Source organism: Pseudonaja textilis, chromosome Z, assembly GCF_049901715.1.
Source record: "Pseudonaja textilis isolate UNSWEBS1 chromosome Z, rPseTex1.2, whole genome shotgun sequence".
In the NCBI taxonomy this organism is placed as follows: domain Eukaryota; kingdom Metazoa; phylum Chordata; class Lepidosauria; order Squamata; family Elapidae; genus Pseudonaja; species Pseudonaja textilis.
The window spans coordinates 81924220-82030309 of record NC_142008.1 but is presented as its reverse complement, the minus strand read 5'-3'; the positions used below and the strand labels follow the sequence as shown (position 1 = coordinate 82030309).

Here is a 106090-nt window from a genome sequence, read left to right as displayed (position 1 = left end):
TTGAAGTTGGCTGCACAAAGCAGTTATTTGTTTTTTAGAGAGATGCATACTAAGATTTCTGGGCCTATCTCACAGAAAGTGAGAAACAGAAATGTCTCATTGCTAGCAGGGGTGGGATTCAACCGGTGTTACTACTGGTTCGGTGACTATATTTTGCGTGCGCATGTGCGCTTCACGTGCGTGCATGTAAAAAGCCTTAAACTGTGCTGCCCAGACAGCTGAAAAGCGCTGCGCGCAGGTGTGCAGCATTTGAAAAACCTCTTTTTTCTGCTTTTTCAACCTCAGCTGTGCCGTGCAAAGCAGCTGAGGTTGAAAAAGCAGGAAATAAAGGACAGGTAAGAGCCTGGGCAGGCAGGTGGGCCAAACAGCAGCAAACACAAAACTGGTTTGGTGTCAGCAACTCTTCAGAGCTACCAGTTCAGTGGTGGGATTCAAACTTTTTTACTGCCGGTTCTGTGGATGTGGCTTGGTGGGCCTGGGAAGGATACTGTAAAATCTCCAGTCAGAGGTGGTTTTTGCTGGTTCTCCAAACTACTCAAAATTTCAACTACTGGTTCTCCAGAACTGGTCAGAACCTGCTGAATACCACCTCTGTACCAGTTCTATAGAGCCAGGCAGAACTGTAGCATCCCACCCCTGATTGCTAGGCATACCTAAGAGGTCATGATTTTAATAATAAGTAGCATTGCTTTCCATTCAGAAATATGTAAACATTGCTGTAGCTTTTCTTTCTGAGTCCCCTCATTATTCTATTGTATCAGAAACATAATGCTTTTATTAGCATTTCCATCTATAGGAATAGCAAATGTTAGTTTTGATGGTGATGATAGAGGTGGTGCTAGGATAGAATCCAAAACTCCTGCATTGTTTTCTGGCATTTCCTGCAAAACATTCTGGGAAGAGAAAATAGAGAAATTTCTTTATGAAAGGATGCATAGCAATCAATCAGCAATCAATAGCAACTACAACTATTTAGTAAATTTGTAGAATTGCCCTTTTCAAAGCTCCACCCTGATGAACATACTATACTTTGATTATAACAATTTATTGAAAATTCTGTCATCTATACTTGCTCTTTCCTCCACCCTCAAATCTTCAAAAATAAAAATTAAAGAAGCAGGAATCCAAAATCAAGCAGGGTTGGACCTGGCCAATACTTAGATGATAGACCACTCTGCAGAGTGGCAGGAGAGACTAGAAATTGAAAAAAAATTCTGGAAGTTGAGAGTGGCAGTCACTTCTGCATTGCTGCAAAAAATATTACATCAATGGAATTGAATTTGACATGATGAACCTATTTATTATGAAAGTATTATTTCTTTCTGAAGGATGATGAAGGAATTTATTACTGCAAATACTCGTTTGTATAGTAATTCACTTTTCCACATATTAGTCACTCCCAAAAATTCAAATTCTTTTTATATACGTATTGATTTATGAAGTGAAGTTTTTAAAAATTTGCCTGTAAATGAAAATTAATCAGAATAGAGCGGGAAGGGATCTTGAAGGTCTTCTAGTCCAACCCCCTACTCAAACAGGAGACCCTATACTATTTCAGACAAGTGACTGTCCAGTCTTTTCTTAAAAATCTCCAGTGATGAAGCACCCACAACTTCTGAAGGCAAGCAGGTCCACTGGTTAATTGTTCTTACTGTTATAAAATTTATCCTTAATTTCAGGTTGCTTCTCTCCTTGATTAGTTTCCATCCACTGATTCTTGTCTTGCCTATTGGTGTTTTGGAAAATAAATTGGCCCCCTCTTTTTAGTGGAAGCCCCTCACATAATGGAATACTGCTATCATGTCACCAATATGTCTTTTTTTCTCTAGACAATCCATTCCCAATTCCTGCAACTATTCTTTATGTTTTAGTCTCCAGGCCTTTAATCATCTTACTTGTTTTTCTCTCCACTTTTTCTAATGACTGTTTTTGTAATGTGATGACCAAATCACACTACGAAAGATTAGTAAACATTGACAGTATAGATTTCATCCTAATATGTAATGAACACAGAATTCTGTGGTGTGAAAAAAAAAACAATTCTGTTGATTAATGTAATCCCCTTGTTTATATGAATCTTCTACTTTATACGAGGTAATATTCTTAAACTTGGAACATCTAACTGGAAGAAAATAATATGAAATGTTTATATATAAATTTTGTCAACAGTAACAATATCCATTAATGAAAGTTCTTATAAAGCTATGTTTCTACTATCATTGTTGATGATTTTTTTCTTTGATTGTTTCTGCATAACCTAGTTTAGATATGCATCCTTTTTTATAATATGCTACAAAAGTGAAAATCGGTCAGTCCTAGGGGAGTTCAAGCCTGACTGCTCTTTAGGAGGCCAGATCCTGAAGATGAAACTCAAATACTTTGACCACTTAATGAGAAAGAAAGGCTCACTGAAGAAGAGTCTTAATGCTGGGAATGGTTGAGGGCAAATGAAGAATGGGACAGCAGAGAATGAGATGGCTGGATGGAGTCACTGAAGCAGTCAGCATGAGCTTAAATGGACTTCGAAGGATGGTAGAGGACAGGAAGGCCTGGAGAAATGTTGCCCATGGGGTTGGACACGACTTCGCAACTAACAGCGACAACAACAAAAGTGAAAAACATTATTTCCTTAGTGCTCTTGGATGAAATGCTATATTTAAATGCATTAATGAATTTTAAAAAATTGAGAATACTAGAGTTTCTGGCATAGTCAGTATTACCACAAACTAATAATGTTTAGTTTTTCTCATTTTTTCACATTGTAGTCTGGCAAATTAAGATACATATCTTCAGATATTTGAGATGGAAAGAGACTATTAGAACACATATTTATTTGTGTACAATATCTGACTATCTAGTAACTATGAATTACTACTCTAGAAAAAGATAATGAATAGACTTTTTATCAACAGGCCATATTCCAGTATCTGAATTGGCTTTTGAATTTCGTGTATGCACCCACAAATTACGTCTGTTATTTCTGCTGGGTGGTGCAGCTGGATCTAAATCGTCTTGGAGGGATGACAATTGAAGAAGGCACACTCCGTCGATCCCAGGGAGACTGCACACTCCCAAGTAGATCCAGAGAAAGCCTTTGAACTGGTGGGAAAGGAATACGACCATTATAAGCTGCTGTGAGGCTGGGACAGCTATTGGAAGAAAGAAGAGTTTGAAACGTGTGATCATGCTGGGTGAGAACACTTACTCTAAGCTATGGGATAAAGAACCCTCTAGAGAATAGTGGGGTGAAAGAGAGTCCTAAAGTTTCTTCTAACACCTCTGGAGGGAAAGCAGTGAGGAAAGCTTTTTGACAAATTGAAAGCAGAATCATGGATTTACTGAAAGAATAGAAGGACTGAAAACTGGACTGGATCTATGGGAATAATTTTAATTATAATATTCGACAGTGCAAGAACTGATAATTAGACTTTCTTCCTTGCTTTTTCTATTTTTTTATATATATATATATATATATATATATATATATATATATATATATATATATATATATATATAACCATAAAATACAAGGATTTTTAAACTCTCTGGGAATAGCCTGAGAAAGAAAGAGAAAGCAGAGCAACAATGCCACCTAAAGGCCAAAGTGAAAATAGAAGATAGGGGAGAAAAGGGGAGAAAAATACATGGAAAAACGACTTTGATTACATGAGAAAGAGAAGAAAAAATTATTTTGACTAGTGAATAAGATAGAGAGTGATCACTGGGAACTTTTGTCATAAACAAGTGCAGCTCTCGGAACTTAATGAAAATAAATTAGAGAACTGCGAACTGAATACTAAAAACTCTCCTCCCACTTGAATTATTAAATTTTTGTTTTTCCTTTTCTCCTTTTTGCAGTTTTAAACAAGCTCTGCAAATTCTCTTTTTGGAACTATAATAATTGATGCTTGAACTTTGAGGACTGAAGGGTCAATTTGGATTATAATGGTTTTTTTCCCTTTTTTCTCTTTTTTCACCTTTTTAGCTCTTTTTTCATAATATCTTTCCTTCATTATACTTCTTTCCTTTTTTGACTTTTTTATTATGAAAAGACTTGGATTAAGGTAACAAGAATATGAAGAAAATAAAATGAAACATTTTTTTCTTTTGGATTACATTTGGACTTTTTTCTTCCTTTCTTTTCTCCTCTTTGTGGATTATAAAAAAAAACATTCCAAGATGAAGAAATGACATCTGCACCATCATCTGCCTCCTCCTCCTTTGCTGTCTCTAGCCCTGCTGGACAGAGAACAATAGGCTCAATACTACAACAGGAGAAGGCTGCTACAATGCAAGCAGAGATAAAAGCATTGATACAAGTTGTACAAGAACAAATGGGGAGAGTAGAAGGGAAAGTAGAGAGCATACAACAAATGATAATGAAAAATGAAGAACGCATGCAAAAAATAGAAGAGAAAGTAGATTCAACAGAAAAAAGGGTAAGAGAGCTTGATTATAGATGGACATCAGCTGACTAAGATAAAGGGAAAATAATTATCTCATTAGAAATGGATTGAGCTGGTTATTATCTAACATTCCAGAATATAGAGGAAGAAAGGGGGGAAAATTTAGCAGATATAATGGCAGAATAGTTGGTGGGGCTCTTAGAAGTGTCTAAAGAAAAGGTGCTGGCTCATATTGATGAAATATTTACAGTACAAACCAGATATGCAATGAGAAATAGATTGCCCAGAGAAGTTCATCTGAGATTCACTAAGAAAGCCATAAAAACAGAAATTCTGCAGAGCATGAGAGACGACCCCTTGAAATATAAGGAAAAAGGAGTAATTGTCCTAAAACAAATTCCGAGAAGAGTAAGAGATTTAAGGAAGGAATACCTGTTTCTGACAAAGTGTTTAATTTAAAAAGGGGTGAGTTTTAGATGGTTGATGCCAGAGGGAATATTGGTAACCTGGCATGACCAAATGCATAGGCTAGACATAATAGAAAATGCGGAGCAATTTTATGATCATCATTTAAGTGAGAAAGAGGAAGAAAGAGGGAGGGAGGAAGAAGAACTTAGATGACAAATGGAATATACAGAAGAGAAAGATAAGCAACAAAGAGAAGAGGAAAAAGACCGAGAGGAAAGAGCAGTAAGACAAGGAACAAAACCCAAAGAACCAAGAGCAACAAAACCTAACTACAAGTAAAGTTATGGAGGAGGAAATAAAACTAATATCAATTAATATAAATGGATTAAATTCAACAATAAAAAGGAAAAGGACTTTCAATAAATTAGATAAATTAAAAATGGATATAATTTGTTTACAAGAAGTTCACATCAAAAAACAACACAACAAAATATTGGACTGTCCCAAAATTGGGAAACTATATACCTCCCTCTCACAATAAAGTAAAAGAGGAGTAGTGCTTTATATTAAAGAGACAATAAATGCAAAACAATTTTTTTACGGATGAAGAGGGAGAGTGTTAATGGTGGAAATACAGATGAAACAGAAGCAAATACACCTAGTGGCAATATATGTAACAAACAATAACCAAGAGGACTTTTATGATAAACTCCACCAGAAAATAACAGAATTGGAATATGATAATATATATATTTTAGGAGATTTCGGTGCAATAGTGGATGTGGAACTGGATGTGGTGCAATACTGGATGTGGAACTATAAACCCAAAAGAAAAACAAAAAGAACAGAAAAACATTACCAAAACCCCTTTTTTAAATGGTAGAAGAGATGGATATCCAGGATGCAGAATTAATTCAACAGAATTAACCACAGATTTACAAGAAATAAATATTGAAACAAGTACTTGGGCAGATCATAATCCAATAAATGTTACATGGAAAGGACAAAAAAAAGAGACCAAGATGGACAATGAATGATACAATATTGAAAAAAAAGGAATTTATTAAATACACAGAAAGAGAACTGGACTTAAAAAAAAAAGGAAATAGAAAAGAAGAAGCATCACTTCAAAATGTATGTAACACAGTAAAAGCATATATTAGAGGATTAACTATAACATGTGGGTAAGAGAAATAGAAAAAGAAGACAAGCACGAAAGGTGTTAGAAGAGGAATATAAAAGACTGGAGAAGGAATTACAAAGAAACCCACCAAAAAAGAACATAAAAAATCAAAAGACTTAACAAAAGATAAACTGGATCTAATAGATAAACAAGATTTAGCACAAAAAATAAGAAGGGCCTAAACAAAACTTTTTTGAACATGCAAATAAACCAGGAATATGGCTGGCATATAGACTGAAAAAAAGAAAAAGAAAAGAAATGAATTACACAACTAATAGATGATAAAGGAATTCTATGTTACAGAAATTATGACAAAAAGGGAATAGTCCACAAATGCTACAAAAAACCTATATGATCAAGAGATAGTTTCAGAAAGGAAAATAAAACAATATTTGGAAAAAGCAGAACTACCTAATGTTCCAGAAACAATTAAACTAATGTTAGAAGAAAGAATAACAAAGATGGAACTGACAGAGGCAATAAAAAGACAAAATATTGGCAAAGCTCCAAGCCCAGATGGGTTACCAGCAGAATTATATAAAACTTTACAAAATTCTCTTGGCAATACAATGTTGGAAGTATTTAATGAAGTACTAATAGAGGTGAAAGTACCAAACTCATGGATGGAAACATACATTACACTCATACCAAAAGAACAATCTGACCTGCAACAGATAAAAAAACTATAGGCCAATATCCTTATTGAATGCAGACCAGTGGTGGGATTCAAAAACTGTTGCCACTGGTTTGGTGGGTGTGGCTTGGTGGGCATGCTTTGCGTGCGTGTACACACTTTGCGTGCACACACGTGCTGAACATGCACTTTGCGCAAGCACAGAGGCATTTGTGCAGGTGCAGAGGCATTCTAACTTGCCTCCTGCAAACCTGCACGATACCAGTTGCTTCAGCAGCTGCCGCTCAGTGCTTTTTGTGCCACGCAAAGCAGCTGCATTCAAATTTGGTCGATAAAAGTGAGTATGGGAGCCCGAGCGGGCAGGTGGGCCCAAAAGCAGAGCAGCGAAGAGAACCAGTTCTCTCTCTGCTGCTCATTGCTCCTGTGGCTCTCCGAAACCGGCAGAACCAGTCGAATACCACCACTGATGCGGACTATAAGATATTGCATCAATAATGGCAGAGAGGTTAAAGAGATTTCTGAATCAATTTATACACACGGACCAAAATGGTTTCTTACCTAAAATATCTTATAAATAAAAGATAATATGAGAATAATCCTGAACACTTTGGAATATTATGAAGCACATACCGAGAAGCAAATGGCATTGATTTTCTTAAATGCGCAGAAGGCATGTGATAATGTGAACTGGCAATTTATGCTAGCACAACTGGAAGAAATGGACTTTGCGGAGAGGTTTAGCAAAATGATTAAGGTAATATACTATAAACAAACTGCAAAGGTAATGGTAAATGGAGAAATGACTGTAAACATTAATATTAAGAAGGGAACAAGGCAAGGCTGTCCGTTGTCATCACTGTTATTTATATTGACATTAGAGGTATTAAATAGAAATATTAGACAAGATGAGATAAAGGGTATGGAAATAAAAAAGGAAAAAATATTAACTACAGGCAGTTGCAGGTGATTTGGTTTTTATATTAGAAGAGCATTAGAAACAGGAGTTAAGTTAATAAAAAAATAGATGAGTATGGCAAAGTGGCAGGACTGAAAATAAATAAGGAAAAAACTAAGATTTTAGTAAAAAAATATTATAGAAAAACAGAAAAAAGAATTAATCGAAAGGCTAGACATCTAGATTACAAGGAAAGTAAAATACTTAGGGATTCAATTGACAGCAAGACGTGTAACAATTAAGGAAGCCAACTACTATAAATTGAAACAAATTACGATAGACTTGGAAAAATAGAAAAACGTAAAATGTATCAAAAATGTTGATAAGCTGAATAGCAACAATTAAAATGAATATATTGCCTAAAAAATTATACTTATTTCAAACAATTCTGATAAAACTGGAGAAAAAATATTTTAAAGAATTATATAGAATAATACCTAAATTCATATGGGAAGGGAAAAAGTCAAGAATTAATTTAAAAATGTTGCAGGATGCAAGAACTAGAGGAGGGTTTGGGTACCCAATTGGGAATTATATTATCAAGCCTTGGTGTTAACATGGATGAAAGAATGGATTGTATTGAGAAATACAAGGCTATTGACAATGGAGGGGCATGATTTGCAATTGGACTGGCATATGTTTTTATGGTATGGGAAAAGTAATATACACAGTTACTTTCAAAGACATTATATAAGAAATGTTTTAGAACAACACTATTTGAAGATCCCAGTCTGGCTTTCGACTATGGAAGCACTTGTACATCCAAATGTTATTAAAATGAGAAATATTGTTAGATATAAAGACATACTGAATGAAAAGGGTAAGCTCCAAACTAAAACAAGAATTGAATGAACAAGGGATTGACATGCTTTGGTACTTATATTCACAAATACAGTCTAGATATGAAAAAGATGTTAAAGCAGAGGGCTTCTATAAAGAATTGACAGAGTTGGATAAAATATTAACAGGAACAGAAAAAAATTGATTAAGAAATTGTATAGTTATCTGTTGGGTATCAAGTTAGAAAAAGAACAACTGAAGGAGACAATGATAGCATGGGCAAAAAACATTGGCCATACTATAGAATTAGATAAATGGCAGAAGCTATGGGACAGGAATTACAAATTAACAATGTCAACAGCACATTTTAAAAAACCTGTATAAGATGTTCTATAGATGGCAGCTTGCACTGGCAAGGCTGGCAAAGAGGTTTAAAGACAAACCAAAAATGTTGGAAGTGTCATCAGACACCCGGAACATATTATCATATGTGATGGACATGTGCAGAAGCTAAAAGATATTGGGACTAAAATACATACCTGGTTGGAAAAGATGATAAAGTAACACACAGATTTAAAACCTGAAATCTTTCTTTTGGGGATGATACCTGAAACTTATAGTAAAAAAAAAACATATCTATTTATACATATATTAACTGCAGTGAGAACAGTATTTGCTCAAAAATGGAAAAGTGAGAAGATTCCGACAGAAGAGAATGTGATTAAGAAAATACTAGAATGTGCAAAAATGAATAGATTAACCTCAGCAATTTAAAGAAAAAGAACAAACTGAATATTATATGATATGGGATTTATTTTATGAATGGTTGGAAAATAAAGATTGACAATGATATAGTAAGAAGGAGCAATAATATAGTTATTGATATTATAGTAAGATATTTGTATTAATTATAATTGTACTGTATTGATTATTACATAAAATGTTTGTACCCAGTCAACACACTGTTTAAATGGAAGATGGATTTGTAGTAAAAAATAAAATAAAAACTTATTTAAAAAATAGGTATGAGTCAGTTGCCAAATATCCCTGTCAAAATTTGGATCACCTGACTATGGGAATGCTGCAACGGTGTGAAAAACAGTCATAAGTCTCTTTTTCCAGTGCCATTGTAATGTGATGTACAGTCAAATGCATAGCAAGTGACTTGCATTTATTATTATTGTTGTTATTACCTTTATTGTCAGAGTAGAACATGTGTACAATGAGATTGGTTGAGCCTCCCTTCGTGCACCTCCCCCAGCACAACTCACATTTATGATGGTCACAGCATCCTGGGATCTTGTGACCTAACCTCCCTTTTGCAACCGAGTGACAAGTAAAGTCACTGGGGGAGCCAGCTTTGCTTAATGATTGTCTGACTGCCTTAAACAATGATCCACTTAACAGCAATGGCAAGAAAGGTTGCAAAATGGGTCCAAGCTCACTGAACAGCTGTCTTACTTATCAATGAAGATTCAGCGAAACCAGATTCACTTAGCGATCGTTTCAGTTAGAATGGCACTGGAAAAAAGGACTTACTGTTTTTCACATTTAATGACAGTTGCAGCATCCCCATGATTAGGTGATCCAGATTCGGACAGGGACACTTGGCAACTGAGTTAGACTTATGATGGTCTGTGTCCTAGTCATGCGATCCCCCTTTGCGACCTGACCACCAAAGTCCACAGGGAATCCAGATCCACTTAATGACCATGTGACATACTTAAAAGCTTCAACTACTTGCTTATCAACGGTGGCAAGACCAGCAGTAAGGTGGGTGAAAACTCAATTTTTGTCATAAGTCAAGGACTATCTCTTTCTTCTCTGTATGGCAGCCTTGCCTAGTAAACTCCTTCCCTTTCTGGGAATTTCTCCTCTGTGTTAGAGGCACCAAAATAACCCCGTTGACATAAGGTTTCCTGCTGGAGCAGCGGGTTGGATTACATAACCTCCGATGTCCCTTCTAGCCCCAGATTGCTGTGCTGTTTCAAAGTATGAAGCTGCCAGGTGTTTGTGGTCCTTCCTTCTTCTTTTTCCCTCCCTCCCGCCCACCATCCATATCTCGTGCACTTTCCCTTCCCTTCCCTCCCTCCCTCCCTCCCTTCCTTTTCTTTCTCTCCCCCTTTCCCCCTTAGATGAAGCCGGCATACTTAGCCACCCCTGCTTTTTCCTTCTCTTACTTACCCTCTCCCCTTCCTTCTCCTAAAAAGCGTTCAGCTTTCCTAAAGCCATTTACCAACACCCCCCCTCCAAGATCACATTGTGGCTTATGGCTGTTGGTACTGGCAGCTAGCCAATTGGTTGGCGGCTAACTGTTCTGGGCAGCAAATAACCCAAACCATGCTTCGGTGAATTGGCAGTGTTGAAGCGCATGGGACAGAGGGGCTCTGGCCAATCGCCCAGGGCTAATGGGCAGCAGAAAAGTCAGAGGAGAATCGCCCAAGGAGGAACGCTGGTGGAGGAGGAGGTGTGGCTAAAGGGAGACAAAAAGTCCCATTCCTTTGTGTCCCCTTGTCATCAGCATACCTGATATGTGTAAGTTGAATAGTGTAGGTGCCATTACAGAGCATTGTGAGAGACCGTTGTTTTATCTTATGTTGTCCTCCATTATTATTTGAAAGGGCCTATCACTTAGCATGTTTGTGATGACCCTGAGTGTAACACAAACATAACAAAATCCAAAACATAAATAAATGTCCTTTAATGCTTCCAACTTGGCCCCATTGTTCAATAATTCTCAGTTGGAGATAAAACTTATTCAAAAATAGTCTTCAAAAGGAAGCAATACAGTCCGAACTTAATGAGCAGATAGAGGTGAAATAAAAAACCAAAACAAACTACAATGAAAGAAATTCCACAATGGACCAGGATAAGTAATTACCAACATCAAAGAGATAACAAGGCAGTCTGTTGGAAGGACGCCAAGATAACTTCAGCCCAAAATAAAACACACTTTGCTTCTATTTTAATCATCTCTCTTATATACTATTCTCCCCAGCTGCAACCAATGAGGGGGATCATGGCCACTTCCTCTCTTGTAAGCCAAGTTTTTTCCTTCTCCGTTCCTCCCTGCGTGTCCTAGGATGAAGAAGGGATGGGACTGGTTATTCCTCTGACTGCCCAGCCAACCTCTGCCCTCCCCCAGCCTCTTTCACAACCTCCGGAGCCACACCTCCACTCCCTGTCAGCTGTTCCTCCTCTCCCTCAGAGTCCGACTCTAACAAGGGCATGACAATGTTATTAATTAGTTGATAATTTTTTACAGGAGATAATATGGCAGAGTTTGTATAACAACCCATTCCTCCAAACTATATCATATGACATAGTTATATGGACAAACATGGCTGTGGTTTTCAGGCCACATCAGATTCCTACTTCAATATAGCCTGTTAGTTTAGCACTTGATTTTGTTGGAAGCTGGCTTGTTTCATGGGCCGATATAATTTAATCTTTCTAGGACAGTGGTGGCTAACCTTTTGGGCTCCTGGGCCAAAAATTGCGCACATGCGTGCATGCCAGCACCCAGAGAGCAATGCGCGTGGGCTCCCTCCATGCTCCCTGCGCATAACCCCCCCGTGCATGCCATGTGTCTCTGTGCATGAGCACCCGATCCCCTGTGCACCACACATCTCTGGAAATGTGCATGATCCCCTTATCTCTGTGCATGCATGCACATCTTCCACACCCCTGTACCACCTGCACATGCATGCCAGATACCCAACAATCAGCTGTCAGGCAGGCGGTGTGCGTGCATGCACAGTGGTGCTCTTCCAGGCGATATCTCGTGTACTGGCAGAAGTGGCTCTGCGTGCCACTTCCGGCACACGTGCTACAGGTTCGCCATCATGGCTTTATGTGAACAAAAGCTGGTGTATCAATACAAAGACTGGACAGCCACTGCTCCTGGATCTGGAGTATATGACTTTTAAATGTAGACCCATATATCTTCCACAGGAATTCAGTGTGGTTTTGATTACTGCAGTTTATATCCCACCTGATGCCAATACTACCATAGCTTTGGGATTCTTGTATAATGTTAGAAATCAGCAGAATAAGTATCCTGATGCTGCACATATCATAGTGGGGGACTTTAATCAAGCTGATTTAAAAGCAGTGCTCCCTAAATTCTACCAGCATGTTAAGTGTGCTATTAGAGGAACAAACATATTGGACAAAGTATATATTAACATCAAACATGGCTATAAGGTTACACCATTACCACATTTGGGACAATCAGACCACGTGTCACTGCTTTTAGCATACATGCCTATAATAAAGACAGTGAAAACTTGGCCAGAAGATGCTTCCCAACAACTTCAGGATTGTTTTCAGAACACAAATTGGTACATCTTTTACCACCCTGACCTAGACGTGCACACTGCAACTGTTCTGTACTATATCAAACACTGCACAGATACTATCACTGTGGATAAACATATTAGGATCTATCCCAATCAGAAACCCTGGATGACCAAGGAAGTCCAGAGCCTCTTGCATGATAGGATCAAGGCCTTTAGGTCCGGTGATGGGGCAAGATACAGTGTTGCCAGAGCTAATCTGAAGAAAGGTATTCGGAAGGCCAAGACTGATTATAAGAGGAAGATTGAGGATTATTCTTAAAGCAATAACATGAGGCAGGTGTGGCGAGGGATTCAACAAATTACAAACCATCAACTGACCAATGTCATCCCTGCTGAGGGGGATGCTTCATTGGCAGAGGAACTGAATCATTTCTTTGCTCGCTTTCAAGTGGAGACATCAGACTGCTAAAATACAGCCAATAGCCAATTGTAGCCCCCACCTCATTGTGGAGGAACAGGAGGCGAGGAGCATTCTGAGGGCTGCGGACCCTAGAAAGGCTGCCGGTCCTGACATTATCTCTGGCCGAGTGCTTAAAAACTGTGCTAATCAGTTGGCTGGAGTCTTTACCAGGATCTTCAATTGGTCTTTATACTAGTCCACTATTCCACCTTGTTTGAAGACTTCCACCATTGTTCAGCTGCCAGAGAATAACCTCAACGATTACAGACCAGTGGCACTCACTCCTATCATCATGAAGTGCTTTGAGAAGTTGGTCTGCCAGCACATCATTTCTGGTCTTCCTCATACATTTGATAAACACCAGTTTGCATACAGAAGAAATAGATCTACAGAGGATGCTATAGTCATCATTCTGACTCATCTAGAACAGGGAGGGAGGGGCTATGTGAGGATACTTTTTGTAGATTTTAGTTCTGCATTTAACACAATTCTTCCACATAGACATGTCTAAACTTTTGGACCTTGGACTTTCTTATTCAATCTGCCTTTTGATTATGGCTTTCCTGTCTGGCCGCTCAGAAGGTCAGATTAGATAATCATATCTCTTTGGCCCTTATTCTAAATGCTCAGAAGGTCAGATTAGATAATCATATCTCTTTGGCCCTTATTCTAAATACTGATACACCAGAGCTGCATGTTGAGTCCCTTACTCTATACTCTTTATGTGCATGACTGCATTCCCACTCACGCTAGTATTACTAAATTTGCAGATGATATATCAGTAGTGGGGGGGATGAGTCTGTCTACCAAGATGAGGCGGACCGGTTGCTTTAGTGGTGTAGAGACAATAATTTGGTCCTCAACACCAATAAGACCAAGGAGCTTATAGTGGACTATAGAAGGAACGGATCAGACATCCAGCCCTTGCTTTTCAATGGAGACCGAGTGGAGCAAGTGGCCAGTTTAAGTTTCTGGGTGTTACCATAAAAGAGGGCTCACATTGCAGCACTGGTCAAAAGGGCCCAGCAGAGATTATACTACCTGAGACTTCTCAAAAAACAACAACTGAATGAAAAACTGCTGGTGACTTTCTACCGCTGCACAATAGAGAATATTTTAACTTACTGCACCTCTGTATGGTTTGCCAATTGCAAAGTGGCAGATAGGAAAGCACTCCAGAGGGTTTATGCCATTGCCCAGAAGATCATTGGTTACCCTCTTCCCTCTTTGGAAGAGCTTTATAGCTCCTGCTGCCTTAAGAAAGTTCAAAGGTCCATCTCATTCTGGGAACCCTTTTTTTGAACTATTACCATCTGGTAGATGGTACAGAATAATAAAAACAAGGACAAATAGGCTGAAAAACAGCTTCTATCCCAGGGCAGTAGCTCTTTGGAATTCTGCTGTATAGTGCAATATTAATGCAGTATCAAGGATTTTCCATTCAATGTATAGAATGTGAAGGATGTGTGTTTGTATTTATTTTCATAGCCATAATATACACTGAAGATGGTATTTAGTTTCGTTGTACGAGGTGCAATGACGATAAATTAAACTAAACTAAAACCTCAGGTGTTTTATTTGTCTGAGCCAAGCTTGTCAGCTTCAGCTCCTTACCTATTCTGTTGCTTATTTGGAGTTTCTGGCTGCTATAAATTTTGAGTCTACATTCAGAGCATTTTTCCAAATTTCGCACAGACGAAAAAACTCGAACTACTAATCACTTTCTATTTTAGATTATCGGAAGAGTTGCGGAGCGAGTGCAAATGAAACCCTTTAGTATTATGAATGTTTCTAAAAGGAATAGGTCGGGACTGTCACAACACCATCACTTTTCTCTACAGACCGACTATAAATGATTGAAAAGATCTGTCACCTGATTGGTGGTCGCGAGGGCGTGCAATGTTGACTGTGCTCGCTAAAAGGAGGAAAAAGAGGCTTCCCGCTCTGGAGTAGGATTGGGCGGCGCGATGTGACGGTTTCTGCCACTTCCATCCGGGGCAAAGGAGGGGTGCTGTCTTTCCCCGCCTCCGCCTATGCCGGCTTCGTGAGGGTAATTCCTGGTCCCCCACCCCCGCTTTGAGGTGTCTGCCAGTTTGCCTGCGTGCTCGCCATTCTTTCGAAGCAACCACGGTGAAGAAGAAGAAGAAGAAGAGGCAGTTGGAAGCCGAGGCGGGCGACCACAACGGGTGAGGAAAAGAGAGGCGGAAGAATCCGTAGCTGTTTTTGCGTCGCGGTCTTGGGTGAGGCAGTCCAGAGAGGCCCGCCCGCCAGACGGCTCTCGGGGCCTTAGTTGACGGCTGCTGCCTTCAAATAGTGCTGGCTTCAGAAACTCGCTCTCGCCTTCCCCATGTCTCCCATGGGATGAAGGGTGCAGGTTAAGTTCGTGTGTGTGCGAGATCTGATGGGGAATCCCGCTAGAGATACAGAGGATGGGGCAGGACTTGAGGCCTTGGGTGGCCTTTCTCCCCCACCCCGGAGCTTGCAGTCTGATATTCGGCCGAAGGGAAGGAAAAGGAAAAGAAACGCCCCAGTGCTCGGTATCGCCCATAACGAAGCATAGGCAGAGAAATACTCCACCGAGATAGGGGAATATCGGACAGTAATCGGCATAGAGTGTATGGATTAACGCGTGCGCCGCAGCGCTGACCTTAACTGTCATTTCCTTCCAGCTTTGACCCCACGTGCACTCTAGGTTTTCGCTTGTTCAGACTGAAACAATGCACGTGGTTATGAAAGGAAAATCCATATCATAGAGTGATGCCATTCTTCCAGTGGAAAGATATCACTCGATTATGCGTGCTCAGATCAATTCTGTGAAGATTTATGACTCTATTTTATTTATTTTCCTTTATTCCCGAAGATTATCACTGTCATATTCAGTACTATGAACTTTCTAGTATCTAACCTAATATTTATTATTTTAATATTAAATTTAGGTGCCACCAAGTCCCAACAAATTATTTGAAACATGAAAAACAAGACAGTAGAAACAGAAGAAGAAGCATAAGGAAGGATGGAGATGGCAAGATAACAAAGAGGAGGGGGAACAAAAGAAAACAACCTAGTTAAAAGGAGACTTCAGTCATCCCACTTTAAAAGTGTTGATGTCTTTTAGTTAAACCAAGTTGTTCAATAGAGGATTTTAGGAACAAAGGATGAGAGAATGGACATATAAAAAGCATTAAGAGATAACATTTATAGCAAATTAGTTGCTATTTGCTTTTGATTTCCAGGTGTGATTGTTGAAGCAGTTTAGCATTGAATGGAGTAATTAGACTGCAATTGTGGGCAAAGAGAGTTAAAAATATGTAAAGCAATTAAAGCAGGTTAATGTTAATAGATACAGAATTGCCTCTTTAAATCCATATGAATAGTATTAATTTGTGATGTTTTTAGGGATTGCTAGTAATTAAGGATATAATTTTTAGGTCTGATTGCTAGAAATCAATCAGATATAATTTATGGACATCAGAGACTCATCAGTCTGTTGTTTGTGCCAGAGACCTTGAATCAAATGAAGAATCAGTATGTCCCTTATCAGGTTGAGGTTTGAATGGAGAAAATGAATCTCTGATGTGCTGTTGCTGGCTGCAGTCATAGTACTATAGTAAGATACTACTCTTCCCTGATTTAAAAAGTACAAAACTGAAGTTGATGATATAGAAATTAAGGCCATATAAAACCCTAAGTAAATATATAAACATATCCACAAGGAATTGGAGATTTATGGATATAATTAATGAACTATCTCTATTTTTTCTAGGACTATTTGTTTCATTCATTGTGATGGTATCCAATTTGCTCTCAAATTTATAGTCTATTAACAAGTTTTCTCAAATCATTGCTTGTCCAGTCATCTGATTTCTGAAAGAGCGACTTAATTCATTGGATGTTTTTGGAAGACATATTTCACGTATTGTATCCTAAGCTCCAGTTGTACTCTGTCTGAAATCAAATGAACAAATGAAAAGGAAACTTTTACTGCTGAATAAAGTTATCTGTCAGACCTGTCCTAGCTAGGTCCTTAGGTAAGAAAGATCCTCAACTTCATTTAATTGAAGTGATAGGTTCTTTTAGTAAGGATTACTGGCTATAGTAAAAGCAAGCTAGAACTAAAGTTCCTATGAAAAAGGTTACAAACTTTTATCCTTCATCACAGCCCCCCACCCCTGACCAGTTCATTTTCGGCCAATGGTGAGCCACATAAGTGTTTTGAGAACTGCTGGGAAGTTTGCAGCAATCCACATTCTTTTCCAAGCTACATGACCTTGAAGATTGGCATATATACTTTTGCCATATATCTTTATTGCCCATTTGCTCTTCTTCCCCTTCTTTCTAACACTTGATGGCAGGCTGTAAGCTAGACGCTAAGCCGGAGATGGCAGAACTGACATACTGGTCCCCATTTCAGAGGCATTAATCCTGAAGAGGAGATACAAGAGGGAAAGAGGAGAAACAAATACGAATGCATAGTTAGTTAATGTTCAATAAGGTTTGTCCGAGTATTGTTAATGGAACCTCTTAAGTAATCTAGAACACTTGATCTGTTTTGAATCCACCCATTCAATTTTGGAAGGTGGGAAGTTCTGAGCACTAGGTATTGTGTTTTCCCTCAGTATGTGCATGAATCCAAAATGTCTTTGACGTCAAAACTCTGCTGCCCTTCAATCATTATAGGATAGGAGGTGGTTTTTGTTGCTGGGCATCGAGTAGAAGTGCTGGTTTTAGGAGGCTGCAGTGAAACACCAGGTGAACAAGTCTGAGGGTTTTTGGCAGTTTGAGTTCAACAGTTTCCAGAGTAATCTCTTTTTATTGGGAAAGAGCCAACATATTTTGTACCCAGGTTTCTAAGGGTTGCCTAGATTGCAGATACTTTTCTCCAATTTTAAAGTTTTTTGGTTTGGAGCATTTCTTATCAGCCTGTTTTTATATGATTTCCTTGCTTCCTCCAAAGCCTTTCTAACTACAGGCCAGGTGTTTTGTAATTGTGAATTCATTCTTTTAAGGATGCAATTTGAGAGGTATCCTGGGATTACTCAGGAATAGATACAAAGTCCTGCCCAGTGGCTACTTTGAAAGGAGTGAATCCAGTGCTACTATGTATAAGTTATTGTAAACCACTTCAGTGAAAAGGTCATCCTGCTGGTAGTTAATGTAGCATCTGCGGTATTGTTCTACAACCTCATTCATATGTTTACAGGTCCTATCTGTTTCAGAATGATGGGAGGAGCTAAGTGCCTGAGGGTCCCTAAAAGTTTTAGGTATTACAAAGTGGAGTCTGCGATACGATGTAATTTTATCTGGGGTTCCATGCAGTCTATATAAATACTATATGTACAATTTAGCTAAGGTGTGAGTGGAGAAGATTTTTTGGTATGGTGCAAAATGCACCTGTTTAGCGAATAAGTCAGATATCACCCAGATTATAGTATTTCCCTTTTTGGGAGGTCAGCTTTACCCTGGGTTCTCTCCAATGCTTCCCCTACCTCAATCCTTGACCCTCTCCTGGTTGCCCTTGTGAGCAACATCATGTGCACGGTCCCCATGGTAGACCTGTGTCTCCAGGTTGACCACTACTGCAATTCTTCCTAGCTCAAGTCTGAAATTATATGCAGGGGAATGGGGTGAATTGGGATTGGAAACTGCCAAAGTGAGATGTGTCACCATGGTCCTTGAAGGAGCCACAGCAGAATGGATAGTTTCACTTCACAACAATAAGGTCCCCCAACTAAGAAACTATGACCAGTTTATGGCAATACTCTGCCGGTGGTTTTAGGACCCTCTGGCAGAGCGTAAGCCAGAACCCAGATGAAAACCATTACCCAAGGGAGGTGATCAGTTGCAGAGTACACCCAGGAATTCCATGAGCTGGCCTGTAAGCTGGCCACGTGGCCTGAGGAGATCTTGGTTGAATGCATCAAAGATGGGCTAAACAATGAAGTCTACCACAGCTGCATCTTGCCTCTCCCCCAAGATCTTCAGTACTGGGACGTACCGGTTAATGTATGTACAGCTTCTATCCCAGGGCAGTAACTCTTTTGAATTCTGTTGTATAGTGCTGTGTTGGTGTGGTGTCGGGGGTTTCTGGTTCAATGTGTGAAGGGTGAAGGATGTGTGTTTTCATGGTCATGGTCATGATGTGCACTGAAGATGGTGTTTGATTTCATTGTACAAGGTGCAATGGCAATAAAGTAAGCTAATTAATGAGGTGGAAATAGACTTGGCCAGGGAATGGCCCAGGGCTGGTCACAGCTAGAGCAAGTCCTCACCTCCTGTTCACAAAGAACCTCCAAGAGTGGTCAAGGGAGGGCCAACACCCAAGCAGAGATCCACAGCATGCTTCAAGTGCGGAAAAGAAGGGCATTGAGCAGCTGATTGCCGCTCCATCAAACCTGGCCCCAAGTATGCAACCGTAGGGGGTAGGAAAATTGCGAAGGGATCACAGAGGCTCCATGAAACAGCCTTGAAAGGATTGAGGGTCATCAAGTTTGCCTCTCCTTCCTAGAATAGAATAGAGTAGAGTAGGATAGATAGGATAGGATAGGATAGAATAGAACAGCAGAGTTGTAAGAGATCTTGAAGGTCTTCTAGTCCAATCCTCTACTTAGACAGGAAACCCTACACCATTTCAGACAAATGGTTATCCAATCTCTTCTTAAAAGCTTCCAATGTTGGCATTTACAACTTCTGGAGGCAAGTTGTTCCACTGATTAATTGTTCTCACTGTCAGGAACTTCTCCTTAGTTCTAAGTTGCTTCTCTCCTTGCTTAGTTTCCACCCATTGGTTCTTGTCCTGCCTTCAAGTGCTTTGGAGAATAGCTTGACTCCACTTCTTTGTGGCAACCCCTGAGAAATTGGAATACTGCTATTATGTCACCCCTAGTCCTTCTCATCAAACTAGACATACCCAGTTCCTGCAGCCGTTCTTCATATGTTTTAGCCTCCAGTCCCCTAATTATCTTTGTTGCTCTTCTGTGCACTCTGTCTAGAGTCTCCACATCTTTTTTATATTGTGGTGACCAAAACTGGATGCAGTATTTCAAGTGTGGCATTATCAAGTGGTATTAACACTTCTGCACACTGCTGGCTCATATTTAAATGGTTGTTCACTAGGACTCCAAGATCCCTCTCACAGTTACTACTGTTGAGAAAGGTACCACACTGTACCTGTGCATTTTGTTTTTCTTGCCTAAATGTAGAACCTTAATTTTTTCACCATTGAATTTCATTTTGTTAGATAGTGTCCAATGTTCAAGTCTGTCAAAAACTTTCTGTATCTTCAGCCTATCTTCTGGAGGAGGGGCCGGGAACTTGAGCAAATCGGACTCCAATAATGGCCCCCTGGTAGGTTGACATGTGACCCCCGTGATCATCCCAGTGGCACTAGTAGTGCCTGTGTCAGGCACCCAGGAGAGAATGTTGGCTCTATTGGACTTGGGCTGCATCAGTTGTGTGGTTAGTCCAGAGGTTGTGGAGAAATTGGGACTGAGACTGAGGAGACTGGAGGTGTCCCTAGCCTTCTGCCAATTGAATGGATTGGTAGCAAGGGAGGGCAGCTCACTTCATAACAGAACCTGTGGAAATGAGGATAGGGAGCCACAAAGAACTTTTGAGTTTTATAGTAGCACCCAGGATGGAGAGACTTGGATCCACAGGTCTCTTGTGAATTGGAGGAGGGGGCTCTTAAAAATCTGACTGCATTCGGTGAAAGGGGTTCCAATACACTCCTGCTCCATCGCCCCATGAACTGTGGTACAGAAATTCTCCCTGGGGCAAAACTCCCTAAGCCAAAAATCTATTCGATAACTCCACATGAGCTTTAAGAGTTGCATGCTTCTATTGACGAGAACTTGAAACTGGGATTCATCCAATCAGCCAGACCATGAGTGGCAGCTCCAGTGTTATTCCAGGAAAAACAAGGCAGCACCTTTTATCTTTGTGTTGGTTATAAGAGGTTAAATGCTATGTGTGTAGAGACTGTTATCTAAGGCTAAATTTTCTTATTTAGTTTCCCTATTCAGTTGGAGATTTTACTAAAATATTGCTATTTCGGGCTAGTTAAAGTTTTCTTCTGCGCCTGTTACCGTCCTACACCCTAATGTCTCCCTTTTTTTCTCCAGGAACTGCAAACTATTTGCTACTTCCTCAAAGATCATGGTTTATTTTTAGATTTTTTTTATAATTGCTATGCTGACTGATATCACCAGGAAGTTATTTTCTACCAGATTTCTTCACTTTTGGGAGTAGTCTAAGGCAGCAGTCCCCAACCTTTCTGGCACCAGGGATCAGTTTCATGGAAAACATTTTTTCCATAGACTGGGGGAGTGAGGCAGTATGATTGCAAATGTAACTGAGATCCTCTGCATGAGCACATGAAACTTTGCCTGCTTACCTATTGCTTGCATGGCTTAGTTTCTAACAGGCCTTGGACTGGTATTGATCAATAGCCCGGGATTGGGAATCCCTATCTAAGAAGCTAGATGTATTGGCCCGTTCCTTGTAATTGCACAAATCAGTCCTTCAGTTTTTTGCTTGCAGATTTTAGACACAGTCAAAATAAATCCAGCTACCATTGAATGGGAATACAACATTGTATGGGATCCTTTTTTATTTATACCCTATCCATCCATCCTGGAGTAATGGTGAGATAAAATTCAAGGTAGAAGATATTTTGATATAGGATTAATTGGAAGGACTACTCAGATTCATATTATAGAAAGAAAGAAATGTGCCCTGCACTTTCTTCAGTAATTCCATTTGCATATCTTCATAAGCCCAAACCATGTATTTGGCTACACATTCCTCCTTGCCAGCAGTGTTTATTCTGAGAAAGAAAGGACCTGGTTGGGATGTGAAAAGCGGGTATTGTAAGATTAATCAGATAGTTTACCTGATGGGAAAGTTTTGGACTGGGAGAAGTAAAGAAGTAGAAAAAATTGAAGTTCACATTCTTGTCATGAAGGGAATGACAAACAGGTCAGAAAAGAAGAAAGTTCTATTGCTGAAGAATTAATAGAAACTTCCTTCTGAGAGTTCTAGGTAGAGAGGGTGGGTAGAATACTTTAAAAGAAAGGAGACTTTGTTTCTGTTTATGACAATGATGGAAATGAAAGAAGGGGATAGTACTCCCCTTCATTCTCTTCAATTGTAAGGCAGGAAAATATGTTTGACATATCCAAGTCCAAGTGGGAAAAAGATGGTATAAGGATTGAAGTTGACTAGGAGGAACTAAGATTAGACAGAACTATTTTGAAAATACAGAAAGGGATCAAACTTCATGAAAAGAAATGAATGGTTTGGAATCTGTTTATTTGAAAATGTAGAAGAGAAAAGCCTAGACTTCAAACTCTTGTTTTGTAGGTAAATAAAGCTTTATTCCTGTCCTCTACAGTAAACCGATGAATTGTGCATATATATCATATTTTGTATAGTAAAAACTATTCGAACTATGCTAGATTCTTCTGTGGATAGCTATTGAATGCAGAGTTTATAGGAAGGAGATTTACTGCCAGATCTAATATGAAATATGATAGAAATTGAGCAGAAATTGAAAATTCACATTGAAAATTTCAAGTATAATGTAATATACAGGCAATATAGCTTTTAGAATTACATTTATATTATAGGCACTTACCAATTGTTATTTGTTAAATGTCTAAGAATCCTCAAGTTCTGAGTGAAAATGGGAAAATATTAATGCTGTATATGGTTGCTCCGTAGATGACTGTTGATTTTACAAAAATATCTAATTATGCAAAACAAATAGCTGTGTATAACACTTTTCTTTATTTATGTGGAATAAACTTGTAACTTTGACAAGTAATGAATTCCTTCACCCACAATTTGACTTATTTTTATTTCCATATTCAGTAATTACAAATTTAATTAAAAACTCTTAGATCTGTGTAAAAAGGAGTTAAAGGTACATATATTTTTTAATTATTCATTTTTATTTATGTAGTGAATGTACAGTAATCATAATTTAGGGATGTGCAAGATGTGCAAAACAGAATTCAAAGAGCATGTCTCTTTAAATCTGTAAAGCAGCCATATTTTCATCAAAGCCTATGTGACTGCTTCATAATCTGCTAACACGCATATTGCATGTTTAAAAGGAAATTTTAGTCTCTACTCCCATATTGATAGAGTTGCAAAACAAAGGCATTCAGAGCCTTAACTGTTACCTTTTTGTTTCAGCAGTGAATTATTTAATTCATACATTTATAGATATTTGCTCACTTGAGGAAATAGCATAAATTGTAGGAGGTCATCTGTTGGCAAAATAACTATTGTCTTTTTGTTTCCAGTCCAAGCAAGTGTTTAGTAATGGCAGCAGATTCAATGGAGATTGATGATGCTTTGTATAGGTAAGTGTTTAACAAAAGTTTAATTTGTTTTAATAAACTATAGATAATATTTAAGTTTTAATATCAAGTAAACTTTTTTGATACAATGTATTTAAATATAAATGTAAGACTGTTTCTATCATAAACTTTATTTTATTAACATGCACTTTAAGCTCAGCTTAAAGAATGTTATTTCATTGAAATGTTTCTTCTTAAAACTGTGCCATGGAATTGTTTTATAGTTCTCTTTTCTCTATTTTAATAATCCATTTTCTGCATAGAATTTCTAATTTCTGTTGAAAGTCCCCTCCCCGGGATATGTTGACTGTATTTAGGAGATTATGAGCATATAAATATATATACTGTTTTATTCCAAACTAAATTAATGTTATGAACTTTCACATTTGAGCATTACCTCATTTCTTTCATAGGGCTAGAGCCAGAGATGTACAACCTAGGAATCCCACTATTTGTAGGCCATAGCGATATTGATTGAAATGAAGAAAGTGCTTAAATTGTTAGCGAAACATAAACATCTTGCTGATGTGTAAGACTGCAGGTTATAGAACATAGAACTGGAAGGGAGCTGACTGCTCAAGGCAAGAGCCTTATACCACCATCCCAGTCAAACTTCCAGTGATGGAGCTCCCAGAGCTCTGGGAGGCAACGGAACCATTGATTAACTGTTCTCATCATCAGAAAATTTCTCCTTACTTCTAAGTTGTATCTCTCTTTAATAATCTTCCACCCATTACTAATTGTTCTGCCCTCATGGGCTTTGGAAAATAGGTCATTCTTTTCTCTGTGACAGCCCCTCAGGGCACTTAATAGAAGACAATGATCATGCCCCCCACAATCCTTCTCTTCAATAGGATAGACATACCTACTTCCCTCAGCCATTCATATGATTTACACTCCAGGCTCTTCATTATTTTTGTTGCGCTTTTCTGCACATTTTCTAGGGTCTCAAGCTTTTTTTTTTTTTTTGTAACATGCCACAGTATTCCAAGGCTAGTATTATCATTTCTTCTATGTTGATATTTTTCCTCTGTTGATGCATTCCAAGACTGCATTTTTGGCAGCTGCAGCACTTTGCAAGGTCACAATTAAGTTCTTTTGAAATGTATTAATTTCCCTAAGAAATTGCGTAGTATCCAAAATTTGTAAAAAGTTATTTGTTGAGATCAAATTTTTGTCTTCTGTGAAGTTGGCACAAGTGAGAGATTTTGCAAATTGCACTACTTTATGCTGTTATTATAATTATTAATGATTTTCTTTTAATTCTTGCATGTAGTCGGCAGAGATACGTTCTTGGAGATACAGCAATGCACAAGATGGCTCAGTCTCATGTATTCTTAAGTGGAATGGGTGGGCTCGGAGTGGAAATTGGTAAGTGAATGGAATTTTTTAAGTTGTCCAGAGCCTGTAAATCAAGTAAAATATAAACAACATAAACTTTTTTCCCTATGCTTTTTTTTTAATTGGGAAAAATTTATTACATGAATTACAAGATGTCACTTTTTGTAATTCTCCATGCTGCATCGAGAGCCCAGGATGGGTTGACTCCTTCCTATGATGTCATTTAGCTGAGTCTGTACTAAGATATAAAAGGCTGCCCCCGGGAGAGACCCCAGCTTTTGACTCAGCTCCTTTCAGTCAGTAGCTGTGTTTCTGAAAGTGTTTCTGTTAGAGAGCACTCACCAGCGATCTTCAGTACTTTTTTCATCGCTTCAAGCAGCTCCCAGGGCAGCTGCTCTTCCAGGAGAGCAGGGCTCTCTTTCCTGCAATGTTGGGAGCAGCATTACAGAATTCTGCGCAGGCAAGCTGGGCAGCGTCTGTAGACCTCCCCCATGCCTGCGGTTTGGAGCGATCGTTAAAACGATCGGCAAACTGATAAGAGCACAAGCCAGCTGATTGTGCGGCTGGTTGCTTCGTTTTCCCTTGCTGACTTCGCATGGGGCTCTGTATAGCCTAAGGAGCGATTCTTCGATCTTGGAGGCCTGTTTCCTATAGTCAGCGGCCATCTTGGATTCAAGCCTTCCACCACAAGGTGAGCGGCCATTTTCTAAGCCCAGGGGCCATTTATACCCTAAGGGGCTTAATAGAAAAAATTTCTAAAACAGCTTCTTTCTAATGCAAGAGCCTTTATTCTACAAATGGAGCAAGATAAGGCTCAGGCAGAGCTCCCCCCCCCAGTGAAACAGTCTCTTAAGCCCAATAAAAGATGTAGGCAATGCACCCAATCAGTCCAGAGGGAGGTGGCTGCTAAAATCAAAGCTAAGGCTCTAGCGCCTAAGAAGGCAACTCAAGCTGAATTGAGGGCAGAGAAGTGCAGACATGCAGCTCTAGAGAGGCAGTTCAACAGAACTATTCAATAGAAGGGAGTGCAACTACAGTATGTTTCAGGTGATACTCGTGGACCCTAACCAAGCCCTCCCAGGGGAGGAGAAGTTATCTCTGAGCCTTTCCATTCTCCATCCTGGTCTCCAGAGGCTCTTGCAGTACAATCAGATCCTCAGGATCTAAGCAGATCTGGGCCTTATTTCCAACAGGCTTCTGTGCCCTATGCTCCTCCCCCTCCCTTCAGGCCTCGAACCTTTCCTCAATCTAGGCCTGAAGCCAGTTTCACTCCTGAAGCCACCTTCACTCCCACAGCAGCGGGCCTTCGGCCTTCTGCCTCTACCTTTGAGCATAGACCAGGGGATATCCAAGATGTTGTCTCATTAGCTATTAGGCCGGGATTGGCTGAAGGCTTCAAGCAATTTCTTCAACCTCTGGAAAGGGTTCAGGCCCTTCTCCCTTCTCAATCTATAAGTTCCTTGCCTCATCATCCTGATTTACAGAGGCCCCAGGACCTCAGGGTCCATTCTTCTCTACCAGAATGGGAGGAAGTTGATGAGGAAGGAAGGCCTTCACCATCTGAACACAGTTACTCTTCTCATTCAGAGTGTGAAGAAGGTGAGATTTTTGACCGAAATCTTTCAGAGGAAGAGGATTCTCACCCAGAGCAGACATCCTCTGCATTGGTCTTCAAACCTCTTCTCTTCAGGCCATTACTCAGCAAGGCCTTGGTCACTGCCGGGTTGTCGCCAGAGGAATTGGCTCCCTAGCCACAAGGATATCCCTCTAGCCAAGGGGATTCGCTCTTCTCCAAGCCTGCAGTGCATGCAGAGGTTTTCCTTCTCCCATTTTGTTCCTGGACATGGTCAAGGAACAGTGTGCTGCTCCTTCGGCAGGTCCTCGCCCATCTTCTCTGGATAAGCATTTCTACAATGTCAGTGCAGCTCTGGACAATGCCCTGGCAGTGCCTTCTGTTGACATTCCAGTTCTGGCCTCGTTCTCATCTTCTGGCATTCCCACGGAGCCAGAAGATATCCTGAAACCGGATGGTAAACGCTCTGAACAGACCCTCAACTGCAATCACCAGGCCGCTGCTTGAGCTGTTCGGGTTTCAACAGCAGCATCCTTTTTCACGAGGGCATCCATATGGTGGCTGCGCCAACTCCAGAATAGATTTCCTGCTTCTGACCTTCGGTCTCACCTTAATAAGATTATTGCAGCGGCGGAATTCACTGCGGATGCCATTCTCAATTCCGCCAAATTTGCATCCAAGGCCATGGCATCTTCTGTAGCAGCAAGAAGACTTTTATGGCTCCGAAATTGGCTGGCGGAGTCATGCCGAAAATGGAAGCTGGCTTCAGTTCCATTCGCAGGCAATAAACTTTTTGGCGATGCTCTGGAACCTTATCTCATCAAAACCAGAGATAAACGTAAAATTCTCTCTTCCTCTGGGAAGAAAGCCGACTATCGCCCTGCTCCTTATCGCCCTTCTGCCTTCCGAGCGGAGACCTCATCTCGCTCCCCCCGCTCTCACAGGCTGTACTCCCAACGCCAAGACCAATGGGCGGAAGCATCTGGCAGGCAACAACCTTCTACTGGTAAACGGCCCTTTCGGGGGGGAGTGGGTTGTTCCTTCCGTCTCTAAGTAATCCTCGTTCTCCCCACCCATCAGAGGTCGCCTAGCCTTCTTTGCCTCCAAATGGGAGGAGTCAATGATGGACACCTGGGTGCTCAGCTCTATTAGGTCTGGGTTACAGTTGGACTTCCTAACGCCACCGCCCAAATTTTTTTTGATCTGTCCTGTCTCTCGGGACATTTCCAGGCAAGCCCTCATGAATCAGGCCATTCAGCACCTTCTTGAAATCAGGGCTATTCAACCTGTTCCCCCCTCTCAACGGGGATGTGGGCTTTACTCTTGCCTTTTCATCGTTCCCAAAGCCTCGGGGGGGGGGGAGCCATCCCTGATCTAAAATTTCTCAACCAATTTGTAAAATACAGGTGATTTAAAATGCATTCTATTTTAGAGAGCATTTGGGAGGGCGACCTCTCTTCCATTTATCTCACTGAGGCTTACCTCCGCATCCCAATTTGGCCTCATCATCGCCAGTTTCTCCGTTTCTGTTATCAGAATACCCATTACCAGTATCAAGCACTTTCCTTCAGCTTCTCATCAGCTCCAAGGGTCTTCACAAAGGTTCTGGCAGCATTGATGGCATCTCTGCGTTCTATTCCTGTGAGGATCCAATGCTACTTGGATGACATTTTGATTCTATCCTCTTCCATCCATGCGGCCCATCGGGATCTGCAAATTACCCTGTCATGTCTCCAGAGTCACGGATTTTCCATCAACACCAAAAAGAGCCAGCTCTCTCCCACAACCAAATTGCAACACTTGGGAGCAGTCATTGATACCATGTCGTGCCAGGTTTTCCTGTCTCCAGTTCAAGCCTTGCAGACATCATCAGCCAGATCCAGCAACATCAACTTGTCCCCCTGTCGCTGCTGTCCAAACTTCTGGAGAAGATGGTCTCCTGTATTGGCATCATCCCGTGGGCTCGGCTCCATTCCCGACCCCTCCAATGGTTCCTGTTTCCCTACCAACGAGCAGGAACCAGCCACTCATCCATCAAGGTCCCACTCCCGTCACAAATCCGGAGATCTCTCAATTGGTGGCATTCCCCATCAATCTGGAGGGGACTCCTGTTCAGGGACCCAGACAGGCTAGAGATAACCACTGATGCCAGCCTCCTGGGTTGGGGTTCCCATATGCAGGGCCATATATCTCAGGGCGTTTGGTCCAGATCAGAGCAGACCCTTCCCATAAATTGGCTAGAGGTCAGAGCCATTTTTCTGGCTCTCAAGCATTTCAGGCAATCAGTGACCACCTCTCATGTTCCAGTCCTTACGGACAACATGGCCACAAAGGCTCATGTCAACCGGCAAGGGGGGACGAGGTCCAAAGCCCTCATGAGAGAGGCTCTACGGTTGGGGTTATGGGCAGAGAAACACCTGTTGTCGATCTCGGTGGACCACATCTGCGGGGTCGACAACTCCCAGGCTGACTGGCTCAGCAGGAGCCTAGTCAACCAGGCAGAATGGTCGATTCCTCCGTCTCTATTCAGGGATCTTTCCCTCATATTCGGAACACCAGAGGTGGATCTCTTCTCCACTCCTCAAAACACCCAAGTCACCAGATTCTTCACCAGGTTTCCTTGCCAGGGAGCAGAGGGGACCAATGCTCTTCGGTGCAGATGGCCCAACGGTCTCCTCTATGCCTTTCCCCCGTTTCCCATCATTCCGGTAGTAATTCTGAAGATGTTGGAGGAACGTGCAGAGCTCCTCCTCCTGGCACCCTATTGGCCAAGGAGGACCTGGTTTGCGGACCTGGTCAACCTATCGGTGGCTTCTCCTTGGAGGATCCCAGCCCATCTAATCTCCCTTCACCAGGGGGCCCTGCTCCACCCAGAGCCCCAGTGGTTCAAGCTGACCATGTGGCAGTTGAGTGGCAGCGGCTAGAGGAGGCTGATCTTCCAGAAAGGGTCACCATCACTATCCTGGCATCTCGCAAACCTTCTACAAGGCACATCTATTATGCCCCCTGGAAGCCTTTTTCCCGATGGTGCCTCAGGGAGGGTCTTTCTCCTGCTTCAGCCCAGTTGGCAGAAGTTCTTAGCTTCCTACAGCATGGGCTGGAGAAAGGTTTGGCCCCCAATGCCTTACGCAGGCAGGTTGCAGCCCTCTCCTCGGTCCTTTCATGAGGTTCGCTTCCTTCCTTATCTCATCACACTTCAGTCAGGAGGTTTTTGAAAGGGGCTTCCAACCTGCACCCTCTGGTGGTTCACAGGTATCCTTCTTGGGACCTTCATATGGTCCTTAATCCCTTACAAATCCCCCCTTTGAACCCCTTAGAACAGTGTCTCTCCATTTCCTAACTCTGAAGATAGTGTTCCTTGTTGCCATCACTTCTGCCAGGAGGGTTTCCGAGCTTGCTGCGCTTTCCATCAGACAGGACCTTTATTCCTTTCACGATGGTAACCCAAGCATCCTTGGAGGAGATTTGTCATGCAGCCACGTGGACATCCCTGTCTCCTTTCATCAGACACTACCGTCTGGATGCCTTTGCCTTGGCGACTGCAGCCTTCGGCAGACGGGTGCTTCAACGAGTGGTTCCACAGTCGGTGTGATGAGCCAGACGAGGACCCGCCTGTGGACATGCAAGCTTTGGTATGTCCCATTCTGGAATCTCAATGCAGCATGGAGGAGAATGGGCATTGGTAGATGTTACTGTGAACGCCCTTTCTATCTGTGCTGCGAGAGAGCCCAGCCCCTCCCTTGTTTCGTCCGGAGAGGTTAAGACATATTTCTGTATTTATTTTTGGGCTTTCAGAGACACCTTTCAGTCTGTCAATTATCTTTGCCAAAGCTGGGGTCTCTCCAGGGGCCTGGCTTTTATATCTTAGTACAGACTCAGCTAAATGACATCATAGGAAGGAGTCAACCCATCCTGGGCTCTCTCGTAGGATAGATAGAAAGGGTGTTCACGGTACCTTCTACCAACGCCCAATCTACCACATATGACAAAATGGTCCTTTCTGATTGCAGCCCTTCAAACATTTGTAACCAGTGTTAAATGCCAGCAATCTCTTGTATTGAAGCAGATAAAAAGCCATCTAATTTCCATAGTATTTGCCTCTTCATGGAATTTTTTTGTTTCCTAAATCTATATCTCAAACTTCTTTTAAATCTTCTTAATCTATTTTTTTAAATTTCTTTTAAACCTACAACGCGTGGGGGGAGGTGTTGCATAAACATTAGCAGTAGCCTTTTATAGTAATAAAGTCATTACTTATATTTATAAAGTGTTCTAATATATTAAATGTACTAAAGGGAGTCATGTCCAACTTTAGGGGGCAGTGCTCATCTCTGTTTCCTAGCCAAGAGCCACCAGTATTGTCTGAAGACACTCTAATGGTCCTGTGGCTGGTATGACTATATGCTGAGTCACATAGAACACTATTACTTCACACCAAAGTAGTACCTATTTATCTACTAGAGTTTGCAAGCTTTTGAATTGCTAGTTGGCAGGAACTGGGGCAAGTAATTGGAGCTCACCCTATCATGTGGTATTTGGGTCTTGAACCCAGTCTGTCAGTATTCTAGCTGACAAGCTCAACGTCCCTTAAGGGAGCCATTGTGCCCCCTTAAGTATACTAGTAGAATACAAATCCTTGTAATATTTAATTAAAGTAGAATTATAATTAACAAATTATTTAATAATCACTCTATTCCAAGGAGGAAGAAAAATGTTAAAAGGAATAATGTAAAATACGGCAAAAATTCTATAGCAACTGAGTCTTGACATGGCTTCAATTGTGTAATATAATTGTTGGTATAAATAGATGTGCATCAGTTAATTGGCCATCTTACTTTATGCTCTTAATTTAAGATGTAGTTATTCATATTTTTTTCCTTTTTCATTACTCTTGATTGAAAATTAGCTTTTAGCAGATCTATGCATAGAAATATAACACATGCACATATTGATTGAGAGAGTCACATCTTCAGTACAAGTTTCAGCTGGACCTGGCAACCTTAGACTGACAATATGAGGAACATTGCATTGCACAGGATGTTTATCTATATTGTACACTGTACTTTATGTTTTCTTTTGATAAGAGAATTGTCTTCACTTTTCAGCTAAGAACATAGTTCTTGCAGGAATAAAGGTAAGAAGAAAAACATTCTAATTTTTAAGAATAAATATTTAGTATATGTTTATTTTAAAGTATTTGCTAATGCTTCCTAAAAAACTAATGAGACTGTCATGAATTTCACACAAACACCAGCAAAATACTAAAAAATTAGTATCTTGATTCTAAGATGCATATATATAGGACTAAAAAATATAAATGTCACAAGACAACTGATTTAGAATTGCCTGCAACTGCATGTAGCATTGCCACATATCTACAGTGTGAAGGGGTTGATGATTAAGGGTAGGTCTTGAACTAAAATTCTCCAGAGAGTTGGTATCTATGTATCTACATTGGATAACAGATATCTCCAAATTTTATTCTATGCTGGCAACGCAGCTCTTCTCTACTTGTTTTCTGTTGGCATGAAGTGGGTACTGAGAACCATGGCATCCTACTGTAATGAGGAAGAATTAATTAATTATGGTAAATCTAATGTTCTAGTTTTCTCTGACAAAAGACAAAAGCATAAGTGGACAATTGATACCTATGAATTAAACTAGATCAAATATTTTAAATACTTGGGCATAGTATTTCAGACTTCAAGGAAATGAGGAATCCAGGTAAATTATGCTACTGCCCAAAAGAAGATGCAAGTAATAATTCAATTTCATATGCAACAAGGCAAATTATTTTCCAGTAGCAATGCAATTGTTTATGGCTAAAATAATTGCCCAACTATTATATGGGATACAATTTGGCCCATATACAAACCTGAGGGCTTATGAAGCCATTCAATTAAATTACCTTTGGCGTTTGGTATACCAAAGGAAGTGGTGGTTTGAAGTGAATGTGCCTAGTGATGTTTGACCCTACAGACTTGATGCTTTACTATTGTCAGACAGCTACCAATCTTATTGGTACTGTATCTGAATAGCAGAACCTTGTAGTCTTGGCCTGCTCATGGAGTGTGTTCCTCTCATGTACCTAATGCATCTCAGCCCTGCTGTGGGCTGCTGTTGCTGCCACACAGCAAACCTCCCCAGCCCAAAGGAGGCGAAAAAACCAACTAGAAAGGTCAAGTAGTGGTAGTAGAGTATGCCCAGATCCAGCAGGCAAAAGATGGCCACCAAGTACAAGAAAAGCTGAATCCCCATCGGTGCCATGGCTGCCCAAGCCCAGCAGACATGAGGGGAGGCATATGATCCTGGCTGAGCCTGGGTGGCTATGGCGCCGATGGAGATCTGGCTTTTCTTGCTTGCAGTGGCCGTCTTTTGCCTGTTGGGCCTGGGAATGCTTTATCACCTCTACTTGGCCTTTCTAGATGGCCACTTTGCCTCCTTTGTGCTGGGTAGGCCTGGTGCTCCAGGCGGTGATGATAACAGCCTAATGGACCGTCCGAGTTACTGGCAGCCTTGGTGGTGGCAGCAGCCCACAGCAATGCCAAGATGTGTCAGGTGCGCAAGGGGAACGCGCTTCATTTGAGGGCCAAGGGCAAGACCCACGAGGGGACGGAGGAGATGACCAGTGGTGACCTCTCCAATTGCCAGCCAAAACAGATAGGTGGAATAGGCAGGCCGATGATGTCTGGCAGGAGTCACCCCACACCCTCCTCACCTTGTCTTGGCCCACGATGGCGGCACTAGCCAGAGGCCCAGGGGAGAGACTTGCGGTCCAGCCTGCTGGACACCATATGGGATGGAGCAGGTGTGTCCGGTGGTCCGCATCACATGCCTCCCCCACGACTCTGCCTTCTGCTGGTGCTGCAACTGCCACACCTGCTTTTTGGAGGGCCAGCTGCTGAACCCCTGCTGGTGGACACCTTCCACCCCCGCGCACACACATTTGAAAAGCCAGTAAACACAGCTGTCCTGGAAATAGTAAGGGACCAGCCCATGTTGCTTTGGCCCGGCTCGGCCCTTCCCATCCCATCATGGAGACTCATGTGCTGGGATGGAATGGGCCGAGACTGTGCAAGTGGGCACTTGCTGCCTCCTACACATATATGCATCTACCAGAATGGTATGGTATGGGCTGAAGTGATGTGGGCTGGCTCCTTGCCATTTCCAGGATGGTTGACCAGGCCGGATCCGACCACATCATGGGCCTTGAGCTTGACATACATGATTTAGGCCAACTAAGTCTGGAGAAGGTTGAGTCAACAATAATAGAGATAATCAAGGTCATTGATTGTTAAAATCAATGGTATAATCTAATCCTAAACAAATATAAACAGGCCTTTTCCAGAGCTTACTTTGATGCCTCTCATCTACTTTACTGGTGGGAGGATTTCATTGGACTCCTTATTTACAGAGACTGTGCCCTTGTGGATCTAGGGAGGTAGAAACTCTTGTTCATATCTTCATGTGGTGTTTTAATCATCCCAATAATTTCTAAATTCAAAAGTCACAGTGATAAATATTATGTTTACTATTTTTTAAGAGTTTCTAACCCTACACCCACATGTAAGGTGGCCAAATATCTTCATCAAGATACAAAACTGTGTAAAAATTAATTAAATATGTTGCTTAATTATTCTATTTTTTTTTTACCCTTTCTCTATAATGAATTGTTATAAGATATTTGGTTGTCTCATAATCTCAAAATTTTGATTATAAATTGTTATGGTCATAAGTTGAGTCACCATGATCATTTTTACAATGGTCCTTAAGTAAATCATCATGGTCATTAAGCAAATCACGTGGCCTTAAATCTGAATCCCAAATGCTGTTTTGCCAAAAATGACAAAAATGTTGTAAAACTTGACCATGTGACTGTAGGACACTGCCATCAGTCATTAGTGCAATCTGTTTGCCAAATGCCTTGAAATGTAATCATGTGACTTCAGAGATATTGTAACAGTGGTAACTTTGAGAATGGATTGTAAATAACTTTTTCTCCAGCACAAAGATTGAAGAATCTATGGATGGTTGACACATGCCTTTCTGCCCAGAGACCATAATCTTTGCCACACCCCTTGTCAATTGTCACTTTCCCCAGTTCATGACTCAGTCTTGCCCTAAGACCTGAAGCTTGTAGTTCTTCAATCAGAAATGCTGGAAATTCAAATTTGAAGATTTTTTTCCCACTGTCAGCTTTGATTCGCAGCACTTTTAAAGTACTACAGAGGTTTTTTTATCCCATCCCCCCGTCGTTTGCTATAGCCATGGTTAGTCGCCAGCCTCGCATCTTTGAAAGGAGTAATTTTCCCGTGCGAGGGCAGCCTGCTGCTTACCTGACGCCTAGCCAGGCGCTGCTATTTTGAAGTGCTGCAGCCGCTTCTCAGCTGTTTTTTGGGCTTTTTGATCTTACAACCTTGTGGCTTAGCGGTTTCTTGGCGATCCGCTTACTTTCAGTCCTAGGCTGACTGCCAGCCCTCTCAGGGACTCTCAGCTGTCACAGTCATCAAATCAGCTCTTCATTAGTCTCACAGCTTGGAGAGAAGCGTGGCTATAGGGATTGTGTGCTGGCTTGCTGCCACTGAGCCCATTGCAACTTAGTCCCATTTTAAAAGGGAGCAACTGCCATTCAGGCAGGTAGTAGCCTTTTGTTCTTTGGAAAGCAGAACTTCTCCTGGGCTAAATAAGCTATCAAAATGGCTGAACCGCTTCTGTCGGCTGACAGCATGTCAGGGCAAGAAACCTCTTCTTCTTCTCCCAACAAGAGATCCAGTTCCAGAAACGGTAGATCAGCCAACCAGGAGGCAGCTGGCAAGATTAGAGCCAAGGCTATCTACTCTAGAAAGCCTTCTAGAGCTGAAGAGAAGGATGGTGACAGAAGAATGAGGAGGGCTCTGGAGAAACAAATTTCCAGAGTGCAGAGGGCTCAGCAGGAAAGTATTACATCTCTTTCCTTGACTGAAGCAGTTATCCCCCCTCCCCAAGCCAGCTTTGCAGACTAGTGTTGCAGTTCCTATGAGCTGATCACCAGAGGGCAACAAGGGAACATTTTTCTCTTTTTCCAAATGAAGGTCAGACAGAACAGTTTCCCTTTGACTGTAGGGTTTCTGAAGGTGCTAATCCCCATGTTAGAGAGAGGACTCTCACCCCTGAGGCAACTTTTACTCCCATTGCGGTGGGGCTCCACCCAATTGATAGGCAGAGGACTGGTCTATCTGAGGAACTCAAATTCCTCATTTCACAAGCTATCTCCCAGGGAGTAGCCAATACCCTACATCTTGGGAGTTGTGCTGCTTCTGTTACCTCTGAGCCCACTCCTCAGCAGTCACATCACTATATGTATACTAGGTAGGCTGGGCAGTCACATGGTGCTTCATCTCCCGAACACTCAGTCAGAAGCAGGGCATCTGTCTTAGAGGAAGTGGACCACATGGAGCAAGGGTTCTCGAATGATGACCTTGATCTTGCCCCTGACTCTTCTCCTTTCACTGGACTCTTCAGTCCAGTGCTGTTCAAGTCCCTCCTGCATAAAGCTAAGGCCATTGCCCAGATTGGCACTACTTCAACCACACCTGTGGAACCATCGGGTCCTCAGGTGTCAGACAAGGCTGAGTTCTCTGAACCTGTTATTACACAAGAAAACATCCCCTGCCCCAGGTTCTTCCTTGAAGTAGTTCAGAGACAGTGGAACCAGCCTGGTATATTTCTCAAGCTGGATAGCAATGACAGGAGGTATTTTAATATGGCTCTTCTTTGTCAGACACCTTGGAATTGCCTTCAGTGGATGACCCCTCTGGCCTTCCTTGTTTCCCCCTCAATGGTCTTTGGAGACATTGCTGAGGCTCTGAAGGCCGAGGAAAGGAAGGCAGAAATGAATTTCCACTGGACATACTTAGCAATTGCCTGGGCAGTTAAGGCGGCCACTGCCACCTCCTTTTTCATAAGGACCTCCTTACTTTGGCTCAAGGAGTTACAGGTGAGGGTTCCTCCAGAGGAGACATGCATTCACTAAGACATTAATAAACTGGTGGCAGCAGCCGACTTTTCGGCCGACTCCTCATTGCATGCTGCCCATTTCCCCTCTAGGGCTCTTGCCTCTAACAACACTTCCCACAGACTTTTATGGCTTCGCCAATGGCAGGCTGATGCCAAAATCAAATGGAAGTTGGCTTCTGCTCCCTATAAGGGTTCTTTTCTCTTCAGAGAGGCCTTGAACCCACTCCTAACGGAGAATAAGGACAAGTGTAAAGTCTTGTCTTCTGTCACTAGGAGGGCTGATGGGCGGGCTTTGCTTTACAGGCATTGGTCTTTTTTTTGTCAGCTGGATAATGTTTCCAATCTCTCCTCCTTTCAGCACCCTTCCCCCACCACCAGGTCTGACCAACAGGACAAATCTACCTTTAGGGATAGGTTCAGACAACATCAGCAACCTCAGGCCAAATGGCCCTTTCATGGAGAGGGGAAGGCGCCCCTTTCGCCGCTTCAAGTGACTGCCAGAGCTCTGCCCCCATTGGTGGGTGGCTAACTATTTGCTCACCAGTGGGAGAAGATGACTTCAGATTTCTGGGTTCTGAATACTCTTAAGATTCGGCTTAATGCTGGAATTTCTCTCCATTCTTCTGAGGCACTTTATCTGCTGTCCCACCTCCAGGAAATCCACCAACAGGGATTTCATGGACAAGATGATTCAACATCTCCTGGTCATCCAGGCCATCGAGCCAGTCCCAAAAGATCAACAGGGGCACGGATTTTACTTGATTGTTTTCCTTGTTCCAAATCCTCGGGGGACGGGTGGGGGTGACCAATTCTGGACCTCAAAAGGTTAAACGTCCATTTGATGTACAAGAGGTTGAAAATGCACTCTCGACAGTCAATCTTGGACAGCATCAGGGAGGGCGACCTCTTTGTCATCCATCAATTTGACAGAGGCATACCTCCATATCCCCATCCATCCCCAGCACCAATGGTCCTTCAGGTTCTGTTACTTGGATCACCATTTCCAGTACAGAGCTCTACCGTTCGGTCTAGCCTTGGCTTCCAGGTCCTTCACAAAGATCCTGGCAGCACTGACTGCACACCTCAGAACTATCCCAGTGCGCCTCCAGTGCTACCTGGACGATATTCTCATCCAGTCGTCCTCACCCCAGCTTGCTCAGGAGGATCTGGAGATGACAATCAGTGTTCTCCAGGAACACGGATTTTCAATAAACTTTCAGAAAAGTCATCTGATACCTACCACCCGACCGCTCCATTTAGGAGCAGTGATAGACACCAAGCTGTGCGAGGTCTATCTTTCCCAGGAGCGACAAGACAGCATCAAATCCTTAGTCACTCAAATCAGCATGGAATGCCTTGTTATGGCAGTTCTCTCTCAGCTCCTGGGAAAGATGGTCTTGTGTATAGCCATTGTTCCATGGGCCCAATTGCACCTGAGGACTTTGCAATGGTTGCTCCTACCATTCCAGAGAACGGGGAGCAGCAATTCCAGCGCCAAGTCAGGGTCCCATTGGAAACCCTCAGGTCCCTCAGCATTAGCCAGGGGGACACTGTTCAAGGAGCCCAGTCGCCTGACCTTGACCTCAAATGCCAGCCTGTTTGGATGGGGAGCCCATCTCCAGCAGCAACTGGCTCAAGGACAATGGTCTCAGGCAGACCTGAAGAACAACATCAACTGGCTGGAGCTCCGAGCTATTCACTTCACCCTTCGTCACTTCGAAGCCACAGTAGAGGGACAATACCTATTCATCTTGACAGATAATGTGGCCGCAAAAGCGCATCTCAACCGCCAGGGGGGCACCCATTCTAGGTCTCTCGTGCGCAAGGTGGACCACCTATTTCTCTGGGCAGAGACTCACCTGAGTTCCATCAAGGCGGAACACATCTCGGGGCTGGTAAATGTGCAGGCAGACTTTCTCAGCTGGAGCACAGTAGACCACTCTGGCGACTGCACCCAGAAATCTTCCAGGAACTATGCCAGAGGTTCAGCTGTCCAGTCCTGGACTTATTCACCACCCCAACTAACTCGCAACTGCCCAGATACTTCACAAGGTTTCCAACTCTGGGAGCAGAAGGAGTCAATGCCCTTCATTGTCCATGGCCCAAGGGCCTGTTGTATGCATTCTCTCCCCTCCCCATCATACAGGGAGTGATCAGGAAACTTTTTGTGGAGCAGGCAGAGCTCTTGCTCATCGCACCCCATTGGCCCAGATGGCCATGGTATGTAGACCTCATCAGTCTCTCTGTGTCCCAGCCTTGGAGAATCCCTCGAGACAGGGTCTCTCTCAGTCGAGGGTCTTGGTCCACCCGGAGTCTCAGTGGCTCTAATTGACCACCTGGCACTTGAGAGGCAGATCCTGATGAGGGACAATTTTTCACATGAGTTTCCATCCCTCAAATCCTGGACTTCTTGCAAGAGGATCTAGATAAAGGGTCAGCCCCTAATACTATCCGAAGACAAGTAGAGGCCTTGTCTTTAGTATTGACTTACAGGGACTTAGACTCCATAGCACACCATCCAGTGATGCACTCCTTTTTAAGGCGGGCAGTTAATTTAAAGCCACCAGTTATTCACAGGTATCCAACCTGGGATTTAGCTAAGCTTTTACATGCCCTTACCTTACCACCCTTCGAGCCTCTCAGGTCTACGAGTCTGCAATTTTTGTCTTTCAAAGTTGTCTTTTTAGTTGCCATCACATTGGCCAGGTGAATCTCGGAATTGGCCGCTCTCTCTGTAAGAGAGAAACTCTGTACCTTCCATGCAGACAGGGTGGTTCTACATCGGGATCCCTCCTTTGTCCCCAAGATCAACTCCTAGTTCTACCGGGCCCAGGAGATAGTGTTGCCAAACTTCTGTTCAGGTCCTTCCCATCCGCTGGAACAGAGATGGCACGCTCTGGATGTATGACAGGCCTTATGTACATAAAATGGACTTTGCCTCACCGAAAATCCAAATCACTGTCTCGTTTCAATCTTCCTCTCTGGGTTCAAAGGTCACTTCATTGACCATAGGCCATTGGATAAAGGTGTGTATTGCAAAGGCCGACGAGACACAGTTGATTCCGGTCCCCAGACCATTAACCACCCATTTTACTTGAAGCGCTGCAATCACAGCCGCATGGGCGACACAGGCTTTGATCAAAAAGATCTGCAGGGCAGCAACATGGTCCTCACCATCTCCCTTTGTGCAACACTATAAGTTGGATGCTTTTGCGTCAGATGAGGCTGTGTTTGGGAGGTGGGTACTTCAATTCCTGCACATAGCTAGGGAGACTCAGGACCAAAATCCCCACCCATATGGACACAAGGCTTTGATATGTCCCATCCGTGGACTATACAATTGTCGTGCTGGAGAAAGAGCGTTGTCTTACCTGAACACTTCTTCTCAGCATGGCGATGGAGAATCTACTCCCTCTCTGGGAGGCAGTCAGGTCTTTTGTCCAGCACAGGACCACCGGAAGAGCCAATGCCACCAACGAGTCCTTCAGATTGCTGCACCTTCATCGTGAATTGGGGAAAGTGACAGTTGACAAGAGGTGTGGCAAAGATTATGGACTCAGTCTCCGGGCAGAAAGGTATGTGTCAACCCTTCGTGGATTCTCCATCACTGTGCTGAGAAGAAGCATTCAGGTAAGACAATACTCTTTTTGAATACCTCACCATGGGACACTGCAATCAGTCATTAATGCAGTCTGTTTGCCAAATGCCTGAAATGTGATCATGTGACTTCAGAAGTATTGTAACAGTGGTAACTTTGAGAATGGATTGTAAATAACTTTTTTTGAATACCTCACAACTTTGAATGGTCATTAAGTCACCGGATGTAAGTCAAAAACTAATTATAATTCATAGGCATGATAAATGTGTGGTGTATATATTTATGATGTTGCATCACTGTTACTTCAAATATAATTTATTACTTTCTTCTTATATTATTTTAAGGCTCTCACTATCCATGATACCAAACAATGCAAGACATGGGATTTAGGAACAAATTTCTTTGCTTGTGAAGATGATGTTCTAAATGTAAGGAACAGGTCTGTACAATGTTTAAAATATTGTGAGCAAATAAATGTATGTTATCTATATTGACAGATTTTACCATTGTGTTTAAAAATTCACTTCATGGTCCAATCTTCAAAATTATTGCAATCCTTGTATGAGCTCTATCCAAGCTACCGTATTTCTCCATGTATAAGCACCCCCTTTGTATAAGCCACCCCCCCAATTTTTGGACTGTGAAGTTTTGAAAAAAATATTTTATTAGAGAAACAAGTTATGAAGAAAGAAAATTTACAAAGAAACAAAATTCAAGATTCATAATAATCACTCATACACTCATCATCACTATCTGCTCCATCACATTCCACGTCTTCTTCAATATTATTGGCATCTAATTTAGCTAACATTTCTTCTTCCTCTGTGTCATCTTCATCGTCATCTTCATATATCAAATGATCTTCTGAACCATCAAGAGAATTAGATATTCCACATTTTTTAACAATGATCTCGATCTTCACACTGTCCCAAGCCTTCTTCTCCAATTGATGGTTTCTTCAGTCAACCAGTTTTGGTAAGATTGTCTCCTGCTGTCGTCGTCATGTAGTGGTTCCATTCTTCTCGTAGTGCCACCTTAAAAGCTTTATTAATGGAAACATCAAGGGGCTGAAGCTGACAAGTCAGGCCGCCTGGAATAACCGCAAGTTGGGTTTTCATAGTCTCGGCAATCTTCTTAACATCCTCAGTCAAGTGTCCCCTGAAGGAATCGAAGACAAGCAAAGCCGGTTTCTTAAGCAGAGCTCCTGGTCGGCATCCAAATATCTTCTTGAACCAAATTTGCATACCATCAGTATCCATCCAGCCTTTCTCATGCATGTGAAGAAGTATTCCGTTGTGAATTTTTCTTTAGGGAAAGTCTTCCTCTTAAAAATCAACATTGGATTTAGCTTGGTTCCATCAGCAGCACAACCCAAGACGACAGTGTATCTGTTCTTCTCATTTCCAGTTGTCTTTATGGAAACTGTCTTGGCACCTTTCAGATCGACTGTTCTGTTGCTTGGACAGTCAAATGTGACTGGAGTTTCATCCATATTATAAATTTGAGAAACATCGTAATTCCAGTGCTTTCTAAGGTTGATGATGAACTTATGAAACTCCACTATTTTTGCTTCATAATCTTCAGGCATTCTTTGAGCAAGTCTGGTGCGAGTCCTCATTGACAGCTTCTCTCTCTTCATGAAGCGATAACACCAATTTGCTGAACCAGTAAAGTTTTCAACTTCTTTTTCTCTTGCTATTCTTTTGGCTTCTTGCAAAATCATCTTGGTTGTAATAACTACACCATGTTGACATTGCTCAACTATCCATGTCTTCAATTCCTTCTCCAAATGTGGCCACTTGGCAGACTTTCCACGACATGCCTTTTGCATCCTTGGCATTTTTCAAGTTTCTCTTCCTGATTTCTCCATCTGATGATTGCCCTCCGATCTGGTGGAGGTCCAAATTCCGCTCAGCTGCATGATTACCAAATTCTTTGGCAAACTTAATGACTTTTAACTTAAAGCTTGCAGTGTAGGCTTGTCTCTTCATTTTTCAGCCATTTTAGAATTTCAAAATAACACAGTAATGAATACTGTGTACAATCTTGCAAGTCGCATGAAAAAAAACGAGCGGTGCTGCAACACCGTCTGCCCCGCGATCGCCGGCAGGTCGACTGGACGGTCGCCGCCAAGCCGGGCGGCGTCCGTGCACGGGCGGCGACAGACGAAAAAGCTTCAGGCGAAAGTCGTCCGCGACGTCTAGATCTACAGCTTCGGTCATGACGTCGAGCGGTGCGGGCGACGCTTGCAATCTACGCATCGGGCGAGAGTACGGTAGGAACGAAGCATTCAGGCCGATTCAGGCCAATCATCACTTACAATTTTTACAAAAAGTATAGCATACTGCTGGAAAACCAGTTTATTCCTACTTTATTATTTTATGCATTTTTCATGTATAAAAAGTGTACCTGCTTTGTATATGCCACCCCCCTACTTTTTGGGCTTGAAAATTTTGGAAAAAAGGGGTGGCTTATACATGGGGAAATACGGTATATTTTTATTTCTACCGAAGAATATCAATGAGATCATATTTCCAAATTGTGGGTAAAATTATACGCTATATTGGTTTTCAGGATGCAGTTATAGCAATTTGTTTTCTAAATAGTAATATCTAGTGTGTAGTGTTTACTAATATTTGAATAGTAATTTATGGTAACCAATTTATAGCCAATTTTCTTTGCTGTGAAAAATATTCATAAATTTATACATTAAAGATTCCATTAAAATAAATTATATCAGAATCAAAGTTTAGAAAAAGAGATGTCCTGTATTATCTTATCTGTCTATCTATCTATCTATCGATCGATCAATCGATTGATAGATAGATAGATGGATTTTATACACACACACACACACATAATATCTATATCTATATATCTATACATCTATATATCTATATCTATACCTATACCTATATCTATATCTATATCTATGAATGATTATATAAATACCGTGTTTCCCCCAAAATATGCCCTGCTACCCTGAAAGTAAGTCCTAGATTTTTACATGTGCGCCCAATATAAGCCCTATTTCCCAAAATAAGCCCTAATTAAGACCCTGCCCACTCCAGGATGCATGGATAAAAATTCAGATAGGGTGGGGATGGGGGGGTGGAGCTGCCCTACTACTTACCTTCGGACAGTTGCAGCCAGGCCCCGCACACCCCAGCACTTGTCTTGCCAGCCCATTTCTTCTGTAGTTGGCAAGGCTGACAAGATTTTCCTGAGCCTTGCAGCCGATAATAGAGGTCTGGATTGCAGAGACCTTCAGGAAACCCTTGCTGCAGAAAAGGTTTGTGAAGAACGTGTGTGTGTGTGTATGTGTGTGTGTGTGTGTGTGTGTGTGTGTGTGTTTATATTGTTCAAGGCAGGAAATTAGTGACTTGTCTTCTATATTAGTGACAAAATAGTTCACAAGAAGAATACTAAAACAAAACAAAATTAAAGTTTTAAAACTGTGTTACGAACTCTTATTGTAATCCACTTATAGAAAGTTTACCATGGCATCTGATCTATCCCAAATCATCCCAAAAGCTATAAATAATTTGTCCTGGATCAAATGTCCACATTTGCTTCTTAATTCCATTTCTTATCAATTGTTGCTTAATTAAATGTAATAGATTCAGTCTCCAGAATAAATCTACCTTCTGATCAAAACCCAAATACAGTTAATTATAATAAACCTACCAGTTTCCCTCGGTGTTCATAGAAGAAAGGAATTTGTCACTTTCCCTTTCAAAAAGTCAGATTTCTGATATTGTAAGAATATGCAGACTTAAACTTTGGTACAACAGATTAAATCCACTTCATTAGTTCTCCAGCCTTGAGATTGTCTCTTTGGTCTGGAACTGGGTCAAAGTCCTTTGTGCATCTTTAATCAAAGTTTAATGCCCTAACTTATTTTGCAAAATCAAAATTTTTAAAGAGAAATACGGTTAGAAGCTGCATATTCTCTCATTCTCCTTTCAGCCATTGTTCAGTCATTTTAATATGTAAAACTTGATCAGAGAACAAAGAACAAAGAAAATATGTTTTCCTCTATATTTCAATCCAAAATTATAAGAAAGATTCTATAGAAATAATCCCCAGATATTTTGTAAATTCAAAAGATATAGAAATCCAATGATGGGAGTGTAAAAACCTCTTCAACAACCCCTCTCCCCGAATAATGCCACACAGTGAGGGAGGAAACAGAGGTTATCCAGAATAACATACTGTATATCACAGAGAAAGAAAAAGCAACCGGAATCCAACAAGGTGTTAAAATAAATCAGCATTCAACTGCTAATCAACTTTTGAAGCAGAAAAAATCAAAATGAAGCCATAAATCCAAAAAGTGAAACTTAATACTCAGGCATGCTCAGAAGATTAAAGTGCTGACAGGAAGGTGTATAGGCCCCTGACGTTTTGATCATTTCCAGAGGGTCCATGATTGTCCAGAAGTCATCTTGGGTTATTCCTAAATGTTCTCATTCAAAACCAGGGAGTAGCATTGCCATAGAACCAACTTTGGCAGTAAAATCAGCAGATTAAGAGAAAAAAGAAGCAGTTACCATGCAGGAGCTATTTTGAGAGGAATTTCCAAGATGTTCTGTATTCTGATTCAGAACTGGCTTGTTGTAATTGTCATTGCTCCTAAAAGAACTATCCTCTCTTTTGGGCTGAATTACGCCCCCGGAATCTTATTGCTGGTTTTAATGTTTGTGGGTCAGATAATCGTGGCGCATTGTGGTTGCTCGTAGATAGTGGGGCTGCAAACACCTGCAGCTTGATGGTCAATAAGCCACAGCCCAGTAGTGCACTGTGGCCCACAGATGGGAGACCCCTGGTTTACCAGAAATGAAATGGAACATTATTTGCTTAGATTTTACCCTTGAAGAATAGGAAAAGAAGACAGATTGATAATGCAAATCCACGAAGAAAGCCACTCCATAGCACAGGTTATTTGCCTTGTGAAGTTTCCAGCAGCGAGATGTGAGGTACATTGAAAGTAACAATTATTAAGGTCAAAAACTGAGACTTAACAGCTTGTGCTTGGCAAACAAGTTCTGGAAAACAGGAAGAGCTACTTCTTTTCCAGGTGTTAATTGAAAAATAGATCAGTTACAGAACAGATATTATAGGTACTGTTTGAGTCCATGAAAAGTAGTGTTAAAGTCTTGTTGATGGGTACAGGAAATAAAAGGATACCGCCAGATCCAAAACACTTCCCTCTTACTCTTATTGGAAACAGTTTAGAGGGTAATGTGGTAAAATGAATATTAAAAACATTTTCTGTAAATGATAATTAAAACACATAGTGTAATTGATTCTTTAAAAGATAAGTATAATTTCACCTTGCTAATTCAAATTTAGGTAAAATAAAACAAGTAACCAACCAGAAAGTCCTGATAATATTTGTTCAGGTGTAATTTAATCAAATTATATATTTCTGAAATTTACTCTTTATTAATGTAATATTCTAAATAACTAATTGCTTCAATTAGGAAGGTTTTTGTAATGTGAATGAATGCTAGTTGGGTTTTTGTCCTTGTTGAAAATATTAATGGACTGGATTATATATGAGAACAGGTGTTATAATTATTTGTTGCAAATATGTCTATAGAGCTAAACTTGAAAACTGGATTGTAACTGTGATCAGGTAGATGCATCGGAAGGCAGGGTAGAACCTATATGTCACACCTATTAATAATATAATTATTACATGCACTTCAGAGCTGAAGCAGCACAGCATCACATTGCAGAGCTGAATCCTTATGTTCAAGTGATGTCATCAACTGATCCATTAAATGAAATCACCGATATTTCTTTTCTGAAACAATATCAGGTATGTGGTATCTTTTTGAAATATTTTCCATTTAATTAGCTTTGATGCCTATAATATCCACTCCTGCCCCAAACTCCTGCTTTGTACATATTGAAAACAGCAATGAAATATTTCTGTAAATTGAAAGCATTTAAAACTCTGGTGATTCCTTTTGCTGCTTTTAAGAAAAAGCTTAGACAGTGAAAACCTAACCTTTTCTCAGTTTTTCAAACACTTGAGAAGTTGGGTTAAGAAGGAAAAGGAGGGTAGGTATTTCTTTAAAGTTCTTTTAAAAGTAATAAAAAGAAGAGGGAGAACTATTATTTCTGAGTATTCAAATTCTGTGTACGAATGGAAGGTGACTTCCTCCTTTTCTCATCACAGCATTATGTGCAAAGGATTTGGAAATGATTTGCTTTACCTGTCTAATGCGAATGTAGAGATTGTGAGTCTTGCCACACTACCATGAGTGGACAGTGTGTGCATTGTAATGTGTATTTTGAAAAAAAAAACATTTAAAACTACATTCTGATGTATCTTAAATATGACTGATACTATGTCCTCAGAAGGATCTTTTTTAAATGCCTGATTGAATATAAATGATTATAGGTATGTGTTGGTGTACGCTTGTATATGTTTATGTAGATTTATTGATTCTGCCATAAGTTCCATCAGGAAGGATAACATGATGAAACTTGTGCTATTATGTCATGATGCAGAAATTGCACACACGTACTTGAATCAAATAACATAAGCATTAAAGGATATAATTTGTATTTTGATATTCTAATGTTTCAATTGTCTTCCTGAAATAATCTTTGATTGCTATAAATCCTTCTGGATTCTGCTTAGTTTAGCAATTTTCATTTATATCTAACTTAATATGCATATAGTTACATCACCAGATTTCCTGATTATCCTTAGCTGGAGCCTGCTGGTCTTTAGTTTAGTATTTTTCCTATATGCTTTACTGCTGGATCTTAGATATTCTGTAGGCTTATATTAAGTTATGTGTGGCTTCCCTGTGCATTGGCTTTTTTAAAGCATTGTTTAGGATCAACTTTTTAAAATAGTCTTAGAACCTTTCCATAGTCAATCTTAATGGTTATGATTGTGTTATAAATACCATATGCACAAAAATTAGGTTGTTTTTAATATAACAAATGCTATGGAAAGAGCTCAGAATTATTGAAAAAGCTGTTTAGTCTCCTGACATGAGATGAATAGAACCAGTTTCAGTCAGAAGAGCCTCAGTCTCTAGCTCTCTGTTACAGATTTTTTTTAGTAAGTATGGCATTTTTAGGCATTTTAATTGGTAAGAACCCCATTACAGCATAGGATCAGTAAAAACTGGTAGTGGCACAAGTCCAAGAAATGATGAATTATTGATGAATTATATAAGATGAATTATTAAAATAAAGAGAGAATAGTTCATTGCAGAAGTGAAAAGTATATTAATGTATTTCTGACATATCTAGCTGAGGAGTTAGATTTTTACATCATAAATATTTATTCATATTACAGTAATTGAATGTTAGAAATCTTTATTTGGTGTAGATAAAGGAAACTGGATTATATGATAAATTTGTTGATCTATAAGTTACAGGTTATAATCAACTTTGTGTTAATCTGAGATTTATGTTTGGACTATTTTTTTTAAAGTGTGTCATATTAACTGAGATGAATATGTCACTGCAGAAGAAAATTAATGCTTTTTGCCATACACAGCATCCACCTATTAAGGTAATTCTAAATAATAAAATACATTTACTAAACATTTTTCAGTGCAATCTCTTCTAAAATAATTTTGTAATCTGCTTTGACTTTTTACCTGTTTTATACCATTCTGAACCACTAATAGAGCAAATTATTTCCATATTAGCAGTGCTAAATGTTGTAGATAGGCTAGCTTGCTCTTGGACCATGATATGCCAAATCCACATGGGATAACTTTTAAATCATTTAAATTAATTCAGCCTTTAATCCAACTTTTCCAACTTCTCTGTTTTATAATTTAGTATATTCAAGTTGCTAGAAATAAATAAAGGGAATTTTAAAGACATTCCTTGGGATTAGCAAATGGAGTCCAAGTGTACACACACCCACACACAAACACACACCGTATTTATCAGAGTATAAGACGCTCCGAAGTATAAGATGCACCTAGCGTTTGGGGAGGAAAACAAGAAAACAAAATCTGCCTCTTGCCTCCCAGCAATTTTTCTCCTTGCAGAAAACAGCAAATCATGCTAGGAAACAAATCATAAGGATACAAGCAATAAAGTTATAGTCATACTGTCATAAGTGGGAGGAGATGGGTGATAGGAATGATGAGAAGATTAATAGTAATAGTAATGCAGTAAAATAGTAAATAGTAAATAGTTTGACAGTGTTGAGGGAATTATCTGTTTAGCAGAGTGATGGCGTTCAGGAAAAAACTGTTCTTGTGTCTATTTGTTATGGTGTGGAATGCTCTATAGTGTCGTTTTGAGGGTAGGAGTTGAAACAATTTATGTCCAGGATGTGAGGGGACTGTAACCAGTTTGCACTTCATACAGATATTATTTGAAATGTCCATGGGCAGGAATAAAAACATAACACACACCTTGCAGTTCACCATAATGCTAGCCTCTTTCTCCATCATTTTTATTATTCTTCATGTGTAGATACAAATATATATTCATTTATAGACTTCATGCTTTAAATTGTTGGCTGTAAGATTTGCACTAGGTTAGGCTTGTGGGCCACTAATCTGATCTATTGGACAAAGGCACAGATCTCTGTAGCTCACAGTGTGAACAACTTTTCTCTCTCCAAAAATCCTCTGGTCTGTGCAAATGCTATTAGTGACTCACTTGGTATTCACTCACATTTTTTAAAAGATCCAAATCTTGGAAGTTATCAATCTTCAAATATCTGCATCCTCAAAGTAGATTTTATGAAATATTTTTCAATTATATTTTTTATAATTTTAATGTTTAAAATTAATTTTTAATTTTATACATTTCATATTTGAATGCTATTATCCCTAACATAACTTTTGATTGCTATTGATAATCATTTTTATTTGAGTACTCAAGAAGGATTTGTTTTCCTTCTTCTAAACATCTGGTTGTGACTTCTCTGATATTAAGTAAATTAAAGCTAAAGTTGTCATCTGCAGTCTCTTGTGGAAAAAGCAGCTATCTGTAGTTAGTTAGGCTTGCCTTTTTAAAAGTTATAAGCTTGCCTTTTTAAAAGTTAGTAGTATTAACAGCTTTTATTATTTTTCTGTTTATTTGTTTGTTGAAGTCCTTTAAATTCACAAATTCACAAATTTACATTCCTATTCAACTTGGCCAGAGATCTAAAGAGATTGGATAAATATCTATTATTCTGTTCAAATTCTGAAAAACTCAGTATAGGCCAATTATAAATCTGTATTAAAATGTTAGCATTTTCTTCCTTCATCAGGAATAGCAAGATGAAATATTTAATGCAAGAATTGTGAAATCTAACTGTCATTATTTTGGGTTGTTCTTGCAGTTTATAAGTGCAGACGTATATGGAATATGGGCACGTCTGTTTTGTGACTTTGGTGACGAATTTGAAGTCCTTGATACCACAGGAGAGGAACCAAAAGAAATCTTCATTTCAAATATATCTCAGGTGATAATGTTTTAAATATTGATTATTTTGTATATGTAATAGATTCTTTTAAGTGGTTTAACTTAAAAAATTAAATTCATAAATAGAGAAAGTATATAGCAGTATTATACAGATGATAATATTTTATGCTATGCAGTTATGGATAGTATATCAAAATTGTCTTTTATGGGAACTGTGCTTTTAGTAGTGGTATTGTTCATCAAGATTAGATGTGGGGAAGATAAAGATAAATTCAATAGCATCCACTACTTAAAAATGCCCTAGTTCCTGCTCAAGAGATCCTTAGCCATAATTAGATGGGCAGAGATAAACAGCACCTAATGATAGTTTTTTTGGTATACCATTTTATATTATTTAATTTTCTTCATACTATATAGTTGAAAAAATAAATTTTTGTATTAAGAATTTTAAGATAATTTCAGACATTAACTATTCATTATAGTTCGGTATCCTTGAATATTGTAAAATGGTTGCTACTTGACAAACCATTCTGCTTGGACATTCATTATGCTTCACTAAAGATTAATTTCTCGGGTGTAGTGATACAGTTAGTGGATAATTTAGTTAACTAATTTGAATTATATTTTTTTCATTTGTATAGGAAATATCTTTTTTTATATTCTAGAGGATGATCAAAGTTATCTTCACAAAATATGTCCTTGGAATAAAAATAAAATTATAATACAGGTAGTCCTTGCTTACCGATCATTTATTAAATGATGTTGAAGTTCCATAGGTGCTGAAAAATGACACTTACAATGGTCTTCAAAATTACAGCCTTTGCAATGTCTTTACAGTCATGTAATCATGATCTGGGTGCTTGACAACTGACACATATTTTAAAATGTCACAGAATTCTATAGTCATATATGATTGCCATTTACAGTGTTCACAGCCAGCTTCCTTTTTTAAAACATAATTTTATTAAATACTTTAAAAAAGGAAATAAATATTACAAACTAACAAAATAAGATAAAGAAAAGAAAGAAAAAGACATAAAAGTGCAGGAAACAAAAAATGCATAAGAAAAAAGTAGAAAAATCATTAAAAAAAGAAGTAGCTTCTGATTTTACAGCAGTTATAAATACAATTGCGAGTTGACCTCTTTATGATTAACAACCACACTTGGCTTTTGACAAGCAAAGTCAGTGGGTAAGCTGGCAGGAAATTACAAATCACAGTCATGTGATGTTATGCCTAAAACGTCTGATGATTTCTTTTCTTAATATATCAAAATATTAATAATTTATCAGAATATAAAATATTCTGGTTTTTTTTCGTAATAATAAAGGAAAATTAAAATAATGTAAAACAAGGGGAGGGGGAAAATGTGGGGCAGAAGGAGAAAAAGAAATAAAAGGGGTGACTTTCGACTCTTTAGCACTGTAATAGATAATAACATTATTGCTATTATTGCCTCATTTTTATTTTTACACAATGATATATACTAGCCATTTCTGTAACAATGAACATATCTAATCAGCAAAACCAAAGTTTCATTTTTCCATCACAAGCACAAAACCTAGAAGCAATGAATGAAACAAATGAAACAAAATTACATACATTTTTTCCTTTGATTAAAGTAATCAGTTCAAGCATGTCTACTTTTTTGCTGTGGAAAATAATATATATTTCTGTTTGTGTTTACTAATTTTTACAAACTATTATCATTTACATTAACAAAACTCACTATGCTTTATTTGATTCTTTAAGAGAAAAAACTTTTCAAGAAATTTTCAACCTTGTTAATGTCCATAAAGAAAAACTTCCAAATTTGTCCTCCTGAAAGTTGTAAATTTGCTTGAAATTGCAGCTGGGAGGTTTATATTTAAGCTACTATCACAATAAAGATTGCTGTCAGATTTGTATTCCAAGATTGCAGTTAAGTCCTTTGCATAGTCAGCTACTTGTGAAATTACATCACTGGTTTGGTCACTTTCTAAACATAATTACATCTCCGAATTACTCATCTTTCTTCCAATCACTTGCAATTTTTTATAACATCTTTGGAAAATAATTGATCTATAAAGTGAAGGGTTTTGTTTAAATATTTTTCAAAAACAACAGTCTGTTTTCGCAAGATTTTCTCTTGCTCTACTTTCCCTCTTTCTACCTGCAAACACATACATGGCCACATACTCCCTCTTCCAGCAAACTCGCACTGCTATACATTCCCCCTTCCACACAATCCCTCTTCTACACCTCCTCTTCCAGCAAACTTTTGAAGTTACAATCCTTCTTTCATACTCTTTCTTCTGGCAAATACATGCACGCAGTAACACTCCCTCTTCCAGAAAGCTCGTATGGTTACACTGTTCCTTTTCCATACTACCTCTTCCACTCCTCCTTTGTTCCTGCAAACACATACACATATACTTCCTCACACTCCCTCTTTCAACAAACTCAAATGGCCAAACACTCCTTCTTTCTTCCAGCAACAGGGAAAAGTTTGCTAACTATGTGCATTCACTGGAGAAAGAGGGATGGATGGCGTGGCTGCACAATTTTTCTTTGAGAGGGAATGTGTGCCACATTTATGTATGCATTTATAGAAAGAAAGAAGGAATGTTGGGAGGAAAAAGTGTGGGGAAGAGGGATTGTGTGGCCACATGAGGGGGAGTGTGTGGCTATATCTGTGTATGTGATTGCAGGAACAAAGGGAGTGTGAAAGAGGGCCATATGGCAGTGTGAGTTTTCTGGAGAGAGAGTATGTGCCCATATGTGTGCGTGCCTTTGCAGAAAGAAGTTAGGAAGGTGATCGTGAAGGAGAATGTGTGGCCATGCGAGTTTGCTGGAATATCTTGGAAGTATTAAATAAATTTAGAATAAGATTAAGAGCAGGTAATATTTTTACCTTAGATGTGGAAGCTAGTTAGTTATCTCTCTCAGCCTTATATTTGGAGGTTAAAAAAATATTCCAGTTGAAAATATTGACAAACTTCCGAAAATCTTACCAATCTTACCAAGAAAATTGCTTGTCCATGTATTTATCAGGAATCAAGTCAAGAATAAGAATGATGTTTGAATTTTTACTGCAATCTTACTTATCCTTGATATTTGGTGGGTTCCAATTTCAGGCGATTTGTGGTATTGTCACCTGCCTTGATAATAATCCTCATAAACTTGAAACTGGACAGTTTGTAACTTTCCGGGAAATTAATGGAATGACATCTTTAAATGGATCCACCCACCAGATAAGTGGTAAGCCAATTTTTTTTTTCAAACTGTGCAGCAATAGTAAAAACATATTTTTATAAATTAAGTTTATAGCAAGAAAAATTATATACAAAATGTCTGTTCTGGGAGAAATTTGAAATAGTGGGACAATACATTACTATCATGGGAAAAATGATTAATAAGTTAATTCTTACAAAAGGATTCTAGATGCTTGGTTGTTCTACTTTCCTAAAGGTTCCTGAATATATTTAATGCATTTCGTATCCATTTTATAATTTATTAATAAAGATTAATAATAACTGCAAAAGTAGCTACTGCATTGTTTTGGATAGACAGTACAACCAAATTTACACAATCCACTTGTAAGAATTGTTTCAATATCTTACTTTATTTTAATGTATTAGATTTATGTAGCAAGTGGGAGATTGAATACATTCCCAACCAACTTAGTGGATAACTTTGTCATCCAAAAGGTAGAGGAGAGAACTAGAGGAAAAGCTATACCGGTCCTAATTCTTATTAACAGAGAAGTGATAGAGGGAGTTGGTCGCCAGAACTTTGGAATTCAATATAATGCAAATACAAGCAATAGAATATGACCAACCAATATTTTAAACTTTTAAAAAACTGATTTTAACAAACTGGGAGAGACCCTAAGAAAAATTCCATGGATGAAAATCCTAAAGGAGAAAACAACTCAAGAAGCATAGGAAACTGAAAAATATGATCATAAAAGCCCAACCAGCACAATACCACTGAAAAAGAAAACCAAGTAATCCAAGAAGAAACCAGTATGGTTGCACAAAAATCTAACTGAAAGAAAAAAAGGATACAAAAAAATGGAACAAGGGATGCATAACTAAGGCAGAATATCAACAGATAGTCCAAATATGCAAAGATGAAATCAGGAAAGCAAAGGTTCAGAATGAATAAAGACTTGCAACAAAAGTCAAAGATAATTTTTTAAAAAGTTTCTTAACATACAAAAAATGAGAAAAAAGTCAAGGAAAGAGTTGGTCCACTAAAGAGAGAAGATGGCATGGAAATAAGTGGAAGTAGAGAAAAAGAAAAGCTGCTTGATTCTTTTTGCATTAGTTTTCATGTAAAAACAAACTATAGCTAACTTACCAAAACCATAACTGTAAAAGACAGATTAGAAATAAAAATTAAAATACGTATGAAAATGATATGAGAACATCTGTCTGATCTTGATGGATATAAATCACCAGGATCTGATGGATTATATCCAAAAATTCTGCGGAGCTGGCAGATGTTATCTCTGAACCATTGTATCATATCTTTCAAAAATCCTGGAGCACCAGGGAACTACCTGAGGATTGGAAAAGAGCTGATGTGGTAGTGCCCATCTTTAAAAAAAGTGAAAAAAAAATCCGACCCAGGACCCACTGACCAATCAGCCTAACATCAATACCTGGGAAGGTACTGGAAAAGTTAGTCAAAAAGCAGATCTGTAAAAATCTAGAAACAAAGTTAAAAGTAAAAGCCAGCATGTATTTGTTAAAAACAGATCATGCCAAACTAATCTTATTTCATTCTTTGACAAGATGACTAAATAGACCAGTGAAATGCTATGGACATAGTAATCTTAGACTTCATTGTGGCATTCAACAAAGTAGACCACAATCTACTTCTTGGTAAACTAAAAAAATGTGAGATAGACAGCATCACCACCATATGGATTTGTAACAGGTTGACAAATCATACTCAACAAGTAGCCTTTAATGGTACTACATATACATAGAGGGAAGTAGTGGGGTATGATAAGGTTCCATCTTAGGCCAAATATTCTTCAATATCTTCATAAATGACTTAGAGGAGGGAATAGAATAGCCAACATCCCAGAAAAAAACTCAGAATCCAAAGACATCTTGACAGATTTGAACAATGGGCCCTATCCAGCAAAATGAAATTTAATGTGGAGAAAAGCAAGGTTTTACATTTAGGCAAAAAACCTCAAAAGTACAAGCAAAATTAGGCAAAAGCTGACTCAAAAACAGTAATTGTGAGAGAGATCTTGGAATCCTAGAGGACGACCACTTAAACATGAGTCAGCAGTGTGGCAGCAGCCAAAAAAACTAATGCAATCTTTGATTGTATAAACAGAGGCATAGAATCAAAATCTATTAGTAGCATTAGTACCATTTTATAAATACTTAATAAGTATTACTACCATTTTATAAATACTTAATAAGACACACCTGGAATATTGTATCCACTTTTGGTTATCACGTTACAAAAAAGATGTTGAGACTTTGGAAAAAGTGCAAAGAAGAGCAACTAAGATGATTAAGGATCTGGAGACAAAAACATGAAAAACAGTTGCAGGAATTCTAGTATTTGAAGGGCTGCCACAAAGAAGAGGGGAATCCATCTATTTTCCACAGCTCCGGAAGGCAAGACAAGAACCAATGTATGGAAACTAATCAAAAAGAGGAGCAACCTGGAATTAAGGACAAACTTTTTAACAGTGAGAATTAGCCATGGCATAGCTTGCCTTCAGAAGTTATAGGTACTTCATTACTGGAGGTTTTATAGCTGTTTTGACTGGACAGCTACCTGTCTGAAATGGTATAGGATCTCCTGCTTGAGCAGCAGGTTGGTCTAGAAAACCTCAAAGGTCCCTTCCAGCTCTATTCTTGTTGAACTGAGGAACCACCTATCTCTCTTGGTTATGTAGTAGGAGCCAACAAGATTAGCATGCTCTGGATCCTTTCAGATAAGAGTCATTTTTTGGAACCTAGGAAGCCTTCTCTTCTGTGGCACCTGCTCTCTGGAATGAGGTTCCTCCTGATATCTGTGTAACTCCCACTTTTGACCTTCCAGAAAACCTTAAAGTCTTGTCTGTTCTCACTTCTCTAAACTATCAATGTTATTTTGAAATTATCTTCTGTGTTAAAATCTCAACCAACTTTATTTATGAATTTGATAGACATATCTTCTTCCTTTTCAACCAAGAGGCTTGTTGGTGACCAATAGTTAAATATTTGGCATAAACAGGCCAGTTTTGTGTGGAATTCCATGTCCCAAACATTTCAGGCCACTTTAGGTTTATATTATTCATTTTCAGAGAAACCGCCAACTATCTTAGAAGAACATAGTCTGTGGAAGGATTCTCTGAAATGTTCCATTCCCAAAGCAGAGAGTTCTGCATATATTTAAATACTTTTTCATTCTTATATTATTCTGATTATTATATAGTTCTTTCTATAATCATAGAATAGAATTTCATTACTTTGTAATGAACTTTGTTCTATTTTTATATAATTGTGTATGGTAGAGAATTAACTTACCATTGTAGGGATTGATTAGTTCAGAACTGAGTTCAAAACAGTGATAGTCAAACTAGATGTGTAGAACCATACAAAACAAACATTTTCAGTTTCCTTTTATTTAAGACTAGCTGGTAACCCGGTGTTGCCCACATATTTATTTATCCCAATCCTGTATTAGACTGGAAAATCCTGTAATTGGGACTCACACTGTTGTACTGTCTCTCATGCAGTGTCGCAAGTGTTCTATTCCTCTCCTCAGGAGTTTCTTGTCAATGCTGGTGTTTCATTTTTGTAGCGTTTGATTGCACTTGGCCAATCAGCTGATGTTTCTTTGAAGGGCTGATAGAGACCCCTCCTTGTGGAGTACTGTGAAGTTGTTACCATGGCAAGTCCACTGTTCTGTACAGTAGAAGCCATTTAAGGTACCCACACACCCCGAGGGGTGTTAGGGGTGTCTGACCCTCACAGTATTTGTTTCCAGAAGGTAAGTCATCTGTCTACAAGTTTGATTGAAATTGTTCAAGGCGTTCCAGAGTTCTGCTGGAACACACACACACACACACACACACACGTTTAGATAGATAGATAGAGATATAGAGATATAATCAAATAAGTAAGATAAAATCCCCCCCAACTTATTTCTTTCTCTTTCAGTGATATCACCTTATTCCTTCAGCATTGGGAATACTGCAGATATGGAACCTTATTTACATGGTGGTATAGCTGTCCAAGTAAAGATACCTAAAGTATTTCATTTTGTAAGTGACTTTAAAGATAACTATTAACAGTATGTGTATTTATTCTTCTAGATTTTATTGACCTGAATGAGATGAATTAATGTATGGGAAATAATTAGGAAGAATGAGAAATCTTAATGAGGCAGGCAAATATGATTTAGCAAATATTATGGTTGGATAAAATTAATGAGTGAAATGCCAGTATTGGAGTGTATAACTTATTTAAAAGAAACTGGCTCTGTGAAAAGGGAAGAGGAATGTATTGTATATGAAGAAAGTACACACATATGCAGAAAACCAGGAATACTAGCTTGGTACAAATTTGAATACATACTTGGTAATATTCAAAGAAGAAACTGTATACATGGTAGGTATAAAAGTTTGGTTCCCTTTACTATTTCATAACAAGTTATTTGGCATTAAAAATAGGTTATAAATGCTTCCTGTAGCAAATTAAGAATCTTCCTAATCTTTATTAAGACTTTTACACAAGGGAGTGAGATCTGCTGCCTTTTGGCATGTAGTAGTTTGTCCTAAATGTTTTGATCTGGATTTTATTGTTTGTGTGCCTGTTTCTAATTATTGGTCTTAAATAGATTTTTCCTTCTACTTTAAGTTTTTATTTTTATTTTTATGCCTTTTGATCAGAAATATGATTGTTACATATTTTTATTAAGTTTCATTAGAGAATGAATTCTGAGTTTTTCTGATCTAAAAGTTTCAGCTGTATCTAAATAATATATACGTTGTCCTTGCTTACTGACTGCCTCATTTGTGACTGTTTGAAGTTATGATGCTTAAAAAAATAACTTTGCAACCAATTCTTACATTACAATTATTGCAGCATCCTGCATTCACCTGGTCATCACTCATGTAGTTTACGACCACAGGGTGAATTTTCAACCATTGTAGCATCTCTTGTTCATGTGATCACCATTTGTGGGGCTTGCAACTGGCTTGTGAGAAGCAGTTAATAGAGAAGGCAGAAGTAAAACTATAAATCACAACATGATTTTTTGTTTAGCAACCACATTTAATTTAATGATTCAAATGAAAGTAGGATCATAAGCCCATGATGGTCATGTCATTTTCCACTTAGGCACCACAAGATTTAGCAATCAAATTGTCAGTCCCAATTGTGGTTACTAAGCAAGGACTGATTCACTGAATAAACAAATACTCTGAACTAGTTAAACATGTTTTAGCCTGGCATTGTAACCAAAGAACCTCTATTTGTGAAATAGAGTAGGAAAGAATAGAATAGAATAGAATGAAATGGAATGGAGTGGGGTGGGGTGGGGTAGAGCAGAACAGAACAGAACAGATATAGAACAAAATAACAATTTCAAGGCAAAGTATCTAAGAAATTAGGAAGAATAGGAACCCACAGGAATCTGAGGATATATATCAAAGATTCATGTGGTTTATCTAGAATATATTACATTGATTTTTAAAAATATATATATAGCGCCTTTACTTTTAGTCTTTTGTGTAAACTTAGCCCATACGGTTGGGTTGAAAAAAGTAATTGAGTAAAGTAAACCATAGATAAACTAACAAGAACAGCAATAGTCCTCTTATACAAACATTCAGTTCCCCCCATCTTAATATCTTAAAATAGCTTCCCCCAATCTTTTGGGAGCCAAAGATCAGTTCTGTATAGTGTGGCTTTTCTGAAGACTGGGGAGGAGCATGATTTCATGTGCTGCCTGGATTCTGCACGTGCACAGATAGGGCTTTATTCACTTGCGAATTCCAGTTCCTAGTAGGCTGCAGACTAATGCCGTCTGTGGCTGGGGGTTGGGGTCCCCTGTCCTAAAAGAATTTTGTTGCTTGGATGTAGGAGCAATAGTACAATACTTGTGAACTGATATTGTGGAACAATATAAAAATTATGCTCATTGTGATTGGCTCAACAACTATACCTTCTTGCTGGTGATTTTTCTGTGGAGAATGGTGGGATTTTATCCTCTTGAAACTCTATTTAAACATTTTTATTTTTTCCACTATCTTTGGAATCACATTCCATTTTTTTGGTAGTTTCTGCTATTGTACTCTCCTAATATTAATGCATGCATTTGGAAAATATGGACAATCTTAATTCAGTTTGCCTGTGATTATTTCTTTGTTTTGGAAATTATATATAGATTCCTTTTTCCTCCTAGGAACCATTGGAGAAGCAGTTGTGTAATCCATCTTATCTTATTGCTGATTTCAGCAAACCTGAGGTTAGTTTATTTGGAATATATAAAGATAATTGAGCTTAAAAATAATTTATTAAATATGCATGAATTAAATTAATTTTATTTCTATGCTTTTTTCCCCCAAAATAGTACTTAAAATAGTGAAAGATCAACATAAATCCATTAAATGTATAATATTTTTTAAAATATTTAGTTTCAGCAAAACATTCAACATTACTGATGACATAAACGAAGTTTAATACAGATCATGATATACAACAAAATGAACAGGATAATAAGTAACAATTGAAGATAAGCTGTGCTATCAGTACTAATTCATTTCAAGTACCATAGCAGTGTAGAATAAATAAATTCACAAATATTTGACTTTATTCTGTTGACTTTTTCATTCATTCATTTGTTTGGTAAATTTGGTAAATTTATATAGTGACACATCTCATGTATGTGATTCTGGGCAGCAAGTAAGGTTAAAAAATACAACATATTACAAACAAATATAAAAACACAAAGCATTTAAAAACTAAAAGCAATAAGTCCATTAAGGTCATAAAGTATAATTTTGCATAGTCACAATATAGTCACTATATACTGTAGATTCCGTGCCCTTTATTTAATCCCTAGACCAGATGGTAAAGTCATGTTTCCAGGCTTTATTTAAATATTAATATTTAATATTAGTCATCCACCTATAGGTGCATATATGTACATATGGTAAGGATGATGGGGCTGGATATGTGATTATGGAGGTCATAGATTTGGATGGTCTAGATCAACGGTTCTCAACCTATGGGTCGCAACCCCTTTGGGGTTCGAACAAACCTTTCACAGGGGTCACCTAAGACCATTGGAAAACAAATATTTTCAATGGTCTTAGGAACTGAGACACTGCTCCTCTATCCGTCTCCAGGCGGGTCCGCCCATATGCAGATACACCCACATACGAGTACCCAGCGTGATGACATCATCACGCCAACCCCATCACACACACCCCGTACAAATACAGGTGTATGTGACAGGGTTGGCATTATAATGTACTTATGCAGACCAGTCACACATGTGTAGAAAAAGCTGCTGTGTAGAAAGCAGCTGCTGTGTTGAAAGTAGCTACTCTGTTGAAAGCAGCAGTATTGGAGGACACTTCATGAATTATAATTAAATGGGTAAATGTAAAATCATCAACTACTGCAAAAAAAATATCTGTACCATGGGAACTTAATCTGGATGCTGATCTGTCTTTTTATATTCAGCTGTGGTTGATGTGAATACTGCCCCCTTGTGATAGTAACAGCTATGTAAAAAAACAACACAGAGAATGGTAAAACATAGGAAACGTTAATGAACTGTATTGACTGAACTATGCCATGTATCATCTTTTGCATTATTAAAGCTATTGTTATATATTATTTACATTATGATTCAAGACAGTAGCAAAATTACAGTTATAAAGTAGCAACAAAAATAATTTTATGATTGGGAGTCACCACAACATGAGGAACTGTATTAAAGGGTCGCGGCATCAGGAAGGTTGAGAACCACTGGTCTAGATCAAGGGTGTCAAACTCACATTGTCATTGCATCGTCACATGACATATTGTGACTTTTTTTCCCTTTGCTAAACTGGGTGTGGACATAGCCAGTGCGTGACGCATCCAGCCCGCAGGCCGCAAGTTTGACAGCTCTGGTCTAGATTCTAAAGCAAGGATGTCAAACTTGATCCTGTCGTGGGCTGCAGGGCAATTTCATGGCTGTTCTAGAGTATTGTTGATTTGAGATGGAGGAAACTTATTACACCTAGTAACTAAAGTTGTGATATTCAGTGGCAACAAGATTTGGAAGGGTACAAAACCATTGTGACAGTATACAAGAGGATTGGAGGGGCGAGGTTGTCAGGTGACTTAATGGAAGTTGGCAGCTTGATGAGCTTGGAGCTGGTGCTCTTGTCTGAAATGCTGGGATGACAATAAGGGTAATGAATGAAACTATTTTGCAGAATCAAGAAGCCTTAAAACCCATAGCCATTCAGTTTTGCTAGAGTTGAGACAAGCCTGTTTTCCCCATCCAGTCTGACACAACCTCCAGGCTTTGCACATCATTTGGTTGTTCTAAGGCAAAGATGTACATCTTGATATCATTAACCTATTGATGATACCACACTTTGTATCAACATATGATCTCTGTGGCTTCTGAGGCTATACTTGCTCCATGGAACAGCCTCTCCCACCCCCGCCCTCCAGTGATCTAAGTGGTTCTGACCTGCTTGCCTTTTATAAGGCTCTGAACATCTGGCTTTTCCTCCAATTTTTGGGGTCAGGCAGCTAGATAAGCTCTACTGGTGATGTGGTTTTGTTTGGAGGGTTATTGTTTCATTAGGGCATTGTGAGTTTGTACAGTTATAATGGCTTTCAACTTTGTATGCTGTTCAGATTTACTGTTGTAAGATAGGAGGCTCTATAAATTGTATGTATACATAAAAATATGTGTGTACACACACATATCCATACATAGAAAAAGCAATGTTATATACATTAATGCCAGAATGCTGCTTGCTGAGTTAACTATCCTCTTAAAAACCTTAAATCGTACAAGAAAAAATGTTTGTGAAAGTAACTTATTTAAATCTCTGACAGAGATTTATGGCAGATATTTGGAAAAAAGCTTAAGCTAGATATTATTGTAAATTAAATTGAACAAAAACAAATGAGTTTTGTAGCATGTTCTAGAAATTAATAGGATTTATTAGGATTAGTGTCCATTTTGTCAGATTTGTTAACAGTAAAGAGACCAGTACATATTTTGCTCAGTGGGCTTTAAACTATGAAAGCTTATGCCATAATAAATCATTTTAACTTTACTGCCAGAAGATTTGTTACTGTTTTTGTTGTATAACAACATAATATAGTTATCCTTTAGAAAACTGTATTTTTTAAACTTGTACTGTACAATATTTGTTCTTTTTATAGGCACCTCTACAGATTCATATTGCTATGCTTGCTTTAAATGAATTCCAGGAGAGTTTTGCTCGTATGCCAAACATTGGGTAAATACATTTATAATCATAGTTACATAAATATTATAATTAAGTGGGTCTAAATTTTAATAGATTTATATTTGCTTATTTCTTGATTTGATTAAGTTAAATTGCAATTTTATGTATACTTAACTTTTTTTAAAGTCTTATTTATTACAATGGAATCAAAGTGGTTTAATTGTAAATAAGATAACTTTTATTATCATTTTTTTTCTGTGAACACACATACATACATATACATATACCTATGATATATCTATCTACCATATATTTGGACTATAAGACGCTCTGAAGTATAAAATGCAACTAGCTTTTGGGGAGGGGAAAAAAAGAATCTGCCTCTGCCTCCCAGCAATTTGCCTCCTTGCAGCAAACAGCAAACAGCCTGGTCAGCTTCGGCAGCTTCACAAGCAGCTGATTGTCAGTTGGATCTGCCTCCTGATGATCACCATTGCCTATTGCTGCCTCCACAAACCATTTTTTGGCCTCTGCATCCTGTTTTCAGCCTCCATGTGCCCCATTTTCAGCCCATTCCAGGCAGCGGGGGTCAGAACAGGTGAAAAATGGGGCACACAGAGGCCAAAAATAGGATACGGAGGCTAAAAATGGGGTATGTGGATGCAGCAATAGGTGATACTGATCCCTGCAGACAAACAACTGATCATCGGGAGGTCTATCCAACTGACAATCAGATGTTTGTGCTAATCAGGCTGTGTTGAAGCTGACCAGGCAGTTTGCTGTTTGCTGCAAGGAGGCAAATTGCTGGAGGCAGAGGCGAAAGGGTGGGGTGGGTGGGTGGGTGGGTGGGGATTCAGCAACATTTGCTGTATAAGACAGACATTTCCACCAACTTTTGGGGGGAGGGGAAAAGTGTACCTTATACCCTGAAAAATTATCTATCTGTCCGTCCATCCATCCATCCATCCACCCATCCATCCATCCATCCATCTATCCATCTATCTATCTGCATGTGTGTATTCATAAATACCTACACACACACATACATATTAATCACGTAATCACAGACCATTTAGAATACATAGTGGAAAAAAAGTTTTGAGAGTTAACAAGGTTGATATTATATGGTATAAAGCTATTACAGAGTCTAGTTGTTTCTTCTTCAGATACTGTGAAATCTTCTCCCAGAAGGTAATAAAGAAAACTGGTGATGGAAAGGATATGTAGCATCCCAGAAAATATTGCAGACCTGGTCAAGCAACACTTATATGCTATGTTTTGGATAGAAGGAAGTGAATTTCCAATAATCTTTTCTGCCATCATCACCACTCTCTGCAAAGCCTTCCTGTCCAAAACAGTAATATTTCCAAATCATATGGTAACATAATACAACAAGTTGCTTTCAGTCATCTCTCTATAGAAAGTGGTAAGGATAGTGGAAGGAAGATATGTTCTTCTCATATGTCACAGAAAATGCAGGTGCTGCTCTGCCTGCTTCACCAGTGTCTCACTGATAGAGGACCAAGCTAACCTCCTCGTCAGCGCATATTCAAAACCTTGATACTACTAACCACTTCCATAGTTGAAGCATTAACATACAGAAGTGTATGGCTGTCTCTGCCTTTTTTTCCATAGTTGAAGCATTAACATACAGAAGTGTATGGCTGTCTCTGCCTTTTCTGAAATCAATAGCGATTTCTTGTTTTCCTCCATTTAAAACGAAGCTGTTTTTATTACACCAGTAATAAACCCTCTACTCCCTCCTTCTGGTAATCGTGTCAATATCATCCTGAATAAGGCCCACTACTGTTGTACCATCTGCATACCTCCCAGTATGGTTTGTATCAAACTTTGCACAATAGTCATGGGTTAGCAAGATGAACAATGGCAGACTTAGGACACAGCCCTGAGGACAACTTGTGCTCAAGATGTTAAAAATCTTAGCCCCAACTCGCACGTACTGGGGCGTATCAGTGAGAAAATTAAAAATCCAATTGCACAGATTATTGAAGTCTGAAAGGCCCAGTTTATTTACTAAATACTGAGGGATGATCATATTAAATGCCAAACGAAAGTCAACAAATAGCATTCACACATGAGTATTTCTTTCCTCTAAGAGTGCCAAGCTCAGATGGAGAACATAGGAAATAGCATCCTCAGTGGAACGATTTGGATGATAAGCAATCTGAGTCAAATGCTACAAGGAGACTGGATAGAAAAAAGACCTTTATCAGGCTTTCAAAACATTTCATAATGATGGACATAAGTGCAACCAGATAATAATCATTAAGATCTATGATTGAAAACTTTTTTGGCACTGCCAAAATAATGGCGGTCTTAAAACAGGATGGAACCACAGCCAGCTGCAATGAAAGATTGAAAATATCTGTAAGAACACAAGCTAACTCATCAGCCCACTCCCTAAGAAGATGCCAGGGATGTTATCTGGGTCTGCTGCTTTTTGAATGTTAACTTTCCATAATGTCATTCAGACAGAGATAACATCAAAGCTAAGCACTTTCTCATCAGGATGGGGCACAGCTTTCCTTGCAGAGGTACTATTTGATACCTTGAATCTTTTTTAAAAATGTGTTCAGCTCATTTGAAAAAGTCTGAGTCATCCTTAAAATATGAGACAGTTTAACATTGTTTGGTGTAGTTAAAACACCAGGCTAAAAATTGGGAGATCATGAATTATAGTCTTGTCTTAGGCACAAAGGTATCCAGGAAACATTTAGCCAGTCTCTCCCACTCAACTCTAGAAAAATCTTGCCCAAACCTGCAGGGATTAGTCTTGGAAGTTGGCAGAAGCCAACACCAACAAAAAGTATTTTTTCTCTCTTTCAGAAAGCAGGAGAAGTTAAAAGCTCAGTGTATAATTCAGCAATTAATTCAGGCTTTTGAATAATTTTCTTTTGCATCTGCTTTTGAACAAATTATTGTTTTCAGTAGGTTTTCAATGTTTCAGGACTGATAGACATGTCCAACCTTCTGTACCCAGAAGATAGTTGTACAAACTTAACTTGTTTCAGGCTATTCTGCCCCGGAAACACTTGAAAACTGCCTGTTATTTAATCTATATGCCATCTGAGCAGATAGAACCTTCCATTATCCTTGGTCTGATGGAACTAGAGTATTAAATTTCACTGTAGCTCAGAAAAACTGCAACCCTTTTGACTGTTTCTGAAATTTAAATTAACTCAGGCAACACTTGGACAGTTTTCTGTTGAAGGCAGTTATCTTTGGTTTGCTACATAGAGAACATAGGTTTAATGGCAAAATGTTGCCTTTTAAACTTATGATTCCACCTCTTTTGGCCTGTTTTTCTTTCTCTAAACATAAACATATCCAGATAATCTTCATTCACCTGTCACCATGAAAGCCTTTCAAAACTGAGGTGTAAACAATTTAAAAGCTTTCCTAAAATGTGGATTTTTCACAAAACTGTACTGTTCTGCTTTGTGCTAGGGTACAATGTCATGGAAATCTTAGGACCCTGAGGCATGAATAAAATAGAATGGAATAGAATAGGACAGAACATAACAGTTGAAAGGGACACTGGAGATCTAGTCCAATCACCTGATTAGGCAGGAAACTATATACCATTTTAGACAAATGGTTATCCTATCTCTAAACTTCCAGTATTGAAGCATTCACAACTTCTGGAGGCAAGTTTTTCCACAGATTAATTGTTCTAATTGTCATTAGTAGCAGTGAAGTGATAGCAGGGCAAGAAGATTGCTTCTGATTTTACTTTCTTGATTTCAGCATCAGAAATGTGTCAGAATACTCCAAAGAGGCAGCCTCCCATGTATTAGATTCTGTTGATAGTGGATATCAACCCAAATATTATTCTAATTGAAAGAGTTATTACAATTTATTGAGCAGTTGCTTTCTGTTTGTGGCAAGTCTCATAATCTGTATGGCTTTACTATACTAGAATAGCATTCTCTCTATATTATAACAAATTGGTGGAAGGAACCACCCCAAATAACCAATCTGCATTACATTATTGTTTGTATAAATTAATCCAGCACATATTTCCAGAATTAAAACGAACTATTGGTATAAAAAAAAGTCTAAAATATTCTGTGATCAAATTAGCTTTTTTAAAGAGCAAATGGAAAGATGGAAAAGAAAGAATTCTGTCTGAAATTAAGTGATAGATAACAGCAATAAATTCCCTTCTTCAAAGCAACAGTAACTATTTTAAGAAGTCCAATAATAAGTGTCAGGGTTTTTTTTTTTCAATTAGTACCTTTCAAATATTTTGGGATTATAAATTTTCATATTTCAGAATTTATTGATTGAGAACATTTCAAATACTGGATGAAGTATTTCTATTCTATTTTTCCAGGGATTTAAACATTTTTAATGTTTAAATATTATTGCTTATTCTTGTTATGTTTCTATTTTTATGCAATTCCCCTTGTTTTGACTTTTTTATTTTTAATATCAATATTTTGCAGTTTATTTTTTATTTCTTCATACTATAGATGTTTTATTGAACAGCATTTTTGTTATTGTGGATATCAGCAGACTATCTGCTGATAGTCTGCATAATTCAGCAGCATACAGATTTGATAAATAATACATCCAAATGTCTATGGAGATTCTCAGTCATCCAGGTTATGGTTGTCCAGTTGCTTCTTGAAAAAGCACCTTTGGGACAATACATCCACATTTGACTATGCCAATCCTTGGAAAGGACTCAATAGGTAGACAAAAGCTAAAAGCTAAAACTAGATATCTCATCAAGTGTGTATGTGTGTGTTTTATTTTAAGAGAAGCCTAAGGTTGCTACATTATTTTTGTTTTGATTCTAGATGTATTCAAGATGCTGAAGAAATGGTGAAGATAGCTCTGTCCTTAAGCAAAACCCTGGAAGGCAAGGTAATTCCTTTAAAGCTCAGTAATAATTTAAAATGTTCAGTTTATTTTTCAGTTCATTTTTTTGACAGTAAATGGGACTCTAATATGTATGTTTGTAAGTCTAGTGTGATGCACTATGGTTAATAAATTACAATTTACAAATACAAAGGGAGTTATAATTACTATACATTTCTAAATATTTCTACCAAGAATTTTAAACAGATTTCCACAATTGTTTTGAATTGGGCATCTCTGAACACTAGTAATATGTTAATTATGAAAGTTAAGTGGAGATCTGTATATGACAAATTTTGTTCCAGTTTGAGTGGAGAATTGTATGTATGGTACTCATCAGTTAATGACAGTAATTGGACTGGAGTTTCAGTTTCTAATTGACACAATAATAAATTATGATATAACATTATCATATCACTTTGTGATGCCCATCCGAGCAGTTCCTGTTGCTGTTGCTAAGGGAAAGATATAGTTTGTTAAACAGGGATCTCACATGATTATGATTAGTAACTTTCTGTCAACTTCCCACAAGCAAAGTTAATGGGGAAGTCTCTGGAAATTGCATGTCCTGGATGGCTTGCAGGTAAGCCAGAGGACTAGGAATGAGGTGGGGAGTGCTGTGGTGTTTATGGGCTGGTTAGGGATTGCGGCCATACCATGTGGGTGGATGAGTTGGGGAGAGAGAGTGGCAACATGATCTTATGCTTTGTAGCAGGACAGTTTTTATACCCCAGTTATTTATTTTTTAAATTGTATGCCTGCTTTTTCATATGATACCTATTTGCCACATTATGATTACAGTGGTGAAAAGAAGGGCTGAATTTGAATGAGGAATGAATTCTGGATGAGTCATTGGAAAACTGCTTTGTATATAATTTATATATGTTTTCAAATCTGGAATATTTATTTGTTTTTAATTACAGCATCAAGTAAATGAAGACATTGTGAAATGGCTATCAAGGATGGCACAGGGCTCTTTAGCTCCTCTGACAGCTGCACTTGGTGGCATTGCTAGTCAGGAAGTCTTAAAAGCAGTGACTGGAAAGTTTTCTCCCCTGCAGCAATGGGTAATTGCTTATTGCTTTTGAATTGAGTGTTTCATTTTTATGACTAATTTCAAATAATATACTAAGTATAATATAATTTATTGGGTTTTAGTCTTGTGTGCTGTGGGCATTTAACCATTGTTAAATAAACAATTTTGAGTATGTGAATGTATGGCCCAACGCATTAATGTCAAAAGTCTAAAGTGCAGCCTTCTCAAAATGATTTTTATGTGACATAAGGGGAATATTTTTTAAATAAATGATTAAAGAATAATATTTTTTTACTTTTATTCTTTTAAAAATAAATTAACTCATATATAAATTTGTTGTCGTCTTATCCACTGTTATTTTAGACCACCGTTTCTGCTACATTGTTCAAAGAATTTGATTCTACAAAATATGACATTTTTAATAACACTGCAAATTTTACCTAATTTAACAATGTGTGATTCACGAATGTGTGTTTAAATAAATATGCCGTAATAAAGTGGATGAAGCAAGTATGCAGAAAAGTGTGATATGATCACTGATTGCCTTCAGATAATGTGCTGTAGCACAATGAATAAGTCCTGTTTCTACATTTTTCTTTTCTTTCCCGTTGTTCCTTACTTAGAAGACTTAACTAAAGAATTGATACCTGATCATCTTTTTAACGTTATTGAATTACAATTTTGAGCAACACCAGGCAGTCAGCAATCCATAATATAGGATGTTGGAACTTGTAGCTCAATAATATAAGGGATGCCACAGTTTTCCTATGCCTGGTATCATTTTTAATGTCACTTTTAAGTAATCACAATGTGCTGTTGTATTCCAACTGGTAAACTGTGCTTCAAATAAAATCATTCTAAACCAGGATTATAGTTCTGACTTGGACAGTTCAAACAATAGTTTATCAATTCCTCCAAATGGAGTAAATTATACTACATATGTTGGAGATCTTATATTTATGTCATCTGATTGCAGTTATGAGTTGATTAAAATGTGGACAAAGGTTCTGTTTATTTTAATTATAGGATGAAGTTAAATTTAAGAAATAAGACAGTGACAGTATTCTTTAGAAATTGTTTAATACCCAATTATAACCAATTATGTATTTGCTGTAGTGAATTCATTAATCATTAATTCATCCTGAAATTTGAAAATTATTAGTACTGACTGAAAATAATATGGGGATAGGTTTACAATTAAATTTTTGGAGCAAATACCAATATATATATATATATATATTTTACTGAAAGTGAAATCAATAAACTTTAATGGAATTTAGTTTTCAAATAAGCAGTACCTTAACAGTTGCACTGTTCATATATAATTTGTATATAAAAATGTGTTTTCTTAAATAATCACAGAAGTTCAACTATGGAGAAGAGCATTAAACTTCTTCTGTGTCTTACCAAAGTGTGGACTCCCTGGTCCTCTCTGAGCTTGGTTATTTGCTTGCAAGTATTTTGTTATCCAACTGTGTCAGCGCTAATGAATGTGGAGTTTGTTCACTGCTTATATACAGTAACTTTCTTTGCCAGTGTTGGTGGGGGTGTGGTTTTTCTCCTTGGTAATTCATTGATCAGGGTATTGTTTTTTTGCTTTAGAGTTTATCTGTGTTAATCCCTGCTTATTTGGCTTTTTGCTGTTTGAGATGTGTTCTGGTCTTATCAAGGTGCTGCAGATATAAATAAATGCAGACATATAAAAAATACCGTAGGTACATTTTTTACTGCACAGAGTAAAAGAGTCTTAGCTAAACAATTTCAGATACGATGTATCATGAGATCCAGTTTGTTTCTGCTTCTTCTTGCAAGGTTATCAGAAATGTTAATGTAGACCAGAGCTTTAGGATATAGAAACCCAAATAATGGAAAGTAAAATAAAGCTTACAGCAAATTAATTTTTAGTTTCCTATATTGAAATAATATAGTTTATAGTTTCAATATAGTTTCCTATATTGAAATATGCATTATCTGCTGACTCACTAAACAGAGATTTATACTCCGCAGTGTACTGAAACATTTATGTGTGAAAGAAGATTACATAATGATAAGCTTTCCTCATCTATACCATGATAGTCTAAAAAATACACTACCATGTCTTCTGCCTGGTTGTAATTATATTTTAAAGATTTTACATTGCCATACAACAATATTTAGGTCTACAGATGTTTCAAAAGAGGCACTTCATAACACCTGACTTCATCTATAAATGTACCTTTCTTTTAAATGTATGCAACATTTTCCACATTCATTTATAGGTAGCCTTTGACTCACAACTGGTTGTTTAATGACCATTTGAAGTTACAACAGCTCTGAAAGAGTGCTTTACGTTCCATAAAATATTTCCAGCTACTTTAAAACATTGCGGGGACCCCTCATGTAGCTATGTGTTTATGATCTGAGAACTCAGTAGTTTATTTTCATTTATGACCAATTGCCAAGTATCTCATGATCATATGATCATCATTTACAGTCTTCTTTTTGCTGGCTCTCCCAGGAAGCTGGCAGGGAAGATTCCAAGCTGTTGCTACCTGTCAAATAATTTCTCCTCCCCTCTCTGCATGGGGAAGGGGAATCTTTTTCTGGGTTGGAGAAAAAAAGGTTAAATGTTTCAAGATCTTTCATCGCTCCAGTCCAGTGCAAGAATTACTTTCTGCACATAGAGGAAAGGGGACTTCTGTAGTGAGTTGGAGAAACAAAGATCTATGGATGGAGGGGATCTGCTTACCTTCCTTTGGCAAGCAACAATTTTGTTTCTGTGATTGCTTCATGATTGCAACTGGGAGAGCCATGATTATGGTCATTGAGTAAAGCAGTCACACGGATGTCTCACTTAATGATAAGTTTACAGTCCCAGTTGTAGTTGCACATTAAGATCTATCTGTTTTGAAAAAACAATTCTGACTGTCATTACTTGCATGTGGTTGACCAACCATTTTGCTTTGCATTTTTCCTCAGAAAAGCACACATGCATACATTGGGGGCTGGAAAAAGATAAAGTTCTTTAAAGGAGACTGTTTCATTTTTCTATTCCACATGATAAAAAAGTGTTTTCAAATAATGTGTACAGCCCTAATAAATAGTCCTATTTGGAATCTGACTTTGTGATTTGTGATCATTGCATTTTTTTCATCTATAGCTGTATATTGATGCATTGGAATTAGTCACATTTCCAGAAAAAGCCCATGATGAAGAATTCCTTCCAAGGTAAATATTTAATGAACTTTTTTTGCTTTCCTTAATTATTTTTCTTCAGAATATTTATCTAAAATTGAATAAATTAACAGTTGGTAGCTAAACAAAAATGACCCAGTTAACAATGACTTCAATCTTAACTTAAAAACTTAAAATATGTGATTACAATTTTACTAAATCTAAATCTCATGCTTAATCCCATTCTTTTGGTCCTGCAGATGGGTTAGAATTTGTCATCATCTTAGCTAACATAGCAACATAGAGATTTGAGAAGGCTGCTCTAAAACTTTATTCCATACAGTCTGAAAGCATCTACATTAATTTTAAATATAAGTAAATAGTGTAAAATATGGGTGGCATGTCCATACAGTCTGTGGGTTGCCAATATGTGGCCTAAACTCTTAAAAACTGAGTATGAATGATGTGAAGTAATTTTGAAATATGTTTCTTGAAATATTTTTCATTTTTCACATCTTCTGACTTATAGGGGAGACAGATACGATGCTCTAAGAGTGTGCATTGGTGATTCCTTGTGCCAGAAATTAAAGAATCTGAATGTTTTCTTAGTGAGTATGACTTTGATGTAAACTCATCAGAGAGGATTTCTTAAATGGAATGCTAAATGACTTTTTAAAGACAATTTGGGCTCTGTTCTTGGGAATTAAATTTAGAGGTCATCTGTTTTAAAAATTATGGTACTGTTTATTAATTAAAATTTAAGACTAGGCACTAGAATCGTGATGGTGAACCTATGGCATACCTACCACACGTGCCATGCAGAGCCATTTGTCCGGGCACGCAAGCCCCAGGCAAACTTACCTCACTGCGCATGAACGCGCCTCCCAGCTGATTTTCGGGCCTTTTTCGGCCTCCCAGACAAGCCTCTGCAGCCTTTGTAGGCCGAAAAACAGGCCCATTTCATCACTTCCTGTATTTCTGGAAATACCGGAAGTGACGAAATGGGCCCATTTTTCGTCCTAAAAAGGCTGCAGAGGCTTCCCTTCAGCCTCTGGAAGGCTGAAAAAGGCCCCCAAATCAGCTGGGAGGCGCATTCATGCGCAGTGCAGGTAAGGAGGAAGTGGGGGAGGATCGCGTGTGCATGTGCAGGGTGGACACACATTGCCTTTTGGGTGTCGATATGTGAGCGCATGCGGGGAAGCGCACGTGCAATTTTCAGCACAGGAGCCCAAAAAGGTTAGCCATCACTACACTAGAACATGTAATTTACATTTTACAGCACATTTATCTAAAAATAGTTGTAATGGTTGGTAGGGTCTGTTTCATTTTTGTTTTATTTCATGTGTTAGCTTATATGTTCCAAAAGCTCTCTAAAATTAGTACCTCTATTTTTAGGGACAATTGTTAATATGTTTTCTTAATTTATTTTTAAAAATGGCTAATCCTTAACTATGTTAATTAAAGATAGGAAATGTTATGATATTATCATGTTTGACATTTTAGGTTGGGTGTGGTGCAATAGGCTGTGAAATGTTAAAAAATTTTGCACTCCTTGGTGTTGGTACAGGCCAAGAAAGAGGCAAGGTATGTTTCATATTCCCTCCTAATTTCAGTTCCTCTGAGTATACAGATAATTCTTATTTAGCAATCAGAATTGGGACTGGCAAGTCTATCACTAGCAACAGAGTCACTAATCAAGGTATCATATGTCCAGAATGAATTTATGACATCACTTCTGCAACTTGTGATTTTAATGGTGTTTTTAATGACTTTCCTTGTTGGAAGCTAGCTGTGAAGCATGCAAATGGCAATCACTTAACCGCAGAACACTGTGATGGTCATAAACACCTACCAATTGTGAAGTGCCCAAATCTTGATCACAGGGACTTTGACAGTTGTAAGTGCAAAGACTATTTATAAAATTACTATTTTCAACACCACTATAACTTCAAATGGTTGTTAAGGCAGTTGTTAAGTAAGAATTACCTCTATTGGTAATGTATTTTCCAATAATGTTGAAACAACAAAGCTAATGAGTTGGATATAGTAGAAGTTGGAGCTAAGTTTGGATTGTTGAGTTCCCACCTGTAAAAATTAGTTCACTTTAGTTTTGATGTATAGTTTCTTATAAAAAAAAAGCTAATAACAAAATTGTTTTTTTTTTAATTGGATGACTTGCATGGTTTAAGTAAAGGAATACAATATACAATATTTTGGAAATGTTTTGTTTCCATTCTTAAAATGAGGTGAGGTAAGAAAACAGAATATTTCCAATACTGATTCTGATGTTTTGACCACTTTACTGCTAATTCATAATTTCATCAATTGTCCAACATACAGGTTGAAATAACAGATCCTGACTTAATAGAAAAGTCCAACTTGAATAGGCAGTTTCTTTTCCGGCCTCATCACATACAGGTAAGTTGGAGTGGTAAGGACAAAATGTTTCAGTGATTTGTTAAAAAAATAGCTATTTTAATTAGGGAGCTATATTTGGATATATTTAAATATGGAGCAAATGTTTGGATTCTGTTAGAGTAATATTTCAGTATTCATCTAATTGAATACTAATTGGTTCTGGGAGGTGCGGAGAGTACAAAAAAGGATAAGTACCAAACAAACCATGTTTGTTTCAGCTGAGATGGATAAATTTTCTAAATACTTTAGTATGTTTCATTTTTGGTATTTTTTTCACCATGTAATCTTTTTATATAACAGGTGGGATTTCATACTTAAACTATATACAAGTAGTCCTTGATCTATGGCCTTAATGAAACCTGCCGATTATGGCCACAAATGGTGACAATGTTAAGTAAAAAAGCCTCACTTAATGACTCCCACCCCGCTGTATGTGATGCTGTCATCAAATGAATGGTCATTAAATGAGTGTGCAATATCTCATGAGTGTGGAAAACCCTGGGATGCCCATCATCCACCTGGATCCATAAAGGAGGCAGACTAGCAGGAAAAGGTTTTGCAAAGCCAAAGACAGCCCAGCAGGAGGCAGCAGGAGCAGAAGAGCCTGGATAGATTATGGCCTAATGCTGTGTTCCGATGCCAGAGAAAGTTTCAAACAAGCCTTTGTGCCTTGGCAGTGAAGTTGAGATTGTGGATTAGGCCTCTGCCCTAATCAGCCAGCTGTCAGGAGACTGAAAACCTCTCCCTATTCTTGCTAGCCTTTGAGAAGCCAGCTGCCTGCCTGCAGAAGCAGCAGCTTTAGGACAAGCTTTCCAAAACCTTTCCCTTGCTTAATCCCCTCCCTTCTCCAGAAACCCAAATTTCTTCAATAAAGGAAACAAAAAGTTGGGAGGGGCAGACTTGTTGATTCTCCCCCCCCCTCCAAATTTAGTGCTGAAACTACTGTAAATTCTCCAACCCTGCCCTCTAATCTTGATCCTTTTAAAAGGGCTGCTTGGAAAAAAGCTGACAGAATCTATAAATTACTTACCTTGAGTGACTGTAGTCCTCAGCCTGCCTTCACTTATATGCTATGGCATTCACCCCCATCCACTTGTCTTCATGCCAGGCCACTGCATCACCCCTTGCACCCACACCTACTCTATAGCATTCATCTGCCATTGGCCTGCTTGTGAGCCACCAAAGGAAAGGCTTGTCCTGACTAGGATTTGCAGTTTTCTACCAACTTGACTATTGATTTTTTTGTTGGATGCTGACAGGAAGGTGGAAATTGCAGTCATGTGAGGTCCTCATTTAAAGACCTTCTCAATAATGGCAACGGGGACTTCCAGGATTGTGGGTACTAAGCAGTGCAATTACATGGCACTGTGCTTTATGACCACAATGCTTACAAATAGAAATTGTAATTCCAAGTACTGTTAATCAAGGACTACCTGTAACCTTCACGTTGCAAGATTTGGGAAATTTATTTTTTTAAAGTAATGTTGGTATGATACCATTAGTTTTAAAATGTTGCTACCTCCCAGCATTAATGTGTTTTGCAGTTATTCATGTTATAGTATTAAATCATTGATGCTTCTGAATATGACACTAATGTGAATTTTCATTTTATAGGGTTGTTCCCATGAAAAATATTAACCAGACTAACTTCAATTTTGTTTAGAAACCAAAGAGTTGTACTGCAGCCGCCGCAACACGTAGCATCAATCCTGAGATAAAGATAGACTCATACCTTAACAAAGTGTGCCCAGCTACTGAGAACATATACAATGATGATTTCTACACTAAGCAAGATGTAATTGTAACTGCATTAGACAATGTGGAAGCTAGGAGGTATATTGACAGGTAAATCTGTGATCAGAGCTTGATTTCTTTTTTCTTGCTTTTTTCTTCCCTGTAGTAATTTATCTTTAGTTTCCTGACATTAATAATTGCTTCATGCTATATATAGCTCCGCTTCATTAAAAACAATTTATAAACTCTGTTTAATTCAAAACAATTTATCTAGGTTTATGCTATATTAATTTCAGTAAAAAAAGGGTATTTCTTGAAGTCCCTGATTAGACTTAAATTGAAACAGTTTCATTGCCTTCCACTTTCCTATCAAACTAAATTTAAGATGTGGATTGTAATGTGAATGGCTTAGGGCTGAACTACTCATAGAATTCTTCATAGTAAAAAAGATTTGAGTTTCAAATCTTTATTTGGTGGACTCAATCCCCAGTAATGGAAATGTTGCTTATTTTGGTGAGTCATTATAAATTTTATATAAATTTATGTAATAATTACATAATTATTTGCCTTTTGGAAAGGGAAACTCTTTCCTTCTAGTTTGCTTGTTAACTGTGATTCCATCTGGAAATACTCAAAGAGGTTATTTTAAGGTTAAAACATTCTGAATCAAAATGTTTTGTATAGTCCTTGACATTTATGTTTTCTATAGAATAAATATAATTAATTGTTAAGTCATAAGAGCCATGGTGGTGCAGTGATTAGAATGCAGTATTGCAGGCTAATTCTGCTACCAAGAGTTCGATTCTGACAGACTCAAGGTTGACTCAGCCTTCCATCCTTCTGAGCTTGGTAAATGAGGATCCAGATTGTTGGGGGCAATATGCCGACTCTAAACCAGTTAGAGAGGGTTGTAAAGCACTGTGAAGCACTACATAAGTCTAAGTTGGTTATATTTATGGTTTATTGAACTAAGGTTTGTATTTCACAGAAGATGTGTTGTACAGTACAAATCAAAATAAAACACCCTAAAATATTATATTGTTGGGTTTATATATTGTGCTAAGGTGTGGTTTATCTTTTTCTAATATAACGTTGAATATATTTATCACCTTGATATTGCTTTAACTGCAAAATTTAAACCATTGCCAGCATAATAATAAATTAGAAGACAAAGGCCTTTTTTCTAAAGGCAAGGTGAGGGCCAAGTAACATGGACTATGTAATTCTAGCAACCTGGGCTTCCTTATATCGTAATTTAGCTTTATTTTATTTTCCTTAGAAGCCTCCTGTCTCAGTAATTGGAAGCAGATAAATTACTTTCACTTTCCCATGCTTGAAAACTAAAACGAGTGTATATAGATAACAAGATAGCTTCTCTTTTTCAATTGTAAAAGAAAGAGCTCCTGCAGGGTTAATAACATCTGGTTTCTCTCTTCATGGACTCTAAGATTTTTCTTAATTAACATTCTAAAATCCCCACTTACCACAATGCTAAAACTCATTTAAATGATCATGTTTAATATTGTATGATATTAACATGTAACATGTTAAGCTTAATGTAACTGATTTTTTATGCAGGATGTTTTATTTTATCCAATCAACTTTTTCTTTGCACTTTTCTTTGTTGTGCTAATTATAAAAGAAAATTCCAAGGTCTGAATCAGTTTCCTCTTTTGAATAGAGAAAAACATTTCTATTCTGAAATGTTTCCAATATATCATACTTAAAATTGTCTTCTCTTCCTCTTGGTTGTTTTATTGGGGCTGAGTGTGCTGGGGCAGAATCTAATGACACATTTGGCTATCAAAATCAAGATATACGTAGTTATAATAATAAATGTATCCAATTATCTGATTCAATGTGGTGATCTATAATTAGTTGCTCTCTTTTTCTCTTTTCAGTCAGATAGTCTGAAATGAGTTGTGAACTCACATCATATTATTTTTCTTTCTTGTGTTCTATTATGAATCAATGAAAATAATTTTATTCTTTGCTTTTATTGTGAAGTCGTTGCCTAGCAAGCTTACGTCCTCTCTTAGATTCTGGAACAATGGGAACCAAAGGGCACACAGAAGTCATTGTGCCCCATCTAACAGAATCTTATAATAGTCATGTAAGTGGCCATAAAAATGATTTCCTTTATATTGGAGAAGATAATTCGTATTTGACCTCTTTTGAAATATATAAACTTTTCATGCTTTAAAAATCAACTGACATTAGATATTTGTACAGATTTTGTATATAAGATCAAAGTATTTTTAACATGTCAAATTCTTTGGCTTTCGGAAACCATTTTAAGACATACTCAAAACCTAAAAGCAAACTAATTCTGTAATTGATATCTAAAATAATTGAGGACTAAACCATATAGTGAGAAGATTGGTTGTTGATTTAAGGTAAAGTATTTCAGTATTCAATTTTTCTTTGCCCATCCATGTTGGAATTTATGGTTTCCATAAATGTTAGTTGTCTTTGAAAATATAATTTACTTGTTAAGGCATTCTAATCTCATTGCTAAGATGATTTACTTAGAACATAGAATATCAGGGTTGGAAGAAACCTTGGAGGTCTTCTAGCCCATGGGTCTCATTTGGACTTCAGGGACTACCAAATTCATAATTTTAAATCCCAGGGACCACTAACCGGTTCTGTGGGCATGGCCTTATTTGTGGGTGTGGCTTGGTGGTCATGTGACTGGCTGGGCATGGTTGTATGTAAATATTATAAATATTTATATAAATATTGAATTTTTAATAAAAAAGAGCAACTTTTACTTAAAATCAGGCAAAGCAGGCAGGCAGAATGAGTTGCTCACAGAATCATTTAGTGATCTATCTATCTGCCATTGGCTAGCTCAGTCTCTCAAATTTGCTTGCCGTGAGTCTGCACCGAATAATAGAACCTTCAGTCCTAAGGGAGGTTTGGCTGTGCTTAAAAGCAGAATCAAAGATCTAAAGACTAGCTAGAAAGCAAGAAATCCAGCCACTTCCTGCTTCCTAGCTAATCTAAATCTCCCGGCACAGCAGAATAGATGATGGTCAGAAAAAGGAAAAATAGCAATTTATCAGGCAAGTTTGCCATGTAAGGAGTGAGTGGGCGGGGAGGGTTCCTGTGGGCTGTGTGGGCTGTGCAGCCTTGTGTTTCTGTGCAGTCTGGATTAATTGCTTTGGGGGAGGGGTGCTCTGGGGGTGAGATTTCTCTGCAGCTCACCAAAATTTTCTCAGGGCCCACCAGTTGGCAACCGCTGTTCTAGTCCATCCCCCACTTGAGAGAATCTTTACCATTCCAGAAAAATGGCTTGTCCAATCTTTTCTTGAATTCATCCAGTGTAGAATACCCACAAATTCTGGAGGCAAGCTTTTCCACTTATTGATTGTTCTTACTGTCGCTGTTTTAATTTTATCTTATTGAAATAAATCTTAACATCCAATGTGAAGCAGTATATTGATTTGAAAGAAAATTGGCTCCTATATGTATATATTTAAAAATTAACTCCATTTAATCCAGGCTGAATTAGAGATGAAATACAAAATCATAGTGTATTTGTATCTGTTTGTGTCTATACAATCTTTTTGTGTGTACTTTTTTTTATATTCAGCGAGATCCACCTGAAGAAGAAATACCATTTTGCACAATAAAGTCTTTTCCAGCTGCTACTGAACACACAATACAGTGGGCAAGAGACAAGGTAAATTTTAGCATGAGGATGATACATTCTAATTAGATGAGTTCCATTGAAAGGAAGAAAAAGTAGAAATGAATTGCAATCCTGGTTTCTTTTTCTATCAAGAAAATGGGTAATATGCAGTAGTATTTTCTTATAACATTTGATTTTTTATTTTTTTTTAGTTTGAAAGTGCTTTTTCACATAAGCCTTCCCTGTTTAACAAGTTCTGGCAAACCTATCCATCAGCAGAAGAAGTGTTACAGGTGATATTCTAAATTATGATAGAAATTACATGTGGAATTACTATGTTTGCCATTTAATAAGTAAATTTTATGTAATAAGTTTTACATATTTGACTGAATATTAATTGTTTAATATAATTAAGTCTGTAGCACATATTTGTGTTTTCCCAAAAAGCTCTGCAGAGGTTTGGTTATTATCTTGCATGTTTACTACTGATTATAATTTTGTATTAACATGTACTGTGGAAATACATTTGTTTTAATTACATGTAATTTGTGACCTATATTCAAGGCTTGTTTTTATGTTTTCTAGAGAATAAAATCTGGGGAAAGTTTAGAAGGCTCTTTCCAAGTGATTAAGTGCCTGGGTAGAAGACCAAGAAACTGGTCCCAATGTGTTGAATTGGCAAGATTAAAATTTGAGAAGTACTTTAATCATAAGGTATGAATGTTTTACTTATTTTATTAATAACAAGTGATAAAAATAGATAAAAATACAAAAAAAATTGTACATAAATTAAGCAGATTATTTATTTAAAATGATTTTATGCTATCATTTTTAAAATATGCTTTCTAAAATAATGCATTGATATATATATAGTTTATTATTTAATTACTTAGTTGTCAAGCTAATCAATGGTAAAATACAATATTTTCTAAAATGAAATAGGCAAAAAGAAATAGAATAAAATATATATGTGCTAAATACAGTCAGTGTTCAAATAATACACAATATCCTGATCTGTTCAATATAATGGGTTCTTACCTGAATTGCCTCATCTATAAACTTTGCAATTCTGCTAACAGTGTATACATTAGACCTCAAGAGGAAAGAGAGTAATCTTTGATTCATGTATAGCGATAGCAATTAACAGAGTGGAGCTGAACTGTATAAAACCAGAAACATCACTAGAAGCCAAAAAGGCAAGCTTATGTCTGATTCACTTTCACTATGTCATGCATGTACATGTCTTCTCTGAAACCAGTTTTTGCTGCCAAAAAAGATTGGGGACTGCTAGTCATGAGCATATTGGCATTTGTTGTCAAGGATCAGTGTCTTTTAATTTCATGGGTGAAGTCACTATTTGCAATGATCTTGGAGCCCCCCAAAATAAAATCTGTCACTGTGTCATTTCTTCCCCTTCTATTTGCTAGGAAATGATGGGACTAGATGCCATGATCTTAGTTTTTATTAAAATGTTGAGTTTCAAGCCACTTTTGCATTCTCCTCTTTCATTCTTATCAAGAGACTCTTTAGTTTCTCTTCATTTTCTGCCATAAGAGTGATACCATCTGCATATCTGAGCCTTGATATTTCTTCCAGCAATATTAATTATTTCTTGTGATTCAGTCAACACAGCTTTCTGCATGATGTACTCTGCATATAATTAAATAAGTAGGACAACAATATACAGCTATGTTGTACTCCTTTCCCTATTTTGAACAAATCAGTTCCATGTCTAGTTCTAATTGTTGCTTCCTGATCTCCATACAAGTTTCTACAGCTTGTTGTGATCTAAACAATCAAAGACTTTAGCTTAGTCAAAGAAGCAAAGGTAGATTTTTTTTAACTCCCTTCTTTTGGCATAGCCCAGCAAAAGTTGGCAATTTGATCTTTAGTTCCTCTTCTATCCCTTTTAAATCCAGCTTGTACTTCTAATAGTTCTCAGTTTACATATTGCTGAAGCCTAGTTTGTAGGCTTTTGAGGCCATGATCCATGAATGGGATTCTGGATGGCCAACTACCAATTAAAGAAGGGCTGATATTTTTTTAACTGAAATAATTGTTAGTTAAAAGTTCAACTGTACACTTCCCTCTTTGTGAACTTTAACAGGGGTTACAAAATAATCTGTGTTGATTTTACTAATATGTTGTGAAACCAGTTAAAGTTAGTACCAACTTTTGAAATAAATGAAATTAGATCAAATCTAATTTAATACAGGAAGAAGCCAAAAACAAATTCTTTAGTCCAAATTTTTGTCTTAGACTATCAACTCAAGCAATATATCTGATTATATATTCATTTGATTCAATTATTGTTTTTCAATAGTCGTGGTCCTTTACTCATAGCCTCGTTAAAGTATAAAATTGGTTCAGGTTAGTAAATTGAAGGTCGGATTAAAAAGTGATCAAATTAATAACAGACTAGCTGTAACTTCTATGCTAAGCAATAAATAGAAATTATTGGAAATTGAAGAGTCATTGTCGCCCCCTCGAAAAATTTGAATTCTAAAAATTTAATTTTCACCTACTGTTCTTATATTTTAATTTTACATATCCCAGAGTCCCTCTTTGAGGAAGATGGGGCATTTCAAAAATATGAAAAATAAATAAATAGCCCCTTTTTATTTTATGTATTTATATGTATTTCTACATTTGTATTCTCTTATTTATTTATTAAATTTAAATGTCACTTGTCTTACTGTTGCAACAATTCTAGACAGATTAAAAAGAGATAAAATATACAGTGAAAATAAATGAAACTTAAATGGGGACTAAAAACCAGGAGTATAGATGGCATAAGGGAGAAGTCTTTTCTCTTATCTCATCAGCCACCTCTTGTGACAAAGTGAAGGTGCTGACCCCAAGACAACCAGGAGAGCCAGGTTTTAAGGCCCTCCAGGAAGTCCAAAAGGTTTGGGGCAGATTTCATTTCCAATATTAAATTGTTCCAAAGGGTGGAGGCCATAGTGGGAGCCAACCAAAATTCCTTGACAAATGAGATTCATGGCAAGTCCCATCTGCTAGACTAGATGGATGTTTCAATCCCATTGGGGCAAGATGGCTCCTGATATCCTGGAATCCCTAGTAATGCAGCTCCACAAGACTTCAAAACTTAAAGGAAGTTTGTTATTCAAATTCATGACAGTGGTGCTATTCTACCAGTTTGGCCTGGTTCTGGCTTACCGGTATTGCTGAAGAGCAGCAGAGACTGAATTGGTTCTATCTGAGGAGCTGTTGTTGAGTTCACCTGCCCACCTGGGCTCCCATACTGACCTTTATTCCCTGCTTTTGAAGGGCAGCTGCTTTGCGCAGCACAGCAGATTGCCGCGCATCAGCTGCTGAAACTATAGGGAGAGTGCAGGATTGCAGGAGGTGAGTTGGAAAGCCTCTGCACATGCGCAAAGTGCGTGTTTGGCATGCACACGCAAAGCATGGCCATTAAGCCATGCCCACCGAACCCGTGGTACCCTACTTTGAAACCCCTGATTCATGATAATAAGAATATTTTATATGTGATCCAAGACAAATTGCTCTTCAAAGAGTGCAGCCTAAACAAGCCAAAAGTTGGACACACCTACTTTATAGTAATTACTATTTGAATATTAGTTCATAATAAATTTTCCAAGGGAAGAATTTGAAAATAGAAGTCCTGTGTTGTGTATCTAATTGCAGTTTCTTATCTGATAGACTTTAGAATAGTTTACATGCACCATGTTTTCATTAATGAAAAACATTTATATGTGCTCATTGAACTATGCTCTCTATTTTTTTACTTAGGCTCTTCAGTTACTGCATTCATTTCCTATTGATACACGATTAAAAGATGGCAGTAAGTGCAGTAATTTTATATTATACCAAATTTAATTTTGCTATTTTTAGCAATTAATTTGTTTTTCTTTGAATTGACAGGTTTGTTTTGGCAATCACCCAAAAGGCCACCTTTTCCAATTCAGTTTGATTTTAACGACCCTTTGTAAGTAAATTTCTCTTTTTTATATATTGTTATTGTAATTGACAAAATACTTACTGATATCTATAGACTTATAGAACTAGTTTATATATTGGTGTTTCTATACAAATATGGTATCAGAAGATCTTTTATGACTAAGAATAAGCTCTAAGTCCTGTAATAAAACCTTTTGATGTATACATGTGTGACTGAATTGCTGCTTTTTTTTTTTTTGCTAGTTTGGTGTTATCTCTGAATGCGTCATTCAGTAACTTTTAAAACATATATTTTTACATGTGCCAACCACATGAAAGTGCTAATTTTATAAATATTTCAATGAAAATTCATGCCTAAATTTGGTTTGCATTTATATCAGAATGAGAATTTGAATTCTAGATCCAAGATACTGTTTCCTGATTACTTCCAACTCCCCAAATGTCTCATTGCTTCAAGAACTTGCTCCGTATTTTGTCATATGTCCATTGGAAAAGGTGCACCTTTTGTTTCCAAATCCTATCAAGATATGGGAATTCCGAGTTCTTTATTTGGTTTTTACAGCCAGTAACAATTAGCTTTGGGCTAATAATTCTTATTTTTGCTTTATTTAACGGAGGTGGTGTAGCATCCTGAATACTTGCTCTGGCATAATAGTGCTTTATAATCATTTCAAGCTTCTAAATATAAATTAATGGACTGAAAGGGAGAAGCAAAGAAAAAGATTGAAGGGTTGGTTGGAAGGATAACAAGGAGGGGTAACAACATTCACGAACCCAAAGATAAATTCTCTCTTTCTCTCTCTCTCTCTCTCTCTCTCTCTCTTTCTATTCCCCCCTCTCTTTTTTTTTAACCAAAATTTTTTAAAAAAGTTTTCCTTTGGTGAAACATATTACACTTGATGTCTAGAAATGTTAGAAAACACTGCCTCTAAGAATTCAATATTCTTTTTCCAGAACATTATAATTGGAGAACTTCAATGAAATAATACCTTTGATTCAAAAATAAGTCCTACAAATTATATTTCTAGATATACACTGTGACTTTCTACAGATTTCAAAGGGCTGTCATAGCTTTAGGAAAGCCTCAGTTGATTCTGAACATTCTCACAGAACACTCTGCTATGTTTAAGAGCATCGATTATTTTCTCCAAAAGAATCTGATTTGATGAGATTCAGTTAAATGCAGTTTGCCATAAACTTGATTGTGGAAACTTTTTGTTTTACTTTCCTACAATCTCTCTCTCCTTTTTCTTTAGGCATTACAGTTTCATACTGAGTACAGCAAAACTGTTTGCAACAATTTATTGTATCTCTTTTACAGAAAAGGTAAACCTTCAAATAGCTGATGCTGTATTTGTACTACAGGTAGTCCTTGAGAAATAACAGGCCACTTAACAACAATTAAAAGTTATGACTGACACCCTAAAACTATATATGACCCTATTTCAAAGTTACAACAGCTGCAATGGTACTGTGGTGATTCGCCCTTTTGACAGACCACTGGCATGCTGTAGCACTTCCCACTTCTCTTCCCCCCACCCCCATCCTGTCATTCCTGCAGTTTTTGGGTGTCTCCCCAAGCCTCCCCATACCTCCTGGAAGCAGCTATCATTTTGGGGGCCATGATAATTCCTTGCTAAAATGACAGCTGCTGTCAAAGCTTTCTGTGCCATTTAGCTGACCCCCTACCAACTAGTCAGCAGGAGACTGTGAATGTCTTCTGCCTCTGGCCTGGCTTTAGGAAGCCAGACCTTGCATAAAAAGCAGCTTCAGGATAAGCTTCCCAAAAGCTTTCCCTTATTTAACTCCCTTCTTTCCCCAAAAAGTCACATTTCTTCAAAAACAAAAAGCAAACAAAAAACCAAGGTGGGAAGGTAGACTTACTGCTCTCCCCCTTACACCAATTAGTTGTTAAAACTAACCTCTCCCTCTCTTCTCCAATCTCTTTTAAAAACCTTAGCTTGACTCCAGACTGAAGAGTAGAGGAACAAAGCAACAAAGGAGAGAAAATCTTTCTTCAGCTTTTTCTCTAGAACTGGAAGAAAAAAAATAATCTCCAAAATTACTTGACTAGAGATTTGTGCCTCAAAATGGAGTATACTAGGTCTTTGAAACTTTAGCTGTCCATCTGATTTAGAGCCCAGCTAATACTTAAAGACTGGACTGCCTTCCTCTGGAGACTTGAAGCTTTGAACACCCAGAATCCTCCATTTGTAATAACTTTTGGAGACGATGCTCAAGGGAAAATGTTGCAGAAAGGTTTTATTTCTTTGCTTATTTTATACCAGTACTTTTCAGCTTGGAGATAAAGTATTTTAAAAAAGATAGAGATTGGAAAGCAAAGGGGGAATTTAGTTTTAGTACATAATTTGGGGGGAGTGTCAAGTCTCCCAGCTTTTTTTTAAATTGGAATGTGGTGTTCTGAGGGAGGATGGTATTAAACAAGGGAAAGATTTTGGGAAACTAGTTCTGAAGCTGCCTTTTACAGAAGGACTGGCTTCCCAAAGTCAGGCAAGAGGCAGGAGAGCTTTGCAACCTCCTGCTGGCCAGCTAATCGGAGCAGAAAGCTCTGAAAGGCTAGGTAACTTATCCTTTTTTTGCCCCAGAATGCAGGGCATCTTGTTAGGAGGAAGACAGGGACAGAATTAGGAAAGACAGGAGCAACCAGTATTTTTTCCCCCATTGTTTCTCCCTGACAAGACAGTTATCTGTGCTGCAGGCTGCTTGCAGGATGGGGAAGGCCTAGACAAGCCAGAAGCAGGCAGGCTGATGCCCACTAGGCCTCCCAGGATCTCCTCAGGAAATGCACTAGGGAGAGCAGGGAGAACTGGTCATTACTTGAGGCAGCTCATTTAATATTGTCCCAATTTTCAACCCTAATGGGCAGTCTCTATTAGGGTCATAACTCAAGGAGTACCTGTAATCTGTTTTTGTTAGTTTTTCAGAGTAATTTGAAAAGTCAAGAAACAGGGGTGGGAACTTTGTAAATCCAGTGTCTAGCTGGATTTAAAGGAATAAAAATCCTCATAACTGGTGTTTTAAATAAGTCTTCTGAATTGAATATTTTCCCACTTCATTTTATCTGAATTATCCTTCCTAATACTCTGTTTTCCAGGTTTTATTTATCTTACAATATATTTATTCTGATCAATTATATGTGTGAAAGAAATATTGTCTAGGAAACATTATCAGTCATATTTTGATAAACACACTCAGGAAATTATCTCTAACATTTCATGCTAAACTGTATTTATAAATTGTTTTGCTGGTTGATTTCCTTGTTTTGGAGTGGAGTGAGAAGTGAAATAACTTTGAAGAGTGCCTGTTTCATGCAATTAATAATTATTGGTTTTTTAAAAATAAAATATAGGACATAGCACAAGACACTATTTTCAAGATAATTTCTGGGTTAAAGATTCAGGAGTTTCGACCTTCTAACAAAGTAAGTTCAACTGTTGAATAATTTTTCTGATTATTGCCTAGGATAGTGGATGGATGGACAGAGATAGAAAGATAGACAGATACCTTGTTTCCCAGAAAATAAGACCTATTCAAAAAAATAAGCCCTAGTTTGATTTTTACATGTGCACATAATATAATATTAGTCCTCCCAAATAAGCCTTAGTTAAGACCCTGCCCATTCCGTCCCGCCATCTGGTTGTACAAGGTGGAGCAATGTGCATGTGTAAAAGCAGGCTAGGGTGGGGTGGAGCTGCCCCACATGCCCTGCACCCGCTTACCTTAGGACCGTTGCTGCCAGGCTTCCCACGCCCCTACCCTGTCACACTGCTGCCCGACTTCTTCGGCTTCTTGCAGCCAGATGCTATGTGACTTCTGTTGGTGCTGCCGCTTGCATCAGAAGGCCATATGGCACATTGTGCTGGTGCTGCCACTCGCGCATACAATGGCACATCACACCACACCACACAATCTTCTGCTGTGAGCGGCAGCACTGGTGTGATGTGCCACACAGCCTCCTGCTGTGAACAGTGGCACCAGCACAATAACCCATGTGGTGTCTGATCACGAACGACTGAAAGTGGTGAAGAAGTTGGGCAGTGGCATGATAGGTATCAAGCTGTGGGAGGCCTGGCTGCAGTGGTCCTAAGATAAGCAAGTGAGGCATCCCTTGGAAATAAGACTTGGTGTTTATTTTGGGACCCAAAAGAAAATACAAGCAGATCTCATTTTTGGGGAAACATGGTAGATTGATGGGTGGATGGATGGATGGATAGATAGATAGATAGATAGATAGGTAGGTAGAATAAATGCCAGTTATCTTGAAATAAATTGTGCTGAACATAGAATAAATTAACTTGGGTGGGTATCCTTAGTGGAATTCTGGAAATAAAGGGGAAAAAAACATCAAAGGAAGGAAAAGGAGACCTGAAAGCCTCAGTCATTCTTTTTAGTGGCAAAACCTGTGATCCACAAAAGTTCTGCTACAGTTAGTTGAATAAGAAACCTGAAAAACCTGAGAAAATGGAACGGATAGAACCTTCAGGAACAACAGGTGTTAAAAGGCAAGGGACAAGTCTCTGACTTCTTCTATTACAAATAGTCCTTTTGATGGCAATTGAGATTGAGATTGTGATTGTCATTGCTAAGTGATTCAATCATAAAGTGTGACATCATGTAACCACAGCAACAACATTCCAGTCAGTCCCAACCACTGTTATAACCCCAAGAGTAATAATAGTGGCTGGGATTGGGACAAGAGGTGTAAATTATTAAGATTCTCAGGTAAGAAACCCAGAGGTGTGAGTGGAGTGGAGTGGGGGTGGGGAAGACCTTGGGAGGGCCAGTGCAGGACATGCATAAGTTGGGGGAAAATTTGGGAGGCTGGGTACAGTTTGCATCTGAGTGTAGAAAGACCAGGGGCTTGGACAACATGATAAGAGTGTAAGAAGGCTGAATGTGTAGACAATAGAGTGCAAGTCTAAGATGGTGGGGTGAGTGGCATGCTGGGAGTGCAGGCCAGGACATCACAGTGGGCATATAGAAAAGCCAGAGAATGAATGGTGTGGCATGACCACAGGAAGTCTGGGGTATGGGCAGAGTGGTGGCATGTGAATGCAAAAAGGCTAAAGGTGCTAACCAGAATGACTTGGAATGTTCCCTATTATCTTCCCTATTGACTTTACTTGTAGGAAGCCTGTAGAGAAAGTTGTAAATGGTAATCATATATCCATGGATGTTGCAACCTTTGTAAGCGTGAGTCAGTAGCCAGAATCTAAATCACGGTCACATGACTGCAGTGATACTGTGAGGGCCATAACTTGCTGACAAATCTTGCTGTTGTGAGCCATCCATAGTTCTTAAGTTAGGCAGCCATTTAAGTTAGATACAGATGTGTGTGTGTGTGTGAGAGAGAGAGAGAGAGAGAGAGAGAAAGAGTGAGTACATACCTACATACTTTGCACATTTATAAAAATCATAAAGCAGGCACTTCTCAATTTTGTAATTGTTCAGCTTAATAAAGGGACTTATGACTGTGATTCAAAGTAATGCCCCCCTTGGTTACATGCTTGCAGTCTGGGCTTTTGACAACCTGTTTACGTTTACAACAAGTTGCCAAGCCCTCTGTGATCATTTGATCACTATTTGCAACCTTCCCTGCTGGCTTCCTCAGAAAGTCAATAGGGATACCAGCAGAGAAGCTAGCAATTCACTGCTGCAGGAGTCCCTCTGGTTTTTGAGGGCTGACTGAAAAAGGGTCCCATGCAACCCATTTTAGGACAGACATTTTCAGCCAGCCTTATTGAAAGCTGAAGGGTTGCCAGCCAGTTTGATTTTGCTCTGATACAGCCCTATTATTAAGCAAAGATACTAGTTTAAAATGTCTGTAGCCAAAGCCAAGATGCATTTTAGACTGCGCTGTCTGGAGTCACATATGTCATTTGGGCAGATATGTAAATTTGTTTAATAAATAAAATAAATAAAAAGTGCACCAGGCTAAAATCCCTTTTTTGATTTTGTCATGGACTTTTCTAGCCAGTGTCCCTCCGCCAAGCAGCCCTCTTATTTTCAAAAATTCTGGATGAAAAAAACTTTCTCACCTTTTAGAAATTATTTTTTATTTATCGTACAGCAAAAACATGGATTTATAGTGGTTCAAATGTTAATGTCCAGACCACCCAGCCATTCAAGGATAGGGTGGTCTATGTTGAAAAAAATCAGACATTGGGCCGGTGTAAGCTCTTGATGGACATTCGGACACAATGTAATGGAAATTTTGTCAAGGAGCACCACAGTCACACTGAGGGTTACAAGACCCCACTTAAACAATGAGTCCTGGCAGATAGCATGTTGGATTCAGATCTTGTTCAGAGTTGACCAATGCTGGTGAGGAAAGTCAAAACCTGGTACCTCTTGTGTAGGGTCACCTACATAACTGCCTGTAAATGGGTGTTCAGCATTCCATTTGGCTTTCCACTGTGTGTTGATGTCAAAGTTGTTAGGCAGCTGTCTAACCTTTTTAAAAGATTTCATGAAATGGCTTTCAAACCAGAAAATTAGCAAAAACAGTGTTTCTAAATGCTATACAAGCTAATGCAGTGGCTTCCAACCTTTTGGCACCAAGGTTTGGTTCTGTGGAGAGAGGTCTTTCCATGGACTGGTGGGGGCATGGGTTTGCATAGCTCCTTGCATTTCACAGATGGGGCTTCGCTTATTTGTGTGGCCTGGTTTCTGGCATGCTGTGGCCCAGTGCTGGTCCACAGACCTGGGGTTGCGATTCCTGGGCTAATGTACAGTGGGGAAGGGAGTCAGTTGTCTGTGCCAGAGAATGAAAGCTCTGTTTCTTTCTTTCTCCAGCACAGACAGCCTTGTGCTGGACTAAGAACTCATATGTAGAAAGAGGAACTGACTATCTGACAGAAAAAGGAAGCTTGTATGCATTTTACTCTCAGCAAGACTTGATGAAAAAGATCCCTCATGGAAGGGCTTCTTTATTTAGCTTCGCTGAGAGCAAAATTATTGCCTGAAGGAAAGACTCCACCTCTTTGGCAAGCAGTATTTTGTTATCCAAGAGGCTCGGTAAACATTGGTTCTCCACATGAAGAGGAGGTGTCAGTCCTCTTTCAGCAAGTAGATCTCTCACTCCATTTGCATGCTCCATTAAAGTAGTAAGTCGAGAATTACTGTATAACCAAGTCTTCCCTAAAGCTTGTATCATCATTTTGGTATGTGGTTTTTAGGCATAATGTACCAATCTGCTGCTTTTTATATTTATCTTCTCAGTCTAAGTGTGGTTGGTCTCAATCCCAAAATGTGCTACTTTAAATTATACTGCAATGAAAAATTGTATTTTTCCCTAATGCTTTATTTTTATATTTTATAATAAGGAGCAATCTTTTTCTCAATTAATTTAAATAAAATATTTGTGGTACTATTTATTGTTAATGTTTATAGGTTGTACAAACAGATGAAGCAGTACGGAAACCAGATCCTATTCCTGTAAGCAGTGAAGATGAAAGAAATGCTCTTCTTCAATTGGAGAGTGCAATCTTGGCCAACAAAGCTACAAAAAGTTAGTATCAATTATTAGAAATATAGAAAACTGGCTTTTAATCAGATTGATCCACTCAATAGTATATATACATTAAAAACAATTATATTAAATTTACATCAAGATATAATCAAACAATTGATAAATATATAGAGGAAAAAAAGAACCACAATGAAAAGGAAGAGAGCAAAAGATTTTCACAAAAGAGATTTTATATGATGTTTGAATGTCAGGTCAGAGGGGATTTGACTTTAGATATGGTACACAATTTAGCTTATTTAAATAATTTACTGAAGGGCAAGCTCTCATTAAGAAATCTAGCAAAGCTTTAGTACTTGAAAGTTAAGTATTAGTACTGTGACAAGTAAAAGATTTCTGATTTCCATAAAATCAGCATTAATTAGTAGTCAGGTTAAACTCTATGAAGGTTTTTAAGGCACTCCATATATATTTGTTTTATTGGTGATCAATTAATCTTGTTGCTATATAGAATGCTTTATTATATGTCTTTGTACAAATATGGCTGCCTCAAAAATGAAGCACAGACTTTTCTGTATTCTGGCTAATGGCTTGGTGTGATGGCAATAATGGAACTGACGAAACTAGTTCTTAAACATTTACCAGTACATAGTACTACATACAGTTGTCGCAACCGTGAAATCTGAATGATACACTCTATAAGAAAATCAAAACAATATAAAGGACTCTTTCAAATTATAAACCTAATTTTTCAAAAGGACAGCTAAGCAAGTTAAACTTCTATGACTATATTATGTTTTGTTAGATGTGTAATTTTGCTTTTCCTAAGAAAATTATCCTAATATCAACTTTTTAATAAGTTTTTAACTATTCTACATTAATGAAAATGTGGATCTGTATAGAAAAATAGATATGTTGCTTCTTGATGTGGTATGGTCCAATTTTGTTTTATTTTGTTCTTCTTTCTATAAGTATACTGTTTTTAAAATATGGTTGATTCCAATCTATTCCTTTTTGCTGAAAGATACCTTCAAATTGTCTCCTTATTCCAGAAGAAGTTTTCTGCAGCTGATTAATATTTCTAATAATTTCCCATTTTATGGCTTTTCAGATACTATTAGTATAAACAAAATTTTCCTTAAGGAAAATTAAAATAAAAAATAATAATTATGAATTAATAAAGAAATTTTGTTTCTGATTAGGTGATTTACAGATGAAGGAACTTAACTTTGAAAAAGATGACGACAGTAATGGTCACGTAGATTTTATTACAGCAGCTTCCAATTTGCGTGCAAAAATGTATAACATTGAACCCGCAGATAGATTGAAAACAAAACGTATCGCTGGAAAAATCATCCCTGCTATTGCAACTTCTACAGCAGCTGTATCTGGCTTGGTGAGGAAGACTGCATTTTTATTCAAATACAAAAATACACAAGTTTGTAGGTCATTATGTATGTTGCACACATCCAATGTTATTTTAGTTGTATTTTAGATAAAATATGTCAGTTTTCCCTGTTTTTATATTCCTTTCTTTTTCTTCTCTAGGTGGCTTTGGAATTGATCAAAGTAGTGGGTGCCTGTCCATTTCAAGCATATAAGAACTGTTTTTTCAACTTGGCCATTCCAATAATTGTCTTTACAGAAACAGCTGCAGTTAGAAAAACAGAAATAAGGTAAATTAAGATATCAAACAGGATATATTTTGAATATGCAATTTTCTAATGAAATCTCTATATACATTAAGTATTATGTAACTGAGCAAAATTAATATTTTAGAATATCACCTCCTACCAGACAGGAAATACAAAGAGTATATAACAATATTGTGTTCTAATTTTGGGGGGAACAGCATTTTGTAAAATGTCCCAATGGAACATTTGCACCAAGTTGTGTTACGACAGCATGGAAGTCTAAACATTCCAAACATTCTGTATTACATATGGAACAAAGCTCTAAGTGTTTTTAGTATTACACTGCAGGGCACAATGAAAATTTGGATTAAAAGAAATGGGTAATAATCCCAAAGTAGGAGGCGTAGGAGATGTCGTTTATAGATAATGGGAAGATCTATTATAAAACCAACTATCAGAGAAACGTGGTTTAAGTCAATTCCAAGAAATTAATTTGTAAAAATTCCTGAAACAGGCTCCTCCCTATTCATGTAAAGTTAAAGTGAGGGAGTTGTAATATTCTGTTACTGTAACTGTTCTAATAAATGCAATACTTTCTCTGTCTCTCAATATCTTTCCATCTACCTACTTATTTACCTACCTTACCTATCTACCCATCTATCTACTTACTTTAGCCAATGACACTGGGAGGTTAATTCAATATGACATTAGCTCAGCAACTTAACATTCAACAAATGGAACTATTTTTTTCCTTTGCTATGCAACTTGAAAGCTGAACTGTAACATCAGTTTGGCAATTTCTTATTCTTATTTTAGGGATTTACAAAAATGCTTTTCATTCTTTTTTTGTAACAGAAATGGAATATCTTTCACAATCTGGGACAGATGGACTATTCATGGGAAAGATGATTTCACATTGTTGGACTTCATAAATACTGTCAAAGTAAGACATTTTAATAAAATATATATTAGAATAATTGAGAGACCTATTAATGTTCTGATATATTTCATTAAAAACTTTGCTGCCTTTTAAGTCATTAGTTATCATCAGCTGAAGTTTTTCTTATGATATGTTTACTAAAGAAACAAAAATTATATAAAATAAACAAAAATGATCACACTGAATTGTTTTTTTTCCTTTGTTTCTGCTCCATTTTCTATCTCATACAGTTAAAGTTTTTTAAATGTATGTGTTACAGGAAAAATACGGAATTGAACCAATCATGGTTGTCCAGGGAGTCAAAATGTTGTATGTACCTGTAATGCCTGGCCACGTTAAACGATTAAAGCTGACGTAAGTTTTAACTGGGCATAAGTCAAAAATTAATGGGGACTTTCAGTTTCTATCAAAAAAATCTGTTTTACTCTGGTTATGTTGGCAGATTTCTTTTTGAAATAGATTGATATTCTGTGTATTGTCTAGGGAATAATAGTAACTTTTGTTGTTTGGGTTACTCCTCTTAAATGCTAAGAGAAGTTGGCCTTCTTCTAGTTCCAACATTGCTTAGCATCAAACATTAGAACCTTATAAGATTTTATATAGTCTGGTTTTCATTACCTTTGTTTGAATGGGTGGGAAAAATGCTATCTTAAAAGAAAAAAACCATCGGAAGAAGTTCTGTAGTTTAACTGTTATGTTCATTGTGAGAAGAAAAAAGAAGAAAAAAATTTCAGTTTCTATGATTATTTTTTCAAGAATTGTTGTGATAATTCATTACTGGTACATGGTTTATGTTTTCATTTTGGTGGGAATGTTATTTGATTATCTGTAAAAATAGCTGATTTCCAACCCTAATTTACATAAAGTCTATCTATTAACTTAATCACCATATAATAAGTTTCTAGAGATGCTGAAGTGACATGGAAATGCAGGGCTTCTCATTTAGATTAAATCAGTAACACTTGATTAGTAGCTGGGTGAGGAGAAATTTGGTTTTAATTTTATTGTACACGATACCTCCCTTGAATACCCATTCAACTGTTCTGTACTGTCTGCTTTAGGTTCACTTGGCTGATTCTTTACAGGTAGTCCTTGACTTACAACAATTGAATTCAAAATTTCTGTTGCTGAGTCAATTGTTAAGTGAGTTTTGCCCCATTTTACTACCTTTCTTGCCACAGTTATTAAGTTGAATCACGCCAGCTGTTAAGTTAGTAACATAACTGTTAAGTGAATCTGGCTTTCCCATTGACTTTGCTTGTCAGAAGATCACAAAAGAGGATCATATGACCCAAGGCCACTGCAACCATCATAAATATGAATCAGTTGCCACGGTGTCTGAATTTTGATTCATGAGGATGGTGCAAAAGTTGTAAGTGTGAAAAACAGGCATAAATCACTTTTTTCAAAGCTATTGTAACTTCAAATGGTCACTAAATGAACTGTTGTAAGTTGAGGACTATCTGTAAGTCTCCGGGGCATGGTTTCCATTAGTACACTGTTCTATTGAACTGGAAGAACATTCATCTTCTGAAATCTTTCAAGTGGATTTTTTTTTTCTGGATCAAAATGAAAAAAAAATCAGTGTTAATTGATCTTTTACTATTGTATGTATTTTTATTAACAATTTGGATTATAATAATTAAATATAATACAAATTTAGAAATTAAAACAAGTATTAAAATGCAAGAAAATCAAAGAAAAAATAAATAAATAAATATACATGATTTGCAACTTTATTCACAACATATATAAACAAATTTAATAACACTTTACCTTTTCTAAATCTGCAATAGTTTTCCTCCTTATTTCGTATCCCATCTCTTATAAATAAACAATCCATAAAATATAATCTTTTGAAACCTGGTGTTAGGGGAAAGTACAAAAATGTTAGCCAGAAGTAATGCACAAACTTTATGTTCCTTCCTTTTACTTCTTTACTTTATTCAAATATTGAATTCTTCTTTATTTCTTCTTTGTCCTATTATATAGAGTTCTACATGGTTTTAACAAATATCTTTTGTAAATTCAGTAGGAAACAAATTATCCAGGTCATTCTCTTAGCTTGTCATTTGTATTTTCCTTTTAAATTTTAAAATCTCAGCTAGTTTCTTTTGTAGGTTCAGTGAAACATTGCTTTCTAAATAATTATTTTGGCCTGTCAATTGTAAATCAATTTTTGATACCAAGGTGTCCTGCAGTCTCCCTGTTGAAACAGCCACCCGAAGCATATATGGGTGATCTCATATTTCTTCCTTATACATAGAGAATCCAATAATGATCTATGAATGTCAGCTCCGCTTTTGCTGAGTTGTCTTCAGTTGTTCTTTGTTGTTGTTAGTTGCGAAGTCATGCCCAACCCATCACAACCCCATGGACAATGTTCCTCCAGGCTTTTTTGTCCTCTATCATCTTCTGGAGTCCATTTAAGCCAGTGGTTCTCAACCTTCCTAATGCCATGACCCTTTAATACAGTTCCTCATGTTGTAGTGACCCCCAACCATAAAATTATTTTCGTTAAAATGATGATACATGGCATAGGTCAGTCAATACAGTTCATTAAAGTTTCCTATGATTTACCATTCTCTGTGTTATTTTTTTACATACCTGTTACTATCACAAGGGGGAAGTATTCACATCAACCATAGCTGAATATAAAAAGACAGATCAGCATCCAGATTAAGTTCCCATGGTACAGTTATTATTTTTTACAGTAGTTGATGATTTTACAGTACATGATTTTACATTTATCCAGTAATTATAATCCATGAAGTGTCTCTTTACCTCCAATACTGCTGCTTTCAACACAGTAGCTGCTTTTAACAGAGTAGCTGCTCTCTACACATGTGTGACTGGTCCGCATAAGTACATTATGACGCCAACCCTGTCATATATACCTGTATTTGTACGGGGTGTATGTGATGGGGTTGCTGCAACGATGTCATCACACTGGGTACTCATATTTGGGCGTATCTGCATGTGGGCGGACCCGCCTGGAGACGGATAGTGGAGCAGTGTCTCGATTCCTAAGACCATCGAAAATATGTGTTTTCCAATGGTCTTAGGTGACCCCTGTGAAAGGGTCGTTTGACTCCCAAAGCGGTCACAACCCACAGGTTGAGAACCACTGATTTAAGCTCACGCCTTCTGCTTCAGTGACCCCTTTCAGCCATCTCATTCTCTGTCATCCTCTTCTATTGCCCTCAATCTTTCCCAGCATTAGGCTCTTTTCCAGTGAGTCCTTCCTTCTCATCAAGTGATCAAAGTATTTGAGTTTCATCTTCAGGATCTGGCCTTCCAAGAGCAGTCAGGGTTGATCTCCTCTAGGACTGACTGGTTTGATCACCTTGAAATCCAAGGGACTTGCAGGAGTCTTCTCCAGCACCATAGTTCAAAGGCCTCAATTCTTTGGCATTCAGCCTTTCTTATGGTCCAACTTTCACAGCCATACATTGCAACTGGGAAAACCATGGCCTTGACTAGACACACTTTTGTTGGCAGGGTGTTGTCTCTGCTTTTTAGTATGCTGTCGATTTGCCACAGCTTTCCTTCCTAGGAGCAAGTGTCTTTTAATTTCTTGGCTGAAGTCCCCATCTGCGGTGATCTTGGAGCCCAGGAAAATAAAATCTGCCACTACCTCAATTTTTTCATCATCTATTTGCAGGAATTGAAAGGGCTGGATGCCATGATCTTAGTTTTCTTAATGTTGAGTTTTTAGCCAACTTTTTCACTCTCCTTCTTCACCCACATCAAGAGGCTCTTTAGTTCCTCTTCACTTTTTGCCATTAGAGTGGTATCATCTGCAACTTCTACCTTTTCCCAAATTGCTGTCAGGACAATTATTCTAGAACTCTCAGTTTCAGATGCATATCACCTTTAAATATCCTTTTTGAGGATATCTCCTTCCATGGTAAAAACAAATACTGCATTTTTAGCTTTTTATGATAAGACTGTTTAGTGGAATGCACATTGTTAAGCAGAAAACATGGGTTTAATATTATTGGGCGATATAAAATTATTGTTCCACCACATGATTGTTTTCTGTCAGCATCTTATTTTGTAACTGAAAAATAATATGACATATTGCATAGACACCCAGTTACTGTCATATGCAAAATGGTCATAAGTCAATTTTTTGAGAGCCATTATAACTTTGACCAGTCCCTAAATGAACTGTTGTAAGTAGAGGACTACTGGACATCTTTTTGATTTCTGTAATCCTTGCTCACTGGGAATAATCCATTTAGATTTTTTTTCTTTAAATTAGGAAAGAAGTAATCATAGATATGGGTGTTCTAGAAAAATGAAATATAAATAAATAAAAAATCATGGATTAGATCCTAGATAGAAAACACTTTCCTGTTTATTCAAGGTACTTAGATTTTAATCTTTTAATTCTGTCTTTACTTTCTATTTTATAGTTTGTGGTTTTGTTTTTGGATTTTAAAAAAATGTTTTTGTGGATGTTTATTTGAATGTTGTTTAATAATCTGTATAAATGCTAAGAGTTTAGGACAAAGAGAAAATATGAAAAAAGAACTAGTACATACAAGGGCCTCGGAAAAAAGTGAGGGCACAGGACATTAAAGGTAGAGCTTGAAGCTATCTTTTTTTCCTTATCTCATACATCCTAAATCATATCACTTTATCAACAGGAGGAACACATGGCAAGCAGAATCACTGCAGTTTTAGTTAGTAACATAGTTGTTAAGTGAATCTTTCTCATTAACTTTGCTTGTGACCCCAGGACAGTGTGACTGTTATAAATACATGCTAGTTGCTAAGCGGCCAATTTTTGATCATACGACTGTTGGGATTCTGCAACATTCGTAAATGTGAGAAATGGTCATGTCACTTTCTTCAGTGCCATTGTAACTTTGAACTGTCACTAACTAATGGTCACAAGTTGATGATTATTTGTAACTACCTTTTCTTATCAAAAAGCAAAATTAATCTGGGAAGTTAGATCCCTACCTCAGAGAAGTCAGAAAAGATTAGAATGCCCCCTAACTATTGTACAATCACAACATATTCTTATTAACACATTTCAGATTGATTCTGATTCTTTATGTCCTTAATATAATTATAAATAAATATTATATATTGTAGAAATTATGTCTTGAATTAGTCTTCCCATCCTTCAAGGAACTTGTTTGTGATGTATTTGTTACTTTTAAACTTTTCAATCATATCTCATAGGATGCAAAAACTTGTGAAGCCAGTGGTGAATAAGAAATATGTGGACCTCACAGTGTCATTTGCTCCTGAAATAGATGGTGAAGAAGACTTGCCAGGACCACCAGTTAGATATTATTTTGCTCATGAAAATAACTGAGATAGGTCTATTGTTTACAACTTAGTAGGTCATATGAATTGAGCATGGCACCATCTCCTTTTTATAAATGGTACTATATACAAAGCCTTAATCCAGAATTGAACAGTGGAAGATGGTGAGCTCTTCTGAGAAGTCCTACAGAAAAATAACTTGTAATATTATAAGGAAATTTGAAGCTTGCTGGAAAATATTGCTGCTTTTTGTGGAAAAAATAAATTTTATTACTATCTGCAAAAGATCTGAAAGACAACTAAAAATCTGCACTGAAAACAGGAGCTGAGCATTATGTGAAGTGGCAATCAAGACTGGAGAAACTGCACCACGTTCCAAATGATTTTATTTTCCTGCTGTTTTTCGCCACTGCATCATAATACTGAACCCATCTATCCTATCCATTGCATATTGATCCTGTTTTCGTTGTATAAAATACAATTTTTGTATAAAATAGGATAAGTTATAGATAATAAAAACTAAAGTGGTAATGTTGGTTTATACTTACACCAGAAGTAGAACATCCAAAGCAACATTATGTGAAAAATTGCAGATATCTGTATTTATTTCCTAAATATTTGATTTTCTTAGGTCCTTTACATATTGTTGTAAAGAACTGTGTATAAAGAAGACTTATTTGATCCTAGTTGAAAAAATAATTAATACTTTTAATGGAAATATATTATATTTAAAAGAACTTTGAAATTTGAATTTAACTGACAGTCACATTATCCATTACTGGGCACTTGTTTGAAACCCCATCCAGTCCTAAACAAAGAAAGTGGGGATCAATCTTTCATAATAATCTTTCAATCTTTCATAATAATAATAGGAACATATAGACACATACCGCTTATTCAGTTATTTCTTTCCTACAGACTCTTAACATTTAGTGTATTATTATTGAACTGCTGAACTTGGTTAGGAGAAAACACTTAACAGGATAATTGATAGAAAAGTAAGCTTTAGTTAAAAAAAGTAAGCCTTGCTAAACCATTTTTTGTGGTTGGACCCACAAGCAGCAACACTGTTATATAATTACGAGTGATTCAGATTTAATACATCCAGTTGTTGAACTGTTTTATTGCATTCTCTGGCCGAGGAGTTTATTGTTTTTATGTAAGTCCCCTAGGTTTTATATTGTTGCTGTCACTTAACATGGAACTTACAGTGCTTGAGATGAAAATCAATAGGCTTAAACTTACTAGAAATGTAAGTGATTATCTCCTTTGGCACTATTTAATGTGGTGATTCTGTAAAGTATTTGGATATAAGCATGTTCCAGCTATAATGAATCTGATTGCAAACAGTTTAGACATGTAAAATTAAACATTAATTTTATTAGCAGAGGACAAGAAAAAGTTCAGTACTCTGAAACCAAGGTAGCTTCCAGAATGTGTGTTTCAACTCCTAAAAACCTCTGCAATAGTTATATTAGGTAGGAAATTCATGGAATTGAAATATTCACATCTGGAGAGCACTCAGAGTAAAAAAAAAAACAGGTTTAGCTTTGTATGAAAAAGTAGTGTTACAGAAGCATAATGCATTTTTTTCATGTATGTAGCCTCAATAAATTGTTGCCCATTATATATTGTTCCACCCCTGCTTTTATTGTCATTGTGTAAATTATGACAGCAAATTGTTCCTTGTTTCAGTGGACTTAATGCATCAAATATTATTCTGTGAGCTGAATCCATAGCAAACTTACTCCAACATTTGGGAGTTATTCTTAACATACAAAACTTTTTAAATTGTATTTTGCCAAATAAATATTTAATGTTTTTAGTATGAAATAGTTTTGGAGAAAGAAAATAACGATGTATTCAAAAAGGCTTAAAATTAAGAACCAGCAAAACAAGATTTCATGCATGAAGTTATAGTAAGCAATGTATTAAACAAATTAATTTTGTGTTTATTTAACAATCTGGATGTGATTATGTCTTGTGCTCTCTTTCTATTTTTCTTTGGGGTTACTAATCAGCAATCAGAAATAGCAACAAGACTGTATTTGCATATGCAAAACTGCATTTGATGTCATACATCAGCCAGTTTGAGAAATCTTTCCTTGCAAGTCTTTCTTGCAGATCTTACTTTATAGAAAAATACAAAAAAGGGCCATCGTCAACACAAAAATCTCCATACCTGTGGTGCAGCTACTTAATCTTGAAGATTATTTTGCTCACATAGGTAATCTCAAATAGGGCTATCAATTTAAAAGAAAAATATGTATAATTATATTATCCTTCCATAGTTTGCTTTATTTCTGAATTGATTTAAATACATTTTGAAGAATTATTTTTATTTGTGTATACAAAATAAAATGTACAGCATAAGCAGTTACAAAAACTGCTTTTTGTCTTTCATATTAAATAATTTAAAAAGGTAACATCAAAATGTGCATGACTTTGTCAGTATTTTGGGACATGTTGTAATATGAAAATATAATTGATGGTTTACAGTGAGAACCAGGCATGTAATTTTATTAACATACATCAAAATCATCCACTTTCATTAGAGGCCTAGTGTTTAGTATTCCATCACAGTACTGTTTACACTGAAATAGTAGCAGTAACAGAATAATTTACGTGTCCTGCATCCTACTTAGACTTGAACTCATTGCCAGAAGACTATGACTTCTGGTCATAAAGTCATGGACGTCTGTAGCATGGCACTATTGATTACCTCTTGATGTATGTTTGTAGGTTTTTTGTTTTTCTTTTGGAATGTACATTTTGCTGCCTAGAGCAAAGAAAAATACTATGTGTCCATACACATTAAACTGGTGATGCTCTCCACCATGCTTAAGACAGCAAAGAAATTAAAATGCTTTCACAATTACTTCTTACCTAACATCTGTTAACTGAGATGAATGTCTCACTGCATAATGCTAGGACAGGCACTGACAACTTGAGTGAGGAAATTGTTGCATGGTTAAGAGTTAAACAGCATGACCATGGCCAAAAATAGTACATAAGGTGGTAATATTGCAACAATGTCCAATTTCAGGTCTCCATCATTACCCCACATGATGTAATTATATATCCCCAATCTACAAGTAGTCCTCAACTTACATCTATATATTTAGTGACCACTCAAAATTACAACAGCACTGAAAAAAGTATAACAGTTTTTCACACTTGTGGCCATTTCAGCATCCCCATGGTCATATGCTCAAAATTTGGGTGCTTGGCAACTAGCACGTATTTATAACAGTTGTGCTATTATGCAATCACCATTTGTAATCTTCCCAACTGGCTTCCGACAAGTAATGTTACTGGAGGAAGCCAGATTTGTTTAATAACTGCATGATTCACTTAACAGCCGCAATGATTCATTTAACAACTGGAAAAAGTTTTAAAACGGGGCACAACTCACTTAACTCTCTTGCTTAGCAATGGACATTTTGGGCTCAGTTTTCATAAATCGAGGACTACCTGTATTCCCAAAGTGTGAGAAAACCAATTCATTGTAGTTAATGCTTCTTAAGAGATGTAAAGGGCAAATGAATATTAATAAAAGAAGGAACTACTTAGTTTCTTGTACTAGCTCTATCTTGTTTGAATTCATATTTGTATCCTGAAGCAAAAGAAATCAAACAAAGGGTCCTGTTTTTTCTTAATAGTCTCAGTATTGGCTGTTTTGAATTGATGCTGGCTTGTTCCTGTAAAGAGAATCCCCTCCCCAAGAATCTCTTAAAAACATTTCTCAAGGACAGTCACCCAGGAAGCAAAACAGAAAAGTCCCCATTAAAATAAAACAAGCTTTTTCTGTCTTCCTTTAACTGCTAAGACAGGTACCAATCAACCTTAAGAAAACTGATTCATTCATAAAGATAATATTGCCTGTTCATAAAACTGGATTCCTATTAAAATACTGTGTAGCAAATGGATCTCTGAGAGATGGAAAAACAATTAACGGGAGACTGAATCTGATCACCCAAGGTAAGGATGCATTAGGAACACAAAATCACCTATATCTGAATACATCCTTTTAGCCTACTCTGTGCACAACGAAGAGAAAATTATAACTCTAATTTAGATATTTCTGTCAAACATTGTAAACATGGAAGAAAACATCCTCACAAACATATCAACATGCTAGGAACAAAGGACTTAAAAACACATAAAAATCCACTAGCTCGCCATTCCAATTTGTCACCTTTCCCCAAGAACACACATTGCTGTTGGGGAAAAATGGAACCTCCTTTCCAAAAAAGCAGCTTGCTTCATGCTTTTTCTTTGCCTGCCATTTCTCTTCCAGCTTGGAATAAGAAGTGGACCAGGATCAATTCAATATTCTAGAGAAGAAACATACTTGATACTTAGCTTCTGCCTCCGGAATATGGGAAATGTAGGTTAAAAACTGTTCTAACCTGCAGAATAGATAGTTCTTACTCCTTGCATATTCTTCCATATTTCTCTTGTTTATTACCCTTTTACAAATGATTTTGAGACCCTTTATTAGGACACAACACATTAGAAAGCTTCCCTAAAAAGAAGGAAGAAATTCCATGAGAAAATCTTATCTCCCCTTTCTGTTTAACAGCCTCTTATATTGCTGGGGAGAAAAACTCCATCTCCATTCACAAAACATATCCTTAATTCATTAAGATGGAGGTATCATGTATCTGAAAACCAGGGAGGCAGTAATCCCAAAGCATTCCCGAAGCAGTTAGATGGCAGATAGGTGGAGATGGAGTGGGGAAAAGAGATCTGGCTGTTAGCTAACAACAGCCAGAGAAATACATTTATTTTGTAAGTGGGGAATATATTGTCTATGGAAACCTTACAATAGCTGGGAAAATAATGATTTAAAACACTGAAAAGGCAGCAGAGGATAAAGTCAGGAATTCAAGTGCAGGAGCCAATCAACATGCAAAGGCATGGCAATTTAACACCTAGGGCCAAGTGTTTCTTAAACATGAAAGTCAACAGAGAAAAAACATGTCTATTCAGAGGGAGAGTAGAGTAGCATAGTGCAGAGCAGAGCAGAACAGAACAGAATAGCCATAGCCATAGCACTTAGATTTATATATTGCTTCAAAGTGATTTACCTCCCTCTTTAAGCGGTTTACATAGCATATTGCCCCCAACAACCTGGGTCCTCATTTTACGACCTTGGAAAGGATGGAAGGCTGAGTCAATCTTGAGCCGGAGAGACCTGAACTGCCAAACTACTGGCAACCACTAACCAGAAGTAGCCTGCAGTACTGCATTTTAACCTCTGTACCACCGCAGCTATATAATAGGAGTGGAGTGGAGTGCAATGGAATGGAATGGAATTGAATTGAATTGAATAGAAAAGAAAGCTGGGAGGGATCTTTTAGGTCATCTAGTCCAACCCACTGCTCAAGCAGGAGACCGTATACTCATGATGGCGAACCTATGGCACGCATGTTGGAAGTAGCATGCAGAGCCATCTCTCCAGGCACGCCAGCCATTGCCCATTGCTCTTCCAGCCAGTTGGCCTTTGCACCTGAAGGAGTGCTGGAAACCGGAAGAGCAGCTCCCTGGCATGCATGCTTGCGCCAGCCAGCTGTTCTTTGTGTGCTCACGTGTGTTGGAAACTGGAAGACCAGGTGGCCAGCGTGCATGCTGAAGAAGCTTTTGGGGGAGCCTCTCTTCCAGTTTCCAGTGTGTGCGCACGTGCACATGCTCCTGTTTCGGCACTCGGTGCCAAAAAGGTTCACCACCACTGCCCTATACCATCTCTGACAGATGGCTATCCAATCTCTTCTTGAAAATTTCCAGTCATGAATTCTATTGGTTGATTGTTCCCACTGTCAGAAAATTTCTCCTTAATTCTAGGTTGAATCTTTTTTTGATCAGTTTACATCCCTTATTCCTTGTCTGGCCTTCAGGTACTTTGGAAAATAGGTTGACCCTTCCTCTCTATGGCAGCCCCTCAAATATTGGAATCCTGTTATTATGTCACCCTGGTCCTTCTCTTTACTAAATTAGCCCTGCCCAGTCCTTGCAACCATTCTTCATATGTTTTAGCCTCCTATCCCCAAATCATCTTTGTTGCTCTTCTCTGACTCTTTCTAGAGCAAACTTGCAGCCCGTGTCTGCGCTGGCCACACGCACCTGTTTTAGCAAAGGGGAAAAAGTTGTGATATGTCACATGATGACAACTTGATATTTGAGTTTGACACCCATGTTCTAGAATCTGAACATCTTTTTATAGTGTGGTAACCAAAATTGGATGCAGTATTCTAGGTTTGGTCTTACTAAGGCTTTATAGAGTAGTATTAGTACCCTACATGATCTTGACTGAATCCCTCTGTTAATGCAATTTAGGATTGCATTGGCTTTTTTGGCTGCCGCTGCACACTGATGACTCATATTTAATTGATTGTCCACTAACTCTCCAAGGTCCTTTTCACAGTTAGTGCTATGAAGCCAGATCTTTCCTTGATAAAGGAGATAACAAGCAGAATATTTCCCCAACCGTTTATCACACTTGTGTTTCTTGATTTTATTTGCATGTTGTAGGAAGAAAATTCCAGTCTGGTTCCAATGCCAGGAGAAAAATGCTGCAAATAAAATGGAGGCTGGCTACAAGGAAAGAAGGTGTCTATTTGGTTCCCAGCAGCATGTTTTCTGGGCTGGCTGACAAAATGGTTGAGTGAGTGGATGGATCTTTATAGCAATCTGAAGTCTTGTTATTAAGATGTTCCACGAGGTTGTACAATGTAGTGATGACCAAGAATGTCTCCCGCAAGTAGTGGAAGCTAGTAGCCATCTCTCAAGATTTATTCCATATCTACAAAGTAGCAGTGGTTTTTTCTTCAAATAGTTCTCTGCAGCTTGTTTTTTTCTGAATTTATAGAGTTCTGTTTGGACTCCTAAGTTGTGCCCTACCAATTAAGTTCCCCCTATAAACATGAAATCTTCTGATGTTTAGTACTACAATAGATTTGGAAAACTAAACATAAAAATATTTTCTCATCTTTTACTGGAGGGGTAAAAAATAAAGTAACTCTACAAATCTCTCTTATCTTTTAAAGTCATGGCAATTTTTAACAGTAAGTGATCCAAATGCATCTCAAGCGTACATTCGCAAGTTTATCTTTTCTGTATAAGTCTAAGCAGAAGTTATGCATAGATCTATAAAAATGCTAATTGATTTCGCCTTCTTTATTCATCCTCAAATTTTGTGACATAATGAAGGTCTGACCAACGAATTCCCCTGTGGCGCACTTGCGTCGTAGAATACGTCGCGCCGTTTTTAAATAAGAGCGGGACGTACTTCGGGACTGAAGAAGATTGCTATGGATTCGTTGGTAAGCGTAATGTGGAAGGCCCGTTTCGGTAGTTTCCCTCGGCGTTTTTGTGGCAAGATTTCGTTTGTTTATGGGATCGGGCTAAAGAATTTCTAGTCTGTTCCTCATCTCTTTAAAGAGTTCTGAAATAAGGCGTATTGAATGATATCGTAATGAAAGCATGGAACTCTTAAATGCTGGGTCTGTAATGGAGTCTGTATTTTATTACGCCTAGTGAGGCGTCTAACTGGGAAAGGCCAGTTTGAAGCTCTAGGAATCTCTTAAACTAATGTTGGCTTAACTAGTTCTAGTCTTCCACTATTCATTTATCATTAGATATTGAAAGAAGATAAAAGGTTGTGACAGCTCAGTATCTACGCTGATATAATCTTTCATGAATCACATTTGCCTCAACAATTGCAGATAATTTTAAGGCTACCCAATGCGCTATTGTTTCAGGAAAGAGAGCAAAGGGGAAACACTTAATAGGATACTTATAATTAGTGGTTATCTACAAAGCAGGTGTGACACCACTATTTTTATATTAAAATATATTTTGCATTACTTTCAGTAAGTTATCTGGAGTCACTTATGTGTAAGTTGGATGGCTACAAATTTTTGTTTGTTTAATTAATTTAATTAATTAATGCTTAATCTAATTTTATTGTCTCATGAGGCCATATAAGGTTGCTTATATTTAGAATAATTTCATTTCAGAACAAGTTTCTTAAGGATGAGTACTGTGTGTTTGTCTAATGTAAAAGGTAATCGGATTTTGTT

The 106090-nt window shown here is 37.9% G+C and overlaps 1 protein-coding gene and 1 long non-coding RNA gene across 3 annotated transcripts; one reads left to right on the top strand and one right to left on the bottom strand.

The window, feature by feature from the left end:
- Positions 1–653: 653 nt before the first annotated feature.
- LOC148124113 (uncharacterized) lies at positions 654–15133 on the bottom strand. Its single transcript, XR_015740106.1, has 3 exons — positions 15001–15133; positions 8906–8973; positions 654–893 (listed from the first exon to the last, which is right to left on the bottom strand). It is a non-coding gene; the product is annotated as an uncharacterized LOC148124113 (long non-coding RNA).
- UBA6 (ubiquitin like modifier activating enzyme 6) lies at positions 15054–100437 on the top strand. 2 transcript variants are annotated; one of them, XM_026719590.2, is made up of 33 exons: positions 15054–15313; positions 23435–23494; positions 24768–24862; positions 31511–31539; positions 40344–40438; positions 45715–45826; positions 47468–47548; positions 49331–49453; positions 52531–52654; positions 56578–56681; positions 58826–58888; positions 61825–61901; positions 66677–66743; positions 67661–67804; positions 70913–70980; positions 71456–71534; positions 72430–72510; positions 73267–73344; positions 75008–75189; positions 77086–77191; positions 78677–78766; positions 78928–79008; positions 79301–79429; positions 82490–82541; positions 82622–82685; positions 83914–83983; positions 86028–86099; positions 90071–90188; positions 91349–91542; positions 91695–91822; positions 92636–92723; positions 92980–93074; positions 97920–100437. In XM_026719590.2, the coding sequence occupies exons 2-33, from the start codon at positions 23454–23456 to the stop codon at positions 98053–98055; spliced, it is 3066 nt and encodes a 1021-aa protein (XP_026575375.1). In that variant the 5' UTR covers positions 15054–15313; positions 23435–23453; the 3' UTR covers positions 98056–100437. The 2 variants fall into 2 exon arrangements, with proteins under 2 accessions (XP_026575375.1, XP_087772588.1); XM_087916462.1 differs by lacking the exons at positions 15054–15313; positions 23435–23494; positions 24768–24862; positions 31511–31539 and having other exon boundaries at positions 40353–40427.
- Positions 100438–106090: the final 5653 nt, after the last annotated feature.

What these genes read in the sequence shown, in the direction of transcription:
- UBA6 (XM_026719590.2), top strand. Translation starts at nt 23,454, where the DNA reads ATGGCAGCAGATTCAATGGAGATTGATGATGCTTTGTATAG. An exon ending in CTTTTCTGAAACAATATCAG is followed by an intron (nt 45,827 to 47,467) that starts GTATGTGGTATC and finishes TTTTTTTTAAAG; the next exon opens with TGTGTCATATTAACTGAGAT. An exon ending in CAGAATCTTATAATAGTCAT is followed by an intron (nt 77,192 to 78,676) that starts GTAAGTGGCCAT and finishes TTTTATATTCAG; the next exon opens with CGAGATCCACCTGAAGAAGA.